The 128,710-nt window shown below is 39.6% G+C and overlaps 1 protein-coding gene across 2 annotated transcripts; it reads right to left on the bottom strand.

Moving 5' to 3' along the window:
- Window positions 1-25,865: 25,865 nt before the first annotated feature.
- DGKI (diacylglycerol kinase iota) lies at window positions 25,866-125,328 on the bottom strand. 2 transcript variants are annotated; one of them, XM_041487495.1, is made up of 27 exons: window positions 125,221-125,328; window positions 119,323-119,409; window positions 118,034-118,129; window positions 116,124-116,206; window positions 114,732-114,792; window positions 111,620-111,733; window positions 110,966-111,103; window positions 109,763-109,841; window positions 105,752-105,807; window positions 104,813-104,875; window positions 104,510-104,583; window positions 103,131-103,242; window positions 100,580-100,779; window positions 97,107-97,169; window positions 89,618-89,718; window positions 80,140-80,219; window positions 78,289-78,333; window positions 75,207-75,276; window positions 72,728-72,768; window positions 71,016-71,143; window positions 70,345-70,470; window positions 52,671-52,696; window positions 38,131-38,168; window positions 36,448-36,568; window positions 28,944-28,980; window positions 26,884-26,983; window positions 25,866-25,982 (listed from the first exon to the last, which is right to left on the bottom strand). In XM_041487495.1, the coding sequence occupies exons 1-27, from the start codon at window positions 125,311-125,313 to the stop codon at window positions 25,866-25,868; spliced, it is 2,349 nt and encodes a 782-aa protein (XP_041343429.1). In that variant the 5' UTR covers window positions 125,314-125,328. The 2 variants fall into 2 exon arrangements, with proteins under 2 accessions (XP_041343429.1, XP_041343431.1); XM_041487497.1 differs by lacking the exon at window positions 97,107-97,169.
- Window positions 125,329-128,710: the final 3,382 nt, after the last annotated feature.

Below are 128,710 nucleotides of genomic sequence, written 5' to 3'. Positions count from 1 at the left end.
ATTAAAAACCGACCCCTTCTCCCCTGCCAGCCCCCCACCCCCAGCTTTTAATTTCAACTTGGCCTAAAAGCGCTATGAGAACAACTTTTGCCATGACATTTCAACACTTTTGGTCGTAGCTGTTGTTGGAGTTGTATCAGGGCTTTCATTTAGAAGCAGGCTTTTCCAACTTTTAGCTTCATTACATCCACTGAATAAGAGTGTTCCCCAATCCACAGCTTAATTTAAAACTACATGGACTTGTTCCAAACTCCAGGCAATTTCTGTGTAATTCCCTGTCCCCAGAGCAAGTCTCTGCCTTATTTGAAAGACTGGGTCCATTCACTGCTTAGGTCTCAGCTGGGTTTGCAGCTTGCAGCTCCTGCTCCAGGTTTGCACAGAAATCCAGTTCAGATTCCCCTCCTGTTTCCAGAGGAATGAGCTAAAAAAGTAATTTGTCTGGCACCATACACATTGCATCATCTAACACCTACCATCTGTGACAATGAAAAGCACTGTACAGCCAGTCCCAGAGCAGGCAATTGCACTCACCTGGAGTCCTTCTTAGTAAAGTAAACTAACCCTTTCCGTCCACACCTTGACATCTTCTTTTCATCACACAGTTATGTGCTCAGTCCTGGCATGGCTGTTTGGGATTTGCACCACCAGCAGATTTAATAACAGTGATGTAATTTAAAACAACAATTTTGATTTGCAGTGTAAAGTGATGGCTTGAGGTGGAGAGAATGTCCTTCCTAGCAGCTGGATGAGTGGAAAGGAACACTCAATGGCATTTGTGTTTCAGAGCATGCAAGGCTGAATGAATGCTTGCTAGCCAGCTTGCACCTTCCTGAGGTCTTCTCTGTGAAATACTGGCAGCACGGTGCTAAGCACGACAAGCACCTAGAGAAAGAAACTTTCCATCAAAAAACACCTGGTAGTGGTTGACACTTTGCAGACCCAAAAAATTCTCCATACAACCACTGTAGGACATTTCAGATGATCAATCCTTTCTGAGTAACAAAGTAGGAAACATCAATGGCTCTAAGTTCACCTTGATCGAAACCAAAACAGATTGCATCAGAATGGGCTAAGAGATTTCTTGCTTCCCTCACAGAGATCTGAGTGTTAGCCAAAACACTGCAAGCTTAAAACAGTGGAAACTTTGCAGAAAGGAACTGCTTTTCACAAAGATGTGCATGATGTTAGAAGGCTCATTTGGCCTCTAAATTTGGAAGCAATGTCAAGAGTTAATCTTCTACCAAATTTGCTCCCATATTTTCTCCATACCTAGTTTTTCATGGCTCTGATGTTATTTTACTGAAACTGAGTTTACATGCATAGAAACTAGTTTTGTGTGTTATTTGACTCAGAATCTCCAAAATAAAACTGCTAACAAGGTTAGCAGAGATTCTCAGGGGACATTGTTCAAAGCACCCATGACTGAAAAAGGGAGTATCTTGGTTTTTGATTGCCAAAAAAGTAAGTGGTTTTTAATGTTTATATTGTTTCAATGGCACCTTGAGGCTTAACTGTGGTTTCCATTGCAACAAGCACTGTACAAATACAGGAAAAATATTCTTTGCCCCAGATAGCTCACTGTGTTGGATACATTTGATATTAATGGAGCATAACACTTGAATTTCTTGAATGAACTTTTGCTATTAAGACAGAACCTGTTAAGACAGAGAAAACAATGAGACAGTGAATACAGCAGTCTTAACAGGACAAATGTGACTTCTTTGGCCAAGGAAAAGGTGGCCAACTATGTTATTCACAGTCTGAAAGGTGCCTGTGGCACTGGTTCCCAGTGGAAAACAGCAGTACAGCATGGAGAAAAGGAATGGATGGAAGATAAGCTATGACCATTTACTTTCACAGAGATGTCTTCTTTAATAAAAGGATATTAAGGTTTGAGAAGCTTATGTCCAGATCTTCTCTGCTGCTTTGTCTCTCCTGAGTTTTGTTCTTAGACAATGGTATAATTGCTGCATGATCTCTGGAACTGCAGATTAGTCCACATTTCTTGTGACATATAGGAAAATCCCTACTGAAAAAATACTTTTCAGCTATTACTTTTCTAGTCTGAACACAAAGGTAACTGAGAAAAGAGACTTTGCTCACAAAGATTGTCAGGGATACTTATCTTTAAAATCCTTAACATTCCACTCAAAAAAAACTGCTTCCACTCAAAAAAAACCAGTGGTGAAGAATGGACTGGCAGCTGTAGAAGTCCAGTTTTTGTTTTCACGTATTCTCTTTGCTACCTGAAGCAAAAATGTACAACCTAATGAGTGAGACAGAGTTAAAATATCTCTTAAAAAGGAAAACTGAAGGTTAGGGCCAAAACAAGCTGTAAAAGGACCTTTGATTGATGCCATAGGCAAATGGTCTCGTAAACAATCCAAAAGTATTAGATCCTAATTAGAGTCTCAATTCAATCAGTAAATTCTTTTGGGGAAAGAAGCTCCCAACTTCAGATACAGTTTTTGCCAAACTACAGAAAGCACCCCTAAAAAGTTCCCTTTAATTAGATGTATTTTTCCCTTTGAAAAAAACATAAACACCAAATTTTCTCTTTGGAGCTAGTGGTTTTTATTCATTTCACAACCCACCTGAAGGAGATAGTTGGAACTTCTATCAGCAGTTTGAACATTTTTTCCAAAGATGGCCTTAAAAATTCTGACTCTAAAGTTCAGAGAGCAAGTCAGAGGATAAGGCTTTATGCAATTTTCTCTCAAGAAGAGCTTCCCTATTTTTGGTCCCACTGCTGAGCAGGTTAGAAGGTCAGCTGGAGCTGAGCTTGCCTTGTTTGTTTCAGCTCCACTGTAAATATCAATTTCTTTCCCTGCTCTCCCCAGCCATCAGCAACAGCAGCACCAGGAAAATGTAACATGATTCCAGGAAAGCAGAGAGGAGAACTCCACAACAGTTTAAAGGCTTTTTCACCTTTTGCTCCATTGTTGTTCCCAAGCTATTGAGCTGCCAAGCCCTGGCAACTGAGTGCCCTGCATCCCGACAGCCGCACTCAGATCAGATTTCCATTAGTGATACTGAATTATTTAGTGAATGCATTGAGGATTGAAATCAACGACTTCTGAGCTGTGTACCCTCTCACTCTATCGTTCATTTCAAGCCCGCACACTATCATCACAGAGACTATCAATCTTATAATTGGAGTAGAAAAATCCATAGACTTCAGAAATAATAATTCATACCTTACTCTCTAATATTAAAGTAATCCAGAGTATAAAAAATCTGATTTCCTAGAGGCATGTGGAAGACGATGGCAACAGCATGAACCCAGAAGAGTTATTCTTTCATGCACATATGCTAACACCTTAAGATATTTGAAAACAAAGTCAGTGGCCCAGAACTTGATCTTAAGCTTCAGTCACCAAACCATGAATACGTGTCGTAACTTTACACATTTGACTGACTCTATTTTCTACAAGGGGATTAAAGCTCTTCTGCTCAAAATTATTCATGTGCATACATCTGCATGCTGCAGTTTGAAATCCACAAATATAATGCAACACAGCAGGCCTTTCCAGATCCCCAGCATTTAAAAGGCTGCTCTTCATATGTTGGCTTCTCTCACTACTTTCTTCTTTTGTTTGTGCTGGCAATCCTGGGAGTGGAAGACCTACATATCCAGGATTTGAAGTCTACTGCATTAAAAATAAAATACCTTAGCTATGATGAAAAAAAAAAAAAATTGCCTTGAGTACATGATCACCTTTTTTTCCCCCTAAACAAACATGTTAATTTCGCTCTAGTTTCACAGTTTAGGGAGAAATTTAAACCAAAAGAAAATGGCGTTTTATTATGAAGGGCTGAGCAACAGCTACCACTTCTGTTCTGTGTTCTGGGGGTTTGTCACTATGCATTGTAGAATTGAAGCAAAAGGCAGAAACGACATGTTTTTCCTTTGAAAATGAACCAATAAAATTCACATTTTTAATTGATTTCAAACTTATGGCAGAAAATTACTCTAAAATTAGAATGCAAATTTCCCTTTCAATTTCTCCCAGGAAGAACCTGATTTGCTAATACCTATTTTTTCACAAGGCACTATACCCATGTGCCTAACTACTCTATGAAAGGACTGGCTTTCGAAGTTGAGAAGATAGCATTTAATCCCACCAAAACAGTCTTTGGTGCTTCATTAAGACAATCAGCTAGCATCAGACAGAGTACTAAATAGCTTTGCCCTGGGCACTGGACTGAAATGGTCAATTTTACTCTCTGCCAAGCTAGCAATAACAGATTAGAGGCTCTAACTCTATAGCAGGAAAGTGATTAGAAAATTAGAAGTATTGTGATCCTTTCCCTATGAGCTAAATCATGACACAAAACATAATCCAGTTTTGAAATACATAATCACTAACTTTCAATCCAATTGTGTCTATATAATCACCAACCACGTTTTGAAATACATAATCATTAACTTTCAATCCAATTGTGTCTATATAATAAAAAAAATATTTCTTACTATTCCCTTTAGGGTGAATTGTTAGTATTTTGGGAGCAACCATTACAACACCCTTTGCATCCACAATATGATGCAACCAGCACAACTCTGAGCCTGAATGTTTGGACAAAGAAATTTCACTTACCAGAATGTTCTCTTGCCTTCTGATTTGTTTGTCAATTTGTAAAAAGTTCACCTGTATAATTATAATGATGCTAAACTTCAGCTTTAAAGACAAATATAAGTGGTTTTAACAAGTTTTTCTTATGCACAATCAAATGATAAGAGCTCTCCTTCAGAGCAACTGCAGAACAGGCAGCTAAATCCTTGATTATGAATCTGAGTGAAATCACAGCAATAGAAGGAACACTGAGAAAATAATATTGACAAATAATTATCAAACATATTCAGAAATAGCATTACTGAGAGTTCTTTATAGCTGTTTTTCCCAAGACTCTGGTGGCTCAGTTCACAGTTAAGCTCATCAGCTTTCAATGGTTACAGTACAAGCTTGCACATACTAACAGAGGGGTTTTTCTTCACTTTAGTTAGTGGCAGTCACTGTAGTAAAGGCAAGCATACACTGAGACTGACAGTTGTGGAAGTGACAGCAATTCATCCATTAAGTAGGACGTAATAAAATTCAGGCCCTAAAATGGTTGCTTCTGAGGATGATAGGGTTGCAAAGCACTTTAAGAGCTAGCTAAATAGATAGGTATTTTCACAAGAGAATAAAATAAAAAGTGAAATTTTATTAAGGTTATGTAGTACTCTTTCCCTGCTACCATTTTTTTAGAAACAGCTGAGGCAAATGGGAAATTTGGGCCATATCACATCCAGAGATAACAAGAAATCTACATAAATGTCTGTTGTTAAAAACATAAGAACTGGAGGACGAACAGCTATAACCTGCACATGTGCAATACCTCATTAGTTAATGCAATGGCCAGGATTTTTTTGCCCATAAGAACAAAATTAGATACATCTGTTCTTAACTTACTGGCAATTTCTTGCTGGAGATTTTAGCTGGTCGCATGGCCCTCATAAAGCACAATACATCTTTGATGGAAACTCCTGTGGGATGGTGTTGGCTTCAACGTCAGCTTGATCTAGGCTTTCATGCTCAGGAGTTTAACAAAATGTGGCATCATCTTCCACAGGTCTAAACCTGGACTGGGTGCCATTAAAAAAAATGTGCACATTAAAACCTTTTAAAAACATTTAAAAATTCATTCTGATATCAAATTATGGGGATTACTGTGGGCAACGCTAACACTTCTTCCTAAATGATGTCAGTTTTTCCCCCAAAGACCTAGTTCCCAGCATTATGTGATTGCTTTAGACATGCATTTTTCAGTAGTAAAAAGTGCAAACATAGGGGAGAAAGTCCTGATTCTTCCACTTATGCTTTATGGGAAAATCTCAGAATATAAATGCTAAAACATTGCTAAAAAAATCCAGAGGCAATAAAAATTCTCAGAATATGTGTCAAACTGTATATCATAAACTTCTAGATTATAATATATAATACATATAAATGTTTAACACTTGGAGCCTTTCTCACAAGAGTTAGTGGGAGTTTTTTCACATTTTTAATTCTTGGAACCGTCAACATAGTGAGAAAGACTCGATAAAATAGCCACACATGTTGTTCTTTTGGTTATTTCCTCTGGGACATCCTTCACTTCAGTAGTTTACTTTGCATATTGGGAATTTGAAGGGGGTAGAACACAGGGGAAGCTATCTTCCCATGCAGAATAATTTCTGACTTCACTTAAAAAAATCCTAATTTTATGCTCATTTCGACAAAACCACCACAGCTATTGCTTGTAATAATTTTGCTTTTACCATTCATTTCAACAGTGAAATTATGGAGGTTTTAAAAGGAGTTAGGTCTGAGCAAAGAAACTTGGTTCTACTTTGAGGAGAGGGAACAATCAGGGTAACCCTGTACCATCCACAGCTCTTCTGGTCATTAGTCCTATTTCTACCAAGAAGTGGATAGGAACAGGATCCCATCCTGTTTTCTAAGATCCCTCAGGTACTTTAGGCCTTTTGAAGATACCATGTTTTTTTTAGTAGTGTTTATGCAATGTTTAAAACAGAGGAACACAATCTTAGCCAAGGTTCCCTTTGTCCTAATTTTAGTATTAATGCTAATATATGACATTATTGATGAAATTATATTCAGAACCTAAGAGGATGTATGTACTTGTACTTCAGTAGCAGTATTTTTGCTTTTTCATTTTCCTTTTCAATGCTACTTTAGATTCTTCAGAATCGTTTTTACCTCCCCAGGCTACTCTTTTTCTAACTATTCTGCCTGAATGTTAAGATATTGCAAAGTAGACCTTTCCAAACAGTTGAGTTCTGTCTCTTCAGCATTCATCCCTCTCTCTTTAAATAACCTGCATCCTTCTCTATGTCTAAATGATGCTAATATAAGATCTGATTAGAACAGCATAAATAATGCACATCTAGAAATTGCAAGGAGTTGAAAGCAGCACCACCACCAGATTTGTCTTAGGAGCCACAGTTAACTGCCTAAAGGCAATATTGTATTTATTGGAGTGCTCCCAATATTTAACAAAATTCCCATGTTTCTGGTGCAATTTGCCTATCTCCATTTCCTTCATCATATCTTTTCAGGAGGTAGAAAACATGAGTCTTTAACAAGGAGTTCATATGAGTGTATGACCCTGTATCACTGTTTCCTGAATTCTTTCTTTGGTGACATGTTTTACATTTTGATTATTTTTTTTTTCTTTTTTTGTGTGTGTGTGTGTGTGTGTGTGTGTGTGTGTGTGTGACATCTGTTTTGTTTCAGCTGTCTGGGATAGGAAATGAGGAGCACTTTTTTAGTTGCATTGCCTGTCTTTACTCCAGCATCTATGGATACCATTCATTTTCCAGATGAAATATTGTTTTGGAATGTTGTAAAATGATACTCCCTTTATGTTTCAAATTATTCCTACAGTGTTGGTCAAAAAAAGTAAAAACACCTAATTTTGAAGCATAGGCATAGGACCAGGTCACAAATGTAATTCAATGCTTTTTATATAGTGTTTTTCCCCTGGTTGTTCTGATGATGAAAGAAGTGCTGGGAATCCACAAACTTGTTTAGCAAGTGTGTCTTTTGTGGGTTTGTTTAGTCATGAAATTGGAAAGTGAAGATGGGTGAAATCCATGCAAAGCGCTCCACTGCTTGATCTGGACAGGAAAACGCCATCCTCCATGGAATCCTGGTTTATTAACAGGGATAACCTTTTCATTAAATCCTAGATGAACCCCCACAGCTGGATTCCCCTGCTGCCCCAGCCTGGCTAGGAGGAAGATTTATCCTGTAAGGAATGCCCAGATCCCAGTGCAGGCACACTGCATCCAGGCTCTGCTCACTGTGGAGCAGATTCTCACCTGTGGTTTTCCTCACTAGCACAATAAGCCAGCTGTGTGACTGAGTCTGAAATATTACCTGGTACTTTGCTACAAGAATTGTTCTAGGGAGGGGATTCAAGGCAAATTGTGCTGGGCTTACTGTTATTAAAGGAAGGAAAAAAAAACCCCAAAACAAAACAGAGATGGTAAATTCACTGGAATTTACACATTCTCAGGCTGCAATAATAATATGTTTATAAAACTTCAGGATTGCAATTCCCGGGACATCAAGGTGTCACCCAAGATGTCGCAAAACCATGACTGATTCAAGCTTTCCTCTGATTACAACCATTCAAAATTCAAATCCCACCCACTAAGATTATTGAACAGAATTTGAGAGAGGCCAACAATATTGTTTTAACATTCAGGTGCTTTTTTATGTGGGATGGTTGAGAGGAGGAAGAGTGTTGGATTTGGAACCTCTTCAGAATTCAGGCCATTTTTAAGCTCAGGCTGTCTAAAAAACGAAGATAAATTAAAGAAAATGGAAAGTGATTTCCTGTTACACTTGTGCAGAATTACTTGACCAACTTGACTGTTAAAATTCTGGCATTCATAGCTGTTAAAGTCATTAACTAAATGTCCTCCAGCTTGAAGAAGTCTTGTTTCATACATCTCATCAATACTTGAGACACAGGGCAGGACTGAACTGCTGGTTTTGACCCTCATTCTTGTGCCACATTTTTCACTATGAACTCTTAAAAGCCTTTGTGTAATTAACATATGAAGGGGATTAAATTAGTCACTTTTGGTCAAGGTTTGGGGTTTTTTTGGTCTGTTTTTTTTTTTTTTTTGTGTTGCTTGTTTTTTTTTCCTTAATTAATATTTCAGAGCAACAGCCAAGAATGGGCATAATTGCTTCAAAAGGTAAGTTTGAAAGATCGAGGCAAATGAAAAAAGAGGGCTTGGAACAGTAATTCTACCATAAGAATAATTCGTTTTCTTCATTTGTTATTAAAAACTGTAGCACATTTCATCAGAGAACTGAAAGCTTCATCAATATTACTGCATGCTCCATACTGGTTCTTATCCCAATGGTTAAGATAATTTAAAGCAAGTATTTTTATTTTTTTTTTAATTGGTAAGGAAAATAAATGCTAAGTTCAAGCCTCTGGATGCTGGCTGGCCTCTGTGTGTGCATGTGTGGGACAGGAACTGACCCCTCTGCCCCCCTTGCTGGAGCTTCAGCCCGTGCCTTTTGCCCTCTCCCATTCCAGGACAAACCATGCTGGCACTGGTTGCTCTTTGACTTGTGGCTGCACCAGATCTCATCAGATTCCCTTTCTTCATGGCTATTGAAGAAAATGATGACAAGAAGAGGACTGGAGGACAGTGGTCACTGAGGCCTGAGTCAGTTGGCTGAGCTGTATCTACATAATGACACCTCCATGGCAACCTCCACCTCACACCCTTGTGGCAGGAAGATGAGGAATGTCCTACCTGCTTACCTGGAAATTCTGTGTGCTTCCTTCCTCCAGTCAAGCACACTGCTCCTCCACGGCTGTGTTTGGGTAAGCATGAACACAGCTGTACCCTGAACAGATCATTCTTTAACTGTCAGGTTCAGCTCACACTGAGATAAAACCATGTTGTTGTTGTTGTTGTTGGCCAGTGCAGTGGTATTTGAACCTGTGGAGTAAGCAGCTCTCTCTTTTTCCACTAACAGAGAACACAAGTCTTAGACCAGGCCCTGTAGTGCTTTTTACTGCTATGCTCACATTAAGATGGACAGAAGAAAAACTAAACAAAGAGAAAACATTTCCATATCTATTGTTTTGGGGGATCAGAATCAGACTTTTTCCTGGTGTCCATGTGTATCAATGGAAAGAATGTGACAGGGCTGCAGGCTGTCGCCTCCTTCTCCTCCCAGTTTCCATTCAAAGATCCAACACATTTGAGGAGAACAAATCTGTTTCCTATTTTCTTCACAATAGGGATGCAACTTTTAGCTTCAGGGAACAAAAAAAAAAAAAAAAAAAAAAACCAAACAAAAAAAAAAAAACCACACCACTACAACAAACCCTAACAACTGAAAGAAAAGTGCACAAGTTCATGAAAATACCTTTGGCACAAGAGACTGCAATAACGAGAAGATTCAATGGGAGACACACAGTGCAATAGAATTTGCCAGATGTGAGGTTAACACAGTGGGAGTCAGAGGACTTGCAGGTCTATTCTTTACACCCACCAGTGATTTCCTGAGTGACTTTGAGTAAAGGAGCCTCTCTTTAGGTGTCTGTGATGCGTTCAGCACCTGATTCTGAAAATCATACACATTTTGTGTTTCCATTTGTCAATTCATAGTCCGTGTTCCTTAGAGCAAATACTTTTTTCTTTCCTTCTGCTTTTATAAAAATCCAAGGAAGGCCTTGGTATGACCTAAATAAGGGTCCTAAATACAAGGATCCAACACTGATAATCCTGCCCTAACCTCAAAGTTGACTCTGGTTTGAATGTAAGACTGGGTCAGATGTCCCCACCAACATAAATTAGTCTACATTTGTATTATACAATTTCTATATATAAATATATATAAATATATTTATATTTAATTTATATATGTATATATATAGGTTATATAATATACACAATTTTTTTCTGTAATCTAGTAGGAAACTTAACAAAGAGGTTCCAAAAAATCTCATATTAGGAAATTTAGGTTAGGAAAAAATGGCAGCAGCAGCAGCAGGAAGGTTCAATACGCCTGGGTAGGACCAAAGCTCCGATCTGAGACACCTAGAACTGGACTTCACGGTCTGGAAACAGAATGTTAATTTCTCACACCAGAAAGTTTTGTTTCCTCAAGACACAGGTAGTAAGAAAGAATCTAAAGCAGACAAACTAACTTTGGCCAATGACATTGAAGTTCCTGAATTATCCACCATTCCCAATTCCTTGGATCCAAGACCTTCATAGAACCACAGAATCATTTAGGTTGGAAAAAGCCTTTAAGATCAGTCCAGCCGTTAACCAAACACTGGCAAGTCCACCACTAAACCACATCACTAAATGCCACATCTACACAGTTTTTAAATACCTCCCATGGCTCCAACACAACCACTTCCCAGGACAGCCTGTTCCAGTGCTTGTCAACCTTTTGATGAATCTACTTTTCCTAATATCCAGTCTAAACCTCACCAGGGACAACTCAATGCCATTCCCTCTTGTACCATCACTTGCTTCCAGGTAATGGTAGAGAACAATAAGGTCTCTCATGAGCCTCCTTTTCTCCAGGCTGAGCAACCTCAGCTCCCACAGCTGCTCCCTTTAAGATCCTTCCTCCAGACCCTTCACCTTACACATACATATGGCCATTTTTACAGGTATCTTTTTTATTGGATAACTGAGCTGAGACATTGGAAAAAAAGGCTGCCATTTAGAAGGAACTGTGAATCAATACTTCAGAGAGATTAATCTCAGTGTTTGTTATTAATAATAACAAAAAATAAGATAATCAGATCCTGTATTGCTGCATTTTCAAAATTAAAATACAGGAAATTACAGAAACTTAAAAAAAAAAAAAAAGAAATCTTAAATGAGAAGGTCAGAAAGTATTGGCATTCTAAACCAAACAGTGCCTCATAATCCTAATTAGCCCTTATTCTCTTTCCCCCACGTAAACACAAAGATGCTTCATTTCTGGCTACAGAGTGGACCTCCTTCATTATTAAAAGGTGAAAAAAAGCCATAGATGATCTCCAGAGCACTGCAATACTCACCTAGCTCTCCCATTAAGAGATCACTTCTTAGGAATGGGCCCTGCAAGTAAAAATCAGCTTGACTGCAAATCTAGTATAAGAATTTCAGGGTGACTTATGGAGCCAGACATACTGCTCACTTGGTTTTGTATTAGTGAAAATGTCAAGCTCCAAAAAAAAACCCTTTAAGTGACTGGAAAGACTAACAAGAACTTTTAACAGCAGTGTTGCATGGAGAAACTGCTGGTTATCCAGTGACCCCTTACTGTACAACCATCTTGTTCAAATGGACACCACTGTTCATATCTGCCCTTTCATTGTACATTTCATAAAAGGCAGAAGGGAGGAACAAGGAAAAAGAGTGAGCAGCCAGAATAATAACCCCTTATATTTATGTGGAGCCTTGCATCCCATTAGGATGTACCTCAGGGATGATAGTGAGACCCATTAGCAAAACACAGATACTCCTGGAACTAAGTATGTATTCATAAATGGACTGAGAAAGACCAGAGCTTGTTAGAACATCATGAGCTCTGTCAGTGGAGAAATTTATGAGGCACCTACATGCACTAACAAAAAGAGAAGGTAATCATACCCTGTTTAAAGCAAACACAGTCCTCAGCCTGTTGGCTGATTATATCAAGAAGAAAACACCCAAAGCCTAGACACCAAACACTAGTCTGTATCACCTAACACCATTTTTGACTCAAGGTCACTCAGATTTGATGAGCTACAGGATCCAAAATATTCAGAACTACATTTTTAATCTTATTCTTTCCTTTTTAAGTCACTTCTTCATTCCCTTGTCACCCTTAAAAATGACAACCAACCAACAACAACAAAACAGATTCCAACTACTCTGTGCCCTCCATGTTTTGTGGAGAGTAATAGAACTTCCTCCTGAGCTGGCCTACACCCATCCTTTGGTGAGAAGCCTCCTTCTCCCTCTCATTTTAGCAGAAGGTTTCATCCAAAAGCTGAAACCTCTGTGGCTGACTGTCAAGGTGTTACATGCTTTGGAGGCAAATGGAGAACAATGGAGACTGCAGTCAGAAGTTCTTCTGACAGCCAGTCCTACTATTTTTGTTCATTCCCTGATAGCAAACTGTTTATAGGTGTTAACCAGGCAGTGCTCCATTCTCCTGGCTTCCTGTCATCTACAGATTGCCCATCTGAATTAACACCCAGCAGCCAACTCCTGTTTCTCATCCACAGGAAACAAACCCTTTCTTTTTCCGGGTCTTGGAAATCACAGCTCTCCTTTAATTCCACAGAACTGCCTGCCTCACTGAATGAGAGCCGCAGAATCCATGCACTTGACCCACCAATACTTTTAACTCCACACTCACACAGCAACAGCTCCTGACAAACACACACTCATGCATCCTTGGTGCCAGTTAAGACTGTGGATAGGTGGGCAGAAACAGAGAGGGTGCACCTCTCGAGGTTTTCTTGTGCTGCTGTGAACTAATACAGCTTCAAATACAATACTCGGGTAGCAATATCAAGCCTTGAATGTGAAAACATGAGATCAAACACCTTGAAATTATGGGACTGCTTCCAATATTTACCTATTTTTAGACTTAACAACCTTGGCAACATGTCTTACAAGCATCACTACCTAGCTTAAAAGATCCCTTGTTAGGGAGAAGCACATTTTAACTGCAGGGAAAGGCTGAAATCACTTGGCTGTGGTGAAGCTGCAGGGCTTTTGGGGGGAAAAGGCTTCAAAGCAAATGATTAAAAAACCCAGGATTGGGTTTTTCCCTCCCAAGAATGGGATTTTATTGTTTTCATTGTAGTTACATTCCCACTATGAAAGCCTTAGCTTTTTAAAGAAACATTATTACATTTCATATGTAAAGAAAGGTTGCACGAAAAAGGGAATTCCTCACTTAAGTATATTTGCCTATGAGATAGATATTTTAATATATATATATGTGTGTGAGTGTGTGTATGTGTGTGTGTGTGCATATATGGGTATGAATTTCACCGGCTCTGTTAAAGAATTTTGTAGGGAATGTTAGCAAGAAACAGCCCTGCGTTAGAAACAGTTAACAGAGCTGAAATTACAGGGCAAATTACAATGGATGAGAAAAGAGCAGTTGGACTCTCTTCACAACATGTGTAAGGCCACACACATTCAAGAATTTGGGGTGCAAACCTAGTAGGATGCGAGCTGTTTTCTCATTTTTTCAGATGCACCACGGAGCAGCTCTGCCTGCAGGTGGTGGAGCACCTCCAGAGGCTGCTGTGGGGGCAGCCCCGAGCACGTCAAAAAGCACTTCTCCACTGACATTTCCAGAGAGCAGCTGGCAGCCATTTGGTGCAGCTGGTGGCTGTGAAGGGCCCCAGAGGAGGCAGGGCTTTGTACCACAGGGCTCCTGGACATCAAAGCAGCACTTGGTAGTTGTTCCTTGCTGTGCAGGGAACTCATGACTAGGCTACATCTTCGTCCAGCCCCAGCCAGTCCTGCACAGGCAGAGCAGTCAGTGCTTTTAGCACTACTCTTACTGATAATATTCCTAAGCTGCCTGAGACAGCAGGAAAAGGGAGCTTAAGACATCCTTTAAAAGACAAGCACACAGCTGGCTGCTGGCAACAGCAGTGAGCTTCAAAGGGCTTGGAGTGGAGGAGGGAGACAGAACCATGTGTGAGGGAGGTGTTTTGGGGGCAGGCACTGTCCCAGAGAGACAGGACAAAGGAAACATCACAGAATTATTCAGAAATACAATTTCAGGGTGGGACAGTGGAGGCAGGGGAGCTGTTAGGAAATATTGACTTGGACAGAAGAGAGGTTACAAAATTTTTGTGTCAGAAATGGCATAGAAACTCCTGAGTGAGGCAGGGAGGGGAGCTGCTGAAGACAAGAAAGGAAGCAATGACCGTGAAATTCTCAAAAATTCTTCAATCAGACACAGCTGATCAGAAACAAGAAAAGTTTCATTATATGTGTATGGGTTAGTCCTGAGATAACATGGAGGTGAACCAGAGAATGCACTGGAGAAACTCCTGAGATGCATAGCTAAGATCCTGAGGTGACCTACACACCTACAGAGTCCTGCTAATCTCTGCTGCACACACTGAGTGCTGTGCTGGCAGTCTGAGTTTACTAAGGGACTGAGATGATGTTCCCGGAAATATTATCATTAACCTTTTTCTTTACCATGAGCTTGAAGTTGATTTATCCAGAGGCTTAACACTCCCTTCTCTACACCAGCATACACACATATGTAGAATTTTGACCCCTGAGTCCCTTTCCTCCACTGCCCCTAACTCTTCACAACTTCCAAGTCACACCAGTCTTTCCACTCTGCCAGAAGCAGCAACCCAGCTCTGCTGGCAAATAACACAAAGAAACTCAGCCCAGCCAAGGCATGCGCTACTTCACTTTTTATTCTGTACATTTCCACACAAGTCACAATACAGAAAAGTGTCCAAAAAGAACAGTAATCGGCTCTTTTGCTGTATACATATTTCTTCCTTCCCCTAGTTTAAAATCTCCTTAGTTAGCAGCACAGTGATCAAGATACTTTGTATAAATAGGAAATGCAAGAAAATTGTGGAAGAAAATACTTTCTTTGTTACAAAAAGCCCCGCCTCCTTCATGTATACCCCCTCACTGATGATTACCTGTGCCTTGATTCTCTGTTAAACATATATCCTCTATTCATGGGTACTGCTGTGTGCCTTGGGTTCCTTTTGCCAGCTGGCAGACTCAAGATGTTCCAGTGCATTATGCTCAGGGTCAGGTAGCATAAAAGAGCCCTTTGAGATGTAATTACAACTCCTGGAACAGATGTGGGTTCAGATAATAGGATATATACAAATACTGGAACTCTGGATGCCCACGAAATGTAGGTTAAAAATGGTCATTTGTTATTTGAATTTACTGCTTGGTTCAGGGGGCCAAACACATTATGGAATGGTCCAGGTTCTGACCTCAGTCACATCTTGGTTCACCAGGAGTGAAGCTAGAGCAGAGGAGATCAAAATCTGCCCATTGTCCTTTCTCCACCATCTCCAGGAAGCATCACTGTACATGTGTATATATACATAGCCTGATGAATCTCAGCCTTTCCATCAAGAGTCTGTTCATCAGCATCCCACTTCTTCCTGGCCTTGATGACTCCTTCCTAGCCTTCTTCCTTTTTGCATGAGGCACTTCCAGTTCCCTAAATCTTTGTTAACCCTTGTCCTTGTACCTTACCAGTTTTCATCTCCCATCTGCCAGGTGGCCAGAGGAGATGTTAACATGAAGGCCAGAGAATCTGTTCCCTCAGATGTTTCTTTCCATTCCCCAGAAACCTTTTGCATCAACAAACCAAAGTGATGATTTCTGGACTCTTCGACAATATTCTGTCATACCAGCATAATAGCAGAGGTGACAGAAAGAATTATTTCTGAGATAGGCACTCCCAAAGGAAACATTCTGTGCTCAATGAACTCAATATGATGGAAAAAAAAGCTGCTCTAAAATTCAGCAAAATACTCTTCTCTGAAGAGAGATAAACCACCTGAATGCTTTCATTGAGTTGAAATGTTACCTGAGTTACAACTTTTAATACAAGATAGCTCAAACATGGAAATCAAGCATGAAAAGTGCAAAATAGCTAATTGGAAAATTCTCATTCTCCATCCTTCTTTGCTATCTCAACTTAAACCAGTTAAACAAAAAAGCATGGGACAAGGCTACTCTCACTGCTGTCTGGAGGAAAAAATAGCCCCAGAAGAAGCAGGATGCTATAGAGTAACATTACAAGGCACAATTAAAAAAAAAAAAGTTTAAAAAAAAAAACAAAACCAAACCACCAAACAAAAAACCCAAACAATTCAAAACCCATACAATTCAAAAATAGTTAATATACAGCATATTTTAGGCTTGTAACACAAAACACCTTACCTGTCTGTGTGTGGGGAGATGATATTATCCCCATTTTACAGACAAGAAAACTGAGGCACAGTAAGGCTAAGTGATTTACCCAAAAGAACTTAATGGAAGTGGCAGGAATGCAACCCTTGATTGCAATCTCAAACCCTTGGTTTGCTACCTTTGGCCCTATCTCTTTGACCCCAGTACCTCCAGAGAGAATTCTGATAAATTCTGAAAGCAAATACTTTCCCTATTCTGTGACACGACCATGTGGCACACAGTTAAACTTGTTAACTATCATAAGACAGAAGCATACCGTTAAACCAAGTGATTATTTTTTGCATTATCTTCTTTGTTCACAGCAAAACAAGAAGTCAGGTCTTGCTGGAAATAAATCCTCACTGAGCTGGTTGAGACAGTCTCTTAAACCCAGCTCAATCTTTACATACATTGCATTTTCATTAGCACAAAACTGCAGCTTGAGGAGTGTTTGTGTCCATTAGGAAAAGTGTGTTTTCCCCCATACCACTGTGGTTTTTCCCAGTGCAAGGCTGCAAAACTATAGCTGTTCTAAAAGATGTGCAGAAGCAAAGTAGCAATAGCAGTGGCACAAAGGCAGGCCTGTAGCTTGTAGCAAAATATTCCGCTCACTGACTCAGAGAGGACACTGAAACCTCATTGGACTGCCAGAAGGTTTGTGTGGGAGCTGCAGAACACAAGTCCTCAGCTTCATCATTGGCTAGACTTTGAAAAATCTTTCAAAAGCCTCCTGCTTCCAAAAAGCTGTCTGCATCCAAAATGACTGGCACAGGGTTTGCAACAAAATAATATGGGCAGGAGAAAAATAACCTTCATTTCCCACTGTGAAAGCACATTTCACCTTGAGGAGATTTCTACAGAGAAATGTTGGCAGTCATATTCCATTCCATATTCCCCTCCACAGTGCACTGCACCCTGGTGGGTCAGTGGCCAAGATCCTAAGTCCATTTTGAAAGAGATTTTAACTCTTGATTATTTCAATTTCCAATGGAGTTGCAGGACACAGAGCACATGTAACACATGGTGTGAGGGCAGCTGGATGGCACCATTACAAAGGGCATCCTCAGGATGATTGCTCTGGGAAGACACAGGAAGGAATTCCTATCCTGAGGCACCAGGAAGAGAATCAAAAAGAGCTTGGAAGAGCCCTTAAGAAAGGAAGTCAGCTCCTACAGGCTTGCTGATGTCCATATGTATTTTCCACCCTACCTGGCACTGGTGGGGTGTCAGAATAGGTACCTTCAAAGAGTTGTTACTTTTGCCAGTGAGGTGAGAGATTGATCTTTCTGCACATAAAGCATCCCCTGCTTTCCCTTTCCCAGCTCTGTAAGGTGCAGCAGCAAGCTAGGGAGAGACAAAGCTCCCAAGAGCTGCTTAGTACTTTGAAGGCTCAGCCACTTCTTTTCTTTCCTCCCAGAGCTGTTGTGTGATCAAAGGAAGCAGATGGAAGAGAATCACTCTGCAGTGACATGTAAACGGAACAAGAAATCCTGATAAGCCCCTGCCATCTCCCTGTGATTTCTGTGAGCTACATGCTGAGCAGAAAACTGTACAGTAGCAAAGCCAGCCATTTTGCATGAGAGACCAGCACACTCACTTGCTAGCTGGAAGCAGCTGCCTCTTCTTGAAAGCCTAAGCATAGAGCAGTACAATTACATTTGCCCAGGCACAGATTATTTAACAGCAAAATCACAAAGGGAAGAAACATGAAAGTACACAAAAAAAAATAAAAAATACAGTCATAAGAATTTTCCTATTGATATTAAAACTAAGTCTGGAAAGGCTGAAATCAAACCCTCAGGCATGAAAAACCCAAGTCCATCATACTTCCCATCTTTTTAATCCTGAGATTATAATTTGGGCATTACAACTGCCTTCAGAGGAGCCTTTAGTACTGCACGTCCAGCTCATTCCTAATACAGAGAATTTCAACATTCCCTGCCCATGACTGTACATGGTCAGAGGAGATCCAACCATCTGTGACTGGTCAAGCAGAAGTGTCTCAAGGGTAAGCACATGAGCAGGATTTTTCCAATCAAAAATGAAGGTAGAATGAACTAAGGAAAGAAGAGATGATGAAAGATTAAAGAGCTCAGTACAGAAACTCTAAAAGGGAGGGGAAATGAAGGAAAAGCAAAGAGCTCTGAAGAATATTTAAAAATAAATTTAAATAATATTATATTCTATTTCCTTCCTGTCATTAGCTGCCAGCAATATCTTTTTTCCTTAGCTTTGACATGAATGTACTTCTCCCCTATGCCATGCAGATAAGGTATTACAACAGCAACAAGACCACAGACAACAACCACAACTGCACCCAGCTTCTGTTAATACAGGCACACAACAGGCTTCCCATTCATCAACAGACTTCCCATTCTGATGAAAGGAAAAAAAAATGTTCCTGGAAAAGGGCTGAAGCAGGGGACATGAGAAGAACGACAGCTATTCACTTTGTGACCTACAGCAAACATTTATTTTGATGTGGCATTGCCTCCATTCATTTGGAACGAAAGCCTCCAGCATGGCTAAGGAGCAGGGAGGGCTGTCCTTGCTCACCTTGGGGCTCATGTCTCACTTCACAAAGCCTCAAGCTTTGTGTTCCCCCTCCAGACTGTCTGGTCATCTCTACAGAGGCAGGAATACCTCTGCATCTGGGTGACATCAATATTGGACGCAGTGAGCACCCACCTCACTACTACAATTAGCTGTATCTAATTATGATGCATAATTACTCATTACAGTGTTATTCAAGAAGTAGCACTGCAACTCCCTATCTAGAAAAGAGCAATGCATGTGGAAGCCATTCTTTAGAATTCCCCATTCCCAGGGGCCAGCTTAATTTTGCTTTTCTAATTTTGTCATCTTTCATTTTTTATGTGAATGTCACACAGGAAAAGCAGCCCTAGAAAAGTGGAACTGCTTATTAAAGCCTAATTAGCCAAGTAGAAATCACTCATGTCTGCTGCATCAGACTCAAGAGGTTCTTGAGCTTCTCCACACCTACAAACCTAAGTGATTTGTAGAGTTCCTAGACACGATTTGGATTCTGTAGGAACAGAGATTATCTTATACCTCTTCTTGACCACAGGTTGAGGAAAAGAGTGGAAACTGAAGGTCACTAAGATAGCTGGAATCAGAATGGCATTTATCTCATTAAAATGAAGTGAAACACTAAGAAATTAATTTCACGTGGTTCATGTGTTAGTAGTTAGGTAATTGCAGCAGCACTTAGGCATTGGATTGCCACAGTGCACACTTCACTGAGTGCTGGGCTACACATCAAGCAGCCTCCCAGACAGGGACTAATTGAAGAGCCAGGTGTGGCACTTTACCAGCAAAACGTGGCTGGCAAGAGATGAGGCAATTACTTATGTAATATTATATTGCTCAAAGAAATAGTGCTCTTCTTGCACTTCAAAATGCTACAGCTTCTATATACTTTGCAAATGAATGCTGAGGCTGTTAAAATATTGCTGAACTCTGAAATAGCATTCCCAAAACAGGGTTCTGATTCTAGTAGATGAGGGTAGCAAAATAGAAACAGATTTTTGAAGAAAGCAGTTTTTTTTGCTTTTTTGGGCATTCACCTATCTTTATGTGCCTGTCAAGAGGATTACTGGCTCCTTAGATTCCCCAAATCTCTGACACATAGGAGATTTAAGAGCATAAGCTGACTGTTTTAACAGGGCTTAGCATCAAATTATTTCCTGAAATATAGATGTGTTAATATTGAAACAAATGCTTTTGTTGCAAGGCTTCCCCCTGCTCAGACTTTAGAAGTCATGATGTGCTACATCAGAATGAGAAGATTTTAAAATGATCTGTCTGCCTTCCCCACTCTCTGGGTAACCAGATACATGTGTACTGCATAGGATGGATTGGGGTTTTTTGTCTCTTGGTTTGGTTGTTTTTTTTTTTGTTTTTTTTTTTTGTTTTGTTTTTTGTTTTTTGTTTTTGTTTTTTTTTTTAAATCAGTCAGGGAAACAAGAAACTGCATCTGAGACTGGAATTTGGCACCTTATAAATAAGGCAGGAGACAAGATGCACTCTGATGGCTGAATACAGTAAGGTTATTCAGCTCTTAGCCTGCCTAATCACTGAAGTCAAATGTTATTAATTTACTGGTGTGATCAAGGCCCAAGGGAGAGAATTTTCCCCTTTTGCACAAATGGCACCATAGGTGGACCAGGAAATTCCTTGGCCAAGGTAGGGGGTGTTGCTCCAGTGCACATGTGCAGGGGATGAAAGAACACCACTCTCTGTGGGCACCACACGAGCAGCAGTGCTGGAAACACACCAGGGAGGGGAAACCCCTGAGCTCTAGTACCTGCAGGGGATCTCAGGCAGGCACTCCAGAGGAGTCCAGTGCCACGGCAGAACCTGGACTAAAAGCAGCCATGGTCACTTGCTATGGCCACCTGGAGTAGTTTGCAGAACATCACTGAGTAGCTGCTGCAATCAACAGATTTTGGCAGGCAGATCATGGAATTTAAGGCTGTAGCAATCCATTGCTAAGAAAAATAGTTGTTAAGAAAGAGAAATGAGATGATGAGTACCACAATAACCACTCTAATACTGTTTCCTATAGCTTCACATGCATCCAGAAAGGCCCAGGAATATAAGCTGTTTCCAGAACTGCTGAAATGTCCAAAGATACTCACATTTGCTACTTTAGACTAATTTGGAAGTTAGTAACTCAGTGTAATTTTGGCTCAGATTCACTGAAGAAAATGAAAAGAGGAAACATTATCTTATGAATGGCAAAGAACAGGTAAAATGGAGGTCAAAATGTTACTTTTAGCAAGCTTTAAAACAAGTCTTATCAAATACTTCTCTATAGATGTTAGTTTGGTGCAAAAGAAGCAAAAAGTGGGAGAAGGAAAATGGCACACCTCAAATGGATCAGCACAAGGAACTGTTTTTTTCTTGTAGTATATGGAGTACAAGGACAGAATTTCCTGGGAATTTTTTCAAGGCATTCAAATTTCCAGCATGCCCATACATTTCTTGAGTACTATTAAACTCCCAGAAAACTTGAGGCTGCCAATGTATCTTTCCCATTTCATACCCCAGAGACAGATCATGTCAACATACTTTTGTCATCCTGGAAGGGTCAACTCATAAGCATGTCTCACAGAAGGCATCTGGGATGGCTGAAAGGGAAACAGCCACCTTCTAGATGAATTTGTGTTAGAAACTTTCACTGCCATATGTTTTCACCATCACAGCAAAAAGACAAAAGTGAGCCAAAGAGCCATGAAATATTACTGAAAAATCCTCCTACAGCCACACCACCAGAAAAACTATGTGCCCCATCTGTTCTTACACAGCAGTACCAGCTCAGCAAATACACCTGGGAAGATCAGTGGCAACGAAACATCAATTTTGTACTATTTTCTTTCCGTTTTGTACTATGGTCCTTCTGTATGACAGTCCTCATGTAGCAGGGGACATCTCATGTAGACTGAATCCAGGCTACAGCACCATGAGTTGGGACTGAACAATTTCACTGCTACTGGGGAAAAGTAAGAGTGACAGTCCCAGTAAAAACACCTACAGACATCTTAAAGTGCTAAAACACAGACAAGCAAAACACCACATGAAATGATGAAAGATCCACTGGAGTCTGACACCAGTTTTGGAACAGGCAAAATTTGCCTTGGACCCCTGTTTTACATAAACAAAAACTCAGCCTCACATCTCACAGTACTGAGGGATGCCCAGAGAAATTGTGGATGACCCATCCCTGGAAGTGTTCAAGGTCAGCTTAGATGGAGCTCTAAGCAACCTGGTCTAGTACAAGGTGTCCCTGTCCACTACCATTCTATGCTATAATAAGTAAAAAATGTATGACGTCATCATGCCTTGAATAACACAAAAAAGATATCTGGCATTGAAACATGAAATAATAAGAGTAATTGTTGCTATTAAATTACAAAATTTATTTTATCAACATTATAAATACTTTATTTCCCTGTTTATCTCCAAAATGAGATAGTAAAACCAGTACAATGGAACAATTTGGAAGCTCCTCAGTTCTACTGAGAAAGGTTCCCTTTAATAACAAATTAAAATGGCAAATGACATTTTGTCAGTCCAGCAATCTCAGTAGCTGAGCATCCCTAGGGGCTTTGTCATTCAAATGACACAATTTCAAGTGTGTTTGCATGTGTATGTGTGCATCTATATACATGCATACTGATATTTATAAATATACATATGTATAGTAATATACACACATTAACAGACACAACCACTGAACAGATGCTTTAGTAAATCAAAATGCTTTACATGTAACTTAAGTGGACTCCCAGCTGCACACTGGAATTTGGGCCCTGCCCAGTGCAGGCACAGTTGTACTGTACTAACCTAGACCCCAAGTGCTCCAGAGATTCCATACAAATGTGTTACCTTTAACTGCTGCAGAGCCTGCTGCTTCTGGTAAACCCACCACACTTGAAAAGGGCAAGGAATAGTCCTGGCCCCAAACTGCCCTCAGTGAACCAACTTCTGATATTGCTTGCCACACGAGTCATTGTGGAAAACATCAGATGTGCTCCGTTTCCTGCAGATACCAAACATCACCGGTATCTAGTGCATCATGTGTGCAGTGCTTCAGGACACCTTGGACGTCAAAGGCACCACATCCAGCCCATTCCTGCCCTACCTCCAGTGCTGGGGGCTATTTTTATCTATTTTTATCATACAATAGCTGTCTCCTGCTGAGCACACAGCACAGACAGCTTTCCAGAGGCTCAACAGGCTCACTCTGATCGTACCATCGTACTCCAGCTTTCGGTGAAAAAAACAAGCCATGCTCTCTCAAGTGGTCTGAGTTCCTCTGAGCAGTCCAAATGGCACAAAATTGCTCAGGAAATCTGCCCATCCTGACAAGCTTCTCCAGAGCCAGCCACAGCTGCAAGCACCTCCTGGGTACCAGGGATAAGCTGACAAGGGAAGGACAACTGGGGGCAGAGGGACCAGAAGCAGCTCCCTTATCATAATCCACATCTGGCCTCTGGAGGCTACCTGTGATGAAAGCAAGCTGCTTCATGGGACTAAAGGATCAGGGAGATCTCACAGGCTCAGTGACTATACTCAGCTTGGCCTCAGCACAGGACAGACCAAACTCCTGTGCTATTGAAACTTCCTCCATTTCTCAGATCAGTAAAGAAAACCAAAAGATTAAAGTGATGATAACATAATTATTGTTTCCATCAAATGTATAGAAATATTACAGTAATGTCTTTTCTCCCAGCTGGGAAATGATGCAAGGCCTACCATGAAACCACAATGTGAGGATCTTTCCTTGTGGAAATATCACACGCACCAAAACTATATTCTGAGTTTTTATTTTAACAGTTGCCAAATTCTGTTCTAATATATACACGTACTTATTTTCTCCACAAGTCCCTGGATAATTATCAAGGGAAGTAATTTGGCTTTCATATTTTATTTTATTTTTTAAATGAGAACGGTAAAGACAGAAAATAAGACAAAATACATTTCATGTCGCCATTGATCTATAGATTACAAATATATATAGTTTCCTTCCAGAGGAAGAAATACTAAAGAAATATTTTGCCTGTATCAAATGAACTTTTCAAAAGAGGAAAAAAATTAAAATACATTGTTCAGCTCCCCCTTTCCTATTACAACAATCACTCGTGCTTAAAAAAAAAATGCATTCATTTGATTTTCTCCACTTCTACCAAAGAAGAAAAACTTATCTGAATAATGACCTGAGTTATTTTCATGGTTTCCAAATGTATGCAACCCCGATGATCGCCATCTATTAGAGAGCTACCCCTAGCAAGGGATGTGAAAACAAACACTGGTGGATCTTTCAAATCAAACAACAAAGCAAAATTCAAAAATGTATTGCAAGAGTTATGCCAAAAGTCAGCCATGAGCGTCTTCATGGGCACTGGTCTGACAAAGTAGAAGTGGAAGCTCTGCTATTTTGTCAACTGAGATATCTGTAGCAATTAGAAATCCAAAGATGAAACATTTTATTTATGCCTGTGTATTTGTTTGCTTTCTCTTCCTTTATGGTTATAAGACAGAGAACAGATGAGTACAGAAGACACAGCTGGTCTTTACAGCAGCTAAGCTTTACATTTCAAACCTATTGTGGGCAACAAGGCAATGAGCTGCTGCTTGTCTTTCTCCAGGAACAGACTTCGACAGACTCCCCAAAACTTGGTGCCCTTGAAAAATCAGATAGTTTACAGGTTCAGCCAAAGAAGGTTTTCCTATTCCCAATGTGACCAGGCCAGTGCCCATTTGTTTCTAGGCAGCAATGAGCCCAGGGTGGCTACTGATGTTCCAGGTCTCCTTCCTCCCTCTGGCTGTGCTGCAAAGGGGACTAGGTCTGTCATTAAGTCCATCAGAATTCCCTCAGTCTTGTACAAATCTCTCCCCATGGTAAAACCCATCTTTTCAGAAGTAAAGAACTAAAGAAGCTATCAACTTCAGGCAGGCCTGAAACCTGAGAAGAACTGGGTCAGCCATTACAGGTATAAAAGTGATATGAGAAACCCTCCTGGTGCCTTCCTGCTCTGCCATTCAGCATGGTGTATCCCATAGAGCTCCTTTCCTTGTAAATGCCTGTCTCGTGAGGATACCATAACCGCATGCCCAGCAACGATGAGGTTAGGTTTTGTCACTGCTGTAAATCTGACCATGCCGCAAACCCTGGGAAACAGGGCAATAAATAGCATCCTCTCCAAAAGCAAGGAAACGCCATGGGGGCTGAGTACTGACAACACAGCTTCCAAGAGGATGGCGGGGAGGGAATGTAGCTGGTAAAAACACTGGATATTTCTTAAGGGCATCCAGAGCTCCTCAAACATTTTGCTACTGCCTAACCATTTGTGAAGACAACACAGATAACAGGTAATATTTAACTGATGAGAAGTGAGGGGAACAGGAGAATAAAAGCAATGCAGAAACTGTAAGGATGGAGGACAGCCTGGTTGGGTGGCTTAATGTACCAGTTAGTTTGGATTTTGTTCCCCCACACCCTCTTTACTCTTTCCTTTTTTTTTTTTTTTTTAAATAAATTATACAGATGAACATGGGAGAAGTTCATGCTACTTGCTGGAAGCAATAAAGGTAAATTTTCGTGGCCTGTGGATTCCACAGACCTTTGAGTGTCCCACCTCATCCATCATGGGCTAACTAATGGAACATAACCGTTCTGTGGCAAGACTCAGTAGCCCTTAGAAACTGGTGGCATGTCTTCAGGTATTTTCCTCGAGAGTGAGAGACATGTGGGTTCCAGCAGTTTCTTCCTCACACAATGCCCGAGTGCCTCAGGTGTGGTCTCGAGATTTCCAGGGATCCTCTCAGACATTTTCAGACATCAGACTGCTGTCTCTAGGTCCTCATGGGAAACCATTTGATAGTTTTGTCGACTCTCCAGGTAGGAGGCCAGATCTGGATCACCAGCTTGCTGAGCCCTGTCCCGAGGGGTCTTACCCTGTAATAAGAAACATGAAGAGAAAGTCTTGTGCTAACACATTTAGAACAACAGATGATTTCTAGGCAGAAGATGATTAACAAGTCAGAAACCACTTGTCTGGATTTCATCTGTTTCAGAAAGCTTTTTGCAACATAAAATTCTGCCATCTGAACAAGAATGATAGAATCATAGATGACCTCTCTTCTCATTATAGGCTACCTCACAGAGCCCAAGAAAGCAAAAATTAGTTTTGATTGCCCATCTGCAGAAAAGGTGCTTCTGACTCTGGAGTCCAGAGAACCAACTCACTCTCAGCTGCTGACCACAGGGTGCTTGTGCTCAGAAACTCCAGAGAGGCAGCTTCTGGACCATGCTCCTAAGCAATCAGATTGTTGGAATGACAGAATATTCCTTGGATTTCATTTTTCCCAGATTTCTTTCTCAGTCAAGCTTACACCAAGAGAGTGCTGTGGTTAGTGTCACAACTGTGAGCATAGGGGCAAGCTAAGGCAAAAGAAAATAGTTAGCCATCCTCACAAAGCAAGCCAGCCACAATAACCAAGCCTCACAGATGCTGTGCAATCAGAAATCAAGGCTCCTGCAGGTGGTCTTTCCCCACAGACCTCTCTTTTGACCACACAGGAGGAGGATAGTGCTGTGCCATGGAGATGTCTCATTCACACCCAATGCACCGAATAGTTTGAGGCCAGGCTCTTACTATGGTGACAGTGACCCACGTTGGGGACTGAACTCTTGTGTTTGTTTAAATCAATACAGTTTTCTGTATAAAAATAGCTTGCTTCAAAGGAGCTGCCTTCGGCACACACAAGGAAGCCTCAGTTATGCAAAGAGCAGGGACAGATGCTGCCGGGTCTCGCTCGGCACAGGGGTTTGTGAGGGACTGATGGAGCTGTGTTACCTTGGAGTCTGTCTTCCTCAGAGAGGCTCCCGCATCCACCAGGAGCTGGCAGACGGCGCGGTGGCGCTGGCAGGCTGCCTTATGTAGTGCTGTCTCACCCCTAGACCAAAGTACAGAAACCAGCCGTGAGACACAGCACACCAATGTACATTTATGAAGCATGAGGAGCAGAGGATAGACACAGAAGGATGCTGCATTTCTGCAAGGTTCCCTCTTGCTGGCAGAGGTAGCCATGTGCACTCTCTCCCTTAGCATCTACATCTTTTGACTCAGTAGGAAAGCCTGCAATGCACAAATAGTAGATGAAGAATTTCTGAGGGATGGGAAAGAAACATTGACAGATTTTATGTATTCAGAGGACTGAATGTCACATTCTCATCCAACCACCAGCTCTGTTAACTGCTGCAAAGGCAAGCTAGCCACCTTCTTATTTCACAGCAGGTGAAACAGCAACAAGGTTTGTTTCTTCCTGCAATTTCTTTCCTCAACCTCATTCTTGGAGCCATCCTAGAAAAATCCTACTCATCAAAGCTATGACTGGTGCACTTGCTGCACCAGTTCTGATACTCTGCTCTCTTGGATGTATGAGAGCAAGAACTCTCATGTGTTTTCCACCACTGGACTGCTGAGGTACTGGGGAAGATTAAATTCATGCTTTTCAGAAGAGAAGACAGTGTGGTGGGAGCACATTTATTGCAAACCTTCTCACTCAGACTGGAGCTAAGTCTGACAGGATTCTAAAACTGACTGAAACTGACTTACTCTTTACTGAGAGTAAAGAAGTCTATCTAGATTTGGCCAGGAAGAGAGGAAAGTATGCTTTGAGTGGGTTGAGAAGGAGTCCTTAATGCCAGTATCCAACAAGTAGGGCCATTACATAACCTATGCTATGAAATAACAAATTATAAGAAATACATGTTGTAGGACAAATCTTGCAACTACCTACACAGAGTGCGTAAGGAAATCTCAGCCCCCATCCATGACAGAGGATGTTGAAATATCAAGAGGCAACCTTGTAATCAATACGCCCTTGCTGCATAAGAGCTAGTGTCAGAATATGATAGCATTCTATTTCCCGCTGAGGATCAAAAGAAAAATTCATACTGCCAGTTACAGCTTGGACCTTCCCTTTCCTAGGGTTAGAGGTAGAGGAACCTCTGTAAGGGGAAGCCCTCATAGCTGTGCTCACTGACACTTGATGTGGTTGTGCTACAACCCTGGATGAAAAGAACTAGGCAGTCCATCCAGTCCCTGTCACCTCTGGACTTCACTCATGCACCTTGTGCAAAAGGTGTTCTCTGTTAGCAGGGGAGGGCACTGTGGGATGAGAAATGGTAGGCTTGATCCCTATGAAAAAGACTGGTTTTATTTCATATGTATTACACATATTTTCCAGGATTATTCATGCTTCCCTTACATACTTTGGTGAAACTTTGATTATACAAGGTGTAAAAAAAATTGGGAATTGGAAAGGAAAGTAATTTTTTGGGGTTGGGTTGGGGCTTTTTTGGTTTTTTTTTTTTTTTTTTGTTTTTTTGGTTTTGTTTTGGTTTTTTTTTTTTGTTTTTTAACAAAAATGGAGGTGATTGATGTTTTAAGCCCTTGATGGAAACATTCAACTGCACAAGTCCTGGCCACTTGGGAGAGCTAAGGCAGAGCACCCTGGATGAATCAAGAAGGGACTGAAAAAAAAGGTGTAGAGTAAGAAAAGTAATTTCCTGACTTTTGGAATTTTACTCTTCAGGTTGGTCCCTTAGTAGCTGGAGGCCAGAAACATCAAAACACATGGCAGGGCTTCTATACCTCTAGAAAGATCAAGGAAGCATGGGAAGCAATAGGAAGAAAGTCGTCTGTGAATCCAATGAATGTTTGTTTTAGGCAAGAAAGCCACATATGAGGTGGTTGGTGTGTGGTTTTTAGGGGGCCTTCTGTTTGTTTGTTTGGTTTTGAAGAGTTGTGCCATTTTACAAGCTTTTTCCTTTTTAACAGTTTGCACTTGAAAACCAAGAGTCTGCTAGTTTAACACACATAATGTGGAGGACAGAGTAGGTTGTACTTACGTTTCACTGTCTGTCATGTCCAGTAATTCAGATGGACCTGCAAAAGACAGTCAGGTATGTCATAAAGCATTTGTCTGCATGCGTCAAAAAATATGTCTACCAGGAGAAGATTCCCAGTAAAGAATATATAAAAGAAGCCAAGTGAAAGCTCAGCCTGCAAAATATGTCAAACTTCAATGTAATATATGCTCGTGTAAGCCCTTGCACTAATAAAATTCTGAATGCACAGTCGCTGCTGGAGTGTCCGCAACAGGGAGTAGCAGCCTCTAAATTATACTGGGAATGAATATTCATGGAGTTTATTTTCTCACTCTTCACCTTGCTCAATTAAGTGGTTCACATAAGTACAGTACATTGAAAATGCTGATATACTGGAAACCCTGATATATTGCAAGTTAAAATCTATTGTTGGCATTAGAGGGAAAATGTCATTAGGAAGTTGAAATTAGCCAAATTCCATCCTGAATGACATCCCTGTGCTACTCCATTTAGTAGCATTATACAAAATGTAGATCAGGGTGGAAAATTCCCAGCGGTCTTTATATTGATATGCAAATCCTGTACTCTACTGGTTAGCAATGATCAGGAAAGTAAGATTAAGAAAAACAGAAAAGATTTTTGTTAAGTGGGGAAAAAAATAATACATTTATGTTAATGTCCTTATGTCCTTGATATTCACTACAAGGCAGATATTTGTAGAGGCAAATTCCATTGCTGAATTACAGTAATATGGAAAGGCTAGGATCTGGATATCACTTGAAAAAAAATAACTTTTCCTTTGCAGTCTGTCATAGTATTCTTCTCTCCCCTGCTCTGGAGTGTAGTGTTAGATGGTATAGGGCAGTTAGCAAGGGGAACAGGGAAACTTTACAAGACTTCCTTCCTGCGCATGAGTATTTCTCTCCAGTACGCTGTGACTTTGAAATTCAAGAGTCCTCAAGAGCTTACAGCAAATCTCACCTGAAAGTGAGGAATTTCACACTACTGGCTTACAAAGGCCTACACACAACCTCTCTACACTCCTTTTAGTCTGAGTGTATGTCAAAATGGATCAGAGCAGCCTGTCTTTACCTCACTGCTTTTACAATGTACACATGAAGTATCACTGGGGCTCCTGAGCGGCAGGCATCTCGTTCATTTCATCTTCTGCCATCATGAGAAAAACGATGGTGCTTAGTCCTCAGTGCACAGGGCTTTGTGTACCACTGCATACTTGCCATGACAGCTCTCCAAGCTCAGTAGCCACTGTCAACTATTGAATGCAGCCTGACTCTACCACCACACATTCTCATCTCCATACTTGGCAGTTGTGTGTTCACTCCTGCCTATCAAAAAGAAGAATCAGTCACTACCCCTGAGCTCCCAGGACCACGAAGAAGGATAAAGGGGGATAAGCAGAGCCTCTTGTTGAGAGGAAAAAAGATAATGACTGAGAAACTAAAAAGACAATTAAAGAAATACACATGAAGAAAATGAGTCCTTTATATTTCCTAGGAGAAAATCGTGTTCTCTCAAAAATAAAAGTAATTTCCCCTAGCTTCCTGCAATGCCACATCTCAGTGATAGGTAAGCAGGAATGGCTTGCAATGTGTTATAGAAGACACTGCCACCTATTATTTCCGCTCATGGTTGGACCAAGGAAGGTTATATTGCCAAGGTGGAGCAGGGTGACAGGTCTGGCTTTGTGGGACATAGAGGTACTTGCTCAGGTAAGCGGAAGAAGCTGTTAAAAGGTAAGTAAAGGCAGTAAAATAGAGAATATTCAGAAGAATATGACCTGAGAGGGAGAAGAAAGTTGGGGCAGAGTGGGTCTGGAGAGAAGCCAAGGGTAATGGAAAACTGGTGTGAAGCAGAAAGAAATAGCAGGGCTAGGACAGAGGAGCTCAGTGCTGAGGACCCTGAAGGGAGTCTGTGATACAGACCTGAGGAGATGACAAGTACACCTCCCCTAAGTGCCAAGGGTGCTCTCCTGGATGCTGTCCCAAATTAAGCATTTCATGGGAGAACCCTGACTCCATCTGAGTTGTACGTAAGGGCCAGATACTGGTGTTAATAATTAGCTGCATGACATGGTACCAGGATGCTTTAATTTCATTCTCTCTGGCCTGTCTCTGAAGCTGGAATGTCCCAACTCACAGCCTGAGCAGTGCCCTTTACTTCTTTATTTTATTTTCACTTGTCCTTCTCTTAAACCATCTCACGCCCTCCTCCTAATTCCCTTTCCCCTCTTTTTTGGACCTCATTTTTATATCAGTCTCCCTGGCGCTGCCAACCGACCATTCCAAATCCCCCTCTGCCCGGGGACAAAAGCTGCACAGATGTGGGAAGGGCTGGCACTGGGAAAGCTAACGGCACTGTCATCCTGACCCAGCAGGGAGGCGGCTGTTTCACTCTGGGACAAGAGGCAGAGAAAGAAAAGGGGACCAAGGCACGGAGAGAAAGAGGACAAAATAACCCAATAGAAATCCGGAAGGGAAATGCATGAGTGAGATTTCTATCAAGGAAAACAGCAGGGGGGGAAATAAAAACAAAAGATAGAAATGTGTGGAGAGGTGGAGGGAGGAAAAAAATAGAGAGAGAAAGGGAAAAAGAGACTGGGGGGCTGAAGAATGGCAGGATGGGGATGGGGGACTGGGTGGGGGGAGATATTCACTTGAAAAGAGCTGAAAAGCATGACACACTGAGGGGAAGCCCAGCTGAGATCACTCTCTTTCCTCAACAGCACCCATAGACTGTCTGTGTAGAATTATTAACTTTTTTCCTTCTCTCCTTTTGCCCTCTTTCGCTCCACCAAAGCCCTTCTCCGGTTTCTCAGAAGGCAAAGCAGCCTGGGCTGGGTATGGGAGGAGGGAGGGCAAGGAGACTCAAAAGCAGCTGCTCCTTCACTAAGCTCACTACAATAAAAAAAAAAAAAAAACCCAACACTTTAGGTGACCATATTTCAGAGGCATTTCCAAAATATACAGCTCTACACATTCTTGAACGGCCTCTGAGCCCACAGCTTAGCCCTCTCCAAATGATGTGGTTACCGATACCCACAGGAGACCCACAGATGTTAACCCCTGCCAGTCCTGTGTCCTGTCAGTCCTTCATAGAACTGAGGAAGAAGGGTATTAACTCTAAGCAGTAATGTCAGACATTATCAACATTTCTGGATATTTATCTGTCAAAACCCTCTTTGTTAATAACCTGATTGGGGTTATTATCTGGGAGACAAAACTGGATGTGGATCCTTACCTTCAAAATAGGAGTATTTTTAAAATAACAGTAAACTGGAAATTCAGAACTATTTCTAATCTTTCCCCAACACCACACTTTATTTTTTTTTTTTTTACCTGATGGGAAAATTAACAGTGGTCTTTTCTGCTAGTGTCTTTTAGCTCAGAATTTCCACTGTAATATAGAGGCTAGACAGGTTGTACATGTACATGTACAGGTTCCTACATGTCGGTCAGCCACATTACCCTAAAATTTGGTATGCTTGAAATTAAAACAGGCTATGTTACACCTTGTGCCTTCCAGAAAAAAATTAAACTGTTTTCTGTTCAGGCCCCTCACAAATGACCACTACCATAAAACATTCTGCAAATCTAGGCCTACTAACAAGTGTCATGCAAACTCTCTCTCATTGTGTTGCTTTCCGACGACTATTCAAACTTTGTCTCCGACACACATCCCTGTCACAGGAAAATTTGCTTTCCCAAAGCTATCCAAGGAACTTCTGAATCTGGTCAGGATGCAAATCCAGATTCACTGATGGCTCTTAGCTCTGGACTTTGCAGCGCTAAGATTAATGAAAGCGTCATCTTTTTTTTATTATTCAGGGGATGCTTTCTATTGAAGCAAGGACATTGAGGTTTGAGGACACAGAAATGTTAAGGATGGGATGCCCTACATATTGTCTGTTGCAGCAGAAATTCCCACCACAACCTCTAAGGCAACTGTAAACGTCTTTCCTCTCTTCTGTTTAAAATCAAAATGCCATAGATGAACTTTACAATTCTTGCTTGTCTTTTGAATGTCTAGAGAAGACAAAGACAAGGCAAATGGAATTATTTGTATAATGCTTATAAATTACAAACTTTTCACAGCTGCCAAATAAAGACTCCAATCCAAGTCTGATACCAAATACAGGTGATTTAGGAGGCCCCTTTTCTAACAGAGGTTCTTAAGCCTTCCTTAATTCTGCTTGTGTTAAGCAAGTAGACAGTTAACTCTTCTCTAATGTACATGCATTAGGATGCAATGCAGTTGCTGACTGCAGCATTAAAAAGCTGTGATTGTGATACCTACTGAGTTTGGCCCACAGTTTCTAGCTAAGCATTTCTTACCTCAGCTACAGACAAGTTCTTAAAGCTGACCCTTCTACTAAAACCGAAAGATTCCTGATTTAGGTGGGCAATCTTGAATGAGTGATAGATCTGTGTCTCTATGTATCTGCCCTTCCTGCACAGGGGATAGACACAAACTGTTTTACAGAAGCAGCAGCCAGCACAACTCTTCCTGCGGCAGCAAGCAGCTGTTGTCCTGACACCTACTACATTGGTGCTTCAGCTGCTATTCCTGGCTTGTGCTGGGCCACTGCAAATTATCTGGAGGCACCGCACAGCAGTCCCCATGTGTGACTCACCCCTGCTATTTCTAATTTAAGGCAGGTTATTTTCCTCCCCTTAACATCTGAAATAATTCTGATCGTGATCACAGAATAACCTTTCATATAAATGTGCCCTGCATGTTTGCAGAATAGACCATCTTCACAAAGGACAGCTTTAGCACCACTACAGCATTTTCCTTCCTTTGTAATTCTAGTTCTATGAGTGCCACTCCTGTATTGCACTGGATTTATCCCACTGTTTTTCAAACTAGAAAGTTAAAGTTCCTGGAGAAGTGGGTTTGGTCTTCTTTTTTTGCTGTTGTTTTTTAGCGATACTCAGAAGATTTTTCCCTGTGTGGTTAATAATAGATTTTCTTTGCTGTGTGCTTGAGGGTATTTTACAGTGGAACTCCTATTATCATTCACTATCCTCAGCCGTATATTGGGAAGCACACAGAATCCAGAGGAAGTGTGACTGGGCAGAGGTAATTGCCAGAACAGAAGTAAGACTCATTTTTATGAAATTTTTATGGGTGGATATTGGCAGAAACAAGAAGCTCCACACAGGGAAACCCTTAGATATTAGTAGCATAGGATCAGGTCATGTACAGTAATTAATGCTGAGAAGATGCCAAATGCCAGCGAATGCAAAGAAAACAAGGGCATTATGATGATGATGATTCAGCAAGAGAGCTCATTTGTGGCTGATAAGTGCCCAGAGTAGAAATGAGTTTCATTAATTGCTTGGTGGAAGAAGAGCGGGCGCCTCTATTAGATTGTGCATTGTCCCATGCTCTCCCTGATCCCCAGAGAATGTTAAACAGTGTGTTTGGAGAAGCCCAGAGGACATATGTCTGGAAAGCTGCAAAAGCTTCCTGCCATCCTTGGGGATAAAGAAGGGAGAGAGGAACTGAGCTGACATTTGCTCAACCTTCTGATTTGTCTTTGTCTAACAGTCTGTAATCCCTTACATTTCTCTATTTGCTTCAAAAATTCCCATGGATTCCCTGCTTACAATCTTATTAGTTTAAATTTTCTCACTTTAAATGTTCACCAAAGGAACAGTAATTAGGTCAGACTGTCACTAAGTTAAAGTATACGTGTTCAATAAAAATCCTAGAGAGGCATCGATGAATTGGCACAGGTCATGTGCAGTGTGAGAAGACATCAGGGGCAGTAATAAAATAAAGCAAAATTATGCCTGTCTACAGAATTCAGTAGCACATGTGTGCACTATGACTAATGCAACAATCCAGAGCAGGTAAATGTAAGGCAGAGTGAGCACTGGTAAGGTTTGCTAGAACTGGTGAGAAAACTGGTCATTATTTGGATATAAGGCCAACTGCACTGCCCTATCCATGTGTAGGTATCTATACATAAAGGAGTAAACGAACAATTCAGGCCCTCTCAGATTTTTAGGGCACGGTTCCATTGCCCACACCCAGATATTTTGTGCTTTTTGATATACCATGAGGCAAGCCTTGGGATGCACTTGGAATGATGGAGATGCTTGCTTGGGCTTTGGCTGTCAGTGCAGGTCAGACCTCCTCTGGGCCTTGTGTGCTATCTTGTAGACCCAAGCAAATGTCCTGGATATCCAAGGGCAAATGACATCAGACATTTATGTTTATCTAAATGAATAAAATGCACATGTAACTCTTGCCTGAATCATTTTCTGGGCTCCAATGACTACCTTGACTAAGATGTCCTTTGAGTTAGTCATGCTAGAAGCCTGCTGCTATTAAGGATGCCCTCCTCACTTCCATCTGCCACCAAAAGTGCCTCTGTCACATCAGAGCAAATGAACTAAGTTACAGATTGCTGCTGACAGTACAGGAACTTGGACCTATAGAATACCTGACACCCATAAGTTAATACCTAACTTAGGGGTCAAGGTTGAAGAGATGCATTGTTGCTTCTTCCTTTCTTAGGAGCTGTGCTTTTTTCTTCTCTCTGTACAATTTATGCAATACCTTGGAGCAACAGCTAACACTTATTCTAATTACCAGGGGCAGTCTCTGTGTTCACACTAACACTGCTGCTGAAATAATGTAGCTGATTTTGACATCCAGAAGCCAAATTAGCCACTGATATTTTGAAGTGGGGTCAGAGAAGAGAAAACTTTTCCTACAGGAAGGAGGCTGATAACTCTGACTCCAGCTCTGTGTGCAGAGCAGTGACTATTTTACTGTGCCACTCTCCAGCAGTGAGGGAACAAAGTTGCAGTGGTTCAACAGGCAGAAGCTCCTAAATGTGACTGCCTCAGACGCAAAAAAAAAAATGCTGCATAGCCTGTAATCTACTGACAAAGATAAGAAGCATGAAAAGGAAAAAAGGGCAATAGCATGATGACAGTCCATAAATACAAAATGGAGATCATAGGTTTTTGCTGTTGGGTGGTCTTGAATCTAACAGACATAATATTCTAAGGCTGGAATGGAAGATAGATGAATTTGTCTCGAAGTAAGGAAGCAGATTCCTGACCAGCATGTTACTAAATGCTGAAATAATAACAATGGTTGTATGGGCTCTTTGTCACTGTAAATGTTTTAATAGAGATTAGATGCTTTCTACAACATACATTCTAATTGAAAAACAATTCAGAGGATCCCTGTGCCAGAGGTTTTAACTAAAGCTTCACACTGCCTCTTCACAGCCCCCCAGCTGATGCAAACCTGAAAATATCATCCTCCTCAAAAGCCATTCTAATTCTTCTTTTCACACTTTGCCTGGAGCCATCACTCTCATTGCTACTCCATTCCCAGCCTCCTGCTCACACATGCTACAGGTGGACATTCCACTGAGGGGCACCACAGATGAGTGAGCCCACCTCCCGCAGCCAGGTGTGGTTTTGCCTGAGTGACACTGGGCTGAGGTGCAGCTCTCTGAGGATCTGCCCCAGGGACTCACCATGCTCCAGGATGTATTTCACAATCTCGCCATTCCCAGTCTTGGCTGCGTGGTGCAATAAGGAGCAGTGATCAGGTCCTTGGATTAACAAATTGGCTCCTTTTTTACAACATTCTATGAACTGGAAGGAAACAAAAAAAAGAGAGAGGAAAAAAAAAAAACCCATACAGAATTATAAGATGGGAGGAGTAAAAAAACAAATATATCAGTAAATTCTTTACTGGTTCTCATTGTAAGTCAGTACCAAATAAAATAAAATAAAATAAAACATTAATTTAAAGCTAGCTTTTAGGCCCTGATATAAAACATCTGAAACCAGAAGTATTGACAATTATATGGGTAAAGAGAACAGTCTGTATTTCCTAAACAAGGAGACATTGCTACTCTACTGGTGATGATTTATTGCTTGCTAGGAATGCTTGCAAACCATATCTGGCAATGTTGTTGGGATATATTAAAATATATGTACTTGATAGAAAATTCTGGCTTCTTTGCTGAAGACTCAAATTTTTCCTCAGCACAGGAGTCAAATATTTTCTGACTATATAAGAAAACTCCAACTCAGAATTTCACAAGGAGATGAGGTGACTGTCATGGATCTCCCTTGTCACAGTGCACCCTGTTCAGGGCTGGCCAAGGAGGAAGCAATACATGGGGTAAGAATAAGAGGGAAACAGCAACCAGGGAGGTCTCAGAAATGCTGCAAACTTTGGGGGAGGGAGGGTGGGATTTGCAGTGCAGATCACTGCAGAAAAAGGAGAGAATTGCTACAGCGAGGACTCTATTATGATGCAGCACATCTGAAGAAGGACGAGGAGTTTCCCCATCAAAGCCAGCTCAGGCAAAACATTTTCAAGAAGTGTAAAGGAGACAACATTGTTATGACTACTTGAAGGACTGCTCCCTAGATGCTGCAGCCACAAGAGCTGAGGCAATGGTAGAGAAGGGAGGCAAAATACCTGCAGGCAAAAAGTTGGCCTAACAGCACTGTCATTTTTACAAATGGCTCCAAGCTGGCTTCTCACAGATAAAATTGCTATCATTAATCACAGTCCTCATCCAAATTCGAGAGCATGTTTTCAGATCCTGACTTGGCTACTGAGACAGGCAGCCTGAACAGCTGTCTGATGCGGGACTGCAGTCATTGGCACAAAAAAAAATTGCATGAGTAGTTTTGCCTCCCAAACTTACTATACCAAGGCACTACATGTTTTGAGACATCCATCAGGTGATAAAACAACCAGCTGAGGTTTGTTCTACCTGGTCTCGTGATTGCCTAGATAGACTTTGAGCGAGCTAGTGCTTAGGGTCTTGGCCACCAACCTCACTGGTGGAAAATATGCTTTCCTGTGTAATGCTGTGTCAGAATTACCCTGCTGTTCAACACTGCCAATACAGTAATTTCCCTGTTAGTGACTGGCACATTGCTCTGTGCAGTGGGCTCTGAATCCTGGGCAAAAAGGCTCTGGCTAACACCAAATCCTATTCATGCAAATTTCACACCTCACCTGAATTATGTGTTCCCCTGGTGTTCAGGATTTCCTGGAAATGCTGTAAAATGGCACTTGCTAGAAGTCCCCACAGCAGCCTATTTATGATTTGAGCAGCGGTGTAATAAAATGTACATTATATCTGACCAGCAAAAAACTGTGTGTAAGTGGATACTCAGTGCTCTGTACCTACCTTCAGTACATCACCAGATATGACTGCCTGTAAAAGTGCTGCAAAAGACAAAAAGAAAACTGATGTCAGGCAGAAAGCAATATGCATACAGCTTCACAGCTGAGGACATAGCTCACAATACATGTAAGTTAAGACTGACATCCCTCAGTCCACTTGCATTCTCATGTACTACCAAAAGTAGGGCAAACCCTGTGCTGACACATATTGGAAAGGCAGAAGATAACCCATGGTGATGAAAGCTGTATCATCATCAAACCATCATTTCCAATGCTCTACTGGAACTGCAGGCTTCTGCCTGAATTTTTCACTTGAGACACTTCTGAGACCTTTCAACAGTGTCCACAAGGTAGACAAGGTCAAGTCTTCAGCACCTGATCCATCACTGAAAATACCAGTGCTATCTGCACAGAGAACCTGAAACTGTCTACAGACAGACCTGCCAGACTTTGTCATGCTGATGGTGGAGCGGTTAGTCAGTCTCCAGTACACTGAGAATCCCAAATTGTAGATGACTGAGTGACAAGAGAGAAATTTCTTAACAATTACTTGTATTGCAGATACATTTTGAGATGTCAGAGGGCAGCAAGTCCCCTGGGTTTGGCAGGCAGGGTCAAAGACAGAGCAAGAGCCAGTCCTCACCTTACCAGCCTTTGTATTGTAAACAGACATGGAAGCAAAAAGAGAAAAAGTGGACAAGGGCTCACAACAAGGCAGGACAGAGCTGCAAACAGCTGGGAGCTTCTCACTACCCACTAGTGTCTGTCCTGAGCCTGTTAAAAAATAGAAGGAAGGCAAAAGCCTGGGGCCCTCTATTGCCCAGAGAAGCTGTTACAAACCTATCACTATGTGGCTGTGTCCTTTTCTCCTCCTTCTCCCTATCATGATCTATATTGTAAAAAAACAATGATGAATAATTTTTCTGAGAAAGCACTTATGTGGTTTGCATCTTCGAAAGCACTAAACATCTGCCTCAACTCACACTTTTTCAAGAGTGTCTAAGACCTTTTCTATCTTTGTGTCTATGCAGTGCAATCAAATTAAGCATTTGCCCAAGTGCCATCCTTGATAAAGATGCCAAAAATTCATTCAGGAGTAAGCAGGAACAAGTGGGGAAAGACAACCGCAGTATAACCCTGCCTCTGAAAAATAGCACACAAGAAACGGCATGGTGGGAATTCCATGATGAGCTTGCTGTGCCTTCAGAAATGACAAGACATCCAAGCTAAACACTACAGAAGAGGAAGGATTGTCAAAGGCAACTCAACAAATGTCCTTTTCATTGAAAACACCTGGGCCTACTATGTGGCTTTCTGGTCTCAGTAATGTGTGCTGTGTGTGCCCACTGGCCACACAGCAGTGGGAAAAGCAAAACCCCAGTCCAGCTAAGCTCTGTCTTGAGGAAGCAGTAATTCTTGCAACTGTAGATTTAGGGCAGTTTTTCAGTGAACATGAGTTAAACCAAATCCTAAAAATCTCCCCGACATCTATGAGAGTGAGTGCACACAGATTTTAGGAATGGAAGAAGGCAAACACCACCAGGTAAGAGCTAGAAGATTCTTCAGTTTTTATTTTCAGTGGTTTACGTCCTTCTTTTTTTTCCCCAATAGTTCTAACAATAGCTCAGCCCAAATCAATATCAGAGCAGAATTTAATTAATGCAATTTGCTTTATCAATTTCCTTCTCTTTTTCCTGATCAATCTGGTCTTACTGACACCTTTATTCTTTAGGCTACAGCAGTCTGAACTTGCAGTAGCTAAAGAATATATATTTTGCACATCTTATATGTGAAAATCAAATGAACTGGTGACATGAGTTTTTCATTGCCTTCAACATCCAATTTTTTAAGACATGGCTTCCCTAAGTCACTTTCCTAAGAGGCAGTGATACATTTTCTTATGCAGGCCATGCTGAAGATTACAGTTCAAAAAAACCCAGAGAGAGCTATGATTCTATGAAAAGCCTGACAAGATGTGAAAAGTCTTCTACACTGAAAATCCATAATCAGAAGTGGTCTGGTGATAAGGCTATTAGGATAAAGCAGCTCTAAAACAAATTCAACATAATTAGACCAATCTTTTCATCTCTTTCCTAAGCCTCAAATCCAGCAAAGCATTTAGGCAAGTGCTTAGCTTTGAGCTAATTACATTCTTTTCACGCCAAGTCTACCTGCACTCTTAAAATTAAGTGCTTTGCTACAGTAGAATCTATTGGATAAATGAATACATTACAGATCAACAAAACCAGCTGGCATAACAAGAGATTACACACCAGTAAAATAATTCAGAGCTGTATGCCCCAACAGAGGAAGATTTAGAAGCTATTGAGCTAGAAATGGAGAAAGGTTCTTTAGAATCAGGAGCATGTTTACATAAATATATGACTATTGCTTAGCACACTAACCCCATAAACCCAAATGGGACTGCTGGGCATATTGAGGAGGAGGGTGAAGATGGCAAAAATCACCTGGTTGGTGAATAAAGCAAGCAGATGGCATTGACAAGAGAGCAGACAGAAGTTGGAGAAAAATGCTGTTAACATGCAAAGCCAGGCTAGCTTAAAATTAGAAGCGTTGAAGTGAGAATTGTTTTATTTCTTTTAAGCAACACTGCACCACTGGTGTAATACATAAAATGGACTATGCCACTGTTTTTTCATATATAATATACCTTTAGGTCTTAAAGATGTCTCAAAAATCTCTTGATTCAATAAATATTTTAATCAAGTCATTGTTTTCTCAATTTCTCCCCAGAAAAGTATTTCTTATTACTAATAAAAATGTTTTATTACCTTTTATAGTTATTTAGCAAGTAGCTTTATTGGTGAGGTGACAGCTTGGCAAAACTGGCAGGTGGGGTGCTCTGTTCATGTATTGAGGAAGCACTCGGTCCCCAGGCTGCCTCCTCAGCAAAGCTCTAACTACCCAGCTTAGAAAAGAATCTTCATTTAAAAAAACCCCAACCAAAACCAAAAAAAAAAAAAAAAACCAAACAAAAACCCACCAACCAACCAAAACAAAACAAAAAAAAAACAAACAAACAAAAAAAAAGCAACAACAAAAAAAAAGAAACACCCCAAAAAACACAAAACCCAAACAAACAAAGAAAAAAACCCACTATGCCCAGGCCTGCCAGCAAACACAAAAAAATTACAAGCAAAACAAACATCAGAAAACCACCCACACCAAAACAAACCTCCTCAAACACAAGCAACTCTCCACCTCACTTATAAATTATTATTGAGCATATACAGGTGCATAATGCACAAACATAAGAAAAGCCATGTTGAAAAAGTTGCTAATTGAATTGTGGTAATGCTGCAAGCTAATCGAGATTGGATAAACAAGTACTAGTATACTCTCATGCTGAAAACAATACTTTTCCTAGGGCATATATCACTCATCTAATTTCTATGTTAATGTCTGCTGCTTCCATTGGAAACAGCTATTTTTATTTCATAATCTAAAAATCTGTGTTAATGTCACTGAGTTACAACAAACATTTTTTGTTTCCCAGACAAAATTAGCTTCTGAAATAACAATTGCTCTCTGGCTCTGCATGTGAAGCCAGAACCATTAAACCAATGCTGCAAAGTCAGTCATTAAACTGAGCATCAGAGAAAGAAGTATTCATACTCCATAACTTCAGAGGCTACAAGATGCTTGAGAGGTCTCACAGGGTTGCTTGGATGCTCAGAAAAGAAAATAACTCTCCGCAGAAAATAACATAGTTTCCCCTGCAACAGCTCACACTGTGCTCCACAGACTAAAGAAGCTCCAGAGAAAATTACCTCTAGAGAAAATTACCAACCTGCAGCACCTAAATTAAGGGTCAAACTAGGACAGAGAGGGTATCCTTCAGAATGGCACGACTCCAGGAGACATGTCTGATCACCTCCAGGAATGACAAGCAAGCAAGGGAAAAATGAGAGGTCTTCTTTTAGTGTTTTCTAAGGTGTGATATTGCTAGCACCAGGCAATACTCATGGTCTTGGAAATTTCAGTTCCTCGTATACCATCAGCTGCAGAATGAGAATGTCTCATAAATGTAAGGGCTACGGCCATGATTGCAGCACATCAGGAGAGGGGCAGAAGTTATCACCATCACATTGCTCACTTCAAAAGCCAAGAAAATTCTCAGAAGCATCAAAAGCAAGGAAAAACTTCAAACAACTACCCCTTCCTGTGTGCCCTATAGAAAAATTTCCTCCTAATGCCAAAGCTGCTGATCAGCTTAACACCAAGGACAGATGCAGGGTTACTATCACACCAGAAATTTTGCTGCTAAAACACCTTCAGAAGGAGCATGAAGACAAAAGTTCTTACAAAACCTTGTAAGTAACATCTCAGGATCACAAGGGTCTTTGCTTAAAGTAGTTGACATGGAAGATATTAAGTTAGTTGAATAATCATTAGCAAGACAGTAAAAGCAGATGGTCTGCACTGAAAAGTATCTCAAAGAGCAGAGTGGTTCTACAGCCTGCCACCATCAGTAGTACAGGGGTAACGTGTCTTTTCACTTGAGTAGAAGTTATTCATAAACCAGAAATATCCTCCAGATTTTATTAGTCAGATTGCACACCTGATCTGACTCTTTCAATGCCATATTTGAACCCACTACTTCTGTACCAACTAAGCCTCAAGGAATGCTGATAAAATGTACAGCAACTTTGAAGTTTTCAACACTTACAAGCAATTCTTTAGTGAAGATCTAAACATTTTGAATGAAGGGAACAGAATTATTTAAAACTATGTTATAAAGTATAAGTACCACACCAAGGAGTTGTCATATTCATAATTAAAATGCAGGCAATTATAGATCTATGAATGAAATGCAGTGTGACAGGAGAATATTATTTGCAATAATGCATCCTACCATGAGTTTTAAAATACCAGGGTATCAATGTATCTAATCAGAGTATGACAATATTTAAGCACACGGGAAGTTATGGCAGAATTCAGCTACAATAACTCAAGACCTGGTTGGAGGAGGGTGCTTTGACCAAAGTGACAGTGGTGGATGGCATCCCTGCCCATGGCAGGGGAGTTGGAACTAGGTGTTCTTTAAGTTTTCTTTTAATTCCAACCACTCTATGATTCTCTGATCTTAAGCAGAATTAGGGCTCATAAAACATATAGGTTTTTCAAAAGACACAGTAAGACAGTTTATAATCTGAAGTGATCAGCTCCTTGCAGAAACCTCATTTAAGAGACGATGCCTGCATCTGTCCAGCCCTTTCTAAGACATATCTAATGCACTGATTCAGCATTTGGAATTGATATGCCATCAGCATTTCAGTGCTGAATGCTTCTTACTGGTTGGAGGCAGCTAATAAAAAATATAAGAGCTTTGGTGTGGAGTGCCCAGAATTTGAGTGTCAGTGTTCACCACCTTCTCCTGCTAGAGTGCTCAGGGGAACTCTTAAGGAATACCTTATAAAATACTGCCTCATTCAAACCTTGTAGAGCTGATAATGGAGAAGAAACGATAAGAGAAGTTGACGTCATCAGATTTTTTGAGTTATTAAACTTAACGTGGACTATCATTAGCTTCCAGAACATTTCCAATCCTTTATTGCTGTTTTAGTCTTTGTATAATTCCTAGAGTCAGAAATTTAAATTACTGCTTTACATATTGAGAAGTTAAAAGCTGACCCTGATTAGAAGAGTACTTTTACACAGTTGGAGTCTTCTGAGCTGTTAAAGATCAGCATTACAGACAAGATAACAAAAGAAGCCCTTGGGGTTTATTTTTCACCAGTTTTACAAAAATCAATAACTTCTATTTCAATCACTCCAAAAGCTATGCCCTCAAAAAACTGGAGCCCATTCAGAACTACACTCTTTTCTCCATAAACAACAATTTGTTCATAAAAAGTTTATGACAAACTGACAGTAATATAACTTACCCAGAAATGTACAGAACTGGGTTTTTTTCTACTCTAGCCATGATCTTCAGCCTTGACCTGCAGATGAAAGGCGTGGGGAGAACCACAAAGAACTGCTTTGTGGATTTACTTCCCTTCTGAGAGGACTGTGAGAAACAGGCACCTAAGACACAGAGCAGTGAATTCATTTGGTATTTCCGAAGGGCCTGACAGTCCCATAGAACAATTTTAGGGATCCATGAAGAGAAGTTGCAAATCTCTGCACTTGAGCTTTTACAAAAACTTTACCTCTTTCCAACATTTTATCTGCTTTTAAAGTTACAGAAAGAAACAAAAAACACCTATAAAATACACATGCCAAACTGTCTACAGAGCTGAGAAATTAAATTACAAAACTAATAACATTTTGTTGGAATGACTGTGAGCTCACAGGTCTTTGATCTACAGACAATCTCAAGTCTCACCAAAGCTGCTGATGATTAAATATTTCCTTTGAAGATAAGCTGAGTGAAAGAAGCAATTAAATTTTTCTTCATGTATTTTATGCACCTGCAAGTAGTGGAAGTGGCAACTGAAAACCAAGAAAAAGTTAAACAGAAGCTAAACCTTGCAGGTTAGGGGGTTTTCTAGATGCTGGCCAAAAAAAGAAAAATCCAGAAATAAATGGTAAAACCACTTCTTCTATATTCACTGAAATATATTCACCTAGACATATTCATTGATCTATATTCACTATGTGTCACTTCTTCTATATTCACTGAATTCACTAAATATAGTGAATATATTCACGGAATATAGTGAATATATTCACTGAAATATTCATTCACTCCATTCACAGGGAATAGAAAAAGGTTCCTGAACTCGCTGAAGGAGCCCAAAGACTGCAGAAGAAGCATGATGAAAATATGACAGCAAAAAATAGATGCAGTTTTGAGGTTTCCTGCCTAAATCATAATATCCCTTGTGCTGAATAAAACAAAGACTCACCGATTTTTAATTTTTTTCCAAAATATATCTGTTTGCTTCCACTGCCCTAAAGAAACAGGTGTTAAACAAGGGTTCTCCACAGGTTCTCAGATTCAGAAAGGTCTTGGGCTTCTTATGGAACCTGAAGGCAATGGCACCAGTCTAGGCAGGTCGCAAGAGCTCTGCTGTGAGGCACTATTTCCATGAAAGACAACAAAATAAAGAGCCTGAGAGCTCAAAATACTCCCAAGAGACCAAGAAAACTGAGAGTGCAATCAAGAGCTCAACAGCACTGCGGAGCAGCAGCCAGGCACACGCACCTGTTCAGCATACTTCATACCTCACACAGTATCTTCAGCTATCTCATCTGGACAGGAAAACCTGCATAAGCAAATGTCCTCTTGTGGTTTGAGAGAGACACTTTTGAAGTCTGCTGGCCCTCTGGATAAGTCATGCCTCAACATCTATTTCTAGGATTGGACAAAGAGGTAGAAAACCCTTCAAAATATTTGGGGCTGTCCTTTAGTTACAAAAGCACTGCAACCCATGCAGATTTAGAGAACTGACACAGTCTTGATTGCATCTGTTTGCCTAACTTAACTAAATTTAACATGTAAAAAAATCAATCATTACTCAGGTGGCTAAAAATATGCATTATGAACGTTTACCTTTTAAGAATTTAAAAATTCAAACAACTGCACCAAAACACTGGTAAGAGAGAAGAAGGGGAAGGGAAGGCAAAAATAGCCACACATGCTTGCTAAAGGGAAAGAAAGGCTAAATTCTCACTTACACAGAAGTCCCTTCATACAACTCTGGAAGGATAAAGAGGCTTTCAAGCAGATGTAAATTACACTCAAGCTGCCTTTAAAGCCCCATTTTCACTCAGACTATTTTAAAGCTACTTTGATGCCAATTAGAGTCCAACCTGAATTGTTTATGTGGCACTAGTGCAGAGCTGAGAGTGCAGTTGATAGTTAGAGTGAAAGTATTCATACCCTAATGTTGAACTTTTGCTGCAAAACCATTTAACTCAGATTTACAAAAAAAAATTTTAACAAAATTAAAAAAAAAAAAAAAAAAAAAAAAAAAAAAAAAAAAAAAAGTACTTCCTTTATAAATGGTTCATAACCCCAAAGAACAGTCACTGATAAACTAAGCACCATCTGGCTCACATCATCACTTTTTTGCCTTCCTTTTCCCTTCCACCATTTTTATTTTTAAACCAAGACAACAATTTGTGTCATTCTCAGGAGTGATGCAGTGGAAGAAAATGTCTGTGATGAAGTGAGAAGACAAGGCAGGGAAAACTTCGGCTGACTAATGCAGTAATTTTATCAATACAGTAGCACTACCTTGGAATAAAGAGAATTCCAGATAAAATAATTAAGCAGTGGTTTATTTTTAATTTAAAACTAAATAGAACAGCAAAAAGGAAGCATTGTGGGCCACACTGTTCCTCCTCTCTGGCTTTGTGGACCATTCCCATCACAGGCACTCTTAGCACATTCCTTTCAGGATTTTGCCACTGCAACACTGGCTGCAGTGCCTTTTCCTGGCAATATCTAAGCAACACTTCATCAAAAAGCTAGGACTTCACAGGAGGACTACATCATCCAAAATTCAGTTCAAGAATATTTTTTCTAGCCAAGTTCTTCAGTGGGTGAAGTGATTGCCACTCTTATCTGACCATGAGCAACCTCCATCAGAAAAGAAAAAACAGAAGCAAAGTAGTTTGCAAGGTTACCCAGAGTTTCTGCTTGAAAACAAGCACTCTGATTCACGCAACATATTCCTCACACATACTTCCTCCAGAGGGGGAAAGGATAATGGCAGTGGACATCGTGAAACAAATATTTTTCTGTTTTCATCTATTACTTATCTAGATGTCCACATCTGCCAGACATCTCCCTCTCAGATGCCTGCTGACCCCTCAGACTGCCTGGATATGATGAGAGGGTAGATGTAGGCACCTTTTAAAGGTTTCATCCAGAAAGGACATCCCTCAGCCCTAGACCTGTGCTTTCACAGAATGCTTTCTCTTGACAGGGGGACCCTGGGTCTGCATCAATGCCAGCCTCTGCTGAACTGAGAAGCAAATGAGCCAACCCAGAGCAGATCCCCACGGCATCATTGGCTCAGCCACAGACACTTTCAAAACACTGTCCAGAAAGGCTTTCTTCCCAAAGTGGCTAATTAATCAAAATAAATACCTGCAGTCAGGAGTCTTCCTCCAACCCCTTCCATACTCTCTTTAATTTGCACAGAGAAAGCATTCCAAGACATCTCAATTTGTTGCTGGGTAAACAGCAGCATCACCATGAAGAATACAGCATCTCCTCTCTCTCTTTTGAAGGCCTCTGGTGTACAGAATAGCCATTTGGTTTTTTATCTGTATTTTTTTTTAATTCTACCAGCACTGAGATGTTTGGATTCATCTGCAGCACCCTGTTCACCCTTTTCATCAGTAGGGCAGACTGCTTCAAAACTCTAGAGAACATCCTTTTTCAGACTGTGACTCTCAAGATTAGTGGAGAGTGGCTCCAGAAAGAAGAAAGGAGGCGAAAAGAGTGAAGTCTGCATTCCCACACGCCACCATGGGCAACAGGAAATCCCATCTATTGGAGGTTCCAGGAAGCATTATTCCTTCTTTTTCTGCTATTTTCTGGGACTCCTGCAGCCATCTTCCTCCTTGCATGTGTTTAGATTTCCTCTCTGTAATGGAGCTGGAGCAAATTCCAGAGTGGACAGGGCATTCCGAGGCAGGAGCAGACACTGCATAGCAAAGCATTTTCCTGTGTGGGATGAAGCCACCACAGCCTTCCATGCACACACTTGATCAGCCCCTTCCTTATAACTCAGATAGCAGCTCTCTCTATTCAGAGGGATCTCCAGGGACAGAATTACACCTCCCACCTAAAACTTCCAGTTTGAGCCCATGCCAAGCAATCCCTGTGGAAATTTTTTTTCTAATAGAGACTAATTTAGAAGTCACCATTATAAACTCACTTTACTTCTAATGCACTCCTGGCTCTACACAAATCCCTCCTAAGTATACAATATCCAGGCTAGATGATTCCAAGTCATGGAGTGACTCCATGGCATGGAACCAGCATCTGGCAGAATCTGAAAGACCTTTGAGTCTTGCTATTTGTCTTTTCAAGCAGAAACCCCATCCTTTATCTTAATCTCTTGTATAATATTATTACTTTGTAATAACTAACTGTCTTCAAAATTGCTCCACTGAGTGTGTTTCCCTCTTGTCTTAATTTCTCATTTGTTCCCTATTCCCTCATGAATTTTGAATCTATTACACACAAAATGCCCAAAACCACAAACCCTAAATCACAGAAATTATGCTGATGCAGCAAAACCACATCTGCTGGAAGCAAACTAGGCAGAAAGCCCAATCTCGTTGGTTTTTAGAAAAATGAGTGGGAGAGCAGTGACATAAATATTTGAAACCTTTTGTCTCCCAATCAGAATACAACTCAGGTGTGTTAGGATTAAGCTCTGGTTGACTGCTACTTGAGGTGCATTAGTATAGCTACTTAAAACTGAATAATTCCATCAAAGGCAAGGTTTGAAGTCAGACACAAGATTATTGAGCAGCATCAGTTCTAAGTTGCCATGACATGAATAACACACCAATGTCCCTACACTATTAATAGCAACACTCAAGAATTTGCTGGGGTTTTTTTTTCAGAATACATGAAATGAAAATAGGTCATTTTAAGGTCATTTCGTTCAATTGCTCATGTGATGATGAAGAATCAACTCAAACATATAAGGTAAGCAAAGAATAGTAGAGAGAACCTAACTTTGGCCAGATGAAACTACAAATATGAATTTTTAATGCAGATTTCTGCAGGGTGGCTGTACATAGGAGTGGGCAAAACATGATCCAGTGTGCACACAAAATACAGTGCAACTCTGAAAGGTGCTGGGTGAATGAAGGGTTTGCTGGGTGAATGAAGGGTTTGGTAAACCTCAACCATTCACCTAACCACAACCAGACAACAAGTGTGCACTGGATAACCAGACAATGACTATGTAGGGGCAACACGATGTATTAGAAGTCTGCATTCCCATCACACAATGGATGCAATAACCTCCAACAGTGTCAGACCTCCTGGTCATATCACCAGGACTTTTTATACAGCAAAAATGTAGCAGGTGATACCCTTCACTAAAAGATGACTTGTCTGGCCCTCCATCATGACGTATACCAGGTCTTCCATGGGTCTGACACTTGCCTATTGTTGAGTCTCATCTAACCCCAAAACCCAAAGAGAACCACTTACTTCCAAGGCTGCAGGGCATGGAGCTGCAACAGGCAATACCTGACTGGACAGGTCCTTCTTCAGAGTCATCAACCCCCTGCCTAAACTGGTATGCTTTAAGATTTACTTGACTTGTATCATTTTGTCAGAGCATTTGAGGGTTAGGGGTTTTGTCTACTCCTTTTGTTTATTAAAAAAAAAGAAAGAAAAAAAAAAAGGCTGATGGATTTCACTCTTTAGTTATCTATTTCCTAGCTACCTGTACCAAGAACAAAGACACAAACCTTAAGAGGCATTGGGTATTTTTTCTTTTGAAATTTGGGATCTTCTAGCAGTGCTCTTTCCCTTTCTGTGCCAATTAAAATGGGCCTGTTTTGTAACTGATAAAGGTGCCTCTAACATGTGTCCACAACAAGGAGCATTGTGTGCAGTTACAATTGTTCAATAGATGCCCAGTCCCAGACAGATGGTGCTTTATCTTCACCCCCTTGTCAAGACAGCATAATGCATTGTCCTGTCAGGGATTAATGGAAGTGCCACTCACATTAGAGGCTAATTCTGGTACAAGTCTGTTAGAACACTACAGATGCTACAGCTACTGCTTCCCACTATGATTGTACCACTCTGTCCACACTGGAGCAGAAGCAGGACATTCAGAAACCAAGGCAAGAGCACAGTGCAAAAATATACACAGAATGCAACCTTGTGGTTGAAAGAGTCATTTAAAAAGCAAGAAGAGGATGATAATAAAAACCTCCACAGAGAAACAGTAGAAGAAAAAGTGACAACTGAATATTAAAGCAGACAAAACAAAGATCAAGAAGCAAGAGGGAGGTTAAAACAAAAGATCCAACACAACAGAGAAAGAGCCTTTTCTCAGTAATGATCAACACATAACATCATCAGAAAATCAGCACTAGAATGGTGTCCATAGTAGGGAAGAAGAGCTGTAATACAGGGCAGAATGTAGGTACAGTGAAGGTACATTATCTTCCCTCACTATGTAGCCCAAAGCATTATTGCCTTATTAAAAAAAAAAAAGTAAATATTTAACATTGAATAGGTACACAGTTGAGTACTGATTATTAATGAACATATAAGTCTCAAAACTGATTTCAAGATACGTACTCCAAGAACAATATGCCAGGAGACATCTGCGTAAACACTATAAAAGACAGGCAATTTAGAGATAAGTTTTTGGCACTCTCATGGACCCTCTTTTTTGTTTAGATAAGAGATTTGAGATCTAAGGCTAATTTGAGATGCCTCCACACATGCAGTCGAACCTTCTAGACTCTAAAGAGCTTATGCTGCAGCACTTTTATCACATTTTCATTTTTGTACTGTGCCCATTTACCATGGTCTGTAGCTGGCGTAGTGGGATAGAGGAAATCCAAGTATTGGACCCTTCTTTCTGAAAAGTCCCTGGAGAATGGGAAATCTTTTGTGCTTGAGAGAAGCTCCTACATATTTATAGGGTTAACAAATCTAGTTAGAAACTCCATGGTCACAAAACTCTTAATAACTGGCACTATCATGTCACTAATTGGTCAAGGCCTTTCACTCTGCATTTCAGAAGAGGTTGTTTGTGAGATAAAGGAAAAAAAGGCAAGGAAGAAGAGGCTATTCAGAGATGTTGATCAAACCTGAAAAGCCAAACCATGGCAGCAGATGGTAGATGGCAAACAGGAAGTTTTTGTCAAAAACTCAAATAGAATAAAAATAGTGGATAGAAGAAAAGCATTCTGACAGCATCAAAGACCAGCCTTTAAAGATACACAAGGAAATGCATATACACCGTCTGCAGCTCCACTAATAGATAAAGATGAAGCAATACAGTAAATGCAAGGGAAATTAAATAGCAAGAACAGCTCATCACTAACAAGTTTATGCACTGAGATGCAGCTTGAGTCCAGGTCCTGAAATAGTATATTAGACTATAATGATTTCAAATCTCTTCTGAGAGCTGGAGACGTGAGGTATACTGTTAACTTCTCACAGTCCTATACTGAATATTAGAATCTGTGGTCATGGTAAAAAGCAGATAAACTATTAAACAGGAAAACTCCATCTGGTTCACAAAATCAATGAGCTGTAAATCATAAAAATCTAATAGGGCACACCAGGAAATTAAGCCTGTATGCTTCTGCCAGTCTCATATTTTTATTTGTCACAGGATCTGCTGCGACCAGACACTAGGAATGGACTAGATGGGCCAGATATACCTTTGATCTTGCATGTTTGTTCACTTTTATGGCTTTCTTTACAACTTTTGTTACTGAGAAAGGACTCACCAAGGAGATGGAACAGAGTTTATTAATGACAATATGTTTGACATCCATTATAGTGAACTAAAAACCTTGGCTGAGCCAAGAACAATGTAGGTTGATACCTAACTTGTCACTCCACACTCCAACTGAACATAGTTCAGTGACACACTTCCAGGGTCAGACCTTCTTACACCTCCATTTGCAGCAGTCCTTACTATTCCCATCCGGACATTTCTTGAGTAATGCTTATGGTATTGGCCAGAAAACGTTCTGATTGTGTGACTGCATACAAATTGGATGCCAGAAGAAAACAGATATTTCTTTTTTGGACCAAAAGAGTATTCCCAGTTCAGAGCCACACGATGAACTTTCTCTTCTAGTCAGTCTCCCTTTTTTTGTTCCTCATTCCTTATGCAACTCTGGCAGTGCAATTACCACGCCTTCACAGTATGTCTCTGGATTTCAGTACCAGTGCTGCCATATATTGATATACTGTAGATGGACTTAAGTTTGCCACTTAAACAGCTGGTCATCACAAAGTCCCTCTTTAGGCCACAGGGAAAGAACAGATCCTTCAAGTCTCCCTCACAGCAAGCATATTGCCATAACCTGCAACTCCTGCTACTCAAGCCGTGAGATTTTTCCATGTAGATGAGCCTAGCTGCCCTAAATTCCATACTGTCCTACTAAACTGACTTTACTGGTAACCCAAGATAATGTGTGTTTAAGCTTTTAAAACACAATGCATTCTCTTCACAGTGACAAAGATGCTGTCCTGTGAGAGTCACAAAAGATGTGCTTATCTTTACAAAAACATGTAGTGTTCTTTAGACCACACATTTTCCACAGGTGACGCTCTATTCAGGTGGATGAATAAACTGTAAACTCTAGAAATAGTTCCATTTGATTAAGCAAGATTCATTTTACAAATAACTCAACAGTTTTGTCAGTCCCAATTAAACTAACTAAATGATCAAACACTTAATGTCTAGGGGTGAACAAAGTTTCATCAACACCAAAGTTTCATTTTTATAAAAAAATATCTTTCTCCACCACAACTGTGTTAAAACAGAGCTTATTCACTAGTCTTTGGTCTCATTTTTAATATGCTGTAAGTATCTATAAAACAGATCTTACCTTGATCTTCTGAAGAAACCGGTGACCTGGAATAAAACAACAAAACCCAGTCAATCTTGGGTAAAAGAAAGGTCACAAATAAAGTTTAGTCTCATTCTGGGGAATAGGATATGGAGTAATTTAAAATTTTTATTCTTTATTCTTTAGAAGAGAGGACTGAAAGGCATCTGACAAAAAAAAAAAAAAAAAAAAAAAGGGACTAGAGCTGAACAGGTCATCTAGCAGCAGATTCTACAGACCAGAGTGACCATATGGAGCCATCTTTGGAGGGCTGCTGCAAAGACTGTCTGTAGAAACTTGGCAGAAACTCACCTGCTACTGCCACTGCCGGGAGAAAACCCCACAGCTAGGGGTAGTCAAGGAAATTACATCTTGGTAGGAACTCACAGTCATTACAGTGGTCATTTTTTTGCCATAAATAAATGTAGTGGTTAGCATAAAACAGTAATCATAATTAATAACAACACATGCCATCTTCACAAAAGTGACACAACAGATAAAAAAAAAAATGTCTGCACAGATGTAAGTACAGAAAAAAGCAACATACCAGCTGCAACACAAGAGTTATGGGATACGCTAACCAGTGGACTAGGACTCTGATAGAGCCCCAAAAGAGGGAAGGGTTATGAAACACAAGTGACCTCTCAGCGTCGCTGCTGACAAAGAGAAGAACCTCAGTGAATTCCAGGGATTTGTGTCACGGTTCCCATCACTAAGGATTACACTCCTGATGGTTTTGGTCACCACCCAGAACAAAAGAACCTGGAAGTACTGGCCCTCCATTTTTCCCTTTGCTGCAGTAACGTGGCTTAGCAAAACTGAGGCTAACCATGGAGCTGAATCTGGGATGTGCCTTCATTACTCAGACCAGACTGACAGCACAGAGTCCAGAGGACTGGACCATTCCTCAGCACTTCCCCAGCACAGGTTTCAATTGAATACACAGTCTTCCCACCCAATGAGTTTGTTCCTGCAGAGAGTGGAGCAACCCATGTTTCCTTTCCAAGATATTTAATTTCACAACAATGTACAAAAATAATAAATTAGAAAAGATTTTAAAATGTTAGTGTTGCCAGCAAAGAGATCAAAGCCAACATAAGAAAAGCAGCCACAGAGGGGTGAAGGGAAAAGAAGGAACAAAGGGGGAAAGCACACATGTATATTTAACTGAGTCAGCAGGGGCTGAGGGCTGGAGTGGGGAAAAGAAGTGAAGCAACCCTGGGTTAGAGGAATAAAGGAGATGAGGAAGAAGCCATGATCTCATTTCATAACAAGGGTTTGAAAATTAAGGTTGAAGGATTATAGAACATCAGAAGCAGATATGCAGATATGTAGATGCAAACAGGAAAAATTGAAAGAAAAGAAGGAAGCTTTCCTGCCAAAGTATGTAAATTTTTTTGCTGCAAAATAGAGAGAGATTTGCAAATAAAGAGAGGAAAGAGTTGCAGCACAGCTGGAGCAATGGTCACTGTGAAAGGAAAAAAATTTGATTGCCTAATTAGGATTCTGGCTGCACAAGAAGCCAATGTGTCTGTATGGATCAGAATTAATTAATCCTCTACTCCCATTAAAGGCTCTGATTGTTTCTGAACATCCTAAGCATGTATCCTGCTCTGCTGCCAGCCATGCCAGCTCTGCCCTCACCCTTCAGCCATGTGTGTGGAATACAGCAGGAATGCAGATAACCCAAAGGATTTAGCAGGCTCCACTAGAGCTGTCCTGCTTTGACCAATTAGTTACAGACTTTTCCCCTCAACTCCTAGCAGAACCCCTTCTGAAGATCAAAACCCACTGCATTTTCTACAAGGTTAAACAAATCAGAATGGGTCATATCAAGAGGTGAAAGTTTTTTAGATACTTGAAAATATTTTTACACGCAAGAGTCATGCAAGGTTCCTTGGCTCACATGTTCTGACTCTCCATCCATTACCAATGCAGTATTCCACTGCATCAGCAGAATTTATTCCTTTGTTTTGCTCCTTAATTGCCCAGTTTCATCACCTTTCAGTTCTTTATTTGAAACAATAAAATAAACAATACAGATTATCCTATAATTTGTCTCTTCTTTATGCTTGGTTAAACAGACGTCATTAGTTCCTTAAAGCATCAACAACAGAAGAGATGTTATTACAATATCAATGCCTTCTCAATTAAAACATTGATTGAAGGGGAGGATGAAAAATATGTTTATTCATATTTTGTGTGCCTAAAATTTTTCATATTTTTCAAATTATTACTGCCTTTTTGCTTTGTTGCCTGTCTCAAATACAATGTTTGTAAGAAATTTAACATTACACCGATGCTACTAGCAATGCTTTCATTTGAAAGGATCCGTCAAGTAACTGTAGCCTGGCATCCTGAGAAAATAAGGTTTATGTAATTTTATTTATATAGTTTCATCAGGTATATATCAGTATCTTGATGTGTACACATGCACCTCTCTGTCTCACTCTGATAAACTCTGGGCTTGTTGGCTCATTTCATCCCTTGTTAATTGACAGAGAGTCAGTTCCTGCTTTCACACACCAGGAAAAAAAATAGCATAAGCTCAACTTTTCTATGTAGCAGCAAAGCCACAAAGGAAGGTTTTGAATATCCCAGCCACAGGAAAAGCCTCAATGAGAGCTTCCACCACTGGAGATACCAAAGGCTCAACCACAATAAACTGGGCTTCCTTTGTTCCACTACTGACATGAAGAATTTTGGCAGAGTGGAGAAGACTTTCAGCATCCTCCTACAATTCCAGGCCATACAATTTAGCAAGGGGGAGGCAGGCTTTCATAACTGCTCAAGTCCTCTCCTAACTACACCAAGGGGAGTCTTGTTTCTAGCTGTGATGAAAGGAAGTGAGGCTGCAGAAACCCCCACACTAAATAGAATAGGGCATTTTGTGCACTGACCGGGCCACCCCATGCTTACGGCAAGCTCTAAGGGAGGAAAGAGAGAAAACCTAATGACCTGCTCTAAACCACATCCACTCACTCCACAGCCACAGGGGCTTTCCTGAGAGGACCAAAAAAATCCAGTAGATGCTCATATTTCCGGTCACACATCTTTCTCTCAGGTCTGTAAGAAGTGTGAGAGACAGACTGTGGCAGCACTGGTCATCAGACAGGTGTTCCAAGAAGGGAGGATTCTCATCTGCTAACATTCACACAGGAACCATCTGTCTAGTGCCTGTCAGCTACCCTCCCAATATGATCCTGGCTATGTGTTTCACTGTCATAAAGAAGCCAGTTATCATCTTCACAGCCTCCATGCCTTAAAAAAAAAATTAGAGACAAGTCAGACATACTTCAGGAAAACTAATATACTGTCAAGATCTGCGGTCTCACCTGGGTCAAAACACTTTGCCAAATGACATCTTGAAGAGATTTTCATTTGGTTAAATAAAACAGAAAAAATCTTCAGGAAAAGGTTCAGGCACCACAATATCCTGTTCTTGGCCATTTCAGAATGGAATAACTTTTTTCTTTATATGTGTTTATATATATATACATCAACTGGGTTTTTCTTCTGGTTTTATCTTGGTGTAAAATTAACTTGTAGAAAGAAAGGGTCATCATCTCCCCAAGAGAGTAAAGGCAGGCCAGATTATCTGTGACTGACTACATTTCCAGAGCCATGACATTCAATTGTCTTTTCTACCAACAGTGATATTTATTTTCCCATGCATCAATGAAACTGTGGAGCCTGATTTCACATATTTTCACCAAAGGCTTTAATCTGACTTTCTCCCTGCTCTGGTTTTGCAAACAGCTATTGTTGTAGCAGATAGTTTGAGCAAAGACATATTTCTGTGATAGGAAAGAGGATCAGAAGGGAGGAGGAGGAAAAGCACATTGTCAAGAAAGGTCTTATCATCTCTGTTTGCTCATTGACTGAGCTGTTCATTGACCTCCTTTCTTACAGGTCCTGCAGCAGTCTTCTCCTGTTGCAGAGTAGCAAACTCAACCCAGAGGGATAACAGAACTTGCAAGCCTCAGCCTGCAAGGGGAAGCTGTGCAAGGTCTGTTCCACCACCCCTTACACAAGCAAAACAGTACCCTTTGGGCTTAGCACAAAATCCTCAAGCATCTTCCAGAAATCAAGGTGCATATCTTTAGAAATGCATACAAAAGGCCATAAAATGGTGTAAAAAAAAGCCTGATCATGCATAATTAGATGCATCCAGCAAATTGGAGTACTTACAATATTGAAGGCATGAGACCTGCCCACCTGAAACCACAACAAGCCTCCAAGTTCACTGTCTGATCCAAAGCTCACTGGAATTTTCCCACTCACTCTTGAAGGGTTTGGATGAATTGCTGCAGAAATCTAATCCTCAGTATAGACAAGGCAACCTTCAGTATCATACAAACCTCTCTCAAAGAGCCAAACAGTCACAGCTGTTTCCAAGTGCACAGTCCAATGTGCAAGCACTAGGTTTGGTCAGACTAGATGGGTGGAAGAAGGAATATTCATTTCTAAGGAGGAAGTGCAGGGAATATCACAATTTTCAGCCTTGTCAGCTGAGACTTAGGAACCTAGAGATATACAGCCAGACTCCAGGAAATTAATTCTAACAAAATTTCAGTGAAAGAGTACATTATTCATGAAGACAAAAGCCTCTGGAGAAACAAATTTGGAGCTGATGTAAAGCAGCTATTTTAATCAATAAACCTGTAGCAGAAACTATCTGCACCAGACCTGTTTAAAACCAGCCATTTAATATTTAAAGGCCAAATAACAATCTCTATGCAGCAATTCTACTGGGGTTTATGACCATTCCACTTTTTTTCCTGCTTAAGGAATGTATTTCTGCAAACTTTTTAATTCAGTCTGACAACAGCTGCCTGTGATGAGGGGAGAGCAAGAGCTGTCAAATTAAACGTATTCCTGCTCATTTTGCAAGTGCATCTCTTCAAAACCAAAAGTGGCATCCCTGTTGGGATTCATTCACATATCCTCCGACTGCAAATGAAGAAAAATTTTAGCACATCAAGTATGTTTAAAACATAGGTGAGGAAATCCTCTCATTCAGCAATTTGTATCAATACCCCTGTAACTGCAAGTCCCCTGCAGTCCCAGCTGCAAGCAGTACATAATTTTATTGGTAGAAAGGCAGAAATGCTTGCTTTCCTGGTCCCTGAGCAGATAATGCTCAGTCTGGGCATGGCACTTGATGAAAAAATAAAAGCCTAAGAATTTCTGAGAGCTTCCCCACACTTTCACTTTGACCCTATACATTCCCATCAGAGGCTGGAGAAGTATAGCAAGTTAGCAAGTTCAGCAAAGGCAAATGCATAGTCCTGCACTTCAGGAAGAGTAAACCCATGCAAAAAGACAGGCTGAGGGTTTAACACCTGAGAAGAAGCTTTTCAGAAAGGATGCCTGATGCTATTCTGATGCTTTTCAGAAAGGATGCAGAGTACAAGTTGAAAATCTGTCAGCAGAGCTCCCTGCAATGGAAAGGGCCAAAGACACACTGAGCTGTATTTGCTAGAGCAGAGCAATAAAGTAGGTGGAAGTGAGTTTTGACCCTCTACTTCACGCTTGGGAGACTTGAGAACAAGACAGACGTTTACAAACTGGACTGAGTTCCAGAAAGGGCTGCAGATATGCTGTGGGCATCGGGGGACAGGCTATGGAATCTGGGTTTGTTCAGTAAGAAGAGAAGGTTTGGGTAAAATCTAATTGCTGCCTTCAACTACTTAGCAGGAAAGGATAGAGAAAACAGAGTCTGCATGAAGAAAGAAGCAACAGTCACAAGCTGGCACATGGGATTTCAGATGGGATGTTAAGGAAAAAAATGCCTATCCACATGGATGATCAAAGAGAAGAACAAGTTGTGTAAAGAGATTGTTGAATCTCCAGTTTTGCAGATATTCAAAACTCATCTGGAAAAGGCTCTGAACTTCATCTAGCTGGATCTATCCTGAAGATTTGTATTAGATGACCTTCAGGGTTCTTCCCAACCCAAGTTTTTCTGCAATTCTCAAAATCTCTCTACAAAGCTTTCTGATTTTACTACCCCATTTTCCTGTCATTCTTTTCTCCCAAATATTTCTCGTAGACAATGACCATACTGCCTCACACACATGGGAAAATGCTGACCAGCAAAGCCCCCTGAGTCTGAGAAATTCCAATCACGTTATTTATTATTTTGCAGAAATCTGTTCGTAACCAAACAGAAATCTGTTTGTAATGTCCTGTAACCTGCAACGACCATCTACAGACAAACACTAGAGATCTTATCTTTCCTTAATCCTGCTAAAGGACAAGATCAGTGTTCCTTCCAGCATCTCTGTAACTTCTGATGCCTCACATTGTAGCTTTTATATTTTTCAGATTCTGTACTGCTTTAGAGTGTACTTCTGAGTTTCATATTAAGGAATGGTAAGCTCTCTTCACAGAGTAGGTAGACAAAATAATTCCTTTCCTAGCTTAGGACCAAGGACAACTGATCAAAATCTTAGGCCCAAGAACATAAACAATGTGGATTGAAGAGGGAAAAACAAGAAGGATGGGACTTCATATCTTAAAGGTGTAACTGGACAATTAACTCCAATATGGTAATGGACCAGAACTTATAAAAATGTTAGACCCCCCCCCCCGCCCCCCCGACTGGTTGTCCATTTTTGTGACCATTTTGGGTTCATATTTGGTGTAGCCCTGGCTGGGCTCTTGTGCTGCCCAAGATGTACCTATTGAGACCTCCTAATAAATACCTACTTTATTTTTTAGCTCCATCTAGTCTCTGTTCTAGGTCAGCCTTCACAAGGCATCACTTCCTTCAGCAGTCTCCATCTCCACCTGCACAGCAGTCACTGCCTCAGGCTGTTCATGTCAGTCCAACATACAGGAAAGTAATTGGTGCTTCTTAGGGAAACCAGGGCAACTCAGATGTGTTCCATGCTGGTTCTCAGGCATGTCAGTGTCCCCTATATTGTCACATGCCTTTTTGCACTACTGCTTAACTTTTTATCTCTTACCTTTCCTCTGTCCACTGTGGAATGTTTTAATAAAGACTTGTAAGACCACAATGTAGCTATACCTGAAGCTGTACTGACACCCAGAGGAGTCGTCTAGGAATTACTGCTTAAAAAGGGAATAGAAGATTTTATTGCAAAATCAGTTATAAACTCCAACATGCCTATCATTAATTTTTTTAAAGGAGAAAAAGGATAGAAAAATGTTCTATAAAATTTATATTGGATAAGATAGTTCCACCGCAAAACATGACCTGAGCAAGCTGGCTTGGTATTTACTTGAAAAAGAAGGTATTTCCAAATGAGCAGCAAGATCACTGTAGAATAATCACAGTTTTGTTTGGATTAATTTTTTTTGTTTTGTCTTTTCATAAATACTTGGCCTTTCTTTCTCTTATCATCACATGACACTAAAATATCTCAGTGGAATACAAGAGAATTATTTTTAAGAGGGTCCTATCCCAGCTTCTTTGAAATGCTCTTCTTCCATTTCCAGACTAATTAAATCTTCAAATCCTCACTGACCTATGGAAAATGAGATCTAAGGACATTATGAAATGTTTTAGTGAAACAACAACCTGGATGTCAAGGGATTGGATGTTGTTTGACACAGGTCACTGTGTTAAGAAGACCTAGAACAGGAGCTAAAGTGGCTACATTTATGCATTTCCTCATCATTCTACATGAGAATAAAGGCATATCTATTAGGTAACAAAACATCTGGCTTTTCCTCAACAACAAATAGGTGCATTTTTACTTCTTCCAAGAAAATATTAAAGCAGAGGTCACTTTGTTGGGACTTCAGCTTTATTTAACCCAGAGAAAGAAATTATTTTGCTAAGCACAATGCCATGGCAGCCCCATTTTGAGCACATCAGGTGTAACCTGCTTCATAAGACACAGCTTCACTTGGCCCTCAGGCTAGATGGAGGTGAAGCACATCAGCTGCTTTGTGTCTTGAGATACTACCCAAATAATTTTAGGCCACTTTGGGTTTCTAAACAATCCAGAAGCTACCCTAAATGGTGTGTTTGTTACAACAATGCAAACCCGTCACTTTTGAGAAACAGCATTTTGTTCCTGAAACACATTAATCCCTCAGAAACAGATTCTTGCAATTATGTTAAAAAAGTCACCTGATTTTCACAAGTGCTAAGCACTAAGAAACCCTCACTTACCTACCATCTTTTAAAAAATAATCTAAAAATTAAAAAAATTACCTTAGCTAATATGCATAACACAGAGATCCTAGGTAGACCAGAACTGCTGAGCTGTTTACACTCCTGCTATAGACTAATTGATGGAGAAAGAACTTCCTGTTGGGAGTTTCAGATATTATTTTTGTGCTGCACTTTTAGATATCTGGCACAGAAACAGGAATCTAGGAGTCAGGGTTACAGTGGTTCCAAGCCACCCCTGGCTCTCTGATTTCAACTCCTGGCATAATTTAGTCAGGTCCATCTGTCCCTGCTTGCTCATGGGCATCAGCACTGCCAGAACCTCAGCAAGGCTCTCTGTTATGGCCCTGCTCCCCATGTATTTCCCTGCCTTGCAGACACCTCTGTGCCAGCACTGCTAAACACTCTCTGTCTCAGCTACCAAGACAAAGGTGTGGGTTTTAGTGGGCCTTTCCTAGTGCAGAGGAGCAGCAGGCAAGCAAGGACAGACTGAATGTTTTTAAGCTTTCAAAAGTGTCTCTGCTCACCCAAGTCCTTTGGCAGGCGTGTGAAAGAGGCACTGTACCTCCTACACCCTGATATATAAGCCCAGAGCCAGGGGACTCAGGCACTCACATTAGACATGGAAGGGAAAGGGCAGCTCCTGCAGAGCAGCCATGCCAAGACACACAGCCTGGGAAACAATGAACTTTCCAAGCAGCCCTAGTGAAAATAATCACTTTTGTTCCATGAGTCAAGTGAGGGCTCATGTCAGAATATCATCCCCAGCCTCACCAAACACTAATTTCTGCAGGTCTAAAATACTCCATTGTAAACCTCAAAAGATGACCTATTTCCATACAACTATCCTTTGTCTTTACCTTTTTGTCACATGGTATTTTAGACATTTCCCAGGTTTCAGCCACAGCAGAAATACAAACATGATGATATCTGAAGAATTATTGAAAGGTTTGGCTTTTTTAAAATTTCACACAGTCAACTCAGATGAAATAGTACTTCTGTGTGATATTTTAGAGCAGCTATTTTACCAAACTACATTTCTATTCTCTTTGAAAGCCTAAGTTCTGGTTTAACAGCCTAAGTTCTGTTAAACCAGAACTTAGGGATATGAACAGGAATAGAAATACAGTCTGAATGCATCTAATAAGATGTCCAGGTGTGAAAGCTTGAACACGGTGTGTAGCCCAATGTGTGTGTAACACATGTACAGAGCTGTTTCTTACCCAGGCTCTGAAGCTCACTAGTTTTTGCTTTGATAAGACAGCTTGGTATACTGAGTGAGAACACATTAAGAACCAGTCTCCTCTCCAAGCAGATGGCAGCTCCTTATGGCAGGCACAGAGCACATGGTTACAGGCTTGCTATTCCTGTGCAATGCCCAGAAAACTAGGACTGGGAGATTTGGGGTTTGGTTTTTGTTGTTTTGGTTGTTTTTTTCTTACTTCAACTCTTACAAATGAGTAAGTGCACATAAGTACAAACATAAACGTCTAAAACTACATGGTACACAACTTTTCCAGCCTTGATTGGCTTTTAAGTATGCCATACTGGAGAATATTTGACCTATATTTATAACAGTCCTTAAAGAATACCCAGAAGAATATATCTTTCTGTCAATCATCTTTTATCACCTCAGTAAACCCATCCATCCCCTTTTCCAGCACCTTAAATGTCACTGGGGACTGTAGGTCTGTTGTTTCCAGTCCATAAAGCTGGAGAGAGGGATATTCACATCCTACAGTGGCATTGTCAGATCCACTATTGCTACCCTTCTCCTGCCAGGTACAGTTACCACATGTCCAATGCTTGCAGGGAAAGCAGTAGGCCCCAAAAATTAAATTATCAAATGTCATTTTCTTTTACCCAGACAAAAATAAAATGAGATTATGAGAAGTCTTTCTCTTGATATATTGCTGCATTATTTGCTGTAAAGCTGTCTTACTTCTCAGAGAAGATTCTGCTTTGCAAATCAAGGACTAAAGTAGGCAAGCAAGGATGCAAGCAAAGAGGGAAAACAACACAGTTGTTAAAAAAAAAGAGACTACTGCTTCAGTCTTGGCTATCAGCCAGAGAGTGGAAAGCAGATTAATAACTGTTATGGTAAACCACTTCAAGGAAACCAAGATACCCAGCTATCTCTACTTTGCCGACATCATTTTTTTATCTTTTAAATGCAATCCAAAATAAAAACCTCTAACCCATGTGGAAAACCTGGCTTTGCCCCCTTGTCTACTGGAAATAATCAGAAGGCATTTTCAAGCTAGGTGGTAGTTGACTTTTTAACCTTCAGGTAAGATGGTTCCTTTGTCAAGTACATGTGCATTCTGTTGCTTGAAGTTGCCCCAAGGAGAGGAGGAGAGCTGGACTGCTTGCATTTCCCTTTTGGAAAGTGGAATGCCAGTCAAGAAGCAAGATCTCTCTAAAGAAGCCAATTTGTAGTCTCATCATGTGTGGGAGTGTTTTGCATGTCACTGTCTGTCGAAATAATTTGCCAGCGGGGTGAATTTCCTCAGCTGTGCATCAGGTGTTGAGATGCCACAAAAGTCATTAAGAGGGGGCAGCTTGGCGAGAAAAGAAGAAGCCAAAATCCCACCCAGTCCACTCTGGGGAGCTAAATGCTGAATGATAAAATGTATTGGTAATAAGTACTTAGAAGAAAAAGAACACTGTACAGGATACAGTACAGGATGTGCTCTGTTTCTGCCATCTATCAAAGGGGCAGATGTACAAGCCCACTTCACATGTACACACTGTTATTAAAACCCCTTTGCCTCAACAGCAGAGGCTGGAGACTTCATTCCTGAAGAAAACACACACTCTCTGCAATGCATTCACATATACAAATAAGATTATAGACATGCAAATCTAAACCAATTTCTGATTTCTTCTTTTCCCAATTATGGTTAACAAGAGCAGAAGCAAAAGTTGTGTCTTAAAGCTCAGTATTACTGGGCTGGGGTTGTCAAGATGACATGTAGGTACCAATTAATAATCACTGTTGCAGAAAATTTTGAGTACTACCTATGAATTTTCTACAGCCTAGTTCTCTATAGATAAGGCCAAACTTGACAGTAGTGACATAAAAATTCTACTAATCAAAACACAGGCATAGATGATTAAATAAGGTTTTGCCTGTATGCAATTACTTAAAGGTAACACCAGAAGTTGCTGAAAGTTTGTTTTGAATAGCTTCCAGAACCATCTGATTCTCACTGTTTGCAAAGGTCCCTCAGGTCCAGTGCATGCCATCATCACAAAGCCGTGGCCCATCCCCTGACCTAGCAGGGCTTGTATGTGGCACCAGTTTCCTTTGTCCTGCTTTTGTGCCTTCAGACACCAGAACTAAATGCCGGGATCTTTCCATGCCCAGAACCAGCCCTGAGATGGTACCACTCCAGCTGAAGTAGCACAAAGCTTCTTGAATCCTGAGTTCAGAGCATCTGTTCTCATGTTTTACCCACTCAGAATAAACCAAGAGCATATTTCATGCAGGCCAGTCTTTGCAAAGGTATTTCAGAACAAACATTCCTCTCCATTCTCTCTTTTTGGCATTATTTTCCTCTCCCAACTCTGCCTTTCTTCTACAGCTGAGTCAAGCTGTGTCTACTAATCAGACACGGCCAGGAGTCCCTGAATAATTCTTGCATTTTTCCCCACTGAAATTCTCCCAAAACAATGAACATGGCTAAGAACTCAATGTATATAGAGAGATTGTATTCACAACCAAAGCTTAAAATACATGGCATTATTTACCACACCTGTGCACTAGACTAAAAAAATTAACAGGTGCCATCCTTGTCAAAGAATTCTTCATCAGTGGCAGTAAGGGAAGATTTATAGAGGAATTGAAGAAAGGTTTGCCTGATGGTGGATAAATTGTAGCTTCTATCTGGGATGGCTATAATATTTTAAGTAGTGGATACATCATGCTGACAAATAGCAAAAGCTTTAAAAATACAGAACCAGACCCCACACCAAAATGCATAATTTTTTTCACACTCAGTCTCATGTAGGGAACTTGCTTTCCCTCCAAACAATTTCTTATTCATTTGCTGTATTCTTATAATCTATTTTCCCTTGCTTTCTTTGAAGTTCTTTTCCTATTTAACACACGTTTCCCTTCTTCTAAGTCTTCTTTGCAACACTTTCCCTCTTCTTTGGATCTACATCTTCCTTTCCAGTGCCAACCCCACATTTTTTACATCACTTTCCTAGCAAAAGGCAGAGTTGCTTTAGGCAAATCTCTCATGCTCCACTTTTAGGTAGTGAGAAAGATGCTATTTGTAAAAGTATCCAAGACAACAGAAGAGAAAGAAAATGGAGAGCTAAGCAAAAAAAAAAAAAGACTCTGCACTCTGTTATAGTCAAATTCCATTATAAGTACTACACAGCAGTGTACAGTAATGGTAATGGTGATTTACACCTTCACTAAAATAAGATTTGTTTGAAAGCAATCAGTACTCATGGAGTCTTGTCTGCAAAATGGAAAGCAATTCTTATAGGTATACAAATACCTGATTAAGACATACACACTTCACTCTTCTAGTATAATTTTATAAAGGCAGCTTGAACTAAATCTGAACCTGCAAATTAATTCAGATTTTGCTATCAAAAACACCAGGGTAGACAACTCTGCCTATGGAGGAGCTGATGCTGAGTTTTCCAATACACTATTTCTCAGGCAAACCTTTGGATTTTTCAAGTCCTTACCAACCTTTGAAATTTTAAAGATTCACTGTCATCAGGCAATCCTTGCCTTGCATGTTCTGAATCTTTATATTTTCTAAACTTCCACTAAATTAGCATTCTTTCTCCTTTAACATGCAAATTTGTACCCCTGATGCTTATCTCATCTTGTAAGACATGAAGATTTCTCTTTAAAAAATACCCTAAACCACCTTGCAACATCTGTGTTGTCACACTGATTTCCTGGGCAATGATCAGATTCTTGCGGCTGAGTGAAACACTTGGCATTTAGCCTTTTTCTTCTTCCCTCTGAGAAACTAGGTTATTATAGCTTCATAAAGCAATGCCTGGATGGTATTACTAGCTAATTAATGTCTATTTAGTGGAAAGGGCTGCAGCCATCTTCCAGCACCTACAGGCATTTTTTTCTTCCTCTCCCTAACAAGACCAGATGGTATCCTGGCCAACCTTCGCCCACCCTTCATAAGCCATGCACTTGATTCAGAAAATGCAGCCAGCAGCTTGGGAAACACATTACCATCACAGCTGGACAGATGCTAGAAAAGAGCTGGTTACTGCCCCGAATGGTGGGAAAAATTAATTACTTCAATTAAAAGATGTAGATTAAACCTCTACCAAGATACAGTCACCTTTTCATCTCTGTATGATGTTGGGGTTTTTATTTTATCGAATTTTCCAGCTCTCGTCATATAACAGGGTGACAAACAATGAAGAAGAGAAATATATGGCCAACAACAAACACACAGCAGGTTGTAAGGTCTTCTGCATCTCACTGCAGCATTTAATCATAGGATGAAACCACTCATGTACAAAGGAAGGGTCTAATTTCCTGTATCAGTGCAGTCAGACCAGAATATTTATCTTTTTTCAAGATCAAGCACCTCTAGTCCTAGTAAATTGTCTTCCCAATGTGGGTTTTTTTTTTTAAATTGATGCTCCTATTAAACTACAATCTGCCCCAGCTCATGGTTACTGCATCAAGACACTGTTTCATGTCCTGTCCAATCCATCACAGATCAAAGAGCTATCAAATAAGGAAAAAACATTAAATACTATTAACCAACATCTACCTAAAAATAACATTAATTCAGTTAATGAAAAACAAAAGCATAATTTTTCTCTCAGAAAGACCCCTGCCTCAAAATCATTATATTCATACTATGCTTTAACCAAACAAGCTAGTGATCAAAAGCAACGCCTAACATTAGAATTATTTTTAGATCAGGTATTCTGCTCTCTGCTTTCATTTATTGAAATAATATAAGGGATCATTCACCTTCGAATTTTAAGCTACATTCCTCACTTGTCAGAAATAATTTATCTTAAAGAAGTTTTATATAAATGCGAGTATATGTGAGTATATATATATATATATATATGCAATTACACACATTTATATGTGTATATATAGTGATGACAGACACACTCTAAGCATCCTGAAGCTATATTATGACCAGCTGTTTGTCATACCTTGTTTAGGAGAAAAAATGACCACTGAGAAAGCACTTCCAGTGTGTCATCTATGACCCTTTCTCTCACACCAAGTCCCCTGTCATTTGCCCTAGGCTATAGGATAACACATTTTGAGCTGTACAATATTTCTGACTGGATAAACATGTTGGATGCTGATGACTCTTAGAAGACCCATGAGAACTCTGTGTACAGGAAGAATTGACTGCTCTGTTCTCTGCCATATCCCTGTTTAGGAATTTTGCTGAAATCCTTTTCTCAAGTTTTAATTGAAAAATAATTTCTGAAGGGACAAATCTCTGCAAAGAACCTGTGAGCAACTTCAGCTGCCAAAATATAATAATGCTTTCTAAAGTACTAATTTTTTTCTTTCAAGCACTATGTTAAAGAGATATTTTTTTTAGATTGCTAAGTCAAACATCCAGAAGCTCATCATACTGCAACCCTGTTGCACTCAAATGTTATGAAAACTTTTAGTCACATTGCCACTTTCTATTTTCTTCTACTGGACTCTTGCCTCAGAGTTTAAGTGAAAATCTTCTTGCTATCCTCCTGTATATGCACTACACAGCCTCAAGATTTATTTCTTCCACACTGCCAAAACTGTGCACAGAATGCAAAATGATTCATGTCCTGCTAAGCATCTCTGACAGAGTCTCCCCATAGTATCCAGGTTTCTCAAGACCATGAAATTTACCCTCACTGTGCTCCTTTAAGGTGAGGTTGCAATATTATCTGTATTCTGCAGCTGGGAAAGCAGGCAGAAAATTTCCATTCATTTTAGTCATACAACCTGAGGCAACAGAAATCCTATTTCTCAGTTTCCAGCCCTCCACACTCTTTCAAAATCTCCTTGTAGTGGCCCCCCAGTAGCCAAACCTACTTCACAGTGGACATGCACAGAATGAGCAGCCCATGGTTAACCGGCCACTTGAGAAAAGTTTGTTGTAAAATCTTCACCTTTCAGAAATTCTGTCACAGATGCTGAAAAGAGAAGCCAGTCCAACAGGGCATCATTCAGTTGTCTAAAATTTAATAATACCTTGCTGCCTCCACTGAGGTCCCCTGACTCATTTACCATACACCTTCCACCTTGGCAGCAAGTGAAGCAGTGTCTAAACATATTTCAGAGCTTGTCCACCTGTGTAATAACCTGATTAAAGTCAGAATTCTGTATTCTGGAGAGAAACAGACAGAGACCCTTCCCCTATGCCCCTAGCCTGTCTCGCTCATCCCTTACCTATCTGTACTCCATGCCCTCCTCCTTTTCCCATTCTGACTCCCCAGACACCTGGTTATCCTCTGTACCCTGAACAGCTCCCTTCCTTTAACCCTGTTCCCCAAGCCCTGCACATGCTCCATCTGTGCTTCTACTCCTTTGGCTCTTGCAACCTCTTTTCCTTGTTCCTTCATACACCTTCTCCTGACCCTCTCCATCTGAACATGACTGATGCATCCCTTTTCTCCTTGCTGCTGGAGAACAGCTAATGAGCAGCACAGTCCCACTTCCCTCAGCCCTGCAGGCAGATCTGCAGCCTGAATTAAGCACAGAGAAGCATAACTCCTCTGTGAGCATGTACAGACAGAAACTTTTGAAAGCAAAGCTCTTGAATCTGAGGTGTCTCCAAAGTGCACAAACAACCTCATCAGCAGGGCAAATTTTGGGGTAATTTTCTAGGCAAAAGGCATCTCTCTGGTATTATGATGACATTTTACTAAATGTCAAGCTTCCAAAATTCCATTCCAATGAGTTTCATTCCACTACCAGCCCATACACATCTCAGGAAAGAACCAGTGGATTTATTTATTTGAAGGAAGGTCATTTAAAAGAGCACATTTCTCACAAATCTTGTCTTCAGAAAGAACTGGCTTTTTTTGTTAAAGTTTTTACTAAAAGAAAAATAATCAGTCATAGACTGAGTCTTAGCATGAAAAATTTCAGACAAAACAATTTAAGTTTAGAGAACTTGTAAAGTAAACAATTCCTCATAGTAGGCTGTGCCAGGGACACTTTACTCTGAGCCATGCTAGTAGCTTATTTTGTGCTTAATAAATCCACCAAATGTAATTGTTGCAGCTAAGCAAACATTTCCAGTCATGCTGATGTAAACAAAATCATTCTTCTTATCAATAAGAAATCAGTCCACATGTTCTCACCATTTCTCCACAGTGCCTAAAACTGTCTAAGCATTATTTTTCTCACAGCTTTGCCAGCTTCAGATTTTGGGCCCTTCCATTCCAGTCTATGGAAAAATGAACCTAAGTTCACCATTTTTCACTTTGCAAAGGATATCAAGAACTAATCCAGAATCCCTCAGGGAGGAAACCAGGCAATTTTCTCCTGGCAGTGCTACCTTGATCACCCCTTCTTGCCATGACATCTCCTCCCGACAGCAGTTTTCAGTTAGCTGGAAAGTTTCCAATTGGTAGCCACATGGCTAGACAGCCTGCCATCCCCACTGCACCTGTCCTAGAGCTGTAGGCTCTGCCTGCCCTGTACCTTGTAGCCCTCTCCCACACACATCCTGACAGGAAAAAAAAAAAATCTGAAAAAAGGCCACATTGACACTAATCCTAATTTTTCCATACTATGTCTTAAAAGCTGCCTATAGGGTTGCTGATACAGTAGAACTACAAACACAATTATACATAACATAATTATTGGGGAAAGGGGGGAATATGACACCAAATCACAAATAACTTTCAAAGCCAGGAACAGAGTTTTGACAGACATTTCCCATCTAATCTTTAGAAGTGATCCACTGGCAGTTTTGAAAATCTAAAGTGAAATAACCAAAAAGTTGAGAACAATTTCTAACATAGGTAAGCAGAATAAGAGGTATTTTTAAATCAATCTGAACATAGTAGATAGTACTAAGGCAAAAATTTCTTTTATGGGGAAATTATCAAAAAGAAAACCACTGTACAGCCATCCTACATGGTTCAAGATATGAAAACCTTTGCCTACACCTTTGACAGCAAGCAGCAGTTATGCTTTATCACATTGCATCAGAACTACCTTGAGGGTGAATGCTCTGACCTTTCACCAAAACAGTTGCCAAGAAGATTTTCAGGAACTTCGGACATCAAAAATAAGGTATTTTCTTTCAAAAACTTGGATTTAGGTTTATTAAAAGGAGAGGGTGCATAGAGAACAAAACAAAGACAAGCACATAAAATAATGGACAAAGAGGAAGAACAGAAGGGAGAAGCAAAAGAGAAATAGCAAAAAGTATTTGTAATTTCAGCATATCAGCACAATTCATTAAGCTTAAAGGAGATATTAGGAGTTGTCTGTGGTGACAGGGACAGTGCATCATCAAGCAGATAAATGCAGAGGGCTCTTACTGCAGCATATGTGTCTGGCTGGCGTCCTTTTGTTTGTCAGGTACCTCGTAGTGGGGAGAAATCTTTCCAAGGCCGCTGTCACTCAGCATCCTCTTCCGAACCGCAGGGTTCCACCTCTCCGATATTCTAAGGAGAGAAGGAGGAAGAGAAAGGCATTCATACCCCTTGTGTGCTCCACTTGGAAGCTGTCTTATGTTTATTGGTTCCCAGCATTTTTCAGCCCATAGCAAGTTAAAATAGATTAATTCACTATGAGTGCTCTTCCTAAAGAACAATAGAAGCATTTCTGGTCTGTCAAGAGGATGATTAGAAACAGAGACACGTCATGATCATTCTTAGGCACAAAGGGCTTCAGGGCTTTACACAGTGGGATCAGAATTCTGACCATGCAGAGAAGTTTGTAACTCAATCATTAGAGATTTATGGCAGGATTTAGGGTCAGGTGGTGTGAGGTGGTTAAAAGGTGCTGAAGTCCACTAGTCCTGCTGTGTGTTCCAGGAAGCCTAATGGAGTAGATGTTACACTACTGTTCTCCTGTCATTACCACAGCTGGATTTGTTCCTACTGAATACCCGCCCTCCCACAACTCCTAAACCTTCAGAAAAGGGGGCCAAGAAAGAGATGTCCATCTCTAATACACCTGATGAAAACCAGATTCCAGCAGCACTCACCCAGTTGCCTGCTCCACTACCAGGTCAGGCATTCCTGGTGGTGTTCCCACCTGCTGAGACATTACCATCTCTGGGTCCAGAATAAAAATCTCGTCCTGCGAAATTTCCGTCACAAAGTGCAAATGTTCCTGTTGGAGTGACACAAGCAACAAATAATGAACCTGCTCCAGCACTGGTCCCTCAAAGTACCCTGCTGCCCTAGAATGAGTTGAGTGCATGTCAGGTTCCCTGAAGAATATTCAAGGGACTTTGTATTGAAGTGTGTGCTCATACATACACACACATTAAAACCAACGCCGCAGAAGTCACCAATTTATTTGCCATTGATTTCAAGCCAAACAAGATTCCCCATGAGCAAGCTGCACATTCTCAGCAATATTTTAAAGGCTGTTCCTCAATGACTATGCCATTCTGATGAAACCTGGAGCTTTATGAACCCATAAAGCTGAGGTTTGCTTTTTGAAATGAAGACCAACACCTGAAGTCTCTTCTTTGATGATGGTTGACAGAACTTTTCACTTCCAGATCTCCACCAGTTGTACATTCTGTTTTCACATCTCCATTACCAAAGCTCTCTTTCTCAATCCTTTATTTTGTTATTGACACTGAATGCTTATTGTTTTTCAAAAAAAACCACTGAGTGTGAGTATGCCTGTCTATGTAGTGAAATGGGTAGGAAATCTGCCACTGTTTGTGCACTGGGACCAACACACAGTATTTAATTTTTTTCCCCACAGAATCACTGGATGAAGGAGTAGGCATTAAAAATGACCATTAGTACAGCATCAAGGATTGGAGAAATGCAGAATAAGCCAAACAGAGTCAAACTGCCCACTTTAATCTGTAGCAGCATCTTCTTCACCCCTGCCTTCCCAATGTTAGATTACAACATCAAACCATTTGTTTGACTGTGTGAAAAGTCCCACAGTGTCTACATGCAGACACTGAACAGGGGAACTCTGAACTAAGTCACAGCTCCCTCTGCTTGAGCTAAAGCACCAGCTGCTTTTGCTAAGAAACTGTAACATGTTCATGTGATTCAGAAACAGCTTACGCAGCTCTCAGGGGGACCAGATACAAACAACCAGAGTGTGAAATCAACAATTTGCACTTAACGCTGAGCAACTAATTGGCATGTTCTGGCTACAAATCAGAAACACCAAAAGCCTTGTAAAATTTTCAGTGTCTTTTAAAAAATATATTCAGATTGTCAGATCTACGCCACAGGTTTGAATCCAGCAGAGATAGACACTTTTTTGGGGTTCCTTGTGACTGTTTTGTGCATCTCTGTTCATAATTCTCAAATTGTAACAACATCTTAATTTCCATAGCTATTTCATGGCATACACATATACACACACAGGATCAAGGCTTCTGATGCCTAAAAGCAACATTGAAAAGATAAATACAAATACATTGGTGCCACACAGATGCCCCTAGTAAGACTTGATAAAGAAAAAAATTGCAGAAAATTCTGATCTGTACCAGATTGGTAGTAAACAGAATGGTCAGCAGATACAAGACTTCAGTGAAACAACATGAATTAGATTAACTAAAAAACAGCCCAAAATTTTTTTCTCCACTTGTCATGAGACGTCATGAGCAACCTTTTGCAACAGACAGGAAGAATGGCAGATAATTCATTTTAAGCTGCATCTGATGTAGCCTTAAAAAAATAAATCTATAGGAACAAAAAACAAATAGGAATTTACCTGAGATCTGTCAATGCGGTAAAAACGATCAGCAGAAGTTGCTGCAAGACAGAGAAAAAGCAGCAGAAAATAGTCAGAGCAGGACTGCATGGACAAGCTGGGCTGCACTAACATCACTGGGTCCCAAAATAACCCCTGTGTCAGGGAAGTCACAGTGGCTCCACAAGAACATAAGTTAATTGCTATATGAGTGGGGTATCTTGGGTCAGTACTGTGACCAGCATCTTTGTCAGTGGCACAGAGAATGGAATCGAGCATGCCCTCAGCAAGTTTCCTGCTCACACCAGCCTTGGTGGAGCAGTGAACACACTGGAGAAAAGGGACACCAGCCAGGGGGACCATGGCATGCTTGAGAGGTGGGCCAGTGTAAACCCCATGGAGTTCAGCAAAGTGCAAGATCCTACATAGGAGCCATGGCAGTCCCAGCACACCTACAGGCTGGGCGGAGAAGTGATTGAGAGCGGCCCTACGGAGAGGGACTTGGGGGTGATGGCTGCTGAAAAACTCAGTATGAGCCAGCTGGGTGAGCTTTTAGCCCAGAAAGCCAGCCATATCCTGGGCGTCAGTAAAATGGAAAGTGGCCAAGGGAAGGGATTCTCTGCATCTACCCTGCTCTTATGAGACCCTGCCTGGAGCGCTGTGTACAGTTCTGCTGCCCCCAGCAAAAGAAGGACCTGGAACTGCCAGAGTAAGTCCAGAGGAGGGCTGTGAAGTTGATATGGGGACTGGAGCACCTCCCTTACAAAGACAGGCTGAGAAATTTGGGGCTATTCAGCCTGGAGAAGAGAAGGTTGCACGGAGACTTCAAAGCAACTTTCCAGCATCTGAAGAGGTCTACAGGGAGGCTGAAGACAGACTCTTCATCATGAACTCTGGTGACAGGACAAGGAGCAAGGGTACAAACTGAAAAAAGGGGAAATTCAGACTGGATGTTAGGAAGAAATAACTGTGAGAGAGGTAAGATAGTTGAACAGGTTGCCCAGGGAACTTGTGAATGCCCTAACCCTGGCAGTGTTCAAGGTCAGGCTGGGTAAGGCCTTGAGCAGCCTGGTCTAATGAGAAGCGTCCCTGCCCATAGCAGGCAGGTTGGGCCTAGATGATCTTTAAGGTCCCTTCAACTCTTAACATTCTATGATTCTGCAATATTCATAACCCATTAAATGCTGAATTTAAATATAAGGCTTAATGAAACAGCAGTCACTAAAAATATTAACTTAAAACAAATATTTTTAAAATGTATAAAATGGATTTCAGTCTTATAAGAAGAATTGATTACATTAAAATATGTGACAGAAAAAGCTGCTTTGTTCCAATGAGAGTATAGCAAGTATTACTGAATTTGATGGGTCTAATGGGATTAATTCAAATTCTGAATCTAAAGAAGAATAATATAATTAGGAGCTCTTTATAAATCAAATGCTCGGCCACAGATATTGACTCTGAATTACCAGTATGTTCAAGGGAAATTTATGCTACTCATGAAAAACACATGAAAATGGGGGGATTCACAAAATAAACCACATATAATGAATCCTGTCATTGCCAAATAATTTATATTACTAACCCCAAAAGTATTTATCATCTACAATGTGCTTCACCAGATGTGATTTTTTTGTATCTGCTTTGCAGTTATTTGGGTGAGTGAAATCAGGTTCATTCACTCTGCACTTAGGACACAAGAGCACAGTGATGTAGCATTGTAGGTTTTGGCACTTCAAAGGAATATCAAATACTAAAGACAAAAACTGAACACATCTACCCATCCAGCTTTCTCCAAAAACCAAACAGATTCTCAGTATGGCTTTTATCAATGTCCCTCATGAGAGACAAGGAATAGTGATTAGAAATTGCCAAGGAAAACTTGGTTTTGTTTTGGGCATTAAAAATTTAACCTCCTATGCTGAAGCTTTTATAAAAGCAGATGCCCTCCATTTCAGCTGCTAATTCCAGTGCTGTGGAACCTGATGTAAGGCCAAGATAAGTCATCTGCTTTGACAAAGTCTGGGTCAAATACAAGTGCAGCTCTCCAGCACAGAGTTACATGGAAAGGGAGGTACATTTCTGTCACCTAAACACTGCAGTGCCCAAAGACTACAACACCTGCAGAGAAACCAGGGTGAAGAACTCAGCCTTACACCAAGCAGTGAATTGCCACAACTGGCTGTATTCTCAGCTCGGGCAGTGCATGCAATAAAGTCTGCTCTTCACAGCAGCGGCACTGATAAACCAAGCTTCTAACCTGCCTCAGGGGAACGCCTCTCTGTGGCATGAAAAAGCCACAGGACACACTTTGATTGTTAGATGAAGGGCCTGTTTAATTTTTTAGAGGGGAAAAGGGGGCACTCAGCTCCTTTTTTACCTGCTCAGTGTAACAAGAAGGAACAGGTACCGTTCTCTAGTATTACACTAAGAACTATCCTCCACAGGCACACCAGAAGCAGGCAGCATGCTGGGCACAGCAGAAGGGAGATGCACTTACCATCTAGGAAGCACCATCTAGGAGAGAGCCTCTGAACAGAAAGTACTCTGGGGAAAGAGCTTTCCTGGTCCTGGATAGGACATGAAAATTATGTTATTAAAGAAACCCAGCAAACTGTTTCTTCTCTGATGAAAAGGACTATTTTCTAGACTTTGACTTTTTCATTTTGCTTTACTGACATTGCACAATGTGCAAAATCTATATAACCCAGGAACCAAATTAAATTACTGGGGAGCAATTAAAATTTTCTTCCTGATCTGTACTTATCAAAGACTCAAACAGGCTACCCCACGTGTTTTTAGCTCCGGCTGGGAGGTAAAAGGGATCAAAAGGGATCTAAGAGAGCAGAGGATGATAACGGCCCTGCTTCATGCTGCCAGTGAATGGTCAGCCAGATTCCTAAACCTGCTGCATATAACATTTAAACACAAACATATTTGCACAGGGCAAAACAGAGTGGCATGGATCTTTGGCACACACAATTTGTATAGATTCTAACATTATTCACATCTTAAGCAGTACAATCTGCTGTAAATGTTGTAAATTCAGGTACATGTTGGCTCAAGATTAAACTTTACTCCTCTTTCAGACAACAGACCACAGAGTAGTATATCAAGTCAGATGGCAGGAAAAGAAAAAGTAAAAGCAACAGGAAGGATTTCACCTGATACTATAAACCTTATTCTCATATACAGCTTGTGGTATCCAGCCTCTGTGCATCACAGAGATGGAGATAATGACAGCAAAACATCCCATTAAGTGAACTTAACTGTACATGAGGAGCAAATAACACATCTCAGGGATTTAATAGAATCAGATTTAAAATACAACTTTGTCTGATACGGGCAAACAGACTTGTGGGATTTTAGGTCTGATTGTATTGCCACTGGAGTGTTTGTCAGAAAATCAAGGATCTCTGAAACCTGCTAGGCTTGCTGGCATTGTGTCTACATGCACAAAGCTTTATGTATCTTAATAATTAGTCCACCTGTGTCGAATGAAGGGGACTGCAACACAAAGGAGAAAAGGAAGAAAACATCCAATGGTGCGTACTAAAATGCAGTTTATAAAAAGAGGAGAAATCAGTAAAATTCATATAGTACAAAATGCTGACAAAACGAAGGTAGGAATACTGCTGGTAAATGTCAACTTGAGTCACAAATTGCACATTGTGACATACTCCCTCCAACACTTCATTACAGTTCAACTACAGAACTAGCTTTCAAAGTTTCAGGTCCATGAGAATGATATTTTGTGAGCATTAAACTCATTAGAGAAACAAAACAGAATGAGAAAACATTCCAGTATATTTTTTCTCATTTGCACCTTGGTTTGCTAATATTTCTGCTGACTGCCTATGTTTTGAATTGCAGAGGAATCACACAAGAGAATTGCATTTATGATATTTAAAAGTACCCATGACACTTTATTAGTGAGGTCTGAAGACAGTTCAATCAGCTGAAGCACCCTATTCATGCCCTTTATCCTCCTCTTTTTCCCATTTCTGTAATATGTAGAGGGATACCAACAAATATGGAATAAATCTCAAATTAACCTAATGAGACAATTTGCAGAAATGAACCACTCAGAAAAAAAAAAAAAAAAGGTTACTAGACAAACAAGTACCAAATACAAAACACAGAGAGGGTGCATTTAAAATGTAGAATCATAAAAAATGAATGGTATGTTAGGGATTTCACACTGCTGTGCACTAGAGAAAATGGGTAGGCAACAAATTTATATGCTGCTGTAACTGCAGAGGTTAGAGCCAAGCATGGAGCTGATTTCTGACATTTCATACTCTCTTGTACATCTCCCCATTACACAGATTTTGTTCTTCATTTTACCTCAGGCAGTTTTCTACACATGGAGCAGTCAGCAGCCACTTAGGTTAATTTATAATGAGTGGAACAGAATCATACGTGCTGGTTTATTAGTCAATTTGCTAGACACTAACACTGTTCTAAAACCCCGTTCCAGGGCAATGATTGATGGAAATGTCAAGAATATGAAGTTAGCATTGGGTAAGGAAACAAAGAAATAAACCATCAACTGATATAAAGAAGGCAAGTCCAGGAAAACATGCCAAATTGCATTTGCTTATAGTGCCTACAGTCAGAGCATCTACAGGCATTCTCATGAAACTGGAATTCTGCATTCCTCAAGTAATCATTAACCCCAAAGAAATTATCTGCAATTTTACCACAATTGCTTCCTCTAGGCTGGCTCTCTATATGCTTCCCAGTGAACTCATTCCTGCTGATGCAACAAGACTTGCATTGTTATTTCTAGGAAGATGCTATCAGTACCATGCAAACTTGTCCTGTGATCCTAAGCACTATGGCAACTGACCATGGTCTGTGCCAAATCTCCATGCTAACATCAGATAATTTCAGGAGTCAGTAGAGTTAGTCTCACTCAGTTTACTTCCAATTTAAGCACTCGACAATGAATTATTTTACTGAGAGAAATATGCATTCTTGAATAATACTTCCAACAGAAAAGACAAGTTCTGTATTGCATAATTGTAGAATAAAGTTGCAAAACACAAAGAGATAATTTTAAGAACTATCCACCTAAATTAAAACCTATTTATCTCATGAAGAAAACACACATGTGCTTAGGATGGACTAAAAAATTACCTTGAGGATTATGTAAAGTCAAGGTAGATGGCTGTCCTGTACAGAATTATTAAGAGGCTGGGCCTGCTAAAACACCTTTTTTCCTCAGTGATAGACTTTGCTACAACAGCTATGCAATACAACATGTCATTGTTCAGTTTCTCAGACAGAGAAACAATTTTACTTTTGTCATTTGTCCTACAGGACACATTTTCTCATTCATTTAAATGTGGAAAATACTGCTATTGCAATATAACAAGCACCATCAAGCTTTGCTCATTTTAAAGGTGATTCCATAAAACTTGTTCAAGAGAAAGCAGAACTTGCTTCCAATATTTAAGGGTAAAACAAATAATCAGATAATTAGAAATTCATCTAACATATGGGTTCAAATGCAAAGAGTGTCATTCCCATTTTTAAGCCTCTTTCTGTTCTGATACTAAAAGGAAAGCTTATCTTACCTGGTAATGAACTCTTTGTGTAGTAGAGGTTACTGACTGTAGGTCCTAGCAGGAAAATGAAAGACATGGCAATGATGAAAAAGATTACAGCAACAAGAGCTGTTTGTAGTTCTACTATCTGAAGTGGTTGGGCAAACACAAATAATTTTGCAAGTATTTTTCACTGGTTTTAAGCATTTGAAACAAACTCCACAGAAAAATCAAGGAATGCTCTCACTCAAAGTTCAGATTTGTATGTATTTGGCCAAAAAAAATAGTTTCAAAAAAAGGAGATTACACAAATGTATCTTATCATGTTAAAAAATTTATTTGTTCCAAGAGAATTGTCTAAATTTACAATGTCAGCCACAAAATTAATGAAAATATGTCAAAAATCTTTAAGACACTTTTGCAAATATTTCTGAGTGATTAATGCACTTAAGAAAATCACTAACAGTTCTCTCTATTTCAAGACAACCTCACTCCAAGAAGGTCATATCAGAATGATCCTGACATTTAGCAGGGTTCAGGCATCTATTTTATTTTAATAGAGATTTTGTCAAATACTTATAGCACTTGACATAGTCTACTAAAGAGCCTGGCCTGCAGACTGTTGCCCTCCAGAAGCATGGAAATTGGCAGAGCTCAGCCAACCTTGGCATCTCTACTCCCAGCAAATGGGACTGAGCCAAATCAAGCACACATGCAAAAATTAGTACAAACCCTGCAAAAGGTTGGAGATACACAGTTCTTCCACAACCACTATGGGTAATTCAACCAAAATATCTAACTGTGCTTCCTTCAGGGGTTGTACCTAAAACTGCCTGAACTCAGTGTAAGATCACATTTTTAATCTGATGAGGTCATCATCATTAGTATTTCACTGTAATTTTCTGTACTGGATACTTCAAATATGCACCACCTTACAATTATGTCTGATAATTATAGTCACACTCCAGGTCTGAATGAAATGCATTTGATAAAAGGAATCCTGGCTGAAATGCAAAGTGAAAGCCTAAAGTGAGATACTAAGTTTCTTATTGAGACTGCCAGTGTGGAGTTCCAAAATCTATTGGAAGGCAATGTCTCTCAAAGAGTTCAATGGAAGGGATGAGCTTCATAGTTCCTGCACAAACTAGATCAACCGTTTATAAACAAATAAACAAATTGTTTATAAATGTAATGTCATCAAACTTGTAAATGTTTTTGAAAGCTATCACTAAGAGATTGAAAAAATCAGACAATACATTAATAAAAATCCATTAGTTTTATCACTAAAGGGGCTCACACTTAAAATGATTCAGGTAATGAGGCATTTGGAGTCTGCATTTCCCAGGGTGTATTGTAGAATGAACTCTCATGAGGCAAGGTGTTCAAGAACAAGAGCAAAACCATTGTTAGCTGTGTGAACACCCATTTCTCTGTCTTTGAAAATATCTAGTTGATATTTGCTGTGTTTAGTGGTGTCTCATATTACTCCATTATTAGAGAACTACATTTGCATAATTAGACCCACTCAAATACCACAGTGTTTATCCTTGCATAACATACTTTCTAATCCATAATTTATGTAATTTCAACAAGGTATATGGAAAGTCCTAGTACTCTTTATAAATCAAGGAGAAGTAAACACACCCATCCACTTCAATTCTGTTACAATTTAAAAGGAATCAGTATGATTTTTAATTTCCTGTTTAGGGAATATTTTTCAGTACTTTTATTATCATATCTTAATTCTAGAATTTTGGTTTCAATGGCAGGCAAATTGCAATACTCTTGATACATATTTGTTGCAACTATTAGACCCCTGCACTCAGAACAGAATGAACCATAAAATAGGTTTGTGAATACCTGAATTCACAAAAACCTCACCTCTTGCAGACGGTCAATGTACATACGACAAGTCTCCAAGTCACAATCTCCTCGTACAACTATGATCCCTAGGGGAATGGCTGAAAAAATCCAAAACAAAGAGAAACCTCTTTAACCGAAGTCTCTTGAATTGTAACAGACTTGCAATGGTTTCCAATGTTGATTTTTTTTCATACCCTCATGAAAGCCTTCTGCTATCTAAACCTTAGCAGTTATGTAAAAGCAAGAGCATATGAATCATCATCAGTTTCACCCACTTATAATTATCAAATATTTCATTTTCAACCACCTTTCATGGTTTCATGAAAGAAGCTAAAACATATTCAGTTAAATTGAGTACTTCATTTTCAGATCTGAACATCAAATATTGTTTGTAAAACAAAGGAACATACCCCAGAATAAGAGTTATGGGGGGCACCCTTGTGTCTTGAAATAAGAGTGATATTTCATTCTCAGTACTCAAAGTCTACAAGTTTAAAGCAATGTAAATCACAGCCTGATGTCAGGGAAAACTATCCAATGCCAGGTTATTTTTATCTAAGGCTGCTTTTAAACCAAAACAGATATTATTCCATCTACACACAGAATCAACATATTTCTGTATTTAGTCAGACGGGGGAAAAAAAAAAGGTAACTCATGAAAATGCAGCAAAACCTTTCAGGTTAGGGCCAAATTTTTATTAACAGGAAATCGAGTTTTTCATATTTTTTCTGTTCTTGCCACCAAAGTGTCCAAAACAAAATCACAAAAAGAAAAATAAATAATAAGAAATACAATAAAAGAAAAAAAAGTGAGTCCACAAGAAAGATACCAAGAGAGCTACCTACTAAGAACTCATTAAATAAAAAGAAAGCAAGTGAAAACTCTTGAGTACCTAATTTTGTGAAAGTGAATCACTGAATTAAGTTCTTTTTTTCTCCCTGAAGGGTCTTTAATCAAATAATGGCCAAAAAATTTATGGGAGCAGGAGAAAGATATTTAAACCCTCACATGAAATATTCCAGAAGCAGAACAGAATATCAACTCATAAACAATTTTGATAACTGGGTAATGTGCAGCAACATAAAATCACCAAGGTTTCTGAGACAAACAGAAAACACAACAGTGCTGCAACCCTTCCTGCTGTTGAAAAGGAGTTGATTAAGTGGGAGAGATGTATTTAAATACTTACAAGTTCTTCATTCTGATAAGAGAACAAGACAGTGCTAAAAGACATTGGGGAAGACAGCTCCTATTTTTCTGGTTCACCAAAGCCTGAAGCACAGAGAGGAGCTCAGTGGTTTCCAGGGAGAAGAGCTGGGGAGCACCTGCTGCAGTCAAGGTCACTGTGGACTTCAGAGGCCAGCACAGGGCTCAGCAATGCTGCCAGAATTGTGCTTGGAAAGCAAATTGAACAGCAGAACAGCTACAGACCCAGGAAAACAGGAGGCAGGGGAAAAAATGCTGGAGTAAGAACAAGAACATAAAGAAGGAATAGGCAGGAAGGAAGAGGTCACACATCTCCTGAAACAACACTGACACCCAATAGTGATGACAGTCCCCCTGCACATTTTCAGAGGAGCCAGGTGGAAGCAGTGCTCATGGAGACCTTCGAGATTCTTTCACTGCAGAACAGAGACTGAGAGACAAGCAAGTGGAAGGAGGGTCAGAAAGAGTTTGTGCCTTCAAACACCCCAGTGTTCTGGGTTACAGACTGATTCTCTTTGCTCAGTGTTTATTGTTACTTAACCTTTTTGGCAGAAGCCCCTTAAGCTCTTTACAGAGACTCCTTAATGGCTATCTAGATTCAATTGAACAGATTCCTTTGCAGCCCTTACTGAAAGAAGTGTGTTACTTTCATTTATAGCACTAAAAACTGAATTGTAGCAGACATGATTACACCTCCAACAGCTACAGAGCACTAGGAAGTTACAGCACTGGCTCACAGACTGTCACCACAGATTTTTTCTCTCTTCTCTACACTTAACGGGGACTAAAGCTTTGACTTGATAAAACAACACAGATGACAGAATTGGAATCCTTAACTATCACCATTCCTGACAGACCAAAAGAGGAGGACCTTAAAACATTTGTAATTGTAAAGAAATACACCAAAATATCTAAAAAGAAAAAAACTAGCATGCAATAGATATCTTAGTGGTGGTACTTTGTGAGTCTCATCTAATGATTGAAGAAGTAGTGATTCACAGCTTTAATTAAATTATGTGATACTGGTTCTTAGTGGTCAACGAACAGTTCTGAAACTCTGGGCTGTGTGACTTTGTCCTTAAAAAGAAAAGTTATGCCTTAACTATTTGGAAACAGTGAATTAGCATGATCTATGGCATTTGGGGTCAATAGTTAGCTAAGGTGCAATGTGTGAGGTGGGTCTCAAGTGGTTCCATTCCATATCGTTCATGGCCTTTGAAAAGCTTTTAAAGTCATTACTGGATAACACTACAGTATATGCTAAAATGTTTCTTCCCAATTTTTGTTGTTGTTGTTCATTTGTTGCTTGGTTGGTTTCTTTTGCAAGACCCATTTGGCTTTCAGCAAGGAAAATGTTCACAGCCCTGATTTTTATCATTAACCACAATAAGCAATCAAAATGCACCACAGAGTCAGGACTTACAGAATGCTTCACAATAGTTGCTGTTCTAAAACAAAAGCAAATGCTTAGTGACTGATAATGGGATAGAAACTCTGGGGTTGCTGCTCATTCTACAAATAGTGCAATAGCATGCAATAGAGGCAAAATTAGTTAATTTATGATAAATCAATTAAAGGCCAAGTCAACGTGCATAGTAGACAGTAACATTGTGGGCACTTTCATCCAGGATTAAAGGAGCCTCTGCATTTGCTGTGTGGATGAGGATGTGGACAGTACAAATCCCTGTGGGGCACAGGGATTACTGGATATGCCAGGAGAGAGGTGGGAGTGCAAACACATTAAGAGCACAGGCACTACAAAACAACTTTCCATGTACCCACACACTGTACACTCCTGTGAACATATGGATAAACCCACACACGTGACTATGCCAAAAATAAGGAATAGTCTCAGATCATGAGCCAAGCCACAGCACTCAAGTGCCAGATATTTTTCTCCTGAGGCGCCTGCTCTTCTGGCCACTTGCATCCATGTCCCAGTTCCTTTGTGCTCCCTGAATGATAAAAAAGGATTTTGATCGGGCAGCTGTGATGAGCAGCAGTGCAAAAACCCAGGAAATGAGACAGGCAGACAGTTGCTTCATAATCTGAACCAGTACTGCAGAAAGGTTTTTGTTCCTGGCAACACTAACCAAAACCAAGGATCAGCAGGAGAAGGGTTAGGCAGATGCAGCAGTATGGCCAGCCTGGTGTTCTAATTAACTGCAAGATTAGGAGTGATTTCCTAAGTCCTCATGAAATTAGCTGTGGAATTTATAAGCAACAAACAAATCTTCCACCTATTAAGTACCCATTATGCTGAATACCTAGGGCTAGTGAACTCTTTAATAGTATTGAGGACACAAATGAAGGAAGCCCAAACATACTTACATTTATTATAAAATTCAATTAACTTACCTGTTTATTGTTATGAAAGGATTCAATTTGTGATCTTAATATCATGATTAACCCACTCAAATCCCAAACAAAACAGCCTTTAGACAGAGCATTACAGTAGATGTGAATGCTAGGAAAACTCATTCTGATTCTGACACACCTCAGGGGATGGGGGAGATTAGACATTGAACTGTAAATGTTTAATGTAACAAATAAAGGATCCTCACTACTGAATATGTCATAAGAAAGCCAATTTCCTAAAGGGCTTCCACTGATATTAAGAAAATGAAGGACCAAGCAAATACATGGTAGAGAATTATAAAATGTTCAGACATTTTTATTAAGAGGTCTGGCTTTTGCCAGTGTGGTTTTAGTAAAACTGAGTTTGTATAAAAGGATTTTCTTACCACACAAATCTAAGTCACGTATCTCTTCAGATCCCTTCTGCTTATTATACTGAAAAAACCCAATTCTCTCTAGGTTCACTGGCTACTAGTTTTTTAGCCCACTTGCAAAATCCTCACATATAAGGAGGTAAAACACAGTGGAGGTTATCAGATTAAACCAGACCATATTTGAAAAGGCTCCAGTCTCTCAGTGATTTTTCCAATATCCTGCCAAAAGCGAAGAAGCTGCCAAGTCAAAGGAGGAGAGAACCTGTGCCAAAAACCACACAAAAAGGAATAGATAATAGAAAAAAAAATTTGAAGAGCTGGGAATTAAAGCTGGCTGGGAATGGATATTGGGAGTAAGAGCTGACAGCAGAGATCTGGATAAACAACAAATAAGTATTTAGGGTAAAGAAAAAGAGCAGGAACCTTTGCTGTGAGGTCTGCAGAGACAGACTAAGACAGGCAGGAAGGATGTGTGTGGGGTGAGCTATCCAAAGGGGACAACCAGGACTAAAAATGTAAGAGGAAATCAAATCAGGAAAGTGCTAAGGAAACATGCAAGTTGAATATGGACAGAAGAACCTCACAGAAAAGCCAACATGAGAAAGACAAACTACAGTGTGATTTCCTGGAAAGTTTAAAAAGGAACTTAATATTCTCGCTTCTACCCACTTTTCTAAGGTAAATATAAATTTTTATAAAATTATCAATTTTATATAAATATAAATTTTATAAATATAAATGCCTATCTCTTCTAGTTTAAAGATGACAAACTTAACACATGACAATTTCCCACTAGCTCAAAAGGCAGAGGACTGTACTGAATATGCCCTGTGAGGTGTCAAGACAAGCTAGATTTATATTAGATATTAGGAAGAAATTCTCTACAATGAGAGTGGCAAGACACTGGAATGGGTAGCCCAGATAAGTGGAAGATGTCCCCATCCCTGGGAGAGTTCAAGGTCAGGGACTTTGAGCAGCCTGTTCTAATGGAAGAGGTCCCTGCCCACAACAGTGGATTGGAACTAGATCATTTTTAAAAATCCCTTCCCACTCAAATCATTCTATGATTCATAACCTCATTATATGAAATTTCAATGGCTTGGCTTTACTCCTTCCCCCAACCTCAGAGAACAGCAATTTCCAATATTTAACTCACTACTGACTTCTAATCCTCTTGCTTTCACTTTGCTGGGAGGCTTTAAGCAATCCATTCAAGCCCTCTCAGTTTCAGATCTTATGAAATCACCATGATGAAGAAATATCTAAATTAGCTAATTTGTGCACAACATGTATTGACAAAACAAAGTTTTTAGAGCAAGGCACTGACTTCTAAGCAGAGTGAAGGTAATGTTGTCTTTTATGGATCTTCTACCATGTGCCCAAAGAGATCTGACAAATAAATGCCCATTGGTGCATCCTTTACAGGATGAAAGAGAAGGTTGGTACCTGCACAACCTGCCTTGTCTAAATCCATCCAGATCAAAATTGCTTCCCAATATAAGCATATTTCCTTTGTGGCTCATCAGGAAGTCTTCTGCTCCCTGCTTTTATATTACATATTCAGGATATAAATGCCAAGTCCTACGTGTTCACCCTTTCTTACTTAGCTAGCTGTTCAAAATCACATGAGCTAGCCTCCAAATTAGCTTCACCTGTGATATCCCTAAGTTTTAAAGAGTCAGAATGCCTTTGATAGATCAAGGATTCTAAGTGCTTTTCTGGTATGAGGAAGCTACAGTATTACTGTACATGTACACATCAGAATGACTCACAAGCTTGTCACTCTGTGTACCCCCATATATCTGATAAGAACTCCTAGTATGATCCCAAAACCCTCAAGTAACCCACCGATATTAGAGGCACACACATTATAGACATTTAACTACAGATAATCAAACAGACGAGAATTCAAGGTTAAGATCCCATCATGTTACAGCATCATGCACACACACAGAGCAAGGAGGCTGCACAGAAGAGGATTGTTAGGTTACAGACAGGTCAATCATTAAACACATGGAACTAAATTTTCTCTTAACATTTCTTGAGTCTAGTGGGATATTTTGTTCTAGAGGACATAAGGAGCAGCTGCATCTGTGTAAAATAAAGTATGGGAAACCTAGAGGTGACACAGGGCTGAGAGTTATTTCTGATACTGTCATCAGTGCAATTGGGTATGATTCCTCCTTAATCTTAGTGGTACTGAGGAAGCTAAGATTATTCTTCATGCCTAGGGCACACACAACACGTTAAGGGCAGTAAGGGCTGACATACCCTATTAAAAAATCCCACAATTGTTCAGTTTCTGCTTATGGTGAGTTATTTCACTGATAGATTTTTATGATGCATATCTGAAATGGTGTTGCTAGGAAAAACTAAGAAGCACTGAAGCTCACTAGGCCACTGTCTAGCTTACGTTTGGTTTGTTTGTTGCTTTTTTTTAAACATAATTAGTTTCCGCATATGCCTCCATTGTTAGGAAATTCTTAGTTATATTGGAAAGGAGAAAATAGGGTCTCACACAGAAAGATTGCTGTCTTAAAAATAACTCAATTGTTCACCCACAGTGCTGCTTTGGATCACATTTTACAGGAAGCCAGAGAGAGTGCACACAAGACAAGCAGGCAGCAGAGATAGAAATAAATTCTGTCCACCTAGAAACATCAGTCCACCTCACTTCTTGAGTAAGATAATCTTAGTTAGGGTCATTGTAATGTACAACTCTCATATTGGTCAGAGATGGCAGAGCTTGTGACTAGGGTGACAAGTGCTTAGGACATGAATAAGGAGGTGTTAGAAAAGACAACTACATTTGCAGTGAAGAATATTACAACATAACTAAAATGCCAACATATATCCCTTTCTTAAAATGCTGCATTGAAGCATTCATCCCTCCTCACTGAAGGATCAATAAGCATCCTCTGTACCATCATTAATCATCCCACACACAATACTGAGATGCTGACAGGAGAAAAGAAGGAGCAAGGGGAGGGAAGAAAGGGACAATTCAGAAACAGCATCTGGGTTAAATGCCAGCTGCATTGACAAGAAAAGTAGAAAACAGAAGGAGAATGAGCTAAGGACAGTCCTGCCCTTCAAAGGACAAAATTACATTCTTTAATTGTTCTGGAGGCTTTCAAAATGAAGTGTCTACCTCCAGCAGAGTGAAGATTAATCTTCATGGAACATTTTGTATCATGAGCTCTTCTATATCAGGAAGACAATCTTAGGTGAAATAGTTGATAGATTCAAATCAGTATTAAAAGCAAGCAAGCATTAATGTATTCACTCTGAGTTAAAATTATCCAGATTATTACAGTGAGGTCAGAGCTTTCAAAGCTGTATTATGGAGACATGTAACAGGCAAAAACCCGAATAAGTTCTTTGCTATTTTTCCTTCAGGGCTAACTCCTTATTAACTGGCTTCCTTTTCCTGTTCAGATTGTTGTGAGATTCTGCTTTGTTCTCAAATTATTTAGGGAGGTTGAACTGTTTTTAATCCATGTGGATGGAGAATGGATATTAAGTATAGCATTCTGGATTCAGTTGTAGGTATTCTGCCAAAGCCTGAGCAAGTACATAAACTTGGTCTCCTGCAAGCATCTAGTGAGACATCCATACACACAAGAGCTACAGTCTTGCTGAAAGAAACCAGCACCTCTTTAGTAACAACTTCCCAGTAAAAGAGGCATTTAAAGTTATATAAGCAGAGAAGTAGACTTATGACCACAAGTGTATCGTAAAAATTACATGCTCTCTCACAGGACATTACTACTACAAAGGCTAAGGTGAAATATCTTTTCTGCTCTCTTTTAGGAAAATGAGGATATTTGCTTTCTCATATTCTTACAGTAAGTAACAACAGCAATGCACAAGCATTACTGCGACAGTTAAAAGAGGACTGGTAGAAAAAAACAACTCATGGAAAAATATCTAGAGAGAATAGTCCAGTCCAGCTATGTTATATTATCATGCATTAACTTCAAAGATTCAAAAGGGTTTTATTACAAATGAACCACCAATGTCCAAAAGCAATAATTTTAACTCTTGATGAACAAATATCTGTTTTTTGAATGATAACCTCTTAAGCACACTCCTACTGAGTGATCAAATCCATATGAAATCTAAAACCAGGATGTTAGATCAGTTGCTGGCATTTTTTTATAATCTTATCATTATGAATTTTGGCAGGTGACAAATAAGATAAATACACAATTACCACTGCAGTGACAACAGTGTAAGAAGTTGTATGTTTCGTCAGAACATGTAATGACTCTTAAGGACAAAAAACATGCTAACTATAGACACAGAAAATTTGCATCCATACTAAGGATGGATAAGAATAGCTCTCCTCAGATGGGAAACCCTCAAATGAACCACGTTGTTTCTGGCAGTGTTGGGGAGTTGTGTGTTCAATGTGGCCTGAAATCTACTCAATGCCAAACTCTCAATTTGAACTTGAAGCAAGTTCTGCTCCAGTGAGGAATAATCCTGATCCTGTTAAAATTCTTCTCAGTCCAGTGAAGAAGGCTTTGTTTGCTTTAAATATGACCAAAATCCAGTAACTTCAGTTAAGGCTGTCAAGACCTATATTAAAATTTAAGCTATTTCAATTCTTTTGGTGTAAGGAGAGATGGTAGATTGAGGAGGGGGGAGACTGGGAGTGAAATGGAAACAGTTTAACTATCTTCCAACAAGAAGATAAGCAAACCAATTAAAAGGATTGTCATCCTGTAATTACCAGAGCACTCTGTATTGCAGAGGGAACTGAAGCTCTGTTGCACAACCAACACTTATGCTTGTAATTTAATATGAATAATGAGCCAGATGCGTCACAAGACTATTAAATTGTTATCACAAGTAGCCCTGTCCCTCACTGATTAATGACTCTGTGTCACCAAGGAAAGGAATTCCATTTTTAAGTTCAGATTGTCATCATCAATGTTGCCAAAGCAACCACTGTCTGCTTTTGACTTACCCCTAAACACAGCAATTAAACCATTACATGAGGAAACAAAACAGTGATTATTCTCGGAAAACTGAAAGCTGGTAAAGAATAAGGGAGTGGGGAACCCAGATTTGTTCCCAAAGATAAATGTACCTGTGCAAGAACCATGTTCCAGGTCTGTGCACATTCTCAATATCAAATATATCATAGTGTGCCACTCAGCTTGAAATCTGATGCTAATCATAAAATGTGTTACAGTTTCATATACTAGAAACCCAGCAGAAACAACAGAAAGATATGAATAAAAAATACCCTGTGTGCAGAACATTACTTATTTTACAGTAAATACAATCACAGGGCAGAAACATAGGTAAATAAGAAAGCAGGAGGAGTCTGTATACATGATCTCTATAGAGGTTATTTATATAGAGAGAACATTTATACATATGCACATATAGATGAGCGTACTCTCGATATTACTCGTCGAAATGCTTGACTCTGTGTTTGGGAGTTTTTGTTGTTATTTTAGGGGTAGGGGTTGTCTTGGTCAAAGTAAGATTTGTACAGAATGTTCTATCAAAAGCAGCCACAATCTGGCTTCTTCCAACTTACAAGCTTCCCGGAGTTTTTCTTTGTCGTAATGTAGCCCCTCGTATTCTTGTAAATTAATCCTGTTCACTCTGATCCGCAGGCGATCTGGGATGGAATGAGGACTGCAAGAAAACAAGAAAGCTTCTTAGACAAAGTGTTCCCTAGAAAAGTAAAGGAAAAGAGGATATGAAGGAATTTCAATCTTCTCTGAAAGAAGAAAGTGCACAAGCCTCTTCAAAAGTGATCCACATCCCCACAGGCCCATTCCTGCAGTTAAAATTATGACTATCTACTGCACAACAGCATGGATATTACACCTTAAATAATAAGCAAGATTAGAATCCTGTTTGCTGTTTGTGTGATCTGAAACTGCAAAGGTTTTTCCTGAATTTTTATACCCCCATGAAGCTAGTCTGCCCTTGTCCTGTTTGACTTTGTGTAGATTCTTAGAGCCCTACCACAGCCAGTACATAGATCTGCTAACTTGAATTTCAAGACACAGAAAGATGCTTCTTGGGAAGTATCTCAGGACAACCTCTGCCCATGAGAGCATCTACACAACATTACTGAAGGATCCTGATCCAGCATCTCAGGTCTGAGAAACAGTCAACAAAAATGTGGCTAAGAGCCAGATTTCGAAAGTTGTGAGTCTAATACTCAAAACCCAGGAGGACTTTTAAAAGCAAGAAGCAGTATGGCAACCTCACTTTTACAGAATTTAGTCTGATTTAGATACCCCAACTATTGATAATTTTGAAAGACTCAGTAGGTCAGTATCTAGAAATTGAGTGTTCATATACTTAATATGAAATATCCATATAAATATGGATAGAAATTTGTCAAGAAAAGCTTTCTTTTATAATTATATATAACTTTTATAACTTTTACTTGCTTTTTTTAATATAACTTTTACTTGCTTTTTTTAAGTTTAGCTAGATTGTATACAAATTAATTTAGCCACACTTGCATCTTCCACTTTTAAAGAAAGAGAGACAATCTATGTATTATAATGCATGTAGCAAATGTCTGTTCCTATAGGAACTCAGTCCCAGATCAGTTAAAAGTAGATTACTCATTCTGTGCTTTTACCAAAATACTGTCTATATTTTCTGTTTTAATCTTGTTAGTACCAGGACTCTGCCTACAGTAATATTGTCTAATACACGCTGCCTTTTCAAACACATAATGCTGTGTACTCTCATAAATATACAGTTTTGCTTCTTTCTTTGTCTCAGTTTTAAACTATCTGACTTATACCATTTGCACTGCTAGTGAAGGACAAGGCACATCTCAATGTTACCTCATTTCTAAACACAGGTTGTATTGTGAATTTTCTTCACTAATATCATCAATTAATCAGTGGTAGACTTATATTCTATCACAATGGGCATCATTTCAAACTCATTATCACAATGAATAATCTAGGTATCTCATGAAAGCAGGAGAGGAAAACAGGATGACCTCAGGATGACAGATGCCAACATTTGCCAAACCTTGGCTAATTGCCTCCCTTCCAACCTACCTGTTGGTATCCAAACACCATCCCTCACAGGATGGTGTTTGGACACCAAGAGGAGAGAAAGACAACCCTGACTTCTGTAGATATGCTGACTCACTACCTAATGCCATGTAAGGAAGAAAAAGAAATGTTATTTCTTAGCTTGAAGCCGATGGCAACCTATTGCATGCGCAGTATCACCTTCTGAGTCAAATTAGTCCTTTCACCTACAAAGAAGTAAACAAGGTCTTTTTCTTTGCTTGGAGCTGGAGGAAGAAAAATATCTAAAATGAAGAGCAAATCTAGAATATATTTCTTCTTCCAAGAACCACACACACACTCTCCAAAATTCTCTTTTAATTAGAAATTGTTTAGGAGGACACTTCCCATGCTTTTGCAAAAGGTGTAATTTTTGATATATAGGCACACTGTATATCTCTGACTTTGCTTCTGCAGGAGCAACAAGCATACCATATAAAGTGTGATGTATTTTCTGAGGAGAAAATGGAGCAGGTTCAGTGTAGGAGGGCAATCAACTGGCAAGTGCCAGAGTTTGGTATTCTGTTCTACCATTTTTATAAAGACAGGCTAAAACCATGACATTAACAGGTTGTGTGCTAAAACATACAACTGGAGAGAAACAGAACTTGGCCTCTTGTCCATTTGAAAAATTTAGTTATCTTACTAAAAAAAAAAATGTAACCTTGGAAACAGTAGCTTTCTATAGAAAATAAACTATTACCAGAAATAACAATGCCAGGAGTTCCTTTCTACAGGGTAGAGATTGATACACTTAGCCAGGTCCAGTAATAAGCAGCATATTCATAACACAGGTAAACATATATTCACATTCCTAAATACATGTGTATATTGACACCAACACAAAAGAGACATTTATTCAGTAACTGAAGCTTGATGGTTTTGTTCATCAGTTCTTTGCAAACACCTTTTGTTCTGTTATAATAGTCATTGGCTGACACATTGTGCCACTAAATTTTATTACCTATTCAAAATAAATTTGATTCTAAAACTCACTATTTGAATATTCATTTCTTGTGCTGTCAGACTAGTAATTGACACCAGGGTATATTGTCCTCATCAGTCAAACTAATTAAGTCATTCATTCACAGAACTCTAATGGAGCTGAGCGAAATACTTCCACTATCAACACTACTTCAGTCTTCACAGACACTGTGTCATAATCCATATTATTATACAAATAGATCAATTTGTCTTTGTTCAGACATACTCAGTATATCCATAAACCAGAAAGATTAAATACCTAAGCATGTCCATGTAAAAGCAAATAATAGGATGATGAATGTCACTGAACAGAAACATTAGTACAGTATGAATAGAAATAGATGTCTCTAAATACTGTGTAAAACAGCTTGCTGAACTGCAAGGAGAGGAAGAAAAGCTTTCCACATAAAGCAGCAATTTATAAATAAATTTTGGGAGATTGCTGCACTTTAATTCAACCTAAATTACTTAAATTACTTACCTATTAATAATTATTTTTAATGGTGTATTACATAGTCAACAAAAAGTATTTGAAAGTACAGATGAATTAAGTCTATTACCTCCTAAAGAATCTAATTAAGAATTCATTCCATAAACACATCAATCCACAGAATTAAATCCTAAATGTCATTTGCCTCATATGGATGCAAATAAAGATTGAGGTCAAATAAAACATCCTGTTTATTTAGCATTTAAACACAAACCTAAATATGAATCTTCTCCAAGATCTTTCATCTAGAAAACACACTTGGCTTTTGATGAAGCCATGACTTCCTCCTCTCACCCCTATTAATCATCCAGCAACAAGTGAGAGGATGCCAGACAGCCCACTTGGAGCACAGCTGGTTTTCCTAGGACATCTGCCTCCAGCCACCCAGGGAAGAGCACAGGCAGAGCAAGCTTGGGTCCTGCCCAAGCCTGGCACTCCTGCATAGCAAACTGCTACACTTCTGCCATGCCACCAGCTTGATTCAGCTGGGGAGACAGACTTGTAAATTATAAATACCCCAATCCCTATTTCAATTATTTATGAACCCAGTGAACCATTTCTTACACTTCATGTCTCCACAGAGAAAGGAAAAAAAATACAAATAGTCCAACTAGTCTACAGAATCCAGTGACAAATTTCTAACAGATCTTCAAGAATACAGTCTATACCATCCTATACATGGATTTTAACATGATTCGGTAAACAGAAAAGGAAATCTACTGCCTCCCCATAAAAAAATACTTGAGTAAAAAAATCAGTCTTTTAGGGGATGTTTGCAGTGACAATGAATGATAAAGGAATTACCTGTCTCCTAGAGAAGAAATAAACATGAACAATTAAGTATTCTGGTGTTTAGAACAATTGGGAAAAGGAAAGCTGTAGCCAAAAGAGAAAAATGAATTCACCTTACTTTCAAGATTACATTGACAGAGCTTGGAAATGATACATTAAAAATAAGTTTCTGACAGCATCTATCTACTTGAAACATAAGAACTGCCACAACAGAGCAGACTCATTCAGTCTCTTCTATGGACAAATTTCAACGCATCACAAAAGTTATCTACTATTTTAAGGTGAAGCTCTTGCTAAGCTCTTTACCTAAAAAAACCCAAGCAAATACCCTCGAAATTATAAGCTCTAACACATATTTTTTTCTTTCATTTGGGAATCTGAGCTAGATGAGCAGCCATGTCATAGAGTGCTGGGCCAAAGGACACTCCCCTTGGTTAGGAGAAGCATTGGAAAGAAAATATAAACCTCACAGATGGGATAAGAATTTCATGATAGAACAAAATAGTATAATAATAATAATAGATATGGCAATAATAATAACAATAGTAATGATAAGTGAGGGGCAGAGAGATTTACAAATTGGAGAGAAAATTTTACAAAAGCCCACCATGCAGCATATCCCCAAACAGCACTCAGACCCCTGCCAGGTAACTTCTCCAGTTTACATACTGGGCATGACCTTCTCTGGTGTGAAATATCCCCTTGGCCAGTTTGTATCAGCTTACCTGGCCTCACACTCTCTCAACGCTGAGTGCAGCTCCTCAGCAGCAGTGCGAGACACTGAAAATAGTTTACTTGGGATAAACACTACTTAGCAATAGCCAAAACATTATTCTTGCCATAAATCCAGAAAACAGTTCTGTACAGCTACTAGGGAGAAAATCAGCCATGTCACAGCCAAAATCACAACATAAGAGTTATCCCAGATAAGCCAGGTTAACCCAAATGTAGTAAATTCTTTGGCATTTTTTTATCTCACAATTTCTTCAGCAAACACATTTGGCTTTGTAGAGCTAGATCCGGAGAGACACTTAAAGTACAGACACATTCTGAAGTTCCCAGTAGAATCCTGGAACTTGCTTTTCTTCTCCTGCATGCTAACTGTTGTTCTCTCACGCTTTACCCTTCCAAGCACAGCAGGTTCTCCATAAGTAATAATCCCTCTAAACAGAATTATATAAATTTTTGGGTTGGAAGGGACCTTAAAGATCATTTAGTTCCAGCTCCCCTGCCATGGGCAGGGACACCTTTCACAAGACCAGGTTGTTCAAAGCCCCATCCAACCTGGCCTTGAATACCTCCAGGGATGGGACACCCACAACTTCTCTGGGCAACCTGTTCGAGCACCTCAGCATAAAGAATTTCTTCCTAATATCTAATCCAAACCTACTCTCTTTCAGATTGAAATCACTTGTCATTACACGCTCTTGTAAATGGTCCTTCTCCATATTTCTTGTAGGCTCCCCTCAGGTACTGGAAGGCCACAATTAGGTTACCCCAAAGCTTCTGTTCTCCAGGTTAAACAACCCCAATTCTTTCAGCCTTTCCTCATAGGAGAGATGCTCAATCCTTCTAATTGCCTTGGGGGCCCTCTGCTGAACTCACTCCAACAGGTCAACATCCTTGCCATGGTGGGGACCCTGAAGCTGGATGCAGCACTACAGGTGAGGTCTCACACGAGCAGAACAGAGGGGCAGAATCACCTCCCTGGACCTGCTGGCCATGCTGATTCAGCTGCAGCTCAGTTTATGATTGGCTTTCTGGGCTGCCAGGGAGCACAGGACAGCTTCACATTCAGAAACCCACATGTTAAACAGGAAAAACTGATGAAAAAATGAGGATACTCAGTTCCCTATAAATCATGTTTCAGAAAAGAAGGAGATCTCTCCAAGCATTTTCATCCTTAACTCTGCATTTGGAGAATAGTTCACATTCTACCACCTTCTCCCTTAGACCTTGCCTCCTACTCTTTATTAGACTCTCCTCTTATAAACAGTAACCATATTCAGCTTCAGAAAGTTGATTTTGTTTGGCATTTGAACATCTAAAAGCAAAAATATTATTTTTTCTTACCCTTTTCTTATTCACACAGGTTTTATACACATACTCTGCCACAATCATTACAACATAAACTCCATAAAGGCGTGGTATTTACCAATAGTGATATTTGTATTTTCATTTATGCAGATTTTGTAATTGAAAAAATAATTACAGCTTACCCACAGTGTTTATTCCAAGAGCTGTAGGATCTACACAAGTAAATATCTTATTTTTCAATGGTAATTTTCAGCATCAACCACACAAGAAAAACGTACTCTCACATATGCATCTTCTCATCTCTGAACATTCAGCAGGAAAATGCAAGTTTTCACCTTCCTTTTAAAAGACCCTCAAAAATATGCTTGTATTTACTTCCACACCTTGTATAAGCATTTGCAATGGAACACACTACAGTTCTACTGTCTCTGCAAAAAAACCCACATGAGCCTAATAAATTGGCTGCCCCAAATTCCCATGCATCTCCTGCTGCAGAAGTCCTGACATTTATCTAAGACAGGATATAATCCATCACCAGGTCTCAATAGGATCTGCCCTGCTGTTCAGTACTAACTGGAACTCAGTCTTCTTCTATGTTGTTCAAAAAAAAAACCACAAAGCAATATTTGAATCTCAAAGCCATCATAATCCAAATCATATTTCCATGTTACCTCATGGGTTCTTATTTTAATTTGCCAGACACATTAATTGCCAGCCCCAGTGCAGCAGCATGTTTAATCTATTTTCACAGATTTTAAGATAGAGAACAACTTTGACTTTCAAATTAGTTTGCAAGTCTTTCTCTTCCTGCTTTATTCTGACAGTTAATATCAACTGGGACATTAAAATGAACTGCATCAAAACTTGGAGGTCATTTTCCAAGGGATATCCCTGAGCTTGGAAATAGTACTCTTTCTCTTAGACACGCAGCTCAATGTTCTGTGTAAGAAATAAGGGTTACCTCAAATTTTTTCTAGAGGCTGATTCAGATGCTGAATTGGTGAGGCAAGTTGGTTTCATTACTTTATGCTTGTCAGCAGAATACAGCAGACTGGACCCACGGAAAAGGCACACCAAACTGAAAATCTTTCCTTTTCCCAAAATAACAATAAAACACTTGGAGCTTTCCAAAATTTCACAGAATCACAGAATGGTTGAAGCTGAAAGAGACCTATAGAGGCCATCTGGTGCAAACCCCTGCTCAAGCAGGACCACCTAGAGCAGGCTATCCAGGACCGTGTCCAGGCAGGGTTTGACTTTGACTAAAGATGAAGATTCCACAGCCTCTACTGGCAATCTGTGCTAGTACTCTGTCAGCCTTTTGATAAAAAGCATTTTTTCCTCATGTTCAGAGGAAACCTCCTGTTTTGGATTGAAAAGATCTCACATCAGTTCTTTCCAGGAATGATGCCTGGCATTAAACCTCAGATGTGCCTGTTGCCACGGATGTTTGGAGAGCTGGCTCATGGCTGAACCTGATCACCATCACCAGACATGTCCTGCTCACCTTACTTGGCTACTGTGGAACTGTGCCCATCAGTCATGCTGTCATCTGAGCTCCCTCTTTCCATTTGCCATTGGGTTTTACTGCCCCATCTCTCAGTTGAATGACACAGGGTAAAAACAAAAGACTGTGGAACTTTTAGAATAGAAAAAAGCCAGATACTCACACAGTGAAGGAATCAGGGGGAGCCGAGACTCTCCTCAGGTCAGCAGACTGCACTTTATGGATACTATAAGGCAGCAGGAAATGAGTGGCCAGGAGAAAAACAGCACACGGTGAGGACAGACAAGAAAAAAAGGTGAGAGAGAGAGGAGGAGTGGAAGAGAAGAAAGAAAAAGACACACAACATTTAAACAGAAACAAAAGGAATGTGTCACATAAAAGTTGAATGAAGGGCCATGCAGAGCTCTGAGCTCACATTAGGAAGCCAAGAGCAGCTGAAGACATGCAAATGCAGAAAATCACTGCTATGTGGCACACTGGAGCTTTCTAAAGCTACAAGTGAGGAGCAGTGAAAAGCTCAGCACATAAACATACAAGACAAGGGATCCCAGAATTCCTTCCACAGGCACTGAAAATTTCAAAGCAACAGACTTCGGAAGCAGGTCCAGAAATGCAAACAAACATCAAAGCTGAGATCCAGACGGATTGAATTTTCTCCAAGGGTTGACCAACTAATTACTGTTTAAGGAAAAAATACCCTCACTGGAGATATTGTATCTACAATGACAAGTTGTTGTTTCCACTCTTCTTGCTCATACCTTAGGGAAACTTGCATTTTATTAATATTCACTTTTAGTGTTTATATTCACCTTTAGAGTTTATATTCAAATGATCCCTTTCTTTTTCTTGAATATATCAAATATGTTTTATCTAAAAGCTCTTCCCTCTTCTTTCTCTTCCATTATGCAGGATGCTCTCCCTCAAGCCAAACTAAAAATCAGTGAGAGCAAAATACATTTTGCAATTCAGAAAGTGTTCATTAACTGAAACTTACTGGGGAATATACTATGCAGGAGTTTCTAATCAGAAAATTATTCCTGGAAAAGCTGAACCACAGTTTCTCTTTTTATTCCCCATAATTTTTGGTATAGCTCGCAACAGCCACATTCTTGGCTCAGTCACAGAAAACCAAGCTGTGTTGTCTCTTTCACATGCTACTGTGATCAATAGTGGAGAACAGGAATGAGAACTTAGCCAACAAGTGTTTCAAGGAGAAAAAAAAAAAAAAAAAAAAAACCACAGAAAAAATACGATCAGGACAAAAAAAATAGAGAAACAGTGTAAGACTTCTTCAAGTTTAGTCGTCTTCTTACTCCCACGTCTACTTACTCCCACTTTTTATCTGGCAATAACATCAAAGCTGACAATAATAACAACTCTGAATTTCTGTGACCAAGACAATTTTCTAATTGCTGTTCTGGCAAGGAGCTCAAGAAGAGCTGTCTAGTAATTAAAGATAGCTCCAGACCTTCTGACTTATCTCACACATCTGACATTTAAATGATAGTCATTAAAAAACCCTTCATCTATCATGTTCAATCCAATACCAGGCTTTCTGGGAGATTCCAACGGAACAAGGAGTTATATCCTAGAGATCAAGTTAAGAAAAATAGATAAACATATTTAATTACAAATTTCTTCACTTGTGCAATACTACCAATCAGCATCATATTGAATGAATTTCTTACAATACTAATATGCTTCCTAGATTTTAACCTTTAACAAGTCATTTACTTTTTATCACAGTAGAAGATTCAAGTCCTCTCTCCCTCCTTTTTAACACCTCAGAGCGAACATACACAGTTATATATAGAAATAGATGTAAATATCTACACACACAGTTTCTGATATGTGAAGCTGAGACTACAGTTCCTGACAGATCATTTGCATTTTCCCAAGACACAGATCTGCAAAAAAATATGTCAGCCAAATCAAAGGACTCTGACAGCAATTTAGTGTACCATGGCACATTTAAATCAAGCTAAACCACTAATAATATGCCCTTGACATTTGGCATATACTACAAATCTGTATTTCCCTACCACAGTTTAAATTCAGATCTAAAAATCCAAACCTAACCCATGCTAATTATCAGTTTGAAATACCATGAATTCTCTTTTTAGGTTTGCATTAGCCTCCTTCAGTGCAGAAAAAGATCTCCCAGGGCTGCCCTTTGCTTTTACTGAAGATTGAGGAGTTGTGGATGGGTGAGATTGAGCACTGCTGCCCATAGTCAAGAGTCTGCTATTCTCTGCTCAAGGAAGATGAGTATACTTTATATATTTTCCAGGCAAATAGAAATTGCACATTAGAGAAATGGGTTTCTACTGCAACTTAAAGCATTAGTCTCAGTAAGAAAACAGAGTGCTAAATTGAACAGGAACACGTTGAAAGTAACCAGGGTGGCTTTGATTACATTAATAGATTGACAGCCAGGGGATGACAAAAAACTCTTAAGGGCTGGAGTCAAAGTTTGAAGTAAAGCAGGATCTTTCTCTAGGTATACAGCTGTGAGGGAGACAACTTTTAAGATAGCTGAAGAGAAAAGGTGTACCTAAGACCTTGTCCTTTTTTTTTTTTCCAGTTATATGAGTTAGTCTTTCGGAAGGTATTACATCTCTTCACAGAACTTGCCTCACCATTACAATTGCAACAGCAAAATTCCCCCACCCATTTCCCCAGACATATTAAAGCCTCGATGCATGAGTGTTTGAATTAAATGTGGATCCTTAATACATTTAGGGCATTAGTTCAGTATCTTTGGATAAGGGACAGACTGTTTTTCTTCACATTTGGAATATTTGATGAAAAACAGCAAAGTCCCTTGCAACACTCATTTTAGCAGCCATAAAGACCTATACAAGGATTACAATAATACCCTCTACAAAATAATCTAAGTAATTTTATTGGATGGCCACTTTCATAGGTCAAAATTTGACTATTTAGGTTTCTTCTAATTAAATTATATCTGCAGTGCTTGTAAAGAAATTTTAATCATGAAAAGGAATGTTAGTCCTGGGTATTCCTCTTCACAAGCTACTAGTTTCCAATCTCAGATTTCTCTAGTCATATTTACAATACTCATTTCTCATTTGGGTTCCTATACTGGAGAAAGATTTCCTACAAAGTACAAATAGTTCTTTCAGGACATTCAAATCTTTATCCATAGACTCTGCCAGACAGCATGTGCTCACAGCAGAGACTGAAATACATCCTGATTAGTTCTTGATTGTGGCAATTTCTTACAGGGTCTTCAATGCAGCTTAAAAAGCAGATCAATAAAGCTGAGAAACTAAATCAAAAAAACTTCAAGGGCAAATGGCATACATATGCAGAACCATCAAAAGCCAAGGGGCACACTGCCAAGCCTGCAGAAACCTCTCTAAATAAATAAATACATAACAGAAAGATAGAACACCAGTCTAAAAGCAAGACAGGGATAACTCAGAAGATAAAGGGTAAACGAAAGTCAGGTAAGTATTTGCAATAGAGTGAAAAGGGACTTCAGAAGATGTGATTTTTTTAAATTTATTTTTCAAATGCGCTGAAAGTCCAGTACATGCAAAATCCATGACCATGGAATATGCTGCCCCACACGGGCCTCCTGCCGTTAGGACATGCACATGTGCAACTCACTCATTCAGCAAAGGCATGGACGTTCTCCTCTTGCTTTTCTGCACCATGTTGGCTTGGTTCCTTAGGGAGATGCGGATGAGGGAGGGAGCCAGCCGACAGGGCTCGCCGTCCACTTGCATGGGGATAGACTTGTACGTCAAAAGCGTCACCTCCCGGCACTGGTGCAACCGCTCTCCGTGGCCACCCACCTGGAGAGCAGCCTGCAAAAAACAAACAAAATACACAAACAAACAAAACAAGCGAGAAAAAGATGGCTCAGAACAGAGGCAGCTGAGGCAGTTAACAAATCCAAAATGCCACTTTGCTGGCAGCATCCATTACACAGTACTCCATTCCTAAGCTATTCTGATAAAAGTGCTTTCACCCCAAAAGTGCCAAGCATCAAGCAGATATCTAACCACATGCATTATCGGACTCATCATCTATATATACACACGTGTGCACACACAAATTAATAACTGTGCTCATTCTTAAAGCTTTCAATTTGCTTTGGTTGGTTTGTTTTTACAATAACAGTCATGCTAATAATTATTTGCTCTTTAAAACAACATCCCTAATTAGATACATCTGTGAGACAGAAAAATTATTTCCTCTTCCTGAACAGAATGGTCCTTAATGTGAATTAGTAAATTTAAATTTTTTATTATGAAAGCTTACACATCAAGTCAATCTTAGCATTAGACAGGCTGAAAAGAGCAAACAGAAGGACCTTGTAAAAACAATTAAATATCATGTTAAAGAATTCACTTCAAAGAAATTAAGCAAGGAAGACAATAAGCAGGTCCTTCAAGTTCTAGGCAGACATGTTTGGGCAGAAATGTATTTTTTTAATGAATATGACTATTATGTGACAATTCACTCTCATCTCTCAGATGCAGAAAAAAATTCTCATATTAATGCAATGCTAACAGAGAACAGTGTAAACACAAGTCAAGGCCTGTGTACTTAATATGATGGATCAATTGACAATATGATCAATAATATAATAATGCTTTTTATAAAGTAGTTCTTTCGTTTGGTTTCACAGACCTACTTAGGTACAACAAGCACATGTGAGACATACAAGGCAAGTTAGGATTATATCAACGCAGTCTAGGGTTATAATCATTCTTCAGCATCACAACAAAGCACACCTGTAGACCCACAGTTCTCAACTAGACTTCCTGTAAAGAGAAACAGAAGCTCAAAGGGCCCTACTTCTTAAATTCAGCCCTAACTAAAATTTTTGGTAGCTTTTGAGATCTGTCTAGCCACCTCCATTGACTAGAACTGTGTTAGTGGCAAAAACAAAACAAAACAAACAAAAAAAAAATCTTCTGACTGAAAATTGTCAGTTTGTACATACTAAAGTTTTGACAGCATTTTCAAAAACATGTCCTAAACTCCTCTTCACTTTTATTTCACAAGATCTACTAGGATAATAAAAAAATTTTTTCTTGTGGGTTATTTCCCTAATCAACAAGGCCATTAAAAAAAAAATCCAGGAAGATATCCTTAACCCAGACAAATTTTTAAAGGAAAGATTGACCAAGACTGCCTTTTGCTTACTATGAAGATTAGATTTGACTGACTTACTCTTTGAGGAAACAAACACAATTATCATGGGTATTTACTGAAAGTGATATGGACTGCAGCCAGGTCACATAACAAGGGGTTTAGCTAAAACAGGCTTATCCATCTTTGTTTTAAACTAGCTTACATGAGACAGCAGCAACAAAGGCCTACAGGTATGGAGCTAAGTGTGAGCTATAGAAACTTGCCAGCACGTCCAGTTGTGAGCCTTCTGCTGGGCACACTAAGCCCAAGCTTCAGTGCCTTAGGTAGACTGGTGCTAGCATGGAGATTGCCAACTCTGGCTGCATTTAACCACCCCCTGAAGACACTGTCACAGTGTTTGGCCACTGCCATAGCAGGACACCAGGGTATTTATGGTATCTCAGTTTTAGTTCACTTTAAAGATGGCATTGGAAGAAAGTGCACTGACAAATCAAAATTGTTGGTTGAATTTCCTTTTTCTAGCAGAATAAAAAGGAGAGATAAAATTCACACAAGAAATATTAATAAAGTCTTCCACAGCTATTACTAAAGTTTCACAAGACTTTTTGTGAGCGTACAGAAACTATATATCCATATAAGTTTATATCATATTTCATATTTATATACCATCTATACTTAAAAACATACTTTAATACCATAGAATGAAATACAAAAGCCAAAGAGAGAAAGGAGTGTTTATTTGATCATAGAACATTGCCACAGCAAAATCATGATTTCATGCTCCTATCATACTGCTCTTACTGTAATAATCTTGCCATTTAACTTCAGAGCACTGCACATGCAAATCAGCCATATTTTGCAAGTAATACTTTTTATTATTAAATAATACTTCTCTTGTTAGAAAATAACTATTTGGCTCTGCCGTTTAACAGCAGAGCACGCTTTGGCCTTATCTATGGGGAAACACATCTGGTTTTCAGTAACAAGGAGTATTTTGCACTCTGCAGTGTTGCCCACAGAGCTCTCCCAGCCTGGTAGCACCCCCTGTACTCACCAGCGAGGCCATGGTGAACCCGATGACTTCGATGTAGCCATCATCGTGACGCTGGGGCTCAAAGTCTCTGTGGTCACCAGGGTTCCCCCAGGGCATTGTGCCAGCACAATACCTACAGAGAGAGGTTTGGAGAGCCAGTTGGAGAAAGCAGCTTGCCCTGATGGGTCCTGCCTAGTAACCTTTTAGCCTGTTCTTTTTGTTCCCAGGATGATACAACACCCTCAGATGTACTCACCATAAACTTTATCAGGTTCCTCTCTGAGAGGAAAATGGGGAAACATCACGAAACAGGTCATAGAGTAGCAGCACTCCCTATTTGCTTTGATTCCTGCTGTAAGCTCTTGAGTCATAAAGCTGTTTTGCCCCTCTTTCCCCTCTCCCTGCTAGCTCAGCACAGGGAATGCAAAATGTTGCGTACTTTGAGGAGACAGGGAGACATAAGAAGCAGAAACAGATACAGCTGTGGCACCTCTCTACCATCAAAGAATAGATGTAAAAGTGATCTGAAAGGGATAGAAGTGGGAACTTTGAAGAGGTGACAACAAGTCACCTCTTCAAAGCTTAGCTTGCAGTGCAGGACTCAAAAGATTAAGTGCTTGGTACTGCTTGTGGAGCAAAGAAGGAGGTTGTCTAAAGCAATGGTCTCCAAAGTGGGGTGCATGCAAGAAAAATCCACAACGGACAAGACAATTAGAGTGTATGAAGAAAACTATTACTTTTACTTTCAATAAGAAAGTAAACATTAAAAACATACATATTGCTTGTAATACTAGAATAGAGGTACATGTATATAATTTATAAATATACATATATTGAGGTGGTGCTTAAAAGCTTTTTACTGACAGAAATGCACAATCAAATTAAGTTTGGAGACTACTGTTCTAGAGAACAGGATACCAACAACTTTTGATAAATCAGCTTTATTTTTATTAAGGACACCTTGTAACATGTTAAAAACTGACTGCTTTCAGCAGTTTGATATTCCTTAACTGCTAAAATATTTATCCTTCCCCTCTCTCCATTTCTGCCCCCTCCTCCCCCTTTCCATTTTTTCCACACTTGGACTCTAATTAAGCACAAGACCAGATATCTCTCCCTTTAATAACTTATTTGCAGGTTAGATGCACAGCTTTTCAAAGTGTGTTTGTTAAGCATTTCTATTGTATCAGGATATTCAACTTTCTAAGGAATGGTTTTGCTGCACCCTGAACTCTGATGCCATTCTGCATAGCTCATTAACAGCATTATAAGGAGCCAGCTCTCAGTGAGGTGAGAAAATGCTTCCTGTACATTCACCCAGCATAGGAAAACTGTTAGGTGTCTTTTGAAAACTACTGTTATTTTTCTTGCATAACTTCAAGAATGTGTCTTGAGCTTACCTGGGTATGTTTAAAAACACTATACACTGGAACTTCAGCTCCTGGATCTTTGGAGTCAGGTCTGTACCATCACACTACAAAGCCAAAGTGACAGAGCACAGAGAAATTGCTGAATGGAGCCACAGACAAGAGAAGTGTTGCTGCTTTGTAACAACTTTCCCAAGACTTCCCTTGGAATGTGTTGTAAATGTCATGCTCAAAACTGAAAAGTAACAGAGCCATTAAACTCTTACCTCACTCTCTCTCCAAACCTCCACATCCACCCCCTTCCCACAATATTATGACACAATTTCTTATACTCACCACAACTTTAACATGTTTGGATAAATCTCTTGAGCTTCTTTGCAGAAAGTCTGTAAAGGCTGCCTGCAACAGAAATCAGTGAAGGAATTGTCAGCACTTCCACTCTTTCTTTTTCCTCAGTTCTTATCCCTCCACAGAGCTAATTACCAAAATGCCCTCCTTTGGTCAAACTTACTCTCTCAGAAGACTTTTATTTGATTTTATTGTTTTAAATTTTGATACTTCTGCTTTTGGGAGCTTAATTGAAAAAAAGTCCTTGGACCCCCAAGTTCAATGGTATCCTGAGCCATTAAGCACAAATTCTTGCTTACAAACTTGTTTCCATATTTAAGGGACATGGGTGTTTTCATCTAGAAATACATTATATGTCGTTCATCATCAAACTAGTGTTTATTCTTAATGGCTTTAGAATGAAGTGTTGTCCATTTGCCTCCTGAATGCACAGGAGGCATTATATGGGTAATTATATGTGCATATTCACCTGCCATTAATCACTCCAAATATCTGATTTGTGTCCTGCACTCACCACCACCCTACAACCAAGACTGCTCCTCAAAGCTACAAAGATGAAGGCAAAAAAGTTGGGAATTTCTCTAAGAAAGTCAGTATCAGTGCAGTTCTGAAGCCCTGAAAGAAGCAGAGCAGTGCCTTGAGAAACTTATGAGCCAGAAGCAGAGGGACCAAGATATGACCAGGACTGTGTCCAAAGGAATGGCACTTTTCTCACCTGCCCAGCTCTGCATAATAAGAGTACCACAGGCTCTTTTCTACAGACACCTGTGTGTGGCACTGCCAGAAACAGCATGAGTGCACTTGAAATTGTGACAGGCAGAATAAACTGGCATGAGCTCCTGATGTGAGAAAGTGAGGGGGAAGGTAATTAAGAAGACATTCAAGCAACTAAGTTAACATCATTCTGTAAGACAAATCCCTACTTACCCCAGCATAAAACATTTTATTTCTAAATCGGCTGTTGAATTTCTCTGGATTTGCTTCTGTGAAAGGATGAAAAATAAAAGTATGAACACCCTAATAAAACAAGTAGACTTCATTATACCTTCACATTCCTTGCCAGCACTACAGTGCTTTCAGTGTATCACTCATAGAAAATATTACCATAAATATGTTTTCCGTGTGAGTCCCCCATCTGTGCCTTTCTCTACTATCAGATTTCAAACACTGATATTGAATCCTTCCTTTTTCTTGTAGAGATTGGAAATAGAGCAAAGAGGTAACAAGAATTTAATCAGTTAATTTAACACCTCTCAGACTATTCATCTTATGATAGAATAGAATTTTAATACTTCTGTTTCTAACAATGGAGAACAAATGTGTAAGAATTATTAGAAATTCATGAAACAATAACCCATGTTTTGAACCAGGAGTAAACCATTAGTAAATTACAAGATTAAATAGCCCCTAAATTCTGATGTGTTAAAGAGTTACTAAGGAATAGGCATTTTTACCCAAAGATTTCTGCAGAAAAATTAAAAAAAAAAAAAAGGAAAAAGAGAATTGGTTACTCTAAAACCTATTTAGAAACCCGTTTCATTTTGATTAGACTAAAAGAGATGGAGAATTTTAAGTCTAGTAGTAATGTAGCTCTAATGGTTAATTATTCTCACTGTTAATGTAAATGTGGCGGTTTCCAATCTTGAAATTTTCAGTCTTCAGCTGCCAGCTGCTAAATCTTGTTATACTTCCCTGTCAGACTAAAGAGCCTTCAACTATCAAATATCTTCTCCTCGAGTAAATACTTATAGGCAGTGATTAAATAGCCTCTTAACCTTCTTTCCAATAAGCTAAATGGAGTTCCCTTAATCTCCAAATATAAGGCACATTTCCCAGAATACAGTTCATTCTTGAGCCTCCTTGGAAATTGCTTTCCTTGTTTGTGGCATCTAGAGATTCCAGAAGCAGCTTTTCTTACCCTGTGTTCAGTGTTAGTGCCAACTACTCACCCTGGCTCATTGATTCTCTAGTGAAAACATCAAACTACCAAGGCAGTCCTTCTGGCTAAAGCATCAAATTAGTGTGGACACATCCAAATTACCTCTCAAATGACCACTTAAAACAATACTTCCAGGTCTCTTGAAAGCCACTACATTTCACAAAATTTGGCTCCATTTTGCAAGAATGAGCTGTTTGAGGTTTCTGATTTGCTTGTTGGCTCAGTTACTCTGTCTGTTGCTGTGTCACAGGTGACTCAAAATCAGTCAGGGCCACTTCTACTTCAAACAATGAATTTAACTGCATAAGTCAATCTCATCTCACTTATTGAGCTCACAGCTCTTTGCAGAGAGTCTCAACACCCCATGCTAAGCAGCAGAAGGCTTCTGGAGGCTTAGTGCCTGTGCTGCACATTCTCTCATGTGAGTATCCCCAATGGCTCCAGACAGCAGGCACCACAGCACAGGACCTTACATGGATCTTATGACAAATACTCCCCCTAACTAAAGACCCAGTTTAGAACAGGAAAAGGAACCTTTCTGATGTCAGGGACTCAGCAGTCCCTCTACCTACTAGTCCTACTTCTGCCAACACAGACGAGCACGGGTAGGGAGAAAGGATTCTGTGATGTAAAATAGAGCCTTAAGTTGATTAGAAGTAAATTATTGAGTGCATATCCAAGGCTCACTCCACCCTCACCATTCCTAAACCATCTCAGAAATAGAAAAATGGAATGTGTTATACTCCATCTGTGTGCAGTGGGGAAGTTTCCTGCAGATGAACAGTCCTGCACAGCTGAGAGATCAAACAGCATGTCAGCAGGGATAAAGTAAATTGCATCTTCCATGCTCTACCAAAGCATAGGGATAACAGTGGAGGAAGTTGGAAAGAGACAGTGCCCAGAACACTTCCCAAAAAAGCAAAGCTAAATGCATCAGACTTGGATCCAACCCTCAAGTCTCAATCTGATTAGTCACAAGAAAAGTGTAGAGGTTGCCATGGAAAAGGCCACATTAATATATAGGTTCCTCTGAGACACTGCAATCACTGCTTATTCTAAATATAACAGCTGACCAATATCTACTGCTTAAAGTGTCCCATTGGCTGAGAGCTCATATCAATTTATCTTATTTTGGTTTTCAGGCATGATATTATTTTTTTAAATACTATATGTGATTACAATAGTTCCAAATAAGCAAATGTATGCGGCCAATTACCTCAAGAGCACGAATGCTGTAGTTGTGAAAGTACTTAACACTTGGCTACCATTGCTAAGAATTTCTCTGGATTATCATCTGTGGTATATAAAATCATAATCTGCTTCGCATTGCTTAATTTGCCAAGCCACAGGATCCCTTGGGCTGGAAGGAGCCTTTAAAGCCCATCTAGCCCAACTCCCTGCAATGGGCAGGGACATCTTCACCTGATCTTCACAGATCAGGTTGCTCAGAGCCTCATTCAATCCAGCTTCGAATGTTTCCAGGGATGGGGCACCCACCACTTCTCTGGGCAACCTGTGCCAGTGTTTTACCACCCTCATTGTTAAAAACTATTTCCTTATATCTAATCCAAATTTACACTATTTTTGCTTAGAGCCATTATCCCTTGTCCTATTGAAACAGGACCCATTTTTCTTATAAATCCCCTTCAAGTACTGAAAGGCTATAATAAGTGCTCCCAGGAACCTTTTCCTCTCTAGGCAGAACAACCCCAACTCCACATGAAAAACAATACAACCCACACACCAGCAACACCTTCAAGGCTTTCCTACAAGATTTCTTCTTCTAAAATACATAGAATTCACTTCATATATTTTAACATTTGAGAAGACAAGGATGACATCAGCAGCGAAGACTTGTGCTACAGAAGCTTTCCTGGCCATACATACTCAGACACACAGCTTGCTCTGCCAAGTGCTTTTTCACCCATGTAAATTTTTAAAACCCTGGCATGTCTGGAATAACATTCATCCTTTATAGGGCTCCATGACTTCATTATTAAATAATGCCTCCATTAAATGAGAAAGTAGCCATGCATTTAATCTATATGGTATATTCACAGTCACATTAGCAATGCAAAGTGACATGCACTCATAGAAAAATTCATACAGCTGTCATAATTTCATTCCTATGCCCTTTTGTGGCCCCTCATTATTATTCCTAAAGCCTGAAGCAGTCTTAAACATCATAAAATATGCATTAGCTCATTCCATCATGTATCCTGCTCTTTATTTAGTCTGGCATTAGAGTGCTATCTTTTCATCTTGAAATGACACTCTGATAGTATGACAGTGACTATGAGGAAGACTGTTTCAGAAAAAAATACCTGCATAGGAAGCTGTAATGACCAAAAGCTGAAGGCATACACTTGAGCAAAGTTTGTTTCTACAAGCACACCTGCCTAAACCATATAAGTAGAGCTGTTCATATCAGTTCAAAGCTGTAGATATCAGTCCTTAAGCCACATGTCAGTCTGTTCAGGGTGGCATAATTGCCACTGGCAAGGAGACAGACAAAGTGCTACAACTGCTCAAATTCCTGACACTTCTGTGGACATTAAACCCTTTAACTTGCATAAAGAACTCTGTGTCTGTACCAAGTCCAGGGTATGGTATACTGATCCATAGGTAACAGCTGTTCTGTTCAATAACACAATTATATTCCTGCCACTTCCAGTCTTGTGGCTCTTCTCTTCCCTCCACTTCCACACTCACACCTGACATATATTATCTCCTTTACAAGATCTAACACTTTGTAAAGCTTCCCTCTCAGCCTTTTTCCTGCAGTATATTACAGTCTTCTTAGTACTTTTTTCATTTCTTAATCATGAAGTCCCTTGGAAACTCACAACACAATCATTTTTCTTCTTGTATGTATCTTAAGGTTTTATGTTCCAACTTTACTTCTGAATTATAAGAACAGATGTTAAATCTAACTCTATTTCTAATTAATAAAATGACTGCCCATCCACAAGACTAAGGAAATAAAATGTTCTTATTACCTCTGGATTCATGGAACTCCAGCGTAACATGTGCATCAAATCCAAGACTGAAGTAATTATTGAAGACATTTAGGGGAAGCTGTAATTAGATAATAAAGAGACATTAAAACAATGTGAATGGAACATTTCTCAACACACCAGGTTTTAACTATTTAAACTTGGCTCATCATGGAAACCTACTAAGAACAAAGTGGAACATATCAGGGAAATGTAAGCAGAAGGTTGCTCTGAGGGTTGGTAATGGCTTGTGGAAAATGATTGGATACAAGAGCCCAAAGAACACGAATAGACTTACAGTGCTTTATGATCATATGTGTGTCTTTGTTAACACATCAAAGGGTTCCTTATGTTGTCATTTAGATTTCCCATAAGGCTGCACCACTTAACATATCACCAACAAAAAGGTTTTCAAAGGTTTTGCTAGCTCTTCAAGCTCAGCATGGCAAATGAAGCTCCAGCTGTGCTCTTCTCACTCCATATATAACCAGGAGCAAGCCAAGTCCCAGAGAAAAAGCCCTAATCCTGTTGAGGATGCATGAGGCAGGCAGGCACACATCTGGCCTCTTCATTGTTTCACACACCCAGCGGGGCTGTAGAGAGGCAACTGTAGCATCCAATAGATAAGCTGGAAATTATCACTGAGAAGAAGAAAATGGTTCACAGAATCGGGAAGTTTTTTTAGTTTTGTAGTATTTTCAACATCTCCAGTCCAAATGATAAATTACCATGAAATTTCCTTGCAAAAATTTTCCCATTCTTCAACAACCAAGATACACTAGTGGAGATTACATGGAGACCCACACAGAAAGAAGTTAAATACAAAAATACCCCACACCTTACTGTAAAGTAGGAAACAGCTGGTATCCATTAGCAAAATCCTAAGGAATTAAATTTTGCATCCAGTTTTTAGTTTTGTCTAATTGGGGAATGGATGGCAGTTTTCCTGCAACTAGAGAAAAGCAACAATGACCTTTCTGATAAAATGCTAGGGACTTTTTTCCAGGATTTAATCTTTGACATAAATGTTCAATGCCAAGGTGTTTCAAACAACTCTGGAATCACTGACACATGAAAAGAATCAAAGGGAGAGATGCAAATAGAAAATTTAAAAGTTGCAGAACTCCCCATCCATGCTGCTTAAAGTGTAACCCAAAGTGGTTCATAAGCATTCTGTAGTTTCCATGGGAAAAAGCAGGCTCTAACCTTACGTGCCCCGTCCTCCAGCTCATCCTGGGGCAAATCAGGGTTGCGCTCAACCTGGAGATTCCAACGGTCCAGCTGGACAATGGTTCCATCTTCTACATGGCACAGGATCTTAGACACTGGCTCATCTGTGTAACCCTGACACCAGAGTGACCAGAGTGTCAGCCATGGGTAATGAAAAGAAATCAAGTTACCAATTACCTACAGACTTCCCTCCTTTCACACATGCCTAAAACCCTCGATAAATTTTTGATCAAGCATTTTAATAAGTTATTGAGGTGCACAAGTCTACGGCAGGCAAAGGCCATAAGGAGAGGAATTCAAATATCTGCCCTTCCTGGAATAAGCCCAGAGCTGTAGTAAAGGATAAACAAAGAGAAAGTTTAAATTATGCTTAAATTAGAAGCCTGTTTACTGTTCTTGTTACTTGGCCTGAAATACCAGATACATCTACGTACATTTTTATTGCAACAACAACATAAGTAATTCAAAATCCCAGACTGCAGATTGAAGCAAACCGTTCTGCCAGAGTGAAACTGACCTTGGACACAGCCCTGCCTGCTATTTTAGCCAAAAGGAAATTCCACCCCACACAACTAAATCTGAGCAGCAAGCTGAGAACCCCCACATAAAGGTACCCCAGCCAGTCCTTACCCCACCCCAGTTGAGGGTGCGGGCAAGGTCATTCCCAGTGCCAAGTGGAAGGACAGCCACAGGAGGTGGGGGGCTGAGTTGCAGCTCATCAAGGATGGACAGGATCCAGCCCACCTATAAAAAGAAAAATTAGGAGAACCTTAAGGAATATTATAGGGAAAATACATATTTTGATCATATCATATTCTTTTTTACAGAGAAGATCAAGTAAAAGAAATCTAAAAATGAATGAAGAATAATATGGACAATTCAAGGTATTTTTTTTTTTAATTACCATTATGTCAAAAGAAACTCAACCTTTGACAAACAGCTATGAAAGAAAATGAGAGACACATTAAAGCAGCATGGTGTCTCAGAACTTGTCCTGCCAAGCATGAACTTGTTCACAAGTCTCCCTCTCCCATAGAAGAGACCTTTGTGCTGAATTATTTCACTCAGTACAAGGCATCATATCTATATATATATACAATATACAGATATACACACATATACACACATATGCACCTAATAAAATAATAAAAGACTAGACTGAAAGGCAGACTACAGCTCAGGGTTGGAGACTTTGGATTGGAACAGTGAATCTGTCTCTTTTCTATCCTAAGCTATTAGTTATTTCAGAGAGCTATTTATTCTATCTTTCTTCTGGACTACATAAAGCTTTCAAATAGAAATCTAGCCAGAAGGAACAAATTACTGTAAACTATTTTGTTTTCATTAAATGGTAATTTTCAAAGGGAAGAAAGAATTGTTGCTAAAGATGTTATCAAACTTTTGGTGACTGAAATTCTTGCTGCAAAAACAAAGGACCCTTCCTTAAACTACTTGTCACTTTGAAAAAAAAGTGAAGAACCTGTGCTGCATTTTTACATAAAGAATTAATAAAAATTAACAGAAGATTTTTTTCCTGTTGCTGGCCTTCAAAGATGCAGTTTCTACTGCAAATATGAGATTTTAAATAGGACAGAAAACCTAAATCCTGACTACAGCTGGATTGAATTTTTCTTGCTCCAATAATATTACTGTGATTTCAAAGATATTCTCAATCCAAACCAGGGTAGCTTCACAAAAGGCACCCAGCATAACACGGCCATCAGGAAAAATAGCTGGAGTTTGAAGAACTGCAGAGGAGGTGGTCTGATAAATACAGAAACCACCATGCTATTTAGTATTCTAGGGTATTTCTTCCTCCAAGTCTCTTCAAAATAAATTTAATTTTGCACAAATGGCATTTATCAGACAGCTATTTATCATAACCAATTGTCCAATTATTAAAGCATTCATCTGGGATGCAATCCCCTACTTGAGTTCATTGTCTGACAACAGCCATTTCAAGTACTTACAGCTCTCATGACCTTGGATGTCACCAAAAATACTGAGGTCTTTAAAGGGATTTTCAGAGGTAAGTAAACCTCTCTTTTTCAAAATATCTATACTTCTGCATTGATAACAGGAGACAGAATAAAAATTCAAGATAACATCAGTAGGGCCAGGACTTCTTAAAGAAGTTGGTCATTTGTCATTACCACTGACTTAATCCACACATCTGTGCTTCAGCCTCCCACTGATACAGGAAACATCAAAATACCTACCACTTTTGTAAATGCTTTTCACTGATGAACAAATTTCAATTTATAAGCACTACATTGCTATTTAACTTGAGGTCACTTCTAAACCTTGTACATTATTTGCACAATCCAGATGACACATACTACCATTTCCTTGTAAACAGAAAGCTCCTGACTGCTTTGAAAGCAAAGCTTTCCACTTCTGCCCTGAAGTGACAATGGAAAAGTTACTATAAAGTTCTGATTCACCTCAGTAATGAGAGGTAACATCTGGTCTCGTTGCAAATTCATTAAGTCCATTTGAGCCAGATTTTTCATTTCTAGATATAATGGCTTTGGGAATAACTAGATATTAATTTGTTTCAAACTGAGCAGCAGCAGAGGTAGAAGTGGAGTGCTGCTCATACTAATGAGAAGGTGCTGCCACCTCTCGCACAGTTCAGCAAAGGGAAATAGGATGGTCCAACTCAATGTAGCTGTATTCTTTTCTCTTTTAATATCTTAATAATAATCTTTTTCCCCCCTTCCTCAGATGGAAAAGAAACAGATGGAAATACTTCTTCTCAGCTGATGTCTCCAGCTAAAGGACTGCCTTTCATGTTTCTTAAGTTCATCATTCAGTAACAGTCATGTCTTGCTGTCACATATACCAGCAAGGCAGTGCTCTTATCACTGATTTTTTTTCTTCATTCTTGCAGGGGAAACATTGATATTAATATCCCTACACCTGGGGTTTTAAAAGAACCCAAAAAAAGTTCAAGCCGAAGTGAATTTTGTGAGGGGATTAAGCTCTCTACAAAATAAAACAACCACCTCTCCATGCCCTAAAGATCTACATAGATATGCTCTGTCCAGTCACTGCATCTTGTGAGTAGTAATGCATTTTCATTACCCTACTTACTGCTAAAATTGCCATCAAATGCATGTTGAGGAACTGAGCCCCTAGAGATTAAAGGTCAATTTTTCAACTGTATTAGCACTCAGTGGCACAGACTGAGATTTAAAATATTTTGAAGTACTGGAAAGAGAATGCAGTTATAATAACTCCATTACCACTCATGACCTTCAGACCATGAGCTGCAGAGTTTTTCTCCAAATGAAGGTGCATAAATCCTTTTAAGACCTGACCCCATTCACTTACCCAGGAGCACAGAAATTGTGTTGTAAAGAAAAGTACTGAACCTGGATCTGCCAGGGTCTAGCAGGAGGGAGCAGAAACTAAGACATAATGGCTCCCAGACACTAAGTTAACCCTCAGATCTAATGTACATAGTGAGAGGAGACCAGCAAAGTTAGTGTTTATTCCTTTTAACCTGTACAAAATCTTTATGCATAAAGGAAAGAGGGTTTTGGACATGAGCATCTGGCCTCATATCTTCACAGGCCAGACCACACAGAAAATTGAAAAACAAATATTAGTTTTCACAAGTGTAAGATATGTTGTCTCTCTGTGCCTCTGCAGGCAGGGTGAGGTGGGAAACCCACCATTGTGAGGAGTTTAATCATTTGGCCAAAGACCATGGCACTACCATATCCCTGCCACCTACCGTCCCATCCCCACCACATGCCAGGATCCGCAGGTTCGGCACTTTTCTGTACAGCTCCAGCCTGCCCAGGGAGGAAAAGGGGGGAAAAAGGAGAAAAATGTAAGAACAGTAATGTAGACATTTTTAATGCATTTTGCTGAGTGACAGTGTAACTACCACTTATAGCATTTTCAAATATTCATTACTAAAAATATGAGTAGAGGTAGAAATGAGAAACCACTAGGATGTGAAATGAGGCCTTCCTCCATGTTAGGCAAGTGTTTGATCAGTTTAGCATCTTCCCAGATTTTCATATTCCCTCTAGGGAGGTCAAAATCTTTCATTTTTCTCTTACCCTAAAGCAAACAAATTTAAACTGAGGTTTTAAAACAATATTTAGTGTTCTTCATCTTGACTTTTTGAGCTACCATTTCTGAGTCTTGTATAATGTGACAGCTTCTTCAACGAGTGACTGTATTTTAACACCACAGAAGGCAAGAATATGTAATGGAGTTCTTTCTCTGGATATGTGATCTAAGTATCAACAGGAGAGTTCAAAAAAAGCACCCTTTGAAGTCCTGCTCCTTCAGTTGCACCCTTCATACAATGTCATCATGAAATATTTGCTAATGAAGGTGGGGACATTCACATGTAGAGAGCTGAGTGACTAGAGGAACTAACCCTCCTTTTCCCCATTACACAGCTCTGAAAAATGTATGTTTAACTTAAAGCTTCTAAACACTGCTGTAAGAGAACAGCAGTGCAGGTGCTTCCGCAGGCAAATAAAAAGCTTGGGTGCCTTGAATAGGAAACACTTGGACTGCTCTTCTACAGGCAAATATTTGATTTTGCATTATTACTATAAAATATTTATAGCAATATTATTTACAAAAACATACAAAACATATTTACAAAATGTGAAAGCAGTTCTGAACAGATGGTTAAGAAAAGCCAGTATCCCCATGTCAAGTACCACAGAAGGATGGTTTCTCAGCGCTTGGCAGCAAAAATCAGCCCTTTAAAGAGAGATACTCTCTCCCTTGGAAGAGGTTTGCTCTTCAATACTGTCTGGCTAAGCTGAGTTAGTTAGTCAGTGAGCAGGGACAGTTGCACAGTGCTGTTGTGTGGCAGTCTGGAGGCAGCCTCACCCCACTGGAATTCTCATTCATTAGGGAATGGTAGGCATTGGGATCCTCAGTGAGCCTTGGAGCCATCTGGACCTGCCTCTGTCTGGACAGAGGGACAGCTCCTGACCTCTTCTCACAAAAGCCCCCACTGCAGCCCTTCCCCTTGCTACCATAACCTGGATATGTAAACCTCATACAGTCACTAATCCAGCCAGGCTGGGTCTTTTCCTGTTTTCCTGACCAGACCAGAAATACGCTGCACAGCAATGAAGACTCCACTACTTACGCATCTCTTGGCCCTTCCTGAGAGAGATCAAAGACCTGTCGTGGATTCAAATACCACATAAACATTTGGAGAACCTTGGTGCCCTGGCAAGAGAGAAAAATCAAAGGAAGGGAAGTTATGAGCAGTTTAACGATTATTTGAAATAGTGTGCATTATTCACTGTATCTCAACCACTTTTCTTTTTTTCTGTGCTTTATAAAGCCAACACAAAACAAGAAGACAAACTAGAAAGTGGCATAGCAAATGACTGCTCTAGAATAGCAATCCAGGACGAGGTGCACATGCAGGCATATAGACCAATTTCAACAACACAGATCACTAATGGTCTGTAAGAACAGGCAATTGGGGTCAGATCAACTGTGGGCTCATCTCCCACAGCAACCTGTTCTCCTGCTTCTCATCACCTGCAACAAGAAGAAACCTCAGTTATCCCACCTCACTCTCAGCTATCCATGACAGCAAGAAGTTGAACAAGGTTGTAGCCAAAGTCTCCACCATCTCCAGCATTGAACAGTGTGCTGCTCAATGCCCAAGCAATGACAGTGGCCTCCACTATCACCACAATGATCATTCATCATTGTAACCTCTACCATCTAATGAAGCAGGAGTCAAGGACTTTGTGGGGTACAACTGTCCCAATGGTCCCTCACTTTATGTAGTGTGGCCAGCCCACCACCTAAAGGTATAATTTCTGTTTTCTCAAACTCTAAGGTTCATATTCCCACTCAAATCCCTTCCTTCAACGTTCTGCCCAGACACAAAGTAACAGGATCTCTTACTAGTAGCAGAGAGCTAAGAACTCTATGGGCTGAGCTTGTACTCTAATTCAAGAATGCCTTTCAGACATGGCCTGAGGGTACACATCAGGAATTTTCCATAGATCTCCCTTCCTAGGGATGGCTCTTCTGCCTGACACCTTCCCTGACGAACCAAGAATAGCAGTCATAGTACCTAGGAAAAGGTATAAGAAGACAGAAAATAAATGTGATGTGTGCCATAGATATTCTTTCAGTCTAAGTTGTGTGCAGTTCATAGAACTCTTGAACCAGAGGGAGGTACAGGACATCACAGTTTTTCACTTCCAAATATCTGCTCCAGCCTGTGTAATATCTCCTCCAGATGTGTTTAGCATCCACCACATTCAAGGAGTTTTTCACTGAACTGCAAACTGAGAGAAGAACCAGCTTTTTCCTTTTGTTTGAATCAGTCTAAACAGTTTCATTTGATATCCTCTGTAATTCTAACAGAGGAGAAAATGAGCAGTGCCTATACTACTCTCCATGCCCTATAGGCCTTTGCTGTATCTTACACCAATCTTTCCTATTACAAGGCCCTGTTTATTGAAAGGCACTCCGATTCTTTGATATTCAAAAAGTGGCAGAACCAGGAAAATATTCACTTGGGTAAGTATTCATTCATTCCAAGAATCCTAAGTAAGAAATCTGCTGCATTTTAGCCACTGCAGCTTGGTCTCTGTGGTACAGTACAAGACCACTGATGATTTTTTTAGATGCCATAGGGATATGTCATTTCTCATTGAGAAATTTCAACAAGCCTTTCCTAGCAAAGCTAAACCACTTTTTGGATAAAGTCTAAAATCTTCACTGGAAACCTAAATTCTTTGTGAAAAGATTAAATCTTCTGAAAAATTCCAAAGTATCGTTTTAGATTCCTTTCAAGAACCTGAAGATAGGAGTACAACCACTCAAATACTCAAATATCCATTCCAGTCATCCAACTCTACTGAAGTAGAAAGGCCATTCCACAGCAAGGACCTCTTCTAAGGAAGGTCTTCAGGTTTCTTCAGGCATAGAGTCCTTTCTATCTGACTGGCCAAGAAATAGAGTCATTTGCAGAAACCCTGCTGTTAAACTTAAACTTCACAATCCAGACCCAGCTGATACTCTTACCTGATTCCCTCCACTTTTTGGATTGACAAAAACCAGCAGTGGTTTCATGAGAGGAGAGGAGATAGGTTTTATCACAAAAGGCCGGCCTTTGTTATCCTGAGAAACAGAAGCAATAAACAGCTTCAATGCAAAGGATGTAAGTTTCTGTGGCATAGAACACACAGAAGACCCAACCTAGCTCTGACAAAACTACCTCAGGTACTGGAAATAGTACAGCCATGTCAATGTGGTGCCCAGTTGAGAGCAATTTATCCAGCTGAGACAACAGAATAAAATAAGAGGGGGAAAATATCATTTCAGGGTAGCTTACAATTATTTCAAAATTCTTTTGAGGTTATTTCTGACCCTATTCCCCACAATTATTCACACAACACTAATAATGTGTCAGAGACAGTGTTATTTCTAATACAAACAGTTTTTTCAAAGTAAAATAGAATGAGATAAGTTATTTTTTCCATGAATTCCATCTAACAGACAAGTAGCATAAGCACTTATTTGCAGATAATCTGCTCTCAAATTCTTGGCCTTACCACCTTCCCACCTCTAAACAAATGCCACAGATCCAACATCCTTGGGAAAATTATTTGCCTCCCTACTCCTTAGCCCCTGCAGGACACCCTAGAACCCAGTAATGAGGGCACTGTCCTGGGCTTTCAGAGACACAGATTCCAGTTTCTGGTCTGCAGTTCTCCCACCATGAAAGAAAGAACTTGAACCAGAGAGCCCTGTCTATGCAGGGGTGAGTCTCCCTCCACCTCTCTCATGAGACTACTTGGCTAGATAATTAATCCACTAGGAAGGACATGGAAGCAAGTTCTTCTATAGGCACATAGTAAATACACCAATAGATCAATAAACTGCTGTCTCTCTCTGTGGTCCAATTTTAATATGAGATCCCCTGAAGAAGACATACAAAAACGGATCAGATCAGACCACAGCCTTGCATCAGTGCACTTACCATGGGTTTCACAACCCCAGTTTCACATCCCTGTTCTCCTTAGTGGAAAAAAAGGGTGTGAGCTAAATCTCTTACATCCAAAGGGAACACACTTTCTTTAGGGTGCTGGTCCTTCTGGAGCATGGTACATCGTTTCTTGAAAAAAATCAACTCAGAAAATAAAACTTTTCATATGAGTTTTATCTCTTCTAACAACAAATTCAATATCATGGAATTTCCCAGGGGAAAAATGCATTAGACATTCCAGTGAAATAAAGGGGAAAAAAAGCCCAAAAAACTTTTAAGTCTGTGTTTAGACATTTAAACAAAAGGAGCATGATTTCCAAAGCACTTGAGTACCTACTTCATTTCCTCTTTTGCTGGCTTTTCTTTTAAAGGATGTTCTCTTCTTTCGCCTTGTTGAAGTCTTTAAGGAGTTCTACATCGAAAGGAAAAAGAATACATGAAAAGCGAAACAAAATTTAGAAGACAGGCCCAGACAGAGCCCCTTTACGAAGCTCTTCCATGCATGTCCACTTGGAGAATGATAAGAGTATCTGGCACATGCTCGAGATTTAAATTACATGCGCTGCATGCTTTACACTTCCACACCACCGTTTATGGAGAAAGCCACACACGGAGACCAGACTGGTGCTTTGGAACCGGAAACTTTCCCACGCTGTGAGGGGGGAAAAAAGATCAGATGCTCCCATAGACTCACATAACACCACATGTTGTACCTGCCAACCCTCCCAAAAGGGGTAGGAGACGCCCATTTCCCCTTCGGGGCTCCAGTCTCCTGCCCAATCAGGCTCGTCTCCTGGTATGGAGACCACCTGCATAAAGATGTAATAAAAAAACATGATAAATAAGATATTTTTCAGGTTTTTTTGTTTGCTTTTTTTTTTTTTTTTAAAGGAAAGAAAACAAAAAGTTTTAGCTCTGGCAACCATTATGACTCAACATAAAGTAGGCCACCATGGCATATGATGCTGGCACCATAGAGTCATTTCCAGCCTATCAAGAAACTTGTGCAATCATCTGCTAAGGAACAAACTGAATTGCTTATTTTTAAGGATTTAAGTGGAGAAGGTGTTTGTTGGCTGATTTTTTTGTTTGTTTTTAAATAATAATATCACTTAACTACGTAGGAAAATGTACAAGTGCTTGTATTTCTGCAGAACCTATTAAAGTAGAACTTACATTAAGGCTATTCTCCAGGCAGATGACAGTCTGCTCTATGACATGGAACAAAAAGGTGTTCTGGTGTGATAAGAACCGTAAAAAGGGGAAATTTGGGGGGGTTTTTAAAATTTATTTTAATTCACTAATTGAAGTTATACCCACAGGAAATCCTAACCATTTCCATAATTGAAATTTTGTCTTATGGGAAATACTCCAAATATTTTTGCAGTATTTCAACTTCTAGTCTAACCATCACCAGGAAATAAAGTAGCATGAGGAATTAGAACAAAGTTCATTGATTTTTTTTTTTCCTGGATATAAGAGGGAAAGCAAGATTCACTCAGCTCATCTGAAAGTTCTTTTCTGTCCTGACCTTGATCAGATGTGTACCACTAAACAAGCAGAGATCATCAAATCTGTAAAAAGTGATGTTTTAATCCTGCTCACTATCCATCATTAAGAGGAATAGCTACTAAGTTTTGTTTAATACACATCAACCACTTTTAGAATTTCAAGACTTGAGTATGACATGCCAGATGCACAAGTTAACGCTCCACATCCCTGAGAAGAAAAACTAACAGCTATCTAACTGAAATACCTAAAGGCATTGCCCTCTATCACACAGACCAAGAGAAGCCTGCCATAGAGCACAAGGTCCTAAGTTAAATTGTCATGCCTTATTGCTTACTGAAAATACTGAAGACAAGACAGCTCTATAGACCAATTTCAGAAATTTGCCCTTTTTGGCCATATTTTGAGAAACTACCTAAAGAAGTGTTCTTAAGTTCACAGTCTTCCCTACGCTGATACAAAGTGATCTTGAAAGCATGATAAACCATAAAGACTGCACTGACTACCAAGTGCATCAGCAATCCCATCCACACGGTCTTGTGCTGCCCTACCTCAGTAGTCACATTGACTGCAGGCAAAATCTTGATGCCAACAGAAAGTTATGGGGGCATTACATTCAAAGCTGTCTCCCATGGGGGCCTTAGCCCAGCTCCTCAGGCATTCCCTGAAGGATTCTCCCTTAACACAGGTCAGCGAGGAGATCTTGTCTATGCACACTCTTGTTAGCAGTGTGCTGAAAGCTCACATGCATGCCAAAGACATCTCAGTAAAACCCTGAATAATTATAAAAGAATAACTTAAAGAATGCTTAAATGTAGTTGTCATTAAATCCCACTATAATGTACCTAACAGTGGGGTGGGAAAAGGCATACAGCTATATTAAAGAAACAGTTTAAGGCTAAGTTTCCATTCACAGTAAAACCGTTTTCATTTCCATCCTTAAAAAGGAACTAAATGCTGCATCTCTACAATGCTATTTCACCTCTTTTTTTTTTTTTTTCAAACATGCCTACACCTATAGTATTAACAGAACCTGAAGCTTTGCTGAAGTAATTGCAACCTTGTGCCCGTAGCAGATGAACCACAGAAAGCTGCTTAGACATAAGCAGGGGTTTTCTGAAAACATGCAGCAGAGTATCAGCAGTCTTTGCACACTGAAGTGAAGAAATGGATAAATCATACCTTGTTCACAGAAAGTTTGTAAACAAACTGTTATTTAGCAAGCTATCTGATAGCAAAGCATAGCTTTAAATGGGCACAATAAGTAAATTCTAACTTCCCTCTAGAGAGGAAACCTCTCCTTTGTGGATATCAGTTTGTCCATCTTCAAAAAGAGATTTTTCATATTATTGAATGGTCAGTATAGCTCTCAGAAAGCTTAGGTAGATGAAGAGAGTAATTGGAGTCCTTCTTGTATGGTGTGGGATGGTGTGAAGGCCATAGACTACCTCAGACAAATCCTATGAAACCTTTCAACCTTTTCCTTTACAACATTTCATCCGCAGTTTTCAAAGGCTTTTAGCATACTGATTTTCAAATTACTCTAACAACAAACAGCATCTGGGAAGGTCAATCTCGACCATCTTCTGGTTGTTCCCAAACCACTATCAGACAAGCCAGCTGCACTCAGCAATTGAGGAAATATGGAAATAAGCCCAGAAATGTAAGTATTCACTAGAACTAGTTCACAGTCCTCAAAGGAGGAGAAGAAAACACCAATTTATTCACCTTGAACAGAAAAACCTTAGAATTTTACAGTTACTGCCTTTGTCTTCCCAAACAGAAGACAGACTAAATCAGTAAATCCATCAGTCAGATCCTCCTTATCATCTACTTTTCTCCCACAACACAAGCATATAGCAAGTTCACTGCCAGAGCTAACATCACCTTGCCTATCAAACCTCACCTATAACGAAATACCACCAGTCAACAAGGGAGACCTGCTTCACAAACTAGGAGATGGAATTGTTTTGAACCCCAGGAAAACAGAGCTGGTATCAAAGCACTGCCAACAATACAGAAATACTGGAAATCAGTAGAAAAGTTACAGAAGTAGCTCACATTACAGATAAGATGGAAGAGGTTTTGGAGTTTTCCATTCATGTAGGGGGGTCATTACACACAGGGCTGCCATGGTTGAACCATTCTGAATATTCTTCATCTTTAAATCAGCTTATAAGAAGCAAAAGCTCCCCATTTAGACCATAGATGTCAGCATAAATTTGTTCTTAACCAATTACACCATGATGCTTCACTAGCCCAACATTTTTGGTAACAAGACACAGAGTATGGTCTTCATGCAAGCCTAATATTTGAAAGGTGGTGACCCACGTTGTACAAAATAAGCATGGAAAACCATTTTTGTGGCAGTCAAAAAATAAAAAATTGTAAAACAGAGCAAGGTTTTGCTACAAAACGCCATCTTATTTACTTCAAGGAAACCACAAACAAACAGGATGCAGGCACCACTAAAATCAATCTTATATGAATGGGGAATTTAGTTTAGGAGTTGTCTGTGACCAATGTAAGTAGTTAATTAGAGCTGAGGAAATATTTTACACCCAAAAAGCTTCTAGCGATATTTATTCTGACTGTGAAATATGTGAAAAACACATTGTGTTGGTTACACATTCTTTTTTTTAATTGAAATTACAACAATTTCTAAACATTGTGTTTGTACTCTCTGGATCAAGTGATGTGAATAATTCATAGTGTTTACCAAACATTTCTATAGGGTGAAGAGGATCATAATAATAGAAGTACAGCTGGCCAGAAACAGCAGGGGAGGAAAAATATTTCCTAAGAAAACAATAAATAAGAAAACTAGACTTCTGCCAAAAAATCTGAAAACACATTCAAAAGATGCATCACTATATTCTAAAGTAATAAGGATGCATTACCCATAACTCCAACAGGAGTTATTAGGAAGCCTCATGGAAATGCACCCATTGTCTGTGTTAAATACAATTTTGATCTATTTAATGCTCCAGGTACTCAAGATAAGGTTTTGCATGCTACTGACCATGAATTTCAAGGATTAGAGATGTGATTGCAAGTTAATAATCAAGTACTTTCTCTGTGCTCATGACTTAGGCACACAAAGCTAACAGCTACTTTCTTTTGGCTTAACATTTTAAGACTTTATTTAAAAAATATTTTTTCCATAAATTATAATTATCTAGATTCGACTAATTTTTTAATTTAAAGTTTTTTAAAAATGGACAAGAAAGGAAATTCTCTACAAATATTATAAGGAAGATATACCCTACTTTGGGCAAAAACCAAATCAAAAGAAAATTACACATCAGGGTTTATTGGGTTTTTTTGTTTGGTGGTTTGTTGGTTTTTTTTTTTTTTTCCTTTTTTAATAAAAATTAAGTAAAATAAAAATTTAAATAATTGAAGAAAATCTTTTTTTAGTAAGGTCAAACATGGATACATCTGTCAAATACACACAGTTGCTGAAAATTAGCCAAGGATATTAAGTCCCTGCCAAGGACTCAAACATTCCTCAACAAAAGAGAAAAAAGTATTTCTCTGGAGGAGACTGAGTAAAACAGAGGAAAGAGTGTGGGGAAAATCTAAAAATGGCGAAAAAACCTTTTTTTCTCAGAGTGGAGGTGGCTAGGAATATTGCAATGCTCTCTCTTGACCTAAAGGAGAAACAGAAGCTTCTTTGGTGATTTTTTGGTAACTCTATCCATGTATTTCCTCTGCCCCTTGTCTTTAACAACCAGCTTCCTACTCATGCCCAAATCTGTCACATCCCTAAACTAGAACTAAAGGCAGTGTCACAATTTAGGCCTTTTTCTGGTTTCATGGACTACTTTTGTCTTAGTGCCTTGGCTACAGCCTGAACTTCTTAGCTTCTTCTTGACAGCCAGGAGGCAGAGTCAAAAAGCCCAGGTCACTTCCCAAGGATGGGCTGAAATAAAGAATATTATTCTGAAATAAAAAAATTAACCAGCATTTCTGGCTCCCTGATATGTTCAGTGTTTGTTTCTTTCAGCTCAAGTTGGAGTAAAAACAGGCTTTCAAAGAAAAAATTATTCTAGCATGATGTGAGCCCCCTTTTAATTTCTGGCCAACTCTCTTTTGGATACTTTTTTTCCCTGTTGTGTTCAGCAGTGAATTACCCTCTCCAAGACCTACCACATCCATCACAAAAGCTTTGAATTCCAGTGCCTGTTATGTGCAACAATGAGCGTGTGGGTTTGTTTACTGCTGACTGAACAAGCACTGGTGCAAGTAAGTTCTGATTCTTTGCATGTCCATTAAAGGCAAATTCAGAGGGATGCCAGTCCAGACACAGCCAATTTTTAATGCAGTTCAAGTGAATGTGAAGTTTTTCCCTGTATTTGCTCAGCTCTATTTAATGAAACATGCTTGACTGCCTACCACACAGGGGATGTCTTGCAGTATGCTTGCTGAACTCACAGTTACAGGAACAACTCTGAGCTGAATTAGCTCAGAACGAGTCATGTTTGTTGCTGATCATCCCAAACAGGGAAATTCACTGAAGGACTTGATGGAGGGGAAGGAGGATACAGGTTCATAGCCACCATGGATGTATGCTGGTTTTGAGGGATAGAGGCAGGGTTGAACAAGCATGCCTTGGTGAAGGAGGACCAAGCAGAGAAGCCAGGCTGGCCCTGCACAGCCAGACAGGCCCTGCACAGCCAGACAGCTTCAGAAACAGACGGCATGCAGTTACCTGAGGTTTCTTCACCTTAATGATCCAGGTGGGAGGCACAATGACAGCAGCATGAGCCCCCAGGGAACATGGCTCCTCAATGTGATGTAGCATGAAACAGGTGACTTTGTTATGAAACTGGAAGAGAGAGAAAGAGTAGAGTCAAGAAAGACAAAGGGGAAGTCTGGAGAAGAAGAAGAGAGTGACAGTACAAAAACTGGAGCAATATTCCCAACTCCTTCATCTTCAAGTTCTTCAGTGTATGGAGATTTAGGACATGTAGCTAAAGATTATCTTCCTAAGCCATGTCTTCTTAGGAAAAAAAAATTATTTCCCAAAACCATTTTTTTTTAAAAAAAAAAAAAAAAAAAAAAAAAAAAAAAAAAAAAAAAAAAAAAAAAAAAAAAAAAAACACCAAGACAAACCAAAGCATTGAACCAACAAATAAAAAACCCCCACAATCACTCCTAGTTAAACCCAGTCTCCTGAAGTGTTTTCCACTTACCGCCAGCTTGCACCAGGAACAACTGATGGCCACAATTTCTTTACTATGGAAGGAGAATTTCTGCTGAAAGCCCTAGAACAACCGGGGGGGGGGGAAAAGGCATTAAATTCTTCTTCACTATAAGAAAATATATATCTCTGTATATATCTCTGTAAATATCTCTATATATATCTATATATCTCACTCTAGCCAGGTAAGTGTGCTAGGCTAGCAGATTTTGAGGTATAAAACAATTACAGGAGGTAACGGAGAAGGTTCTTCCACTGGAGCATATTCACAAAATTCTTTTAAAAGGATTTCTGCACATTTTTCACTTTTCCTTAAATTTTTTTTGTAGTTAAAAACAATGGAAGAAATAGGGAAGAAATGTCTATTTTAATTTTTTATGGATTTCTACAGACTTGAAAGTTTCAGATTTTCTGTTGAACAAAGTGTTCTGTCATTGCAGCCTTGTTTGTTCTAAACACAAACAAGAATTTGAATTTTCCTTTTTTACTACAGAGCAGAATTACCTTTGTTTTACAACAGAACAAAATTAACAATGTCTCTCTGGGAATGTTATGACAGGGAAATGAAGTAATTAAGTTTATAATTTTATTAAACTCACTCAGATTAAAATCTTTCCAGTAAGCTCCAAAAAAATCCAGTATGACTTGATTCAGATCTCACAATTAAAATAAATTATTTCTTTGCATTTTTAAGGCAAGAAAAACCCATCCCAACCAGAAAATGCACTTTTACTCTCCTAGAGAGGAGTTTCATTCTGTAGAATGCAATATGACTTTGCTGTAAATTCTAAGGCTGGAAAAGACAATTGGGTCATATATATCTTTCTGCATGCAACACGGGCAACAAACAATAAGATACAGTCTGTAATTTTGAGCTGAGTTAAAGGTTATTTTAGTCAGAGATAAAAAATTTTTGGGTTGATGGCTGGAGAGATGGAAAGTCTACAATTTCAGTGAACAGTTTGTCAGTTGTCTTTACTGCTTAGATTTCAGATTTGCAGTTGGTTGGATCCCTTTTTCATGGCCTTCCATCGATCCTCTCTCTACCTCTGTAAATAGCCCATCACCAACCAGAATTTTCTAATTCAATCTCTCTACCAAGTGATGAATCTGTGAGCCAGTTTTCTTTTCAACAAGCTGAGTAATACCTAAATCTCCTACATGCTGGAAAATGCCCAAGACCCAATGCAAAAAAAAAAAAGTTATAAGCTGATTTAGTAATGTCTAACAGGTCATTGCCTCACTGCTTCTGTTATTAAAGTCCTTCTTAACCTGCAGGACAAATGAGCCTATTAGTGCTCAATGAAATGAAAAGGTCAAGTGCACCAAGAAGGAGAATTAAATAAACCACCAAAAAATCATGCAGAGATGCCTTGGTCTTCTGAAGTGAGGTGTTGAGCTACAATCTGTCTATACATGGTGGCTGAGAACAATTCTATTGCTACTCAGAACAGGAGGAGGCTCTACCTGCCTGCCCAGAATGCAGAAGTACATCTTGCAGCTTCATATACAGGTGTCTCTAGCATGCACTCAAACCAGTTTGCCACATGGACCTCATCACCAAGACCAACTCCTGAAAAGGCTTGTGTCACCTCTGACTAGATATTTGCAGTTTTGTTTCAATCCTTCCCCTAATGCCTCAGGGTTTACATTCAGAGAAATTCAAAGAGTAGGTTTTCCATAATGATTGTGATTTGGCATATTCAGGTTTAGCAATGGAGTGTAGTAAGTGGCTTAACAAAGACAAGCTGGCCAGATAATTCTGGCTGGTCACATTTTGCCTGCCATTCAGTGTGAGCATAAGAGCAGTAACTGTGATACAAGTGCTGGAACAGAGGTCTGACACTGGACAAAACACTCTTTCCTCATTTACTTACTCTAGTGCTTCACAATGTTTCTAACAAATCTCACTCCTCCTTGTTCCAAAGTGCATTAAAATAAAAAATAATTATTTCAGTCTCTCATGGGCACAAAGTGTTCTGGTTTTTTCTGCTTCGTAACATCAATGGGAAAACCTTTCTCTCCCAAAATCTCCAAAAATAAAAGTCTAAATTCAGCACATTAATTCCACAGCCCATCAGCTGTACATTTTAAACATATGGACTGAGCAGCTTGTCTGGTTCTGGATGGATCATTTATTATTTATTATTTTTCATTTATTTAGTAAGCCATTTGGCTTTTAGGGAGTCATTAGAGAAAATTATACAGCAATAAAAACATATTAATGATAAGTAACAATAAACCACCACTTTCCTTCCTCAAGTTGCTTTACAAATTTGAGCTAATTCTTCCTAAGGATAGAAGTTTCAGGTAAGATGGCATTTATTTGAAAGCTAGCTTCACAAATAAACTAATTGATAAAATTGATAAAATAAACTGTGCACTGTAAGTCATAGGGAGATTTGGCAGGGACTGTTGGACTGAAATATAGGAACCCTCTATATTTCACTAGAAATCATATTTTCTGCCTTCTCTGAATGAGAAGAAGCACTGACTTTCAGATGTCTTCAATTATGAAAGGAGGTCTTCTGCACCAAATTAGAAATTTTGAGACTGAAAATTAATTTCACCTTTCTGAGAACAGTATATCAGGCTAACAGTATATGATTAGCACTGATTCTCCAGCATCCAATCCCTCCACAACACATGAAACCCCAGGCTGTGAGCTGCTCCAGTAGAAATAAACAGTTGTGCATACCGGAAAAAATGTACTTGTAGGAGAAGTGTGCCTGAATGGCCACAAAACCAGCTTGTGTTGGTAATTCAACCTGTCTGAATAGTCTAGATTAAAGTACAAATTAACGTAGACACCTGTGCATCAAAGACAGCACATAGGGATTGCTAGTTCTGATATGTTTTATTTATATTCACAGAAGTTATTGATTATTAAAGACCATTTTCACATCAGTGTTAGGGCTACTAATAATTTTTTTTTGCAAGTACTTTCCTACAAAAGATTTTCTCTTTTTAGTGCTCTTAGAGATACCCTAATGCAGCA

The sequence above is a fragment of the Pyrgilauda ruficollis genome, unplaced genomic scaffold, assembly GCF_017590135.1.
Source record: "Pyrgilauda ruficollis isolate IOZ18807 unplaced genomic scaffold, ASM1759013v1 scaffold80, whole genome shotgun sequence".
NCBI classification, from domain to species: Eukaryota; Metazoa; Chordata; class Aves; order Passeriformes; family Passeridae; genus Pyrgilauda; species Pyrgilauda ruficollis.
This window is presented reverse-complemented; position numbering and strand designations above follow the sequence as displayed.

Coding starts and splice junctions, on each gene's coding strand:
- DGKI (XM_041487495.1), bottom strand. CDS start 125,313: ATGCTACATCACATTGAGGAGCCATGTTCCCTGGGGGCTCATGCTGCT. Junction 111,734..114,731: donor CATGTGGTGGGGATGGGACG/GTAGGTGGCAGG, acceptor TTCTTTTTATAG/GTGGGCTGGATCCTGTCCAT. Junction 71,144..72,727: donor ACCGCATTGACAGATCTCAG/GTAAATTCCTAT, acceptor TCACTCCAACAG/GAACATTTGCACTTTGTGAC.